The 144179-nt window shown below is 36.7% G+C and overlaps 1 protein-coding gene across 3 annotated transcripts; it reads right to left on the minus strand.

Annotated features, from left to right (window-relative positions):
* Nucleotides 1–2212: 2212 nt before the first annotated feature.
* tafa5a (TAFA chemokine like family member 5a) lies at nt 2213–105400 on the minus strand. Of its 3 annotated transcripts, none has more exons than XR_007827547.1 (5): nt 104667–105400; nt 37644–37793; nt 15633–15760; nt 15218–15330; nt 2213–2665 (listed from the first exon to the last, which is right to left on the minus strand). XR_007827547.1 is itself a non-coding variant. In XM_051107329.1 (4 exons), the coding sequence occupies exons 1-4, from the start codon at nt 104776–104778 to the stop codon at nt 2657–2659; spliced, it is 399 nt and encodes a 132-aa protein (XP_050963286.1). In that variant the 5' UTR covers nt 104779–105400; the 3' UTR covers nt 2213–2656. The 3 variants fall into 3 exon arrangements, 1 of the variants encoding a protein (XP_050963286.1); XR_007827548.1 differs by lacking the exon at nt 104667–105400 and adding an exon at nt 75259–75896; XM_051107329.1 differs by lacking the exon at nt 15218–15330.
* Nucleotides 105401–144179: the final 38779 nt, after the last annotated feature.

Raw genomic sequence — 144179 nt, forward strand, 5'->3', positions numbered from 1 at the left:
GCTGGGACGCCTTTGTTATGTTTACAGACGTAGTGTAATGATGCAGTGACATGCTTGAATTTCCCGCAAATTCCTACCAGTACCACTCAAATTAGAAAACATAATCATAAGCTTACTGTTGTGAATTGGGCTAAAATAAAGAGACAGTTTTGAACATTGGCTGGTTATGCTCAAAAATTGGTTAAAATATTTTTAACCAAAAAAAGTTACGGACTGCAGCTTTAAGTTTTAAACAAGCCAGGACTTGAACTCGGGATGCCAGGAGCACAGTGGCGATATATGTCGGCCCACAAGACTATCGGTGCCGACAAATTGACATTAGTTAAACAAGAATTAACAAGGTGGACTGGCCATCTATTCAGGGTGTCCCCTGCCTGTGGCCTGATATGCTGGGATAGACTCATTTTTTTCTCTCTCTCTCCTTACAAACTAAATACAAAAATCAGCAGCAAAAACAACAGAAATTGTTATTCAAGTATTACCGTGTTAATGAAACATTCAAGGGGGAAATGAATTGCACCTATTATTAATGTTCTTTTTTTGCACACTCTTCCAGCGTTGTTTTAGCAGGGGAATAATACAAAACAATGCGGCAACACGCCCCCCAAAAAATCTGTGCTGAATTCAATTTACATGGCAATTCCTCATTTTGCAGGCCAGTTCTAGGCTGTGAAAAACTACAATAACGTACAATTCTGGGGTGGTACAGAATCACTTCACTGCAATCCAGGCAACTTAAAGTGTGTTCATCAGCGTTTCTTGATACATGCTTGATCATAACACTTTTGTTCATAACCTGATGAACTACTGCTGTCATGATCAATAAAAAAATAACACAGACATTTAATTAAAAAAAAAAAAAAAAAAAGAAAAAGAAAAAGTATAGGGTAATTTAAATTGCGTAATTTATCAGAATTTAGAAGAATGAAATTTATTATTATTATTATTATTATTATTAATTCAGCGCATTTAGCTTTTGGTTAAACTGGATTGCAGGTGCTTAGTGGAAAAGAAAGAAAGAAAGAAAGAAAGAAAGAAAGAAAGAAAGAAAGAAAAAGAAAGAAAGAAAGAAAGAAAGAAAGAAAGAAAGAAAGAAAGAAAGAAAGAAAGAACGAAAGAACGAAAGAAAGAAAGAAAGAGAATAAACCAGGCATCGTTCATTTTAAAAACAGAAAAACAGCCAAAAAACATCAAGATATTACAATTTTGTTTTAGCAACTTATTTTCACTTATTTAATTTATTCTTAAAATATTTCATAATAAAAAAAGTATTTGATGTAAATGAATCTAAGACTTTCTGAACCTGTCTCTGGAGGTGTCAAGACTTGGAGGTGAGCACTGTGCAAACAAACACAAGCACAAAAATCAATCCCAGAAAACCCAAATAGAAGGGGTTTTCTCCAAAACCTTTACAATACAAAAGCTAAACGCAGTTTCTATGACTCTGTGTAATATGTGGAACTGAATGTTCGCTTTTCTGCAATAAATCATTTCTTTTTGTGTTTGTGTTTTGTCCATTTTCTTCCTTCATACCTGTGGTCACGTTTTGGAACATATAAAAGGAAAATTGCTACTTGAGTTTGAACATAAACAGTAAGACAGGCCTGCATTATGGAGCAGAGCATTACCCACATTCTATATCTGTCATTTCCACAATATTATTCATGTTAAATAAGGTTCTCTACAAAGGTACAACATATAAAACTGTTAAATATATAACTTGTAGGCCTCTCAAAATACATATAATGACATATTTCACTCCTGGTAATCAGAAATGACATTTTTTTATGTTCCTTTTTTAATATTTTCTGACGATAAGCAATGGGGCACTCTTCCATTTAACCTTCCATGCTTAATGCAAACCATCCAAAATGTTGCTACTGAAAAATGCTAATTAAATTTGTTGATGTTTTTATGTGTACAGTATCTATATCCTTGTTATCCTTGGAATACAGTGGTTGATTCAGTTCAAGGAAATGCCTGTAAAGTATTAAAGGTTCTCCTCTGATTGTGATAAATGGGAATGGTTGACCCAGTCGTTTTAATATTCCACGTCAGCGTTTCCATTTGTAGACCACTGCTGTATAGCATAGTCTTTCTATATCTATATCTATCTCTCTTTCTACATTTAGGTTTATATATATTTTGTTTTTTCTTTGCCTAAATTCTTCCTTTCAAGTTTGTCCTTCAGTCTGCGTTCATATAATTAATGTTTTTGTTTTGTTTTGTTTTGTTTTGTTTTTTGTCTATTATGTTTCCTCTTTGGTCTGTAAAAAATGAGCGCCAAAAACATATTCCAGCAGAAAGTTGTTTCACAGAGCAGTTAGGTTCACAGTCTCGGATCAGGTCAGAACTGCTGGTAGAGTCCCATAAAACCTGTGTCTGGTTAAGTCTCAGACAGGGTAGGTGCCTCATTGTCCTGTGCTGCGTTCTTAAAGTCCTCAAGGCTCCTACTGTACCACTATCCGTGAGGCGCTTTGTGAACGTACAGTACGTTCTCCGTGGCACAAGGGGGTGCTGCCCATTTACAAAGCTGAGACACAGACAGGTAGGCAGAGGCAGGTGTTAAGCCGATGAGACATAGCAAGTATCTACAGCAGGCGGGCGAAGCTGCAAGAGGCCTCGTCTCGTAGCGCTCCAGGAACCCTTCCCACTGTTAGGACACCTAGATCAAGCAGAAACACACAGGAAATCAAGATCAATGATGCAATTTCAGGGGTGTAGCGATAATGAAAAGTGGATTAACAATGGGTAATGTATATACGTATGTGTATGTATGTATGTATATATGTATGTATGTATGTGTGTATGTATGTATGAGAGCATGAGAGCAATGGCTATCCTACCAGAGGTCTCTGATTGTTTTTAAAATAGTTGATTGATGTACTTTTGGGGAAAAATAATCCATCTTTATGAGTCCATATAATGAAAGTGGATGAAACCCTCAAAATGACGCTTCAAAAAACCATGTAAAATGCACATGTGGAGGTATCACTAGCTGATTTTTCACCGTTCCATTCCGTGACAGTCGGGCTTAGTCAGTAGAGATATGGATTCATTTTCCGCTGTGGGGCTGATAACAGAGCTCTTCAGAATGTAATACAGATGCACCTTGGTAATGCAAAATTTTATAGATGGTATGAGAAGAGTAAAGCCACTGTGTTATGGAGGATGATCAGAAATTTCTGTTTTCAGAACTGTTTTTTTTTTTTTTTTTCCCCACTTCACTCAAATAGCACACTTGGCCAGCTACTGAGAGTCACTGCAAACTGAAGAATTCCAGGCCGAGAACAGTCATTACACATTATATAGACTCACAGAGATATATTTTATAAACATTTTTGTTCCACAGATGAAAGAATGTCATATACATCTGAGATGACAACAGGTGAGTACATGATAAGAGGAATTTAATTTTAATGAGGAGAATATATATATATATATATATATATATATATATATATATATATATATATATATATATATATATATATATATATATATATATATATAGGATGGACCAAGATAGTCTGGAGGTCTGGTCTCTGGTCAATTCTGATCAGATATCAAGTGCCTAACAAAGCAAAACAAACAAACAAACAAAAAATAGAAATAGCCTGGCTGGGAGATCACAAATCCAGCTGGTCCAAAAAAGAGGGAGGTGTACTTTAGACATTTTTTTGCATAATCCATTTGAATGTGTGATACTCAAATTTAGTATGATGTTCAAAGATATTACAATTCTGTTGTAATCGAGCTAATGCTTGAAAACTGTTGCTTTTCTGAGCACCTGCCATGGAAAATGCTCAGTGCCATCTGCTAAATGGTCTATTGCCAGGCCGAAAAAATGCACCAAATGTTGCCAACGTGGGCTGCTGCTTAATTTATAATTATGAACTCTTGACACTTGCATGGGGAGCAAATATTCATGGATTTAGCAGGTGCTGGAAACATTACTAAGTCTAAATACGGAACAACAGTAATAATCAGGATGAGTTTAGATAAGTGTAGATGCTGAAGACAAAAGTCTGTTATTGCTAATATACTGCAGCAATGTTGCTCTCTAGCAAAGTTTTAGCAATTAGATTACATATGAATTACCGCAAAACATTAACAAAGATTATGTGACCAAGTGACCAAGTTTAGAAAGGCTCAAGAGGATTACTAGAGCAGGCCTAATCACTTTCAAGCAAGATTGTGTTTGTCTATACAGTATGCAGTTTATTTTGACTTAGATTTGATTTAGAGGAATGATTTTGTCTTAAATGCATTGTTTCCTCTTTATATGATTGAAATTTTATTTTATTTTATTTTATTGACATACATCAAAGAAAATTCACTGTTTTTATACACCAAAGAAAGAAAAAGAAAACAAAACTTTACTGTCTTAAGATGCTGTTACTAAATTTATGTTAAAGTTTACGTTGTTTACAGGAAACCATGCAAAAAAAAAAAAAAAAAAAAAAAAAAAAAAAAAACCTTCCGGTGACAGTAAACAAAGTATGATAAACTTAGCATCTACTGCGGAGTCCACTTGGGTGAGGCTCTTAGCTGTATGTGGACCTCTTAGCTGAATTGGGACCTTTTATATTATTTCAGAACTTTTATGCCGTTCATGTTTTGGGGAGGTTGAAGTCACAACACACAAAACTGTTGTTATGTAGACAGAAAGTTGAGATGAAAGTGATAAATATTTGCTGAACCCAGCAGTATCTATCTGAAGTAATAATGTTGGTGTAGTGTGAAAGGTTTGAGCATGCTAAACTCCTTCTGGCAGAATATGTAGCTTTGCCCCTTGAGAGAAATTCATGCAGCCGTTCAAAGCTATAACTGGATTTATCTTAATCATGCTTTTCATGTTGCATTTCACAATAAACATCTAGGGAATTTCAGTATCACAGCTCCATATGAAGAAATTAATCTCATAAAATAGCTGAGGGATTGTGCAATACGTAGTAGTAGCTGCATTAATAATTATATATATAACAGACTGGTTCCCTTTTGAGGTGCCATGAAATTGTACATGCCAATTTGTAACTTGCATGTCTCACAGTCTGTTTTCAAATGATGTTGGCTCATGTAACTCTTTTACTTTTACTTTTCTCTTTAAAACTTTTAGCCAGTTTTGCACATAGCAGTAAAAAAAAAGTGACAAGCTCTATTGAACAATAAACATATTATTATTATTATTATTATTATTAATAAAAGCAATAAAAGCTGATATAACTGGATTCCTCAACTATTAACTGGGTTCATTTTGGCTTAATTTGACATAAATATGATTTTATTTATTTATTTATTTATTTTTGTGGTGACAGCAGTAATGAAGGCTCAAAATAAGAGCTACTCTTTTAACAAATTGCTCAGGCTGGTACTTGGAAAAGACTCTTTTGGCAGCTGGAAATAGGAGGTTGGCAAGGCACTGTAACAAAGAAACCTTGTAATGGGTGTCTGGATTGTCTGGGTAAAATAGCCAGCTTGGGCAGTGAGAGATACAGAAGAATAGCACCAGTGCTTTAGAAGAATGGCAGCAAACCATTTAGTTTGACAAACTGTCATTTAACAAAACGCATAAATTCTTTTCAGATTTCTTTTAGTTCTTATAAATACTGCATGGTGTTAAAACATGACCCAATCACAAGTAAATGGTGAAGGTTTCTCTGATTCAAAATGGAAGTTCTTGGTGACCATTGCTGACTTGGCTCCTTTAGACAGGAGCTGGCAGTGGGCGCTAATGGTTTGCAGAGGCTGAGTGCTTGCACGGAGGAGCAGCTGTCGTCTCCATGGTGATGTTGTCCAAGCCCAGGCAAGGATGTGTCTTATGGTGCCACACTGGCGCATTGGGATCAATTACGCAGAGCCCAACACCCACAGCGGCAATGCCTTGGCATGTGTCATCTATGACCTCAACGTGTTTTCGGCACCCTCAGTCTATTCACTTTCTGTTTCATCAGAAGAGTTTGAAAAGGCATACATCTTCACATCAGCGTTGTTGGTTAATGGAAATGTTCCCCTAAAAGAATTAAGTCGTCGAAAAACTTATCTTCTCTGCCATAGCTTTTAAATCAATTGTGCTGCCTATTTTATAAGTTGAACATGAAACACATTAAATGTCATTAGTTGTTGCATGGCCTATATGACAGCATACCAGATTTAAAAGACAAGATTTGACGGTGATTAAATCACAGAATTTCATTTTTGGTTATATTATTCCTTTAACTCTCAGTTAACCAATAAAATCTCACCAATTTCTTGAGGCAGCACTTGAAACCAAGGGACGCCCCTACATTTTCAAAGCCCTGTATACCTGAGGCATCAATGATGAGCAAACGCTTTCTCTGTTTGGATGTGAAAGATTGCTGATTACTGCAATCAGTAGTTCTCTCTCGTCTTGAACTCCACTGCTACTACAGATTCAAGGACCCTTTTCTATGGCTAAATACTACCCAATCAATCTAATAGCTAATAGAATAGTTGATTAAGAGCCCTCTTGTTCTGATGGTATAATCAGAGAATTAAGGAGTAGTGTGGTGTAACCTTACTAAAGAGGAAACATAATGAGCTTAATTAACAGAATCTATAAGACCTTCTGTGTTTTTGAAAATGTTTATGTTGAAAATAAATATAAAATTATTATTAATATTATTATTATTATTATTTATTTTAAAAATACAAAATGTACACCTGACATCGTTGAGACTAGAAATGTGTAGATGTTCGTAGTTGATATTGGAGGATAGATAGATAACCATATCTCTCCGCTGGCGGTACTTTTTACAGCGAGTGTCATGGCGGACGCCCAAATCCAGTAATTTTGTAAATATTACAGTTTTTGTGTCATGGAATGTAGTTTTAAGAGGTTTTCAGGTGAGAATGTACTTGTTTATAGTTCAAATGTGCAGTTTGTTAATAAAGATAACATCTATTTAAAAAATTTGTATCAACGTTTTCGGACATGTGAGCTCCAGACCGTTAGCTGTTCAGTCCTCATGAACCCACCTGAGATCGCCTCACCTCAGCCAGATCATCACACTCACTCATCTCTCTCATAATACTCTACACAATATACAGTGAGCTTTTAATACAGTAATACAATAAGCTTTCAGTAAAGCAACTCAATGTTCCTTCTTTACTAGTTCCAAAGTAACGTTTTGAAATTTGTATCGGAGGCTTGGGCACAGCTGTTTAACTGTCAAACTTAGTTTTGAATTTGTGTTCTGCACAAAAGAGGATTTTTAAAAACCCTCCGTTGTTGTTGTGTATTTATTTGCACACTTGTGCCATCGAACTGTTGTATAAACACAATATCACCCCCGTAGACGTGAGATATGGCTGTATATTGGCACGCTGTGATTGCCGAATCACAGCCGTGCCAATATACAGTTATATCTCATGTCTACGAGTGTGATATTGTGTATCTGTGTGTCTGTGTGTGTATGTATATATATATATATATATATATACACTTTGATTTAAAAAGTGTTTAAATCAGTGACAGCTAACACTCAAATAGTTAGCTGTTGTGATATTTCACATATCTCAGCTCACCTAGAGGGGCACTTTCTTTTTTCTGTAATACTTTTGTTCACTTGTTCCCCTTCTTTGACTCATTTCAGTTGTTCTAACTGTCTGAGATTTCATCAGATAAGGTAAAGTGATTTGGTCGTTCCATCAGTGCCATCTAATGACGTTGAGCTGCCCACTGGAGATGACCGACAATCTACAAGAGACGACTATTGCTTGTTTAATTTGCTGTTGAAAGAGGTGGTCACAATCATATGAATCAATAGAAAAGAATGAGCAAATCACAAACATGATAGCGGTAATGAGTGTTTATTCAAACAGGACGAGCCTACAGGGACTCTTGGGTTGATTAGTGATCATTCTCTTATTGAATAGCAGATACTCATTTTAGCAGGCCTACTGGAAATTTTTTGATTAGTTCTTTTGTCCCTTGACAATGGGTGGTCAATTAAAATGGTCAATCAAAAAAACAAACAAAAAAAAAACAAAAAACACAACTACAATTTGAGCATGTGTACCAGGGCACATCTCCAACATGTTCTGTGGTCTAAACATATCCATCCATTCACATAAAAGCCCACCTTTTTGTTCTGTGTACACTTGCAGATTGCAGTCTTTGGCACTGAGTCACATCTTAATGTATTTTTAGCATTTCATCCCATGAGCACTGTTTTCAAGAGAAGTTAGTATGAAGTTTAACAACAGTTAGTCATTAGAGTATTAGTAGACTGTCTGCTTAATATCTTCTAACACTCTTCTAAACTTTGCAAGTATATGTCAACTTATTCTACTAACCCTAAACCTATCAGTCTGCTCTGCGAGTTAATAGACATGTATTTGCAAATTAATGAGAATTAGCTGACATGTAGTTGCAAAGTCACTTATAGTTAGTAGAATGTCTAAAGTGGACTGCAGTCAGTGAATGAGTGATGCCTTCCCGCACAGCATGGTAGTGATACCCTCACACATGGTACAAGGTCACTTTCAAAAACTAACAGAATGTCTAATATCAACCCAGTATAACTAATACAGCAAATGCATTTAATTTTACAAATCTTTGAAGACATTCAGTATTTCTCAAATTACTTTGATTTATATATGTTCTTTACATATAATGGACCCTTTTCACAAAACTGTGATGACGCATTTTAACGGTCATCATCATCAGAAATCCTTGAATTTTTTTTTCATATTTTGATTTTTAAAAAAATGTTAATAACATTATACTTTGTATTATATCACCTTTTCACCAAGTTACAAAAAACGTCTCAGGTTACGTATGTAACCCTGGTTCCCTGAGGGAACGAGGCGCCGCGTCGAAACGCTTTGGGAACGCCTTCAGCGTGACCGTGCTCTGAATCACATGTATAATCAGTCCAATGAAAGAGCGAGACGTCACAGGCGGGTGACGTCACCAACCAGGAAGCTATAAATACACGTGCGTTGGAAGCCGGCGTTAGCTTCAGAAGAGAAGCAGCGCTCGCAGGGATGCAGGAGAATGGCCTCGAGACGCGGCGTCTTGTTCCCTCAGGGAACCAGGGTTACATACGTAACCTGAGACGTTCCCTTTCAGGAACTCGAGCCGCGTCGAAACGCTTTGGGAACAAGATGCCCACGCTGCCAGAATCCAAGTCCCTGCCTAGAGAGAGCTAGGGTGAAGGACAGAAGAGCCACGAGCGACTCGCAAATCCAGGTCATAAAACCTGACAAAAGTAAGGGGCGTGGACCATCCCGCAGCATTACAGATATCTTGCATGGAAACACCTTCAAGAAAGGCTTTGGAGGCAGAAACACTTCGGGTCGAGTGAGCCTTGACCCCTAAAGGAGGAGGGAGACCAGAGGACTCATATGCACAAGAAATAGCATCCACAATCCAACGACTTAGAGTTTGCTTAGTGGCCGGAAGGCCTCGCCTAGCCGGACCATAGCATACAAAAAGTTGATCCGATTTTCTCCACGTGGCAGCTCTGTGGACATATGTGTCCAGTGCTCGAACTGGACATATACAGTTTAGCTACTGCTGGTCGGGCTCCCGAAAGGGAGGAGGACAGAAGGCCTGCAGTACGACTGGCCGTGGTGCTGAGGAGGGGACTTTAGGAATGTAACCCGGACGAGGGTGCAAAAAGGCTTTTGCTAAGCCTGGCGCGAAGTCCAGGAAAGAAGGGGCCACTGAGAGGGCCTGAAGATCCCCAACTCTCTTTAAAGAAGTAATAGCGATCAAAAGAACCGTTTTAATCGTAAGATGACGATCGGAGATCTCCTCAATAGGCTCGAAGGGAGGCCTACAGAGAGCTTCTAGCACCACCGACAAGTCCCATGAGGGAACACGAGAACGTACAGGAGGCCTCAGCCTCAGCGCACCGCGGAGGAAACGTGTAACCAGAGGGTCTTTCCCCACCAAGAGACCACCGAGAGGGGCGTGGTAGGCCGCAATGGCCGCCACGTAGACCTTCAAGGTGGAGTGGGTTAACCCTGCGAAGAGACACTTCAAGGCGTACAGTTTCCTCGTAGAGGGAGCTCTAGATTGGAGGATGGTCTCAACAACCTCGGTTGAGAGACCGGAAGCTAAGAGGTGTGCCCCCTCAGAGGCCACACCCAAAGTTTCCACAGCTCCGGACGGGGGTGGCAGATGGTGCCCCCCGCCTGTGAGAGGAGATCCCTCCTGACGGGAATCTCCCATGGAGAGCCGTCGAGGACAGAAATCAGGTCTGCGAACCATACTCGGCCCGGCCAGAACGGGGCTACTAGAAGGAGGAACACCCCGTCCCGGCGCACTCTCTCTAGAACTCCCGGGAGCAGAGCGATCGGGGGAAAAGCGTACAGACGAAGCCTCGGCCAAGTCTGTACCATGACATCCAGCCCCAGGGAGGCTGGATGAACTAGAGCAGGGGTGCTCAATCCTGCTCCTGGAGATCTACCTTCCTGCAGAGTTTAGTTCCAACCCTGAGCAAATACACCTGTCTGTAATTATCAAGTGCTCCTTCAGATCCTAATTAGTTGGTTCAGGTGTGTTCGATCAGGGTTGGAGCTGAACTCTCCAGGAAGGTAGATCTCCAGGACCAGGATTGAGCACCCCTGAACTAGAGAGTACCAGAGGGGATATTGCAAGTTCTCCCTCGTGGCGAAGAGATCCACTTGGGCTTGACCAAAAACTCTCCATATCTGCTTCACCACCTCGGGGTGAAGCATCCATTCCCCGGACCTCGGGCCCTGTCTCGACAGGATGTCTGCTCCCACATTGAGATACCCAGGCAGGTACACTGCTCTCAGCGAGAGGAGTTTGCCCTGGGACCACACAAGGATCTGGTGCGCCAGCTTGTACAAGGGGCGCGAACGCAGACCTCCCTGGTGGTTGATATAAGAGACCACCGCTGTGTTGTCGGTGCGGACCAACACATGATGGTCTCTCAAGTCCGGGAGGAAGTGTTTCAGCGCTTGAAACACGGCCATCATCTCCAGGCAATTTATGTGCCACGTGAGTTGGTGACCGCTCCACAGACCGCGGGCGGTGTGGCCACTCATGACCGCACCCCAACCGGTGAGGGAAGCATCTGTCGTTAGCGTTACGCAGCGACAAGGAGCTCCCAGCACTGGGCCCTGAGACAAGAACCAGGGTTTCCTCCACATGACTAAAGCACGTAGGCATCACCGCGTGACTTTGATCATGCGGAGCGGGTTTCCCCTCGGGGAGAACTCCCTGGTCTTTAGCCACCACTGTATGGGTCTCATGTACAGCAGGCCAAAAGGTATGACGTTGGATGCAGCTGCCATCAGACCCAGCAGTCGCTGGAACTGCTTTACAGTGAGTGACCGGCCTTCTTTGACTCTCCTGACTGCAGCAAGGATCGACTCGATCCGAGCGGGAGACAAACGTGCCCGCATTGTGATCAAATCCCACACCACGCCTAGATAAGTGGTCCTTTGTGATGGAGACAGCACACTTTTCTTGGCGTTCAGTCTCAGCCCCAACTCTTTCATGTGAGCGAGCACAACATCGATGCTGAGCCGCTACCTGTTCCGACTGAGCCAGGATCAGCCAGTCGTCGATATAATTTAGTATGCGGATGCCCCGGAACCGCAGCGGAGCCAGAGCTGCATCCACACACTTCGTGAAAGTTCGGGGGGAAGTGCTAGGCCGAACGGAAGAACCCGATATTGGTATGCTTTGCCCCTGAAAGCAAACCTCAGGAACTTCCTGTGTTGAGGAAGGATGGAGACGTGGAAATAAGCGTCTTTTAGATCTATCGTCACAAACCAGTCCTCGGACCTGATCTGTGACACTACTTGCTTGACTGTAAGCATCTTGAATTTCAGCTTCATGACTGAACGATTCAAAACTCGGAGGATGATAAACGGATCGTCGAGCCCGTCCCCCGGGGGGAAGAAACCGCAGTGCGGGCTTCCGAACCCGCGGAACGGGCGGCGGATCTGCTGGGTGAGGCAGGAGATAAGGGGACACCCGTCTCCATACCCTCCAACAGATCCAGCTGCTAACCCCATGAGTGCAGTAACCGCTCCGCCTCGGCGGAAGCGGGACCGGACCCGCGAGGAACGCTGGTGAAGGCTCCCTCCTCGAAGAGAGCCTTCCGGGAGCGGAGCGTGCGCATCGGGAGACGCTCACAGTGCGGGCAGTCGGCCCCCTCAAGAGCCGACGCCGCGTGCTCCGCTCCCAGACAAACCACGCATAGAGCGTGTGTATCCCCGCTCTAAAACATAATTTGTCTAGATGTTTAGATTTCTCCTTTTTCTTTTCTGCACTAGAGGACATTGTACTCAAAATAAAAGTGGTGCAAACTAGCAACCAAAAGAGTACAAACAGACAGAGACACAGAGTGCTGCTGAAAGACAGAAGCTAACGCCGGCTTCCAACGCACGTGTATTTATAGCTTCCTGGTTGGTGACGTCACCCGCCTGTGACGTCTCGCTCTTTCATTGGACTGATTATACATGTGATTCAGAGCGCCTTCACGCTGAAGGCGTTCCCAAAGCGTTTCGACGCGGCTCGAGTTCCTGAAAGGGAACTAGTTCTAATGCCGCCTATGGGAGGGATGGTAAATTTGACATTGTTCTCTTTTTTGACTGCAGATATCAGTCTCTCTCGATTTTTTCCCCTTTGATTGAAAGTTGTGAAAACACTATTGTGTTTCTTTTGTTATTTGAGCAAATGGGAATGAAAAAATACACTCCAATTCACTGCTCTCTGATTTTACCCAACTATGATGACTTCCGCTATGGGAAACCCTTTTTAAACATTACTCTGACAACTTTGTGAGATGCTTTAAAATATTTTTTGCTTGCTAAGAAGAGCTTGATTTAATAATCGATTTAGAAAAACAAACAAACAAAAAAAGTGAATAAATGGAAACTTACAATTTTTTTTATTAATCAGAAAATAGTAATAATAATGGAGCAAAACATTTAATTAAAGATTACAATCATAGGACCAAAAAATACAAATAAGCCTTAACAAATACACACAAATAAAAACTTTAATAGCTGATGACAGCAGACAGGAGCTGAAGTGTTGTGCACCCACCTTTTCATTTCCTCCTATTTCTCCAATGTCTCGTCTACATACCTGCCGTGATCACCCATCTGTTCACATAATTAGCCGTAAGCATGATCTAATTACCATTGATAAACACATCCTCTCATTGAGAGAAGTCAGGTTAGAACTGCTCTGCGTGTCCCATGATAAAGTCTGAAGAGCTCTATAGGGATTTGGCCAAGTGAAGTCCTGCATATATATATATATATATATATATATATAGTGTACAGCATAAATGAGTACGCCACCTCTAAAACTTAACAAATTCAGCAATTACTCTTTGCTTAGTTAGGGTTCTTTGGAGCTATAATGTTCCAGCAAGTCTGCTTGCTTGTGTTGCAAAAATGAGTATACCCTCCTGAAAGTTACTAAATAAAACTAAAAAAATTAAATTTTAGTGTAGGTTTAAGGCAATTTTTGATCAGTAGGCAAGTATACTGAATCAAAACTTTTAAAGACAATCATTTTCTGACAATTTAAAGTGTTATACAGCCTACTGAATCATACTCAGACTCATACTCAGAATGCTGGCAACAATGGAACCACTTGGTAGAGAATTGCCATCTGACTTATTTCTTAGCATAAAAGAGGACAATGGTACAATAGGAATACCAAATTATTGTTTTAAGAGTGAAAATATAGCAGACGTAACACTCAAAAACAATGGACTTGTGACAAAGCTCCTGCACGGTCAGACAAAAAGGTACAGTTCTGTCGCTGGGGCGGTACTCTAAGGTTCAAAGTGAAAAGGTACTAATATGTACTTTTAAGGTACCAGTATGTACCTTTAAGGTACCAATATGCACTTTCAAAGTACTAAAATGTACCTTTAAGGTACTAATATGTACTGTTTAGGGGTAGGTAAGGTACAAAAATTTACCTTTTCACTTTTGTACCTTAGGGTGACCTGAATTACCTGTTGTAGCCAAAGCACAATAAACTCATTCAAACTCTTCCAAGGCATATATTTACAAAATATAGACTTCTGGGAATCCATACTCTGGTCTTAAGAGACCAAGTCAATCATTTTAGATCCAAAAACATCCAAAATGTTCTGGTGTTGCTAGAGGAGGAGTACAGTGAGAAGTGCCTGGTACCCACAGTGACATTCAGTGATATTAAAGCTCTTATATTGGAATGTATGAGTGCTGAAGGTGTGAGGGAGTTGTGTTTAATAAATGCTGTAATGAATTCACACACCACTGTGTGATGTAATACAAAAACTTGAAACTGAAGATGGTACCCTCCCCTCATTCCCTGGATTACTGGGCATTTTTTCAGCATGACAATGAAGATATTAATTCTCCCAAGGTAAAAATCCTTCAGCGGACATGCATTTCACTCAATCTTAATGCTCTTGAGTGGCTATGGGGGATTCTGTAGAGACGAGCTGAGCAACACTCCCCATTAAAGACCAGGGCATTTAAGGAGGTCGTCCTCCAGGAGTTAAAGAGGACAGATGTGAAAATTTGTCATGAACTTGTACACTCAAGAAGGGTCAGAGAAGTATACCTAAAGTTCTGGAGGACATACTAAGTACTAAAATATTATAAATTTGCAGAATTAGATCTAGGGTGTACTCATTGCCATCTTTTCATGAATTATATTAGTGATCATTAAGAAAATACATCTTTTATATTTATTTAGAGGGGTGTACTCATTTATGCTGTGCACTGTATATATTACTGAAATATATGTTTAAAATGAAGTATGTGAGATGAATGATCAAATGATTGGTTAGTCTCAGCCTCAGACGTCACGCCCACGGACCGCTGGCTGAATGTCTGATGCATACGGCACACAAAAGTTGAAACACTTCAGGAGTTTCGAAGTTGTCACCAGATTGGTTAGATTATACTGGATTTCTGGGAGACGTGTGTGTTGCGTTTTTTAACGTTCCGCCTGGAAACAGAAATGCCATGGCGCCAAACCCTCTCACAAAAGAAGAAAGGCATCGTGTTTACAACTATGATGGCGAGAGCTTATTAGGGTCAACTAAACGCTGGATTTAAATTAAATTAAAGTTCGTGGCATATAATCTTTAAAATATTTCCAAGAGTTTTACACACTGGTCTGTTATTGTGGTGACATTTCCATGCCCTTAAACATGACGCAGCACAAACGAAATGTGATTGGTTGCTTTACCTGTCAGTCATATGGCCTCTTGAGTGGGCCTTGGCCATTCAAATCGGCCAAGGTTCCCAGACCTTCTGCCGTCAGTCTGAAGGTCTAGCTATGCGAGACTAATGATCAGTAAACTAAACATGAAAAAAAAAAAAAAACATTTTTAATTTTTTTTTTTTTTAAACCTTTCATCAGAATATAATATGCACTACTCCTGAAGAGACTTGGCTTTTCCGCTGACTTCTACTCTGGAATGAAGAGCTCATTTTTCATAATCTAATCAATTCCCAATGGATAGCATCTAGCCCTTCTCTATTTTTTTTTCTTAATAAATATCCTGTTTCATTCTAGAATGCAGTATGTGACATTAGAGAATTGAAAAGAGCAGTAAACAGAGAGACATTTGACAGTGATTATGTGAAAAAGTAAGTCTCACCGTTGTAGTTTTCACTCTGCCACTGGGCTGTGTACAAGTCCAACCTGATTTATTTACTAACAGGTCACAGCCTTCATCCTCTAGACAGGGCACCATGTCACACCACTGCTTGGTCTTCACGATACGAGCTATGTTAAAGAAAAAAAAAGGTTAAAATGATCAGGCAAGCAGAAACACAGACCAAAAAAAAAACAAAAAAAAAAAACACATTTGTACACTTAAACGTATGAATCCATTTGCATTAGATCAAGTGGAATTTATTTTAAATACAGACAGTACAGACACACTTCTCAATAAAACATATTTCACAAAATAAAGTTTGTCAGGAACAAAATAATCAACGATACTGCGATACTGTTCAAATTTAAGACAGGAAGTACTCTCTGCTTGATAAACAATAGTGGAACATGTCCATTTTTAATGTTATCAACTAGTAAAGTCAAATCAAGGGCTAACTGACGTCATACATCCACTAAAAATCACTGTGAAACCTGCTTGTAATCATACTACACATTCTATAGCACTGTAGCTGAACCTTCTTAGACATAATGCACTACTTTATATTGATACCATTTATAGTAAGTCAGCTACAAGCATGTGTCAGAAGATTTCACTTTTCACCCCATCAGAGCTGTCCCCACCTGTCAAGTATAAAAGAGGTTACTGTAACACACTAAACTAGTGTTGTGTATGACATAACATGATGTCTCCTTTACTCTTTGGATAAAGACATCACCTTATGGAAGCATCTTACATTAACATGAGAGAGGAAATATTGTTTAAATTGAAAAGGATTCAAATTAAATAACTGAAAAAAAAAAAAAAAAAAAAAAAAAAAGAATAAAAGAGATTACAGAAAGGTTTGTCACAGATTTCTCATGCAGATGGATGTTCATTATGGATGATCACTTTTACATAAAAGTAAGTCACTTTAACATACCTGCTTTTGCATTAGTCCCTTGAGAGAGGTTACAGTTACAGTTACAGTTATATATACATATACTAAATGACATTACAACAGCAATTGCTTTAGAAACATATATTTTAAAGTTTACATGCCCATTAAAATGTATGTTATATAAGTGCAACACATTAAAATACATGCAAACAAGTTTACATAACTGTACATAACATAACTGTTACAATGGCCATGTCTCATATTTTAGCTCGCACACAAAAAGCAAAACCTGTCAGTTTACAATTTTAGAAAAATAAATTAATAAATAGTATGCCAACTGAATGCTAACCAGTCAGGTTTCAGGAGTGGCCATTCAGCTGAGACTGCGCTGCTGTTAGTCACTGAAGCCTTGCAGATTGCTTATTGTCCTGGATCTATCTGGCGCTTTTGACACTGTGAATCACCAGATCCTCCTGCCCCCCCTTTCATCTATGGGCATCACAGGGATTCTACTTTGCTGGTTTGAATCCCATCTCACTGGTAGGTCTTTCAGGGTGGCACATCAACTGGTCACTGGGGTTCCTCAGGGATCAGTTCTTGGTCCGCTCCTCTTTTCCATATACACTACAACACTGGGACCCATTATGCAGACACATGGCTTCTCCTACCATTACTATGCTGATGACACACAGCTCTATCTTTCATTTCAACCAGATGATCCAATGGTAGCTGCACGGATCTCAGGATGCTTGGCGGACATCTCGGCATGGATGAAAAAATATCACCAACAACTCAACCTGGTAAAGACTGAGCTCCTTGTCCCTGCCGCTCCAACTCTACAGCATGACTTCACCATCCAGTTAGGTACATCAAGTTTGGTCAAAAATCTTGGTGTAATCTTTGATGATAAGATGACTGTCAAAGACTTTTGCAAAAATTGCTCGATCTTGCAGGTTTGCATTGCACAACATCAGGAAGATCAGTGCCTTCCTAACGGAGCATACAACTTCTTGCCCAGGCCCTTGTCATTTCTAGGCTAAACTGCAGTGCTCTTCTGGCTGGACTTTCATCATGCACAACCAAACCTTTACAAACGATTCAGAATGCAGCGGCATGACTGGGATTCAATGAGTCCAAAAGGGCCAATGTTACATAAATGAGCGACGCCTCATTGTACCATCATGAAGAGGCACCAAATCGCTTTCCAGAACATTTTCATTCACCGTCCCAGGCTGGTGGAATGATCTTTCTACCCCTATCTGGAAAACTGATTCCCTGAGCGACAGCTGAAAACTCATCTCTTTCGTCACTATTTGACTTCATCCTAAAAAAAAAAAAAAAAAAAAAAAAATTCCTTTCCCTGTCTAGCTTGTACTTATTTAATGATGCATGTAACTTGGTATTACAAGCACTTTCTGTGTCTATCTGCTTCTTTAAGATGACTTGCTTGATATATTCCCCAACTGTAAAAAAAAAATGCTATGCAATAACAATATAAATATAATTGGATTTTTACTTCCTAAAATAATGAATAAAAATAATTAACAATATATTAGTTAATATAATAGTATACTAGCAGAAATATTAGTGGAAATCTTGATCTTCTCTCAAAATAGCTTTACTTACATATACTAATTTCTTCCCAAGAATAATACTATATAAGCACGTGTTTCTTTTATTGTTATTATTATTATTATTATTATTATTATTAATTTATTTTTTGGTTTTCTTTCTGCAGTGTCAAAGATAGAAGATAATTCAATCAAGTTGTTGTCCTGTATACCTACTGATCACCAGTATATTGAAACTTACATTATGTATAAACAAAATGTAATTGCCACACAACAGATACTATCATGAGTTATCTTTATACATTACAACACAACATGCCAGCTCTATTTCCTGACAGAAGAAATCGTATCTGTCAAGGAAGTGTAACCAGCTATTTTTCTGCTGTGTTTTACTATGTTTATTCTTATATGGCTCTTGACGTAATGCAACTCTGAGAGCAATATTATGAGGCATGAAGAGATTTAGAGTAATCAGAGCATAGGATAATTACCTGCTGATTTGTATTTATTTGTGAGATGCCACAAGGAGACAAAAGGGGGCGCAATCAGGCCTAATTATAGGTTTAATGGAGGAATTCAATGCATCAGTAATCACGACAGCTGAGTGGCTTCAAGACGTTTGCTTTGGTGTCACTCAAATCTTGCTATGGATAGGAGAATCAATTGTCCTTTTACAAATCTACATTAGCACACACTACATTAACTACTGTAGGAACCACACAATACTAATAATATGTCATTGCCAATACACATAAAATGATTAAAATGCAGCACAATGCAAAATTAAAAATTCTGTTCATCTACTTATCCCTATGTCATTCAAAATCTCATTTTCTTTGTATAAAATTTTATTCTTCAATGAATCACAAAAAAAAAAAAAAACCTTTGAATAATGTACTGGTCGCTCATTTCCATGCAATTTTATTTAACTTTATTTACAGAAAATGGCAACTGGTAACAAAAATGATGCAGTGTTTTCAGACCTCAAATAATGCAAGGAAATTTTCATATTCTTTTTAAAACAACAACTATGGTTAATCTTAGGAAGAGTTCAGAAATCAATATTTGGTGGAATAACCCTGATTTTCACAGCTTTATGCATCTTGGCATGTCCTACACTAGTCTTTCACATTGCTATTGCTGTGCTATTGCTAAAAAGATTCTTTACAATAATTTGAATTCTTCTTAAAGGGGTCATCGGATGCAAAATTCCATTTTAAATGTTGTCTGAACATAAATGTGTGTTGGCAGTGTGTGTACACAACCACCCTATAATGATAATAATAATAATAATAATAATAAATTAAAAAAAAAAAAAAGAATAATAATATTCCCCTTTTCAAATCAGGCCATTCTCTGATTCTTGGTTGTTTGACATCACACAGACCAAGGCTGCTCCCACGAAATGAAACTGTATTAAATACAAAAATACAAAATAAATGTTTTAATCTTTTGAGATGAAAAATGCACATCACTTTTCACATGCAATGTTTAAACATGCAATGTTATCAGTTAATGTGAAAACAAGGTGACATACTATCATTTGAACTGCTTATTGCTGTTTTGTGTTTTGTTTTTTTAATAGCAAGCATATATTATATTAAGTATATATTATGCACTATGCAGTATCTAGTAAGCAGTACAGCAGTTTTCAATTCTGAACAAAATCTCTGTTCTTGGATGTCAGTGCCTTAATTACAACATTAAATGGCCAGGAAACTCATGCAGAATTTATAATGGAGCACATTGTGATCATTTTAATATGGTAATATGCCCTCCAAGGCAGTTTGGTTCGTTGTTAGCACCGATTATTAATACAGTTGAAAATAAAGGTAAGGACACCTCCTAAAACCTACCGAGACTGAACTAAATTTAAGAAACACGGTGCATGTAATCACAGTACCCATAATCTGATGTTATACATCACTGACATGCTAGTCTTGCCAGTTAATTTGAGCTACTGCAACATTTTAATCAATTTCATCCAGGGTCACAACTTCCGCAAGGGGCCGTTTAAACTTCCAGATACTTTCCGCCACTGTGTAGTCACTCTCCAGGTGTGAGTGGAAGGATTCAAGGACAACTCGATGTTATAAAATAAAAACAACCTGGATGTAATCTGCCTTTGGGATGGGGCTAGACGCACAGTTCATCTGGAGGCGATAAGAGAAGGTATAACATCATTACACCCACACTGGGACACTCATCTTGTTGAAATGCTTTATCACACTCACGTCAACAGCTAGGAACCCTGGGTAATAAATCTTGCCTAATGCTGTAGAGAAGCAAGGTCTGGCAGGAGAGAGCAGATATACAAGAGGGCAAGAGCTTAGCCAGATCTGATAGTAGCTATGCATTTTTAAATGTGTGTAATGTAGGCATAGCCATCTGATCTAAGAGTAGTAAAAAATATGTTTCATCTGAAAGTACTGATAATTATTAATTTGATTCATGACATGATGCTTTAACACATATGAAAGAACAATTACATAAGGAATCCCTATAGTTGTGTTGCTCTGACAGCAATGAGAATAAAAGATGTGGTTCTCTTTTGATGTGACTTTCTCCAGAGAGGGTGGGGGCTCAGATCTCACATGAAGTTATGAACAAGCAAAAATAAGTTATGAACAAGCAAAAATCAATAAAATATTTCTGTGGGAACTTACACAGAATATTTAAAAAGAATATTAGAGTCCAGTGACAGAGTGTTCTGTAGACAGTATAGGGCTTTTCAAATGTCATTTGTACTAACTGAAATTACAAAACATATGTGGCGTACTTAAGAATTTTCTTTTAGTAATGGCAATTTTGAGCACTTAATTCACAACCTAATTTCTGGTTGATAAAGTTATTTTTAACACTTTATTTGAGCCTGAATCAGATTTATAGTTTTATTCAAAGACAAAGTGCCTCCATGCTCCAGTGGTCTGGTCCAGTCTCGGGTCCCTCAGTCTTGCTCTGGTGACAGGCATGCGCATGTTCTCCATGTCCCTGGCCGGCTGCCCATCCTCTCTGCTCTCACACATTAAAATTCACAGCAGCACTGCTGCACAGTAATGACAGCTCAAAGACCCTTTTAAGCAAATTTAGTGCGTCTTCATTTTTGCACAGGCATTTCCAACACGGCATGCCATTGTCAGTCCACTCTATCCTCTCCTTGTGGGTCATTGCTTTTTTTTCTCTCTCTTTTTCTCTTAATCTGTTTTACCCTGTCCAAACCATAAGGTTAAGTTTATACTGGTTAGCACAGCATAGTTTGATTGCATGTACAACTTTTGGCTGCAAAGAGCATTTTTCTACACTGACATCATGAGGCTTATTTTGAATGTGTGTCAATGAAAAAAATAAGCTTGGGTGAAAGTATACGTTATCTATTACCAGGGGTAGCTGCATTCTAACGGACCTCCTTGCCACATTCCACCTCTGCAGAGTACATCAATGTCTCTGGTAGGTTTTATAGTTTTATAATATTTAAATCCTAATGGTAATATTTCCCGTGTCACAACCATGATATATCAGCACGATCTTCCAATTTCTGAGAAAATTATTTGAAATGTTTAGATCGTTTATTCTCCTGAAGGTTCTTTTGACATTTAGCATCAGCAGAGAAAATAAAATGGCTACTACATGAACTTGTTTTGTAAAAAAAAAAAAAGCCAAATTTGTCAGCAACATCAGACATCACCACCATGAGGTTTTCTGTCTGACGGTGGTGACGGGCCAATGACGGAGTTGACATTCAGTGTGAAGTCATCATATTTTTGTGGTTTTCAAATCATTTTTATTGCATTAAATATAAAATTGTGTTTAAATTTTCTAATAAGTACTAAATATACAGCATATATTGCTTTTGTGGACTGACAGTCCTCACTTCTAGCAGAGTTAGTATTGATGGAACATAAGATTCGGGGAGTGAGGGAGCACAAAACACTGGATAAAACATATCTATGCATAACAGTTCATTTGTATTCTGATCATATGTGTTCTGATAATTTTTGGATAATCTGTTAAGACTAGGATCATAATGTTTAAATGTGAATATTATGATCCTGGTGAATGTAAATGGATAAAGGTAACAACTAATTGTTTTATTTGTTCTTATAACTCTTTTTAAGTCACCTTGTTACCATAGTAGATGTATACTGTTCTGAGATGAGAGAAAATAGATCATTTGTGTTCCAGTGATATATCAAAAACTTAAATGTGAATCTTTAAAAAGAGCTTTCTAAACAAATATTTGTAGTGTTTTTTTTTTTTAATACAGTAACACAGCAAACACCAGTAAATAAAAGAAGATGAGTAATTTTGTTTTGGATTTGGTCTTAAAATTGGACTGTACAATTTAGGTTGGGTTACAGAGCCTCAGATTCATACCGGATATACTTTAAAGAATGCAAATAATTACTATTTCATCCTTTTTATCCAATGCTAAATAATTTTCTCTATAAAGTAAAAAAAAAAAACAGACCTGAAACCTCAAATGGAGATACAGCATCTGTTGTTTAATCAACCTTTCTATTCATATTCACACTAATTTTTTGTGGGATAAAATGAGTTATTGTTTACAGGCCCTCATTCTGTACGGAGGGGACAGTGTATTTATCCTCACTGCTGTTTGGTAAATGCCAGGCTGAACCCTAATTGGCAGGCGCATTTGGCACAGCGCTATTTGCCGAGACTGTCTGTCTGTTTGGTTGCGCTGTGGGGCCGTACGGACCGGTGCTTGCAGCCCGGCATCTGCAAACCTCACCCTGAGTGATATCATGGACTCACAGATGCATGCTGACATTTCCCCCCCTGCAGCAGGAGTAGCTGCGAGCCAACGGTGGAAATGTCAACCCCTACATGGGCGACGCGGAAAGAAATCATTTAAAAGTATGACAGTATGAAGCAAAATATCTATGAGGAAAGTGACTCCAGACTCCACTGTAAATCCTCACATAAAAAGTTATTTCTTATTCAGTGTCCTTAAAACAAGATATGTTTGTGAGAAAACTGTGTAAATTATAAGTACTTGCTGTTTATATTTTTTTGTATATTTATTTACAATGTTATTTATTGAAGGTTGCAATTTTTTTTTTTGCATTTTGCATTTTGCATCATTTTTTTCTGCAAAAACTCACTACATGCATGTTGTGAAATACATATTTTAAACAAAAGAAAAAAAAATCTAAATAAAATATTTTTAAAAACAAGTGTTCAAATCTCCTACAGTGTTTAATGTCTCTTGTTTAGATTATTATGAAAGCGATTAATAAAGTAGTGATTTTAAATTATATTAAAAGATTTTTTTTTTCTCTCTCTAGTGCAGTCTAATGATTATCTGCCCTAAGATGCTGGCTATTTTACAGCTATATCCTGGATCAATTTACATGTAGTAATTCAATAGCAGCGCTCTGCAGTAATGTTAATGCAGCTATAAGGTCCCTGTTATAGGCTTAGTAGCACTGAAATTGTTTTATTGTTTGTTGTTTGTTATTATTAAAGAATAGTGTGTAATGTGTAATTCATATAAGTGGATAATCTTTGTGTTATTAAAGTCAACAAACAGACACTTTTTTTGAGAAAATAGAGTTTGTAGAATCTTACCTTTGCACACTATATCCATCTATCATAAAGTGTTTTTTACAGAAATTGTAAATGTTTGTCCCATATATAGTATACCAATTAATCTTTACACTAAATCATCAAAATAAATGATATTACTGGAAAATATACAGTATACAATTTCTCAAATAATACAACAAGAAAAAAAACAAACAAAAAAAAAAAAAACAGTTTAATGGAGTAAGAGTCTTTTTTTAGTCTACATTCTAAATCTATCCTATGTCCTCTTTTCTTGTCCCATGGGCAGAGAATTTCTAAATCTACCCCGTGACCCCATGTCCATGCACATTTCACAGCTCAATTCACACATTACTGAGGTGTAAACAGCACACGTTGACACATCTTCTGTATTGCAGAGCACTGCTGGCTTAAATTCTAGCCTAAAGTACACATTTCCTGTGATTTATTACTTCCTGATATATTTGGCATGAAGGCCCTGAGAGATTAGTTGTATGATTTAAAATTACATTTGCACAGATATTTAGATCAGTAATCACATATTATCTCCCTATGTTTATTAACAATTACTCGCACCATAATGTGTTTTAGTAAACTCCCAACTAAATACCAACTGCAAAGTATTCTGAAAGAAATTACCTAAAACTAACCAAACTGTAGTTATCATTAATAAAACGGAGTGCTAAAGAATTTTAAGTGCATGCAGTATTAATATTTATTAGAGAAAAAAAAAATGCAAATCGTATAATACATGAATGAATTACATGCTGAAATGTAATATTCTGGATCTGAATATTCTGCTAACTCAAAATATCAGCAACAAACAACACAAACACATACACACAGGCCTATCTTTAATGAGTGTTTTTCATTATGAATAATGCAAAATTTATAGACTATCTAATTAAACGTATAATTTCTTGCAATAGTTTGTAAGAGTAATCCTTTAGATGTCTTGGAATCTTTCTGGTATAATGCCAATTTAATGTCAATATACTTAAAAGCCTCAATGTGCTGTGGCACACACACAGTCTTCTAAAGGTCTCCATTAGGTGTCATGCTCTGCTTGTGTCCCACCTGCACTTCAAGTTCTGAAGATAGAGAATGGACCGAACTGGTCTCGTAGGCCCCTGTGGTCTTGACCCAGTTAAGATGTTCTGTAACTGATGACCTGGGCTCAGACTCACAGACAGGCTTTATTGAGACAATAAATGAGCGTGGCCTGCGGCTGCAGGGGAAGAGAGAGCATTATTTATGTATTTAGAGTAATGCTTTGCTAAGCCTCTCTGTCGGATCTCGGTTCTCTGATATGCCTGTATTACTGCACCAGGCCACAATCCCTCTACTTGAAAATGTGCTGAGCTTCCAGATCAGAATCTGCCCCTTAACTCTGACCCTATTCCCCTGGCTTCCTTTTATTTCACTGTTGGGTTTTGAGAATGTTTCCCTGCTGAAAAGATCAACCCAAACAGCCTAAGGTTGTTTACTTCTCTTGATTAGCTGGTTTTTCGTTGGTGTACTTGGCCTCCCACAAAAACAAAATAAATTCACTTAGAAGCAAAATTGTATACTTTTTAACATATGCAAACATAGATGCAACTTGTTTTTTTTTTTTTTTTTTTTTTATTTATTTTTTTTGACTACATGCATGATAATGCTAGCTTGCAGCAATCTTAAACACTATAGAACCAGTCGATTAATACATCACTTGACTTGTCAGGATCATAGCCCACAATCAAAAGTTAATCACCATAATTGGATATGCCCCACACACATAATGACATTTCATAATTATCTGTAGTGCCGATGAATCTGGGCACTTAGTGTTAAGCAAGCTATCTAATGTCAAGCGATAATGAAACGGCTGGGAATTTTAACTCAACATTTAAGGGAATCAGTTTGAGTCGTAAAGGTTACTGTAGTTATGCTATAATGTTCTGATAGATAACTGAAAGATAACTGCTTAGTTGTTTCTTTTAAGATTGCTTCTTGCAATACAGATTTAATAAATAACTAAAATAGTAATAATACGGTTATTTAGGCCTGATGTAGCTTGAGTAAGTAGGCAGTTTAAAGACAGATTTAGAGTTTGAACATTATATGACAGATGATGTAGTTTAAAAACTTGAGCAGTTTGAAAAGATTTGGTGTTCCACAGTGGTAAAAACTATCTTAAAATATGCATATGTATCATTGCATAATACAGTTTTTATCGCATGTAATAATAAAAATAAATCAATAAATAAAATGAAAAAAGTGAGCAATATCCAGTGCTGTGCAGGGCAAATAACTGCTGGCATATCATTATTTCTTTCTTTAGGATACAGATTCGCAGAGCAGAGTTCCAAACTTGAACTTTTAAAAAACGGTGTAATGCACAAGAGCTTGCATTTCTTGTCTCCCACATTCGCATGCATATGAATATAAATATATGCATGTGACTGTCCCTCAAGACATGACAGAGAACTTAATTCAGTACTCGCACTCTGTTTTTAAAGCAGCTTTCTGTGCATGTGCTTGGGGTGTGTGTGTACAAAAAGTAGTCTGTTAGGCCAAATTGAGAACTAAATTAAGTTCTCTTTTGCGATTCCTTGCTTTTTATTGTTTAAAATGTCTTGTTCAAATAGGCAAGGCTTGAAAATATATTAAACTTTTGTGTCCTGTGTCATCAGGCAGTCCCTATTGTCCTTTTATATAATATTGCCTGACACAATTATTATTGTGCTATTACTGGGCATGGAAAGATAGTGGTAAACAGAGGAATGTTTGTGTACCAGTTCCTTCACAAAGTTTTTTTTAGTCTAGCCTAGTCTTGTTCTTTGCCTGTCTTACCCGTGTCTTGATTCTAGCCTTGTTACCATGTTTTGTCTATTCTCTGCCTGCCTGTCTTGGCCCTTACGGAAATTAGGACAAATTTATTGATTGATTGATTGATTGATTGACTTAATTGAAAACATTCTCTATTTCTGAAAATATTCTCTGGCACAACTGCTTCTGGCTCTCTAGCACTATCAAAACTTAAGCTTAAACAAGGGAGTGAGTTTGGGCGTGGTTATCTGTTATTGGGAGAACCATCATTAGGTCTGCCATGTACCATCTTGGCAGTGCTCTCTAAATTGTAAACAACTAATCAATAGTTCATTTGTCAATGGAGTCTTAGGGAAAAGTTTTTCAGAGATCTACTTTTTCCAACCAGATGAGGCAATCAATTTGCCTTCCATTGAGACCCCTCTCTGAGAGATGGAAGTTAGATGTGTTTTTCTTTTTCTGTGTCCTTTCTCTCTTGCATTCTTTTGCTCTCTCTCTCTGAGCTTTTGTAATGCTCTCTCCATATGCTAGAGTTATCTCTCTCTCTCTGGAGAGGTCTTCTGAAATACTCAGAGGAGAATGGAAGCATTTTCCAACTCTGTTCCACTCTGATGGCACTTTGTGTTTAAATGGAGAACAGAATGTTCCTGTCAGAGGCCCAACCTTTACTGGGACTGGCAGGTGTATTATACCTCTTGCTACAACGTCCCTGGACAAATTTAAAGGCAACTCAGCCACTTGCACAACGGCAGCTCCCTAGGTCAACTACCTGCATGTTTATCTTTTTGATTTTCTATGTTGTCCATCTCCAACCCCCTCACACATATGCACTAAAGTAAATTCAGTGATTCAGGACTGATGCCGCTTTTCAAATCTCACTAGCTTTCAGTCTGACAAGTCAAGGTCATAGTGCTCTTCTCTGGAAAGACAAACTAAAATAACTGAATGTGCATCTTGCTGACAAATAGTGGGGCAGCCTGGCAAACTACAAGGTACTCATAATTTAAAGTAGTTAGTAATCATCTGCTGCAGCATTCACACGCAAATTTCCCCCTGTGGTATTGTGGATTAAATTTTCAATACAGACAAGCACCAATGGGGGCACCATAATCCACTGAAACACAGCTCTGCACTGCAGTGACACAGCAGTGAAAAAGCACTTTGATACACTAAGTTACAAGGAAGAATATTACAAACATTACTTTTTAAATATTCAACTAATTTCTTAACTTATATCAAATGAAATGATTCATGTAAAAGAAGTGTATATTTGACACTATGCTTATTACAAAAGACAACTTTTCTCTCTTTCTTTCATTTCCCTAGCCTGTTTAACTGAAAGTAGTGATACTACTAATTCAACATTCTCCATAGTATAGCTTTAAGAGCCTGATCTCACATTAATTCGTACATATTTTATGAGGTGGCTAATTCGTACGAATTATATGACCTCACTCGTACGAATTCATACGTTTTTGCCCAATCATACGTATTTTACAAGTTCCCAATTCGTATGAATTCATACGAATGCCCCTCACCTAACCCCGCCCCTAAACCTACCCATCACTGGGGTCGGAAATCGTACAAAATCATACGAGTGAGGTCGTATGAATTTGTATGAATTAGCCACCTCGTAAAATACATACGAATTGCTGTGAGATAGCATTGGCTTTAAAAGTAACAGCTATTTTTCTTTCCCCAATATGTAGTAGTGTAGCTTGACAAACTGTTATTTAATTCTTATTTATCCATTAAGTCTTATTTTCTCATCGTATTATGTTAACAGCTGTACCAAGTGAGTTAAGGCAATAAATAAACATAAGAGAAAATGAATTAAAAACACATTTGTTTTATTTCAGCAAATCAGTTTGCTAAACAAACAAACAAACAGTAGGCTACATGTTTTCATCATTTGAATTCATATCAAAATTGGCACCTTGTGAAATCATTACATTCTCTCATGAGACTCAGTTAAAATGTCTCAGCAATGGTGGGTTGAGTTAGTTATCTTCTAACACTGAAGCTGACACAAATATTGCATTGCATTAGTGTATGCTGCTGTGCACAAATAAGTAGTTTATTCAGTTTATTCCTGACCTTATTATTGTTACTTGAAGTGAAAAGATCATTAGTGTGGAAATCACTAGGAAATGTCTTCACTAAAGCTGCAGTGACAACTGGCTGTGCTCCCTAAAGTCCAATCACCAGACCTAGCTCGGGGTTGCCTCGGCAACAGAACCGCACTTTCTGCAGACCTGACACAAGCTCTTCCACTCAAAGTACTGCAAACCAAACGCGCGCAACAGTCGCTACAATAGTGGAGTTTTGGGCTTCCCATACATTACAAAGGATTAGAAAACAACCTCCAGTGGGCCACATAGACTGTGTCTACTATGTGTCCATGCAGGTGAGATCCTTCAGGTCTTGCTTTTATGCCTATATCAAATTCATGCTGCCAATTGCCTTTTTCATTCAGTGTAATGTTAAACCGTTTTAGGTCTCTCAGCAGGATAGTTTGCAATTTTATTAAGAAGTCAGTTTTATTAAAAAGTTGCTATTGAGTTTATGCATTATCATGGTTAGTTGCATTTTAATACTTGCATTTTGCATTTATTTTCTTAGAACACACCTTTTGATTCATTTTGGGCTTTCAACACACCAGCTGGGGCCACATTTTTGTATATAATAATTGTAATTTTTACATGCAAATTTGTCTTAATTTCAGCATTAAACGGTTTGCAAATTCTTTAACCAGTGTGTACATAATCTTTTTTCCCCATGGTGTATTAAATAGCTAGAGAAAATGACAAGTAAAATGGACCTCCTTAAAAAAAAAAAAGAGTGTTAAAAGTGACTTTCATGGCTGTGACCACAGTGCACATTGTTATTATCCTGCGACCATGAAATCACGCTCATTAATATTAATGATAGTAGTAATTGTTACAGACGACTGGGGATGTACACTGGCTCCTGACAGCTGGAGCTTTCGGCAACACGTCACACCATGGCACTAGGGTTCTTGAACTCTGACTAAGGGACATCTCTGCGTTTATTTTTAGGTGAGAGAATATTTTGGCTGGGTAGAGGCAGAGAGGTATTAAAATAGGGCTAATTACTTGATGTTCGGTCAGTGTGCGGTTTACCGAGCCATGACATTGTGCTGTGACAGTGTGTGAGTCTCAATCACTGAGGCAGAAAAAGCGGTCACTTTCTCAATCACAAAGATTACCTCAGTCAAAAACCTACAAAGCTTTGGCTATAGCCTACATCTATGGTACCTTGTTCTGGAATGATACGCAGTCAAATAAACCTTAGCTATGCCGTGGTTCATTTATTTAGAGAGAAACTTCTTGAGTGGATGTATTCAGGCTAAGTGCTCCATATATGGGTGGACTTTAGAGGTGGATTACAAGGGCGTTCATCGTCTCTTCCTCAGCCCTGTCCTCTTCCTCAAGTTCACCTCGTACCTGACACTGACAGAGCACACTATTAAGTTAGCGCACTAAGCACTGAGTTTGTTATTATAATGGTCCCACTTTCAGCATCTAACTTAATGTAAAAAATGGGAGTCTGCCTTCAATATTAATCCAAACCTGATTTATGCCTCCTGCTTGCAGCGAGAGATGTCATTTGTATTCATTTGTGTCTCCTTTTGGGGCATAGATTTGTTTCTTTTGCTCCTTTCATATGCTTGTCACTTTGTTGTTGGTATTACCGAGCAATGCTCCACGGCAGAACATGCTTTCAAAGAATTGTCAAGTTAATTCAGACAATGTATTTGATTACCATACTTTATGCAAAAATTGTGTATTTCCAGATATTTCTGCCAAACAATATGTATTTAGAAATTCAGAGAAAGTCTGCATTTCCACTACACTCTTAAAAATAAAGGTGCTTCACAATGCCATAAAAGAACCTTTCATCTGTTTCACAAAAAGGTCTTTGTAGCGAAAGAAGGTTCTTCGGATTAAGAAAAAGATAGTTCTTCTATGGTATTGCTGTGAAGAACCTTTTAAATCATCTTTATTTTTAAGAGTGTATGCTTTGACTCCAGTGGTCTAACTATAGCAACTAAACATTTAAAGAAATGCTTAATTTCTGCAACTCTCACGACATAGTGTTATTATGTACTGAAAAACAATTATGATGTTTTAGTCACCACACTTTTCACAGCAAAGAACAATTAGTTATTTATTGATTTGTTTATTATTTTATTATTTAGTAGCAGGCCTCTGCAACTTTTTTCTTATCACATTCAAGCACACTTCTCAGTGCATAATGGTCAGGGCATTACAGTACAGAGCATCTCTGTCCATAACCTTATCATTTTTCCTTTGCATATCCCTGCCAGTTAAGCCTGCCTAGCGCTGGTGACATATGAGATATGAAATGTTTTATACTACCTTGCCAGTGCATTAGAGGGTAGCATTCTCAGGAGCACCGCTACTTCATCCACCACCCATATGGCAAACATCCTGTACCAACTGTCACCAATAAAGCATGACTTTGTAGTTGTTCATATCCGAATAGTCACAACACAACTGCAGACAGCGAACACCTAGCGAGCGCATACTGAATGTCTTGACTGGCAACGTGATTTGGCTTGTGCCCACTCTGCGTCTTTGTTTCTATCAGAGTAATCATTGCAAGTGACTTGAGAATGGAGTGGAAGCGCCCGGGTGGATCACAGAGGAAAAACTGACCTGTTCAGGACTTCAAGTGCAGGTCAGTTTCATCTGTAAACAGGCTGCTAAGAGTTGCTAGCAGTTTAATGCTTAACTAAGTAAACAAACGACAAAACTACAGCAGTTGTACTATAAATGAAACTAAACTAAATTATTATCATCATCACTCAAAATACTGTACTCTATGCTAAAGAACATCATTATTATCTACTGTAAATTTACAGTAGTAATTTAGCAAACGCATGTTATAAAACATTGTTTTGTCCGTTCAGAGGGAGCTAGGTCAGATAACAACACAACCCTTACGAAAATTAAACCAAAATCCATGGTTACTATAGTTAAACCATGGTAACCACAAATGAACCATGGTTTTGCTACACTAACCATAGTCTAACCATGAGATGTGTAGTAAAACTATGGTTGTAGTTAAATTAAAACAGATTGTAATCAATCCGCCAAAAAAAAAAAAAAAAAAAAAAAAAAAAAAAACAGAAAACAAAAGAAAAAAAAAGGTTACTATACTTTTACTGTAATAAACCATGGTTAATTTTGGTAAGAGAAAAAAAATGACTCATGAAAATGCAATAACATGTTTAGTATTAGGATTTTTCTGTAAAGATATTGTTATGATGTAATCATTATTGTACTAATTTTGACATTTAGGCATTAAAAATATAGTTTTATTAAATCTATAGTATTTAAGCCATTTTAAGATAAAACAACAACACCTGGTCACCTAAGGCTTGTTCATGGTTTCAGAATTTGTTGCGGGAGTATGGGATGGCTTAGATGAGTGTGAGATTTCCCGGCCTGTAAGTTTGTCCCAGTCCAGCCCTGTTCTACATGGTCGTTGTTTAGCCTTGATACATTCATTAGCTAACAGCTAATTATAAATGAATTTAATAAATGTGCTTAGGTATTTAAAAAGAGTACACCTTAATTAATTTTCTTAACATAGTGTCACAGTAACAGTTTCACAATTGTAAAGTTAGTATCTGTATACTAATCAGTTTATTTTAACCCCCAATATTATAACGTAGTACCAGCTGACTCTCATGTATATTTTGCAGTATTAGTTGAGAGTTTTTTTTTTCTTTCTCTCTCTCTCTCTTTGAGAAAATTTGCCATGTATTGGAATGGAATGGAATGGAATTGTAAACTTGTTAATAAAAATTGAATTGAATTATGGCATTTGTGCCAATACCCAGCCCTAATTTAAACTATATTACATTTTTAAATATGTATTTTATTGCAGTTTTATTTAACACAATTTAGTGTCAGAAAATATTAAATTTAGTTTGCACAAGTATATATTTTTTTCCGTAACAAGTACTTAAAGTGTACTACAGTATAGAGGACTTTTTTTCACAAAGGATCTTGAGGCATCAAATGGATATGCATTCCCCTATAATGGCAGGTGAAATGCTGAGACGTGAATAGGAATGCATACTTCAGTATATTCTTAAAGACATGATGTAAGAGTTTCTTTTGGCTGAATGCAGTGTGGATGATTGCATCAACTGCAAGTATTACTTTCAATTCCATGCTCAGTAGTAAATAACGCATGAGAAGCTGAAGGTACAGAAAATTGCAGATTACATCAAAGGGAAGTGTGTAAGTAAAGGACAATCAGACACTATCAGCCAGAAGAAAAACACTGTTGCTGCTTTCAGAGCACCAAGTGCACTGAGATGTCCATTTTTGCCATTGCTCCACTGTCTCCCGTTCTCTAGGACCACAGTAGACTGAAAAAAAAAACATGGCTCTTTACTGTAAAGGTCTTCCAGAGACAGGAAATCTCCAGTCCAGAATCTCACTCTTCACATGAGCAAATAGCAACATAGGCACGTCAGCAGGACCATCAGCCAAGTGTTTAGGTGTAGATTGGAGGTAGAACACAGCCCTTTGGGGCCATCATAACTTAAGTACATGTCAGAAAGCAGGAAAGGGCAGTCGAAGTAATGCAGAACTCTATGAGAAGAAGAAGACCTTTGTAAGTCAATACTAAGACAGCAAAAATGTAACAACAGACAGTTTTAAAGCTGTACACTCTAAATGCAAGTCTCTTAAGAACAAAACAGACAGAGGTAATGTTCAAAATTTATAAAGGATTATGAAGAAATAAAATAAAATAAAATGTTTCCTATGTGAAAGAGCAGCTTTGTCTTAACTCCCACTGTGTTACATGGCAGAAAGCAAGTCAGGGGGTTTAAAATTGTGTAGTTTTTTTCAGAAAGTAGCAGAACAAACACCTTCCAACTTTGATACTCTTCTCTTCTATTTTTCTATTAGATTTATGACACATGCTTCCATTTTGAAAACAGTCCATTTTTCAACTTCATCATTCAACAGCCTGTGTCTGACAAACTTAAATATTAATGATGCTTGTTTATATCCAGATGACTTTTCCTCTACTGAAATTTTGGCTTTTACCACGGTTGTGTGTACACGTGTGAGAGGGGATACATGAATATGATATAAATTGTCAAGTCAAGTCATCTTTATTTATATAGTGCTTTATATAATACAAATTGTGTTAGAGCAGCTTTACAGTGTTAAGCAGGAAAATAGTGTCAATAATGTAAACAAAATTCATTTCTGCTGTAGACAATAGTAAAGAGTCAGTTTTTCAGTGAAAGTCTGTTCATGATTGATTTAGTGATGTCACTGACCAGCTCAGTTCAGTTCTCTTCAAATAGTGCCTGTACAATCATATAATGTGCAATACAATTGTATACTAATATATATTACATTAAAAAAAAAAAAAAACTGAAATTATTTGTATCTGTAATCTGTAATTATTTCATATCCATACCAGGTATTCAAAAGAAAAAATATTAAACAAATAAGAATCAAATATTCTATATATTTTCGGTAGATTTTTTCCATGGTCTTTTGGGATCTGTTTTTGCTTCAGTCATCAAAGTACACTTTAAGTCCATGGTGTACAACAAGTGGAAAAACAGCAGTTGATGATTAATTACAAGAAAAAAAAACAAACAGATGAAACGGTACTTAATGGGGCATCAATAACAATTGATGTAATCAACAGCTTGGTACCTTCCGTACACCTGCTAACACTTTATCATGAGAATGGCCTGGTTTGCTATAGCGTAAAGACGAGGGGTTTGGATGTACCTACTGTGGAGGTAATGGCATTTATTAAACAGGATATCTTTTGGACAGTGCTGCCATACATCTGCTCTACCTTCCTTTATTACGCTCATTTGCTAAAATTGCACACAGCCCCATGGCTCCAGCACACTCCGCTAATCTCTTTACAACACAGAGTGGATTTATTTATACAAATCTGCAAAATAGAAAGACAGTTTTAATGTGCTTTTTTGAAATATGCATATATTAAAGTACTAAAATAATAAATAAATAAAAACAGCAATACAATTTTGTTTGAGTTTTTGGAGTCACCTTTTCTTTCTCACACACACACACGTTTGTTTTTGTGAATTGTGGGGACTTTCCATAGTTTTTATACTGACCAAACGATAACGTTTATCCCCTCACCCAACCCTAACCCTAAACCTACCCCTTACAGAAAACCTCTTTGCATTGTTACATTTTCAGATAAACATCATTTACTATTTTTAATAATTTTTTAACATTGTGGGGACCGCAGGCCGGTCCCCACCATGTCAAAAATTTCAGGTTTTACTATCCTTGTGGGGACATTTGGTCCCCACAATGTAGCAAAAACAAGTACAAACAAACACACACACACACACACACACACGTATATACTGTATATGCATACAGGTATTTTTTTGTAACAGCAATCTCAGTATACATTTCTGTTCACCCCCTTTTGTCTGCAGTTTCTGAATAATTCTGTTATTTGCTTTCTTGTTGCATGTAGTACTTTCAGTGTTAATTATGTGCTCGGTCTAGCAAAAGCAACTATATGGAAAGTATAATGTCAAATTACTTCACAAATCAAATTACTTCATTCCTACAAACCACAGTCAACAAGTATTATTGCAGAATCCTCCACAATTTTCTTGTCAGAATTTTATCTATCGATCTACACAAATACCCAACACATATTCAACAGGAGCTCAATGAGAGATGTTTGCTTGGATGATAATTTTTACTGCTCAGTGTGACAATTTTTTTTCCCCCTTTCCTCTCCATATTAATACAGGTCAATATTTCTAGACTGACATATTGTTCCACATGAAGATGAACTAGAAGGCATGAAATTACTGATAACATTGTCTATATTAATGCAACTCAAAAATCAACAATGGTGACAGTGTTCTCTAAGTGGATAACCAATGAGTCGATTGCAAAAGTTTTTTTTTTTTTTTTTTTTTTTTACCTGTGGACTGCTCAGAATGCAGCACAAAACATGGAATTAAGGAAATTTGTAAACAATATGTTCACTTTTTAAAATAGGACAGCAAATAATGAGACAATTGTATATGAGATACTTGTATGATATACGTAATTGTTCCATTGATTTTCATTCTTAGTTCTGCAACATACTGCTCCCTTCAGTATTTCCAAATTATTTTGTTATTCCTTTTTCTGACTAATTGATAGACTAATTGATATTTTAAGATGAAATGTAATATATCAAAACTAGGGATAGAAACAGTTCTAGTTTTGTGATCAACACAAATATTTTTGGAGACTGAATTCACCCTATACAATAGATGTTGCTGTTCTACAGACACAACTTCAACAGAAAATTTGTTGGGATTTCAGTATGTGAATGTTTTCACCCAATGGGAATAGGAATGGGTTTCCTTTGGAAATCCATGCCACTCACATTCTGTATGAATAAACCTTAAGAAATGGTCATCAATTTCCAACCCGGTCTGTGGATTATCCTGTGGGTGGACTGACCTCCACAGACTGAAGGACACAGCATGCCTCATCACATATGACAATTGTGCTGAGACCTTGAGGACTCCAGCCGATTAAACTGATTGAAATTTCATTTGTCTCCTTTCTACCTCTTACTTTTCTCTCTCCTTTCTCATCCCCTCTGGTAGACTGTGTCCTGCTTTTGTGCACTTTTCTGGAACAATATCGAACATGTAAGGGACTATATTCTGTACAAATGTTTCGAAACAATGTGTATTTTGAAAAGCACTATAGAATTAAAACTGACAGGTGGTCTTCTAGGTGGTTACCAACTGGCCCAAATTAACAAAATAAATAAATTAATATTTTTTATTTATTTATTGCTGTTGTTTTATCAAAATACACATTTATTATTATTTCAAAAAGTGGTTGCATGTTGTCTTGGCAAGCCACATGTACAGTATACATATTAGGACATCCTCAGACCTTCAGGCCCCAGGAAAGATGTCAAGTGTCAGGTCTCGTATAATTAGGTGAAACAACCTCAGATATAAAGGCATTGGATGAAGTGGCATTAGATGAAACCTTAGAAATATGGCATTCATATAAAGTTTAATTTAAAAAGGATGCTTTTAAACAGCTTACAAGAAAAAAAAGTTCTTATCCTGGGTTGTGACCCCAATGGAGTCAGTATGTTGTTAGAATGACAAAAAAAAACAAACAAAAAAAACAATTAGGTTGGTGTCTCCGTGGTGTAACAGCACTCATAAAAATGTCAAAATGTCTGAGATAGCCAATCAGGTCAAAGATGGGTTTTACTCGTGAATTCTGACATTATTTCTATTTATATTATTATTTTAAATATTATATCACTACAAAGTGGCATAATACAGTCATACATAGGGACATAGTTTCTAGTCCATTACAGACACACACACACACACACACACACACACACACACACACACACACACACACAAAACACACACACACACACACACACACACGTCTTGTGTCAGTGCAAAACATTTAAAATTTTAACTTAATTATATAAATAATGTATTTAAAAACAACAACAAAAAATATATTTTAGGCACTTCTGTTGATTATAGCAGCATATTGTATTTTGTGCCACCTTTTACTTGTAAACTCTGTATAAGCATAATTAAAAAAAAAAAAACTTCCTTCCTTCCAACCATCCATCCATTTTCCAGCCATTTATCCTATGTAGGTTCACAGAGATTCTGTAGCCTATCCCAACTTATCAGGCTGCAGACAGGAAAGCACTCTGGATGGATGGCCAATGCAGCTCTTTATAAATGACATTTTTCTGAAGTTTTGTCTAGTGCTGTTTCATCCAATTCTTTTATGTCTGAGGGAGTTTTTCCCAATGCTTTTTGCTTTTATGTCTGAGGGAGTTTCATCTGCACTGGGGTGCCTTTTATGCATTGACAAACACTGTCTTTTCCAAGACACTTATTAGAAGCATGTTTTTAACAGATATTCATTTTGCAATCATCTGATCTTATATTGTACATTATGGTAATAAATAGGAGAAAATCTGATAGCAATTATGGCCAACCATTTTCACCAAAAATTGGAGGTATGACAAAATAAAACTGACAGTTTTTGTTGACAGTTTCCTCAAATTTGATCTTACCGTCCACGCAGGCCGGCCTGGCTCTCGTTGTCCCAGCAATCTGTCCTTTCTTACATGCACAGCGGGCCGTCTGTCTTGCAATTGTCCTGCGTGGCTGACTGCTGTCTCTGTCTAGAGTGACAATCTCACAGGTACCTGCTGCCAGTTGACCTGCAGGACCAAAGATGGAAGAAGAGTTCAGAGTGGAACACTGGGAAAAGTGGTCATATCAGTGATTTATATACATACTATATATGAAGATTTCAGATGCAAAAGCCCCTAAATCCATCTGACGTATTTCTTTAAAATTAGCATTTCTTTCTGGCTATTTTGTATAGGTTTCTATGTAAGTACTGGTACTTCTGATTGGGCTGAGACTGGAATTCTGCAAGTTTGAAGTAAACATATTTGATGGATGTATAATATGTGTCAGGAGCATTCACTCAGTATCATTATCTCATTTTTGACCAAGATGGCTTTTAGCTGGTTTTGCATCTGAACTCTTCATATATACTACTATATATATATTATTACTTATTGAGGTTGCTTTTTCATAGATCAGGAGACAGTGGGATTCTTATGTTTTGTTTATGTATCAGCTTGATACATGATTATCTTAAAATTAAATTAAATGAGGCACAATACACATGCAGTAAGAGTAATATAATGTGGGCAGCACATTCATATGACTGACTGAGAAATTGTTGAGATTTATCATGTTTTATTTTATTATATATAATAATCAAATAAAACATGATGATGAGACTTATACAAAGCAATAACTGCTCATTTATATCCTTTTACTAACTGAATAAAGCTTCAGCAATTAATTATATTTAGCTTAGTAAATAAATAAACAAACACACAAACACTGGAAATATATTTTAGTTAAAATTGTCATGATATGAAAAAAACAAACAAAAAACAAAAAACAAACAAAAAAACATCTACAACAGTTTAGCCTCATTACTTTAAACAAACAAACACTGAAAATTTATTTTAGTCAAAGCTGTCATCATATGAAAAAAGAAATCTACAACAGCAGAATTCCACAACATACTGTGACACTTATGATGCAAAATGTTCACCCAACTTTTTTTTTTTTTTTTTTTTTTTAACTTTTAGTTTTGTATATCTTCATTTTAAGAAATCAATATTGTTTCTTAAATCTCAATATTTAATCTTTTAGTCTTTGCTAGGGGACATGCTTTTTTCACTTGGTTTTGTTGTGGCCACAACATATTACTGTAATTTTTGGGAACATTATAGCATATTTTGGCCACAAGATAAAAGTGTCGAGGTAAAGAGATCGGCACAACGTGCCGTCACCTTAAGATCCAATGTAGAGGAAACAACATTTTAATTTTAATGTGTAAACAAACCTGCATGACCATAGCAACCTTAGCAACCGGTTACTTGGTTAACTGGGGAATCTCGGCAGAGAGACCAATCCACTTTGAGTGTAAACTAAACAGCATGCGATATTTGCATCTGACTGCCACGCACTGCTGCGTGGGTATAAATAGGCAGCAGGTGCAATGACCCGGCTGCTTAGCGGTGGTACAGCAATTGTGGTGACAGGACGTGGCATCCCCGTTCCGTCCTTCAGGGAACGAGGATTACACAAGTATCTGAGACGTCCCTTTTCAGTCGGTCACTCTCTATGTCATTGGGAATCCCTACCAAAGCGCCACTGATGCTGCCCCTTCCAGTGCCCTGCATAAGCCCCCTGAACCCCCCTATTAGAAGACAGGACAGGGCTTACACAGAGAAGGCCAATCACTGCTGTTCCTGCACAACCCAATCCACTCGAAAAGGAATGCTGCGGAAGTCACATCCTCCCACAAGAAGATTCTAAGTAGAATTTACACATATGGACTAACCCCATAGGGCCTTACTGTATATAGAACTCTCTGGGGTGGCTCAAACCCAGTTAGGGTGGTTACACCTTTGCAGAGACTCTGTCAAGGGATGACATGGAATTAGAAGCTTTATCATGGAAGACTACACATATGGGATACCCTCAGGGTCACTACATATGGGCACTCAGCCTACCACCGTTTTTTAAGAATACAGTGAATGAAGGCCTGGCGCCAGACACTCTGCCACATTTTCCAGTGGCCAGAAGGATCCAATACTCTGGGTGTAGTGAGCTCACAACTTGAGCAGGCAGGGTATGCCTTGTGCTTAGTAAGCCAAGGCGATGACATACACTATCCAATGGGGCCATCCTCAGCTTAGAGACAGCCTCCCCCTTCTGCTGGCCTCCGTAATGGACAAAGAGGCTTTAGGACTCTGAGGTCCTAAAGCTTTTTGTTTGGTCCATGTACAGTCGCAGAGTGTTGATGGGACAGAGCAAAGTTAAGGATGTGTCTGCCTCCTCCAGGGGCAGCGCTTGCAAGTTCACCATGTGGTCCCTGAAGAGAGTGGTAGTAGTAGTAGTGTAAAAGAGTAAAAGTAGCTCCGAAATGTTTCCACATCAGCTGGACTGCCTGAAGATTGAGTATCCATTCCCCAGAAAGTGCAGCTTGTGACAGCTTGTAGGCTGCACACCCAGGATGTGAATAGCATTAAGCAACCTTGGATGCTTCCGACTCCAGAGGAGGAGATGGCAGGAGAGTTGCGACAAGCGTCATGAGTGTAGGCCATCTTGCCGGTTGATGTACACAACTGTCACAGTATTGTCCATTTGGAGCAATATGTGTTTACCCTGTAGCAGCTTTTTTTCCAGAGCAAGACGTACTGCTAGTAAATCGAGGCAGTTGATGTGCCAATGCAGTTAGGGACCTGTCAAAACCCCTGACACTGCATGGCCATTGTGAAGCCAGTGCTAAAGCAGTCTCATAAGAAGCAAACCTACTGGTGTTGCTGCTGTTGCAGCTGCCATATGTCCCCGGACATATTTCCCAGGACGTAAGTCATTTCAGTGGGACCGCTGCCCTGCCTTGAACAAATTCAAACAGTTCAACAATGACTGAGCATGTTCCTCTGTGAGGCATGCTGTCTGTTCAGTTACTGCAGACCAATCTCAGGGACAGATGCATTAAAAAATACGTTTTTGCATTACCATTTTGAAACCACCAGTGTGGACATCGTTCGACCCAGAGAACGTGCAGTGAAGTCACTGTATACAGTTCTTGTAGAACTGCTGGGTCATGAACACCCTTGTGCAGGTCCTTTGGCCTGATGGATCTGAAGCAACGTCATAGCGTGCAGGGCAGAGGCAGCCTCTACACAGGCTCTGTAAGCACTGACAGATAGACCAGATGAATACTTACCCATTTGGGGAGACATGGTTTAGCCCACCAGGTGGCAGTGGTGCTTGGATACAATTACATTGCAACTGAACGCTCCACTGGGGGATCTCCACATACCCCTTGACTGCCCCACCATTGAGAATAGTGAGGGAGGAGGAGACACTAGGTCTGTTTCTGGCAGTAAAAGGTGACATCTACCTAGTATTCTCCTCATGCATCCAGGAAGAATCCCCAGAGAGAGTGGGCTCGCCCTCTGATTGTGACAGTTGACATGTGGTCATTGGGGGGAGCAGATACACTTAGTTTAGAAGATCCAACACATTCCCCGGGCAACTCCACTGGCTGTGGAGCGCTAGAGGGGGTGAGTGGCCCTGGGTGGTTGGTTCCTTAGAGTGGAAGCCCTCACCGTAACCCTCAGAGCACCCAAGCCACTACCTGTAGTAGCCCTCCCCCAGCGAGGGAACTCCACCCTTTTTGAGGTGTTGGAGTCTCGTTCGCAACTGCGAGATCTTCCCACAGTGTGTACATGACTCATCTACAAACACCACCACAGTAACGACCGCATCCAGAAACACTTGGGTTGAATATCATAATTAGCAAGATTTAATGTCACACCTGTGTAATGCTCTTTTAAGAAAATCACTCTTTTATCAATGCTAATGTGCACAGGGGAAATGGCTACAGTGGCAGAGCCTTGCAACCACAGCTGCAGCGCCGTCACACCAACACGAAAACACAAAATAAGGCTTCTCCCGAAATAAATGTCTCTTCTTAGAAACACTCTTTTTAGAATACTAGATCAATCTTTATAGAGCAGAACAGATAAAAGCCGCTCGACTTTGAAGTGAAAAGCTGCAGGGCCCGGCAGTCAGATGCAAATATTGCATACCAATGTGCACTGGCTTGTTTAGTATACACTCAAAGTAGATTGGTCTTTCTGGGGAGATTAATTTGTCAAGTCGCTGACATGACATTGAAAGTGACCGAATGAAAGGGAACATCTTTTACACATTTGTATCAGGAAAAAAAAAAAAGGAAAATGATGTGCTGATGGGCAAGCAAGATTTCGGTTACGTATGTAACCCTCGTTTCCTGATGGAAGGAACGGAGCAGTCGTGACAACATTAGGGGTGTACTTGGGAGCCCCAATCATCTTTGAGCATCCACTTGTTCAGGTTTTACACTGAGGAGCCAAGAGCATGTCCCAGCATCAGCGATTAGTTTAGGGCTGTGGCATGGGGACATAACATCTCTGTTCCCTCCATCAGAGAACGAGGGTTACATCGTTCTCTATTTGTCAGACACTACGAGTTATGTCGTGGCATCATTAGGAGTCCATGGAAAACGCCACAACCTGAATGCCTGTGTCACCGCAAAAGGGACATGGGTTTTCTAAGATAATGTACAAAAATGGTCACACATTAGTATTTTATTTTACAAGTATTTTAACCTGTTGTTCATTCAGTTTCATAGTTTTGTTTCATAAATGCTTCAGCTTGACCAAAATCATTTTGCAGATGTATTAGGTGCATCTGTCCATCATGATTACACAAAAAGTTATTTTAAAATCTGTTTGATTTTCAAAATTGTATGATGTCCAAAAGACACCATATACCAGAAATTACCCAATTAACGTTCTGTATTATTATGTTACTTGTTTTACTGTTACTTGTATTAAGTATTGTTTTGTAAATAGGCCTACTGTAAATGCCTGACAAACATGCCCATGGAGTTTCACCTGGAATGTCATCATGACAACGCTAGGCAGCAACAACAGCAACAACTTATTCTTGCTGGTAATGCTGCAAAATACATTTCATAATTAAGATTTAAAAAATAGTTTTATTAATATATGTATATGAAAATAACTGCATAGTTCAAAGATTAGTCAATCTCATCAATGCACTTCATCAAATTTGAGTTAGACTGTAAGGTCTTCTTCAAAAATACTGAACTTCGACATTTTATCAGTTGTCAAATTTAACTGATTGCAAACAATTCTGTCATACCTAAACTGAATGTAATGCCAGAATGTAAAATCTGTTATTTGTTGCATTTAAATGCGGTCCGTTTTAATTTGCACTTTACCAGATAAACAAAAAAGTAAACCTATTTTCTAATACAAATGCACCATGCTCATATTTAACCGTGCATTAAATTAAAGATCAAAATTCACATATCAATTTGTGCATTATTGTGATCTCACACTGTAGTATATTTAAGTCCATAAGTTGGAGAGATATGTCCTTAAATGTGATGTATATATAACAAACACATGCATGCATGTGAAATATTGATTTCAATCCCTCTACATTTAATCATGTTGTGTTAACTGCGATCTCTTATATCTACTGTTTGTCATTCACTCTTTATCTACTGAAGCTCCCTCGGCACCTGTACCATTTTCACACTTCACAAAAAATCTAACGGAAGTACATTTTGCTCAAAATAAAATTATCTGCCAGTGGTGGTAAGAAAAATAGTCTTATTTTAAGAGTATTTTACTTACCACACTGGCAGATAATTTACTTGTTTTAAGCAAAATTCACTAAAAAATACAAAGTAAGATAAGTCTTTTTTGTCAGTGAAGCTAAAGTCTAAAGCGGACACCATCTCCTCTGGCCACCCTACAATTTTATATTTAAAAAAATTGCCTCATTTATCTGAGTGTTAATTGTAATATCTAAAATTAAATCACAATTGAATTTAATAGTTTGTGCACTGTTCTTATAACCTTTAATTTTGTCCCCTACTGCCCCAAAAACATACTGAACTGTGACTTCAAAACTGAGGTACATACCAAACTGTCATTACACCCCACTATATATACAGTTTCATGACTAAGCTTACTGCATAATTTAAGCAATTTCAAGCAAACCTGAACACATTAAAAATGTAAACACTGCATCAATCATTTATAAATCAACGACACAACATCACAGTTTAAGTAAAGGCTGTTTGTTATTTTCTGTCTCTCTGTGTGGCCTCAGATTAACCTGTTTATATGTGAAGCTGGTTTACAGGGAATCTGCTTCCTGCTCCAGGCCTGAGGATTCTGACTGGCAGCGAGTCAGAACTGTGATTTAAACTGACCCAGAGTAAGTGTGCGAAGGTAGAACAGGGTTAATTAACTAACACACAGGTCACATTCAGACTAATGGAGAATCTTAAGATACATAGCTGTACTGTGTGTGTATGTGTGTGGGCAAAGGTTAAACAACATCAAGCTTAACAAGTTGTTTGTGTTTTCACAAAATGTATACAACCTTTAGCCTGAAAATTGCAGAATGTGTGAGTTGGATAACTATATGTAAAAATGCATTTGTCAGTGTGTTTGCTATCTAGATGAGACTCTGCGGGTGATGAGAATAACAACTTCTTGATAATTCATAATTTGCTGTTCTGTTCATAAAGCCCCCTTACTGTGGCATAGCTACAAGGGAGAAAAGTTGAAAGTGCATAGGGGCAAGAGGCTGAGAGGGGCCACCACTGAAGATGATTTTGAGGGGGGGTCCCATAGCAGATTCTGTGCAATGGGCCCAGAATCCGTAGTCACTCCACTACCTCTTATATTCTGATATATCACAACTTCTTTAGAAAATAAATAAATAAAATACATTTAAAATATGGGTTTAATTTTTCAGTACAGTAATTAAAATAAATAGAGCCAATTAGAAGTCTGAAATGTGAACTTTGAACAAACATTCAGTGTTATTTATTTATTTCCTCTGTTAATTGCACAACTTCTGTACACAAGTGAGCTGTGTGAAATGCAAATTTGTGGTTGTGTAAGTGTCCTTCCTTCCCTTGTTTTTAATTTCCTTCAAACCATTAAAAAAAAACATGAAACTCTAGAGTAAATTTGACCTATGTTAGAAAGACCACGCAAATGTTCTTCACCTCCTTCTAGATTTCATCAACTTTCTTTTTATTTATATTTCACCCCTCCTCCATGCTTCTGTATGATGTTGGATAATGATATGTCATATGTGCATAGCAGCGGGTAATCCATCTTTCTCTTTAACACTCATTTCTGCAGAGATTGCATTTGTCTGCCAGAACTGAAAATCCCCAACAGGAACTGTAAAAAAACCCTTCCCCTTACATTGCTATAAGCATAGTAAGACACTAAGAGATGAGATGAAGCACTTTGAAATCTCCTTTTTGTCAGCAATTCCTTTATCAGCATTCATGCATGGAATAACATTCTTCTGCTTTTTGTCCCAGTATAAGCTATATTGTGTTATCCTGTGCTGCACTGGTGTTAAAATATTATATTAGAGTAGTATTATAATAAATCTGCTATTCCATGCATCTTTAAAACCTTCAAAATTTCATTGATCTTTTGTGTAAATTGCTTGATGTACTATGAAAACATACTACAGCTTTTACTACCTGCAACCTATTGAAATGTGTTTGCAATGTTTGTTAGACATCCTTTCTTGAGTTATCCTATGCAAGGATCAAGCAAAAACTGTGGAAAGATGCAATTATTAATGTAAGAGAAATTTTAATGGAGCGAATATCAGTTCTCCTTCAGGAACTTGAGCTGCGTCCAAAAACGCTATGGGAATGCCTACAGCGAGACCACGCTCTGAACACATGTGTAATCTGGCCAATCGAAGGGCGAGACGTCTCGGGCGGGTGATGTAAGCGACCAGAAAGCATAAGAGCACGTGTGGCACAGCTGGCATCAGCTTCTGTCTTTCAGCGGAGCGCTCTATGTGTGTCTTGTCACCCTGCTTTTTCGTGCAAGTTTTAGCACAACTTTATATTGAGGGTGATGTCTAGTAAACAAAGCAGCAAGGGCAATAAGAGTGGCGAAAGTGGGTCACGCTACAGGCTGTGTGTTCCTCCCTGCAAACGCTACATCACTAGCAGGGATACACACTGCATGTGCGTGGTCTGCTTGGGAGCAGAGCACGCTGAGTCGCCTCTCGAGGGAGTCGACTGTCCGCATTGCAAGCTTCTCCCTTTGCGGACGCTCCGCTTCCGGAAGGCTCTCTTTGAGGAGGGAGCCTTCACCAGCGTTCCCCAGGGTGCTGGCCCCACTGCCGCCGAGGCAGAGTGGGTGCTGCACTCATGGGATTCGTAACTGGATCTGCTGAAGGGAATGGAGACGGTTGACCCCCTATCTCCTTCCTCACCCGCCAAATCCGCAGTCCGCTCTGCAGCTACTTCCCCCCTTGGAACGGGCTCTTCCCTCCACCTATCATCCTCTGAGGAGGGCGATATGGGAAGCACGGTTGAGGAGCCACTCCCTCAATCGTTGAAGTACGAGGAGCTGCTGGAGGTGGTAACTCGTGCGGTGTCTAAGCTTATTATCTACTGGCCCACCAAAGAAAAGGCTGAACCTCAGAGAAGTAGCTTCTGCGGAGCAAGCTGCCATCTCCACACAGGAGCCTTCCGTTCTTCCCCAACCTCCATTCCGAGATCTCGAGGTCGTGGAGAAGACTGTTTTCAGCCCGCTTGTTCGTCCCCGCCTCAGATTATTACGGCAACGTGGCAGGGCTGGGCGAGCACGGCTATAAGATGATGGCCTGAGTGGAACAGACGTTGGCCAGCTATCTGTCCCCCGGTGTGGAATCGTCTTTGAAGGCTCTGTCCTTACCCTCCAAGCCGCTTCACACAACATCCGCGCTGGTCGGTAGATGGTCCTGACGCCATCTAAGAATGGGCAGTCCCTACCGGAGAAGAGCGGGTTGCACTGCATTACACGGTGTCCGTCTCTCCTCGGTGCCCTCAGGAGGCCAGTCTGTTAACCCTGCCAGGGTTACAGGGCACAGCGGTCTCCGGCAAGCACATATCTCGGGTTCCTCCGCCCGAGGACGTAGCGGAACCGAGATGCTCGTCGCCCCCACGGGGGTTTCTAGAACAGTTAGCTCGGCAGTCCCCTGCCGGTCCGTCACTACAGGGCTCCGAACTAGCAGTTCAGTCAACACCAGAGACCATTCTCGAGCGACTGGTTCCTTTAGTAGACTGTTTGGCAGCATGGAAGCTACTGCCAAACATGTATGCATGGGTCCTGCGTACTGTAGAAACAGGCTACTCTTTTCAGTCACCCTATGACGGGGTCTTTCCCACCCTGGTGGGTCCCGAGCAGGCTCTGGTTATGGAGCAAGAAGTAGAAACCCTTCTGAGGAAGGAGGCCATCGAGATGGTCCCTCCTCAAGACACGGAGTCCGGGTTCTACAGCCGGTACTTCATTGTTCCAAAGAAGGATGGAGGGCTGTGTCCTATTCAAGATCTACGCCGATTCAATCACTCAGTCATAAGGTTGAAGTTCACAACGGTCAAGCCAGTTGTGTCACAAATCAGGTCAGACGACTGGTTTGTGACGATAGATCTAAAAGACGCCTATTTCCACATCTCCATCCTTCCTCAAAACAGAAAGTTCCTGAGGGTTTGCTTTCAGGGGCGAAGCACACCAGTATCGGGTTCTTCCGTTCGGCCTAGCACTCTCACCCTGCAGTTTTACAAAGTGTGTGGATGCAGCTCCGGCACTGCTGCGACTCCAGGGCATCCGCATACTCAACTACATCAACGATTGGTTGATTTTAGCTCAGTCAGAGCACATCACGGCTCAACATCGAGATGTTGTTCTGGCTCACATGAAAGAGCTGGGGTTGAGACTGAACGCCAAGAAGAGTGTGCTGTCTCTAGTACAGAGAACCACTTATTTAGGCATGGTGTGGGATTCAACCACGATGCAGGCACGTCTGTCTCCTGCTCAGATTGAGTCGATCCCCGCCGTAGTTGCGAGAGTGAAAGAGGGCCGGTAACTCACTGCAGTTCCAACAATTGCTGGGTCTGATGGCAGCAGCGTCCAACGTGATACCTTTTGGCCTGATGTACATGTGACCCCTACAGTGGTGGCTCAAAACCAAGGGGTTTTCCCCGAGGGGAGACCCGCTTCGCATGATCAAGGTCACACGGCGGTACCTATGTGCCTTAGATACGTGGAGAAAACCTTGGTTTCTAAGTTAAGGTCCGGTGTTGGGAGCTCCTTGTCACTGCGTCACGCTAGCGACGGATGCGTCCCTCACCGACTGGGGGGGGCGGTCATGAGTGGTAGTCCTGCCCAAGGTCTGTGGAGTGGTCGCCATCTCAGCTGGCACATCAACTGTCTGGAGATGCTGGCCGTATTTCAAGCTTTGAAATACTTTCTCCCAGACCTAAGAGATCGCCACATGTTAGTACACACCGACAACATGGCGGTGGTCTATTACGTCAACCACCAGGGAGGTCTGAGATTGCGCCCCTTGTGCAAGCTGGCGCACCAGATCCTTGTGTGGTCCCAGGACAAACTTCTATCACTGCGAGCAGTACAAGTCCAAGGGCATCTGAATATGGGAGCAGATGTCCTGTCGAGACAGGGGCTGAGGCCCGGGGAATGGATGCTTCACCCCGAGGTGGTGAAGCAGATTTGGAGAGTGTTCGGTCCAGCTCAAGTGAATCTGTTTGCATCGAGGGAGAATGCACAATGTCCCCTTTGGTGCTCTCTGACTCATCCAGCTCCCCTGGGGCTGGATGCCATAGTGCAGACGTTGCCGAGGCTACGTCTGTACGCATTTCCAGAGTTCTGGAGAGAGTGCGCCAGGACGGGGTCAGTCTTCTCTTAGTAGCCCTGTACTGGCCAGGTTGAGTATGGTTTTCGGACCTGATTTCTCTCCTCGACGGCTCTCCGTGGGAGATTCCCATCAGGAGGGATCTCCTCTCACAGGCGGGGGGGCACCATCTTCCACCCCCGCCCGGAGCTGTGGAAGCTGTGGGTGTGGCCCCTGAAGGAGCACAGCTCATAGCTTCTGGTCTCTCAACTGAGGTTGTTGAGACCATCCACCAATCCAGAGCTCCCTCTACGAGGAAACTGTACACCCTGAAGTGGAAGCTTTTCACTTCATGGTGTGGAGACCACCAGCAGGACCCAGTTTACTGCTCAGTTGGTACAGTGCTGGAGTTCCTGCAGGCTCGTTTCTCCACAGGGTTAACCCACTCCACCTTGAAGGTTTACGTGGCCACAATCTCGGCCTACCATGCCCCACTTAATGGCATGTCAGTGGGTAAGAACCCCCTGGTTACATGTTTTCTCCGCAGTGTGCTGAGGCTGAGGCCTCCATTACGACCCTGTGTCCCTATGTGGGACCATGCTGTGGTGCTTGAGGCCCTCTGTAGGCCGTCCTTTGAGCCTATAAAGGAGATTTTGGATCAGTTTCTTACCATCAAGACTGCTTTGCTCTTAGCTCTAACTTCCCTCAAGCTGGTTGGGGAACTTCAGGCCCTTTCGGTGGCCCCTTCGTATTTAGACTTTGCTCCTGGTATGGCCAAAGCATTTCTTTACCCCAGAGCGGGGTATGTTCCCAAGGTCCCTATTGCAACACCACAGACGGTCGTTCTCCAGGCTTTCTGTCCTCCTCCCTTCAGGGAGCCCGACCTGCAGAAGCTTAATTGTATGTGTCCAGTTCGAGTGCTGGAAGCATACGTCCACAGAGCTTCCCTGTGGCGTAAGGCAGACCAGCTACTCGTGTGCTATGGTCCCCCTAAAAGGGGTCTTCCTGCCTCTAAGCAGACCCTCAGCAGGTGGATTGTGGATGCCATCTCTACTGCTTACGAGTCCTCTGATCTCCCCTCGCCTCTGGGGGTCAAGGCTCATTCGAGGTGGCCTCCAAGGCACTGTTGGCAGGTGTCCCCATGCAGGACATCTGTAATGCTGCGGGATGGTCCACGCCCCTCACCTTTTTTAGGTTTTATAACTTAGATGTCCGAGCCAGTCCGGGCTCTTCTGTCCTCCTGCCCTAGCTGTTTCCCTAGGCAGGGATTTGGAAGTCTGGTGGCGTGGGCATCTCGTTCCCATAGTGTTTTCGGATGCAGCTCGAGTTCCTGAAGGGGAACGTCCCAGGTTATGTTAGTAACGCTGGTTCCCCAAGGGAATGAGATGCTGCATCTCAAGCCATACTTCCATGCATCCCTCTGAGCGCTTGCTTCATTCTCCGAAGCTGATGCCGGCTCCGCCGCACATGCCCGTGAGGTCTCGCGCTACGATTGGCCAGGTAACACATGTGTTCAGAGCTTGGTCTCGCTGTAGGCGTTCCCATAGTGTTTTCGGACGCAGCGTCTCGTTCCCTCGGGGAACCAGGGTTACATACATAACCTGGGACGGTTTATAAGGTATCCTTATGTCACTGCAACAGCAAATCACAACCTACATTTACAAATCCAGGAAACTTTTTAGATACTATTATTTCTAAAGACCTAATGACATTATACACAACACACAGAACTAAGTCATAGTGACATATGCACTGGAAGGAGAAATATCAAACAAATTAAGGAAAACTGAGGAGAAGGGTATATGGTTGTGTGTGTATACATACTGTATGTGTGTAATATTAGGGTTAGGGTTCTGTGTGTTCAAGGACTCACAGAAATAAAAGTCAGAGTTTAAGAAAAAAGCGTATACAATACTAGTTTAATATTTTAAAATTCTCTGAAAAAAACAAACAAATTATTTATTTAGTTATTTATTTTCAGAGAAAATTGAAATTTCTTAAACTGTGACTTTTATTTCTGCGTGTCCTAGAACACAGTGGCGGTTAATATTACATGCAGCTAATACGACTATATACACTTCTCCTCAGTTTTCCTTAATTTGTTTGATATTTCTCCATCCAGTGCATGTCACATAACAACCCTGATGTAAATGCATTTTTGCTTTTGTCTTCACAGCAATGCACATACAGTTAAGACAAACAGTTCTGTGTGAATTCTTATATTTTTTTCTTTCCCTGCTAACAACCATCAGCTAAATCTGAAGCCACTTTTTCAAAACACTTCATATAGTCTGCATTATCAACATGAATCTAGGCCAAGCCGGTAATCTCACTTCACCCCCATTATAAAATATGAATATGAACTTTTTACTTTATCAACCTTACTAAAGCAGATTTTATGCAACAAGAATAAAACACAAATGCTAATATTAATTTAATTGTTTAAAATAAACTGTTGTATAAAAGCAACAACATTAACAACATATTAAGTATAATGACTTATATTGTATGTACAGTACTTTGAGAGTTCAAGTAATCCCTCTCTTCTTCCCTCTCGTCTTCAAGTACTCTTCTTTTCCCACCAACCCATCTTCCTTGATCCATATTTCCAAACAAAGCATCTGTTTTTGGAATGATCATTATTTACTAGAAATATTTTGCTAATATTGACTGTATATTTCGCTATAATTACTGTATAAATGCACCAAATTTTAATGTGTTTTTAACAGTTTTAAAAGTGGTGGCATATGAATGACAAGTGGTAACTGAATGCATTTATATATATTCACAGTTAGGGCCACACAGACTTGACAATGTGACTTCAGTTTTGATCAGTGCATGTAAAAGAATAAATAAATAAATACAAAATCTGTAATACATAATTCTATAAATGTGACATTTCTCACATTTCTCTAAACTCCATCTCTTTTCCCAAGCTTATAAGATCGCTTTCACATGCATTAGGGTCATTAAACATATGTTCAACAGCAGCATAAACAGCTCAAGTAAAATTGTAATTGATTTGGTGTTTTTGCAAAGCCTGAATGCTCTTGTAGATTAGTGACGGTACAGGTGTCGGTGTCAATGCATTTACATAGTTCTTTCAGTCTTTGTGATACTGAAACATCTAAAAAGCTTGTGTTAATGGCAGACATGGGCTGAATCTAAGCTATCTATTTATAACTTGAGTGCTTTAGTGTTTAAAAAAGTGAAATACTGAATTGCTGCAAGTCACTTTTGCAGATGCCTCTATAATTGCTCAGATGTTTAGGAAAAAAACACATTATTCATCCATTTACTAGAAAAAGGGAGCAGAGAGAAATGAAAGAAATGCAAGGCTGTGACATTTTAAAATCTCATGGCTGGTAAGCATGTATTTAAAATCTTGCTGGCCAGATCTATGTATGGACAGGGATGGGATGAGCTCACACAAATGTCTGTTTTGCCCACCCAATCAAAACACCTTTTTGCTAAAATGGTTCTATGTGTTAGACTTTAGGGTTCTTTATTTCCACCGTTTTGTTTTTCATATCTGTAACTGTCAAAGTCATCCTATTACTGAATTGCTGGAGATCGACCATCAACTTCTCAATCTGTTAACACACTAACAACATGTAAATGATTTCTTTCTTAAAATGTCTATACATTCCATTAGACTGATTTCACATGTGCTTTGAGATGCAAACACAGTGTTTCAATGCAGCGCTCCAGGCCTATAAGGAAAATCCTAAAGTTTATTAGAGGGGAGTGTCTTGACCAAATACAATCACACCATGTGGAAATGGTAAGTTATTCTGGTTTCTAAATATCCCTCCTTGAATGTAAATCAGTTTGTCTGACGTCAAGTGTCACCTCTTTCCTGACTTCTGGGTCCGCTCTATCAGATGACATGAGAAAACAACAAACGGTACTAATTATATACTCACAATGTGATATAATACTACCAAAAAATTATAATCCTACCCTTTAACTCCATACTGAAATCCCAGATAGCCATACAATTAAAATATAAATATAAATAAATGTATATAAAAATTAGTTTGTTTGGGACAATTAACAAGTCCATAGTGTTGCTAATAATGTTGCTAAAAATATCTGAATAGTGTTGCTTGAGTTCCAACTTCCTCTGTGTTTTAGTGACTGCAATCGTTCTGAAGCTCCATGTGAACTAAAATCAATGTAAAGACACTCAATTAAGCAAGCTGTGATTCCAAATAGCCTTCACAAACTCTACGTGTGACTCTTGGTCTTGTCTTACTTCTAGCTGGCAGGGTAGTTTTAAATGATGCCCTTAACAAGCTTAATCGGGGGTGAACCCCAGCACAGTGTTCCAGCACAGCACATCACCTAATTTCTGCAACATCCGACTGCTGCCAACCTGCTTGCCAGCTTCAGTTTCACTGTTGGGGCTTTTGCTGTAGGAAATGTTGCATCTGCTGCAGAAAGCATACAGTATTTCAATAACAAATGCCACCAAAAATTCTTCGGATTAGTTTCCGTTGAAACTAATCTAATCATATTCCCATAATGAAAATTGCCCTGCCTTTCTCAGAAAATCTGACCCCCCCTTTTTCATGTATTATCATCTGTAATTTTGAATTCATATTAAATTAAATAATATTAATATTATATTATTATTAATATTATATAAATTAATATCATAATTTTCATGCTTTCAAATTGCAAATTATCTACTTTTCCGTATTAATCTCTCTAATCACAAAAATGATCTATGAATGCTTTGTATATTAAATTGAAATCAAATCAGTGATTAAAAACTTGTTTGAATGTGCACATTCATAATCATCATGGAGGAATGCTGATGTAAAATAAATAAATAATAAAATGACATAAACTGGTCAAGTCTTATAAATATTTTTTTAATGGTGATTTTTTGGGTGCCTACATTTAAAGAAAAATCACACAACCCTTCCTAATGTGGAACCTGGTCTCAACCCTCAGAGTCTTTTAGGAGGTTTGTGTGGGATCACAGGGTCTATAATCCGTGAGCAGATTCGGGGTCCATGAGGCCATTCATTGTGCTTCATCAGCATTCAGTGAAGAGGATATTTCGCCTTCAGAGCGTGAATGCCGCCTTGAGATGGTCTGTCTTTAATCTCAGCTGGCGGGGTCTGATGCAGGATAAAGACACCACACATCCTCTCATCCGCTACTTCCTCCAGGTCCTCTCTAGACTTCCCTCTATCTCACTACCTCTCATGATCTTAATGTGACTGGTATGTTCAATTAAGGAGTGTCTGAGAATTTGTGGGGTTTTAGGTGAGAAACATTGTGCTAAAAGACTGTATTGTACATTTGTGAAACCTATCAAAACAAAATACAATGAACAAATCTACAATGGATGTTAAAGTTTTTAGGAGATCAGATTTGTGTCCCCTTAGTGGGCCTGGAATGTGATTTTAACCAAGTGGGAACCACCCGAAGGAATGTGAATTCAATTTCAATCAAGGGTCATAGAAACCACTATAAATCCCTCACCAGTTTGTGTGTTCCCAATTTGTTATATCACATAACTGACACTTAAATCCTAACTTAAAGTCCATTATTGTATTACCCTATGTGACCTTAACCAGATAAGCAGAAGGGGCAGCAATATCTCGAATGCTTTCTCCAACTGTACAAATCTCACCTTGGAATTCTGAATCGGCATGTAGCTCATAAACAGCTTACGGAGTCGAAAGCTCATATGACAGAACATGACAGTAATTAAATAGTTGTTTGTGTCTTACAGTGCAAATTACAATCCAGTACCACCAAGAAAATTAAGAATTAAAGAAAGAATATTTTGCTATTTACACCCAAACTGATAAAAAATAAATAAATAAATAAACATACACACACATATGGGCTACATTTATCTGGCTTATATGGAAGACAGCTCTCAGTACAACAAAAAAAAACAAAAAAAAAAAACAAAAAAAAAAGCTCTGTATTTGGCACAAATGTAACATAGCAACAAACAAACAGATCTAAGAGCAGAGAAATCCTGGAGGAAAATGTGTTGGAATCCACAAGAGCAATGGGACTTGGAAATCAGTTGAATGATGATTTATCTTCAATAGTGACCTGAAATATACCGCAAAACCCTCAATATGGTGGCTTAAAACCAACAAAATACATTTCCTAGAGTAGTCGATTTACAGCCCAGACCTTAATCCAATTGAGCATCTGCAGAATGACTTCAAATGACCATCCACAAATGGTTCCCATCCGACTTGATGCAGCTTAAATGATTTTGCCAGAAAAAAAATGGCCAAAGGTTTCAGATTTACATTAACATTTGTGCATTTGGCAGGGAAAGATACCAACAGATGCTAACAAAGCTGATCCTACCGCACATTAACTTTCCACAAGGGGATACTTATAATTAAAATAATTTAAAATTCAGTACAAAAGGAAATAATTAAATTAGAGTTTTATTTGCTGGAGATCTTCTCCTTTTTGTCCTGAATTATGAATGTTTAAATGTGTCAGAGAGACACAATGCATTTGAATGTTTTTTGTTTGTTTTATAACCAACTGAGAATGAGATCTGAGAATTGTAGTTTAGGAGAATATTTAAAGTGAATCAAAACAGAAATTTTGTTATGTTCCTTAAACTATCATATGATTGCAAAATGTAGGAGATAAGCCATATGGATTACCTTTATTGCACAATTTTTCTCCTTTTGGAAGCTTGACTGTTTCTAGTCACTATATGCTTAAAGTCTTAAAGTATTTTTGTGTTTGTGTTTCATGAAAATAAGTAATAGATTTGGGATGGCATGAGGGTGAGTAAATGATGACAGAATTTTCATTTAGTCTGTGAACTATTATTTTAGTAAAAAGTAAGTTTTCTACTTTACTGACCCCAGTCCCTCTTTGCTATTGTAATCAGTTTCTCAAAGCAGCCCTCATCAACGATGCTGACTGAAATAACAATGAACTGCACACTGAGCTGAAGACACAAGTCATACTGGCTGATTGTTCTTTACCACTTCAGCAATATCTGCAAACTCTTCCCATCTGTGCTGTCCCATTTTTGTTCTCCCCAATCTGCTTATTCAGAGCTCAGGCAAACAAAAATGGCTTTCCAGTTCAAAACAGTGAGAAGGAAGCTATTTTAAAATTCTCTTTCATGGTTTAATTACTATGTGAGCCAGTCACAGAAGGCCTAATTCTCATAGTTCAGCAGCCACTGATTTTGAAATGCAGGAATCTCATAACTGTTTGCACAACTAATGTAGGTTGTTAAAAGGCAACATCAGATGTTGTCATAATTGGAGTTAAACCCTGGCTCTTATAACACTTAAAACATGTTTAGTGTCACCACATCTGTCAATAAAATGCCTGTCAAATTACAGTTTTCGTTTTATTATACATAAACCTCCAAAATCACAAAGCAACAATGAGTGGTAAGGTGAATTAATGTAAATTATACGAATACAATGAGCACAAATCAAATAGCCTTGTATGCATCTCTTCGAAATCAGAGCTTGCCAAGAGTACTATCAACTAAAGCACTGAACCATATATATTTTCTATTATTTTATATGTCTATTTAATGGTTTTAAACCTTAAAATGATACACAAGGGCTGGGTGATAATATTTATCTCAATATGATTTTGGTTTCTCCAATGGCACATTTTGAGTGTCTGTGTCTTTTGTATAAACAATGTGAATAATTACAACAGACTAACATGTCAGCTGTGTGGATGCTGTGCTTAACTAAATGAATCAGCGTCCTGGAAGAACTGTGCACAATTAAATGCTAATAAATACACCATCATTTATTAATAGCAACTATAGTGTGATTTTTATATATTTTAGAGTGACCATACGTACCATTTTTCCCAGACACGTCCTAGCCAGGATTTCTATATTGCCTAAAATATATATTTTTTGGCTTTGTTTTCTTGTTTTAATACTTAAAGTCTGTTATCATAAAGTTTTTAAAACTTTATTTATTTGTTTGTTTGTTTGTTTGTTTGTAAGGAATTTCCATTATGTTAAGTCCACTTAAATTTGTAAAATTTAAGAGAAATTAATCATTTTGTGTTGGGACTACAAGAATCATTTTTGTTGACACAACTACCTGAACAGTGGATGTGTAGTTCCCAGCAGACTTTTCATGGGATCGGATTAAAAGGGAATCATTTGTCAGTGTTTTTGGTGAAAGAAAAGTACATGTTAGAGTTGTTACACATATAATGGTTATTTTGGAGATTTAGAAGAGAACTGAAGATTAAAAAAAAAGAAATTGAGGCTACCACTTAGTAGTAGAGTAGCACTCATGTGCTGGCGGCTTCATTGACTTAACAATTTACTCAATGAGCAATATATGCCTTTCCACACTGAGCACAAAAAAGCGAAACGAATATCGGACACAGTGACGTGCTGGAATAGAACAACAGATTCCTTTGGATGTTTTTACATAGACCGTGAACATTCACGCACTGAAAATGCAAATGTTTTTTTTTTTTTTTCGAACTACTCCGATGAACCTTTAAGTTTCGTAAAGCAAAAACACTGGCCATCCAATAAGATTTGAGCATTACATCATGTGGCCAAAACAGCTGCGGTTGCACAAAAGGATGAAAGTGGTGGTGCTGTTTCGAAAACCAGTGTAAACAAACACAGAAGAAGAGTATTCAGAGAGAGAAGAGAGTAGATGCTGAGCTCTTATTATCATTAGTATCTGAAAACAGATTTATTCTCCCGTTTTTTTTTTCTTTTTTATACAGAATGAATAAGGTGATCTGAAGAGCACCGTCCGTTTTATAACAATGAAGGATGTTTATGACAAATGATAAGTAGTGTAGCATTATTAAACATACAAAGAGTGCATAATTTGTGTTTCTGGTGTAATGTTAAGTATATATATGAGATACATATCTGAGTAAAAATGCATTGTTGGTCGGTGCCACGTAGTGTGCAGGTGTGAATTGTGGACATAACTGTGCTAATGCCCGATTTTTTTTTTTTTTTTTTTTTTTTTGCACATCCCTCATAGTATATGTTATTACTATAAACAAAATAGAATAGAAGAATGCTCATAAACTGCGTGTTCACACAAGACATAACAACATACTGTAAAAGCATGCAGCCAATGAAAAACACAAGCTGTGTGCTACACAGCGCAAGACATAGCATGGATGCACGTAGCCAATAAAAACAAGGACTGCATGCAACACAAGAAGACAAGAAACACCAATAAACACAGACAGAAGAATGTACGGCCCGAGTGAACTCAAGACCGCACCTTCTCACAACAAGACAGAACATGGAGCATGAGTGTCCGAACCCCGACACAAAACCGAAACGCAACAAGACATGAGTGCCGGAATCCGAACACCACGTTCCAACAAGAAACAAGGCACACCGACAACATGAAAACAAGACATGATAGTAGTGCCAGGGCTCTGTTACAAAACCACAAGAAAACTAGACCAAAGTGACAGAACCCTGACACACATTGTGTGTATATTTAGATTAAAACCAATTACATACTTTCGACCCAAATTATGCATGTCATCACATCAAGGAAAACAGTGCTCACCAAGCTAATATATGGGAACTTTAATAACCATGACTGCACAGTGGGTCATGGAGTATACTGTATGACATACCAGAAGTATGCTGCAGCATTTGCGATACTGCTTTAATTGCACTCTGTTTTGTTTTATGTCAATGGTGGAATTTTAGTTTGAACTGCCTGTTCTACAGCATGCTACAAACCCTGGTGAAAAAAACAGCATATGCTGGTAGGTATGTTTTGATGCTGGGATGCTGGTTAGGTAGGTTTTGATGCTGGTTTAAGATGGTCCGTTGCTGGTTTATGCTGGTCCTTGGCTGGTTTATGCTGGTCCTTTGCTGGTTCATGACCAGCAAAAACCAGCAAAGGACCAGCTTAAACCAGCAAAGGACCAGCTTAAACCAGCATCAAAACCTACCTAACCAGCATTCCAGCATCAAAACATACCTACCAGCATATGCTGGTTTTTTCACCAGGGAAGGCAAATGACAAAATCAGTTCTGAACTATGATGAATACCACTGAGTCATCACTGTTCTGCTGAGTAGCTCATTGCATCTTTTAGTTGCCATCCCACTAGCCGAGTTTCCAACTAATTTTCAGTTATACGTTTAATTTACATAGTCTTTCGAAAGTCGATTAATAGGCCTGATTCAACACTGCCTTAAAGGGGTCATATGATATGATTTCAAACACGCCCCCCACGTTTACGTCATGGTGTGGGAAGATTTACATAACACCGGCCAAATGTATACGCAAACAAAGAAGGCATAACTTTTATTCTTGCTGTAGTATTGTTGTAGTCAACATGTTTCCTAAACTGTTTCCTGAACCTGGGAGAGTAGTCTACAATGCCGGCTGTGCACACTATAAAGTGGGGCAATTCCAACTTTGCAAGGGCAGTCAGGTGCTTCTGACCCACAGCCTGTAAGTACGTGTTCATATTTAAAACATTTGCTACTGGCTATTCAAATGCAGGGTTTGAGAAGTAGTGCTTGTAGAGTAGTGCTTGTTTTTCGTTTCTATGATCAGAAATGCAGGCGGTGTGACACAACGCAGCACATAAAAAGACAGTATGAGTCATTAAAATAAGTAATTACGTCCTAAATGGATGCAACAAATGCATAATTTATAATGGGTTTTATTGTTCTTGTCTAGTCGCGCCGGGACATGACATCACAACATGGTAAGGGGCGTAATTTTTCCGTCACATGGTTGAGGTATTCGGCCAATCAAAGCTGGCTAATCAGAAAAGATGAGCTTTGTAAAAATCGATGATGTTTTAGAAAGGCGCGGCAGAGAGGAGCAACAATAATGTACAGTATGTGGAAAATAGTGTGTTTTTTGAACCTCAAACCATGTAAACACATTGCAGCACACCAAATACACAAAATAATGTTCTTTTTAGCAACATCATATGACCCCTTTAATTGAACGATAGTGTAGATAGTCAATAAAGATGTGGTTAGAACTAGTAGATTTCAACAATTCTCAAAATAACTGTAACTGTACTGGCCAGAAAGTTCCCAGCAGAGATGGATCCATTGTTACAAACAACACAAACATGTGAAAATTGTCAGATCAAGCTATCAGATCATAGTATTCATTGAAAATCTTGACAACAATTCAGTGACAACTTCTAAATCCATCAAGACTTAAGCATTGCACAGATCAACTGATGACATTATAAAGTTGTTTAATGGTGAATTTAATCTTTAACTTCAAACAATTATGATAATATGAATTTATAAAACAATAAGAATAAGAATAATAACAAGAAACTCAAAAATTCATTTAACACTGTATGGATGTGTACACCAAATAGAAGCTATTATACATTTGTTAGTTACTTTGGATAAGCATCATCTGCTAAATATATTAATGTAAATGCATACAGCCAGAGTATTAGAAGATAACTCATTCTATAGTGACTACATTCTGGCATATGATGAGTCAGCAGTGGGGTGGAGTCATACAATTTATTCAGCACCATATATCTATATTACTTTGGCATGTGATTGTATTTCATAATTATGGTTATGCGCAGGTTCAGGCAGCCATTTGCTTATGAATATTTAGTCCTTATCATGAATATGCATTGAGTTAGTAAAGTGGCTCTGTTGATGCAGATTTATGGTTGTGCATGGGACATAATTAAAAGGTAGAATACAAGCTGCTAGAACCATGAAAACAAGCTACACATAATGTTCCAGACCTCAGGTGGAGTGTGTTGTTTACTTTGAAACAAGTTCCTCAAAAGCATGCTAGCAAATAATGGATTATAGTGATTAATTATGTTAGTTAATGTATTTATCTCCAAAATGAGTAACTGAACTAGACGTGTAAATTTATATAATGTCCCTTTGAAAGAAAACAGCGACATCTTAACGTGTTCTGAACTACTGCAAATACCGGATATGGTATATGGAGAATTAACATTGTACTAAAAAAATACCACAGTACTATCAAGGTACATGGAAGAAGTAAGTCATCTGGGTACTTGTTTCCAATTGTTTTATGAAAAAAGGAAAGGAAAGGAAAGGAAAGGAAAGGAAAGGAAAGGAAAGGAAAGGAAAGGAAAGGACATGACGTGAGGCCAAGTATGGTGACCCAAATTTTGCTCTGCATTTAACCCATCCAAGTGCACACACATAGCAGTGAACACACACACACAGTGAACACACACCCAGAGCAGTGGGCAGCCATATTGCTATGGCTCCCGGGAAGCAGTTGGGGGTTCGGGGGGTTCGGTGCCTTGCTCAAGGGACTCACCTCAGTCATGGTGTTTATGTAGACATGCTAATATTTTCACATACAAATCTTTTCGCCTAAACGTAACCTAAAAATAGTAACATCTAAAATAAATGGTTTTATTTTTTGTCAAAAAGTCACAAGGCTCATTTTTAAGGGTTAATTTAGGTAGAAATATCTCCTTAAGGTAAAAATTGCAGGTTACCAGTTTTAACAGTGTACTTTAGTAAAGAAATGTACATATACAGTGACTGAACCAATGATATTCTTGTTTAAAAAATATTCTTTCTTTTAAATGTGTATAACTGTGGTAACTGGCAATGTTGTTGCTGGGATACAATTACTGCTACCACGATCGCTAGGAAATGCAATCAAACGTCACTGTTATATATAGCAAATTGCATTTTACGTGCTGTTTGGTTTAATTTGGTATGATACAGATAGATGCAAATTGCAACTGGCAACTTGTCTGACAAAAACGCAATCTATAATGAACCTAATTTACATAGAAAGAAAGTATGTTTGTGTGAAAAGTAAAGTCAATTACTAAATTAAAAATATTAAGATGCAGTGCATATTTTAGCACTGAACATTTCAACACTGTGCCTGTTAAACTGGACTGTGGGTTTTTGCTCAGACAAATTCGACACAGCGGTTTATTGAATTCCCTCCAAGATATTAAACTTTGGTCTGTAACTTGTCTCACACTGTTAGTGCTGCAGACATGATGTGTCAGCTCATACGGCTTGTTGAGGAGAGGTGTGCTTTTACTTGGAGGAGACTTCTGGATGGTTTCTTTTGATTCGGGCCAGCAAAGAACCACTTAACAAACACCCAGAACCCCATAGCATCCACATAGCAATGCACTAAAAAGCACTCAGAGCACCTCAATCCACTGGCAGCCACCCACAGTGACTTCTGCATAGGCAAGTACCATTTACATTTTCTTGAGAAAATCTATAAACAAAATTTGTAAAATAAGCAAAGCATAAAACCTATTTACTGTATCAGGTTTTAAAGCATAATAACCAGGCATTATGATGCAAAGCTCAGTACTCTTGGATGTTATATTCACAGCATGGAACTAAAAGAAGCTCACTTTTATAAGCTGGTCATTATGATAAAATGCCTTTCTCAGCAGTAAACATGCTAAAATAGAAATATAAAAACATAAAATCAATGTTTTTAAGTCTCTCAAGTTCAAAGCACATAGCTTGTGATTTTAATTCAACTTTTTTGTAGTCCAAGGTTAGTCAAGCCTGTCACACTCCCTCAAAAACACACACTGCCTGACATTGTTTTCCTTCAGTCAAGTACAACACTAGCACTTTAACTTTCTCTTCTGCACTTTTGAGCCTTTGTAGAGTTTGACAGCTTGAGAGTCTATCTCCCCTCATCTATTCTCTCACTAAAATGTGGCAAATAGACATTCAAAACCCTGCATCAACCCTTTATCACCTGTTTTCTCCGGTATGTGTGAGCCAAGAGTGACTGAAACTAACATTTAGACACTGATTGTTGTGTACTTGTCTGTGTTGATAGTGCAGGTGAGAAAAGAAGATATAAAAATAGATAGTGTAAATTAGGTTAGCTTTCAAAACTCTTATTAGTCATAGCTGGGTGTTCAACTATGGGCACTTTTAAGCTGGGGACATGGTGAAATGTAGGTTATACTACATCCTTACTATTGAAATGACTTCCACAATTGTGTGTATGCAAAAACACATTGTCATCTATCTATCTATCTATCTATCTATCTATCTATCTATCTATCTATCTATCTATCTATCTATTAAGCATTGTGGTCATTAAATATTTGCTTGGTTATTAACTAAAGCTTGACATTGTTCTAGGTGATCAGACATGATGTTATGGTGCCTTGTAAGTCCTTAGGAGGTACCTGTATGCAAAAACGCTATCACTGACTGACTGGGCACTGATGCAGTAAGGCAGCTGTCTTAGCTTTCAGACTTAGCCTCCAGATCTCCAGAATGCTCTTCCCTGACACTGCTGTATCTTTGGTAAACAAGTAAACAAACTGTTAAAGGAGCACTCCACTTTTTTTGAAAATAGGCTCATTGTCCAACTCCCCTAGAGTGAAACAGTTGAGTTTTACCATTTTTGAATCCATTCAGCCGATCTCCGGGTCTGGGGTAGCACTTTTAGCATAGCTTATCATAGATAATTGAATCTGATTAGACGGATAGTTCCTTTAATGTAGTAACTTTAACTGTAATAAGGTTCAGCTTTCTTTGCAATAATTTGCAATAACATTAGTTAATGCATTAGGTGTCATGAACTAACAATTAATGTTCAGAATGTATTAATCTAAGTTCATGTTAATTTACTTTTCATTGTTAATTTATGTTAGTTCACAATAATTCAATGTTCTTAATATGTAAAAATGTGTGCCAACACTCTGCATATGGTTCAATTAGTTACCATTAGTTAATTATGTATAATAATTACATAATTAACATTAATAAACTATAAATAAAATAAAATAGTAATTTACTACTTATTGATAGTTAAGCAAGGTAGCTCTTAAGTTTAGGTATGGGGTATGGTTAAGGGATCTAAAATACGGTCATGTAGAATAATGCATTAATATGTGCTTTATAAAAATAAACATAATAAACATCTAATGGGCTAGTAATAGGCATGCTAGTTAATAGTGAGAATTGCTCCTTAAAATAAACTATTACCTGAAAATTTACCAATGGGATATAAAAAATTCTATAGTCAAAGAAACATCTACTAACAACAACAACAACAATAATAGTAATAATAATAATAATAATAATAATAAGTAAGGGGATGGGGGGAATTATGGTGAAGCCTTAAACTGAGTAAATGTGCAGGAACACAATAGTGGTAAAAAAATAAAAATAAATAAATAAAATTAAATAAATAATAATACTTTTTCCTTCCCTTTTTGGTCACACTTTATTTTAAGGTCCAGTTATCACTATTAACAAACCATTAACTATGGCTTTTGCCTCAATAAACTCCTAATTTGCTGCTTATTAATAGTTAGTAAGTTGTTAAGTTGAGGTATTGGGTAGGATTAGGGATGTAGAATATTGTCATGCAAAATAAATACTTTATAAGTACTAATACATAGCCAATATGTTGATAATAGGAATGCTAATAAATAACTCGTTAATAGTGAGAATTGTTCCCCATACTAAAGTGTTCCCTATACTATATTTTTTTCTTGTCTTTTCTTTCGTTCTTTTGTTTCCCACATGACAGTACTTTTAAATGACTCAGCTAGCTTAGTATGGTGCCATGTATAATGCAGATGCTATTGTGATTCAAACGGAAACCTGCATCTGTATTTATAAAGTAATCAATGAAGAAGCTCAGTACATCAATCCTTCACATCTATCTCTCTCTTCCTGTCTATATTGTATTTTGAGCATTTTACCACTTTGTCTCCACTGACTCATCACAACAATCCAATCTATTGGCCCTAATATAAGAAATTTGTAAGTCCCGAGAAACAACAAGCTGCAAGTTGCACAGTTCAGTTTGATATATCATTCATGTCAGTAACAGAAGTTACATGCAAAGGTTTAATAAATGGTTATGGGTTTGTTCAAATCACCACACATCTATGACCATTAACCTTAGCAAGCACCACTAATAATTATCAGTCCTTTCTTTTCTCATTATTGTGGCACTTCATTAACCTTTGCTTTATAGGAACATCCCACCAAGGATGTCTTGTCAGGTTTTGCAGTATTCAAATTCACACTGGTCTGCTATACCCAGATCATGTCTGCTTCATAATTAACAGTCTCTCCATTGTGGCGCACTCCCAAAAGCTTGTCTGTTTGACTAGCATTGCAGCTTAGTAAACAGGAAGACAGTTAATTATTTCGAAACTCACATTCACAAATAACTGGCTACTGGTCTCCCGCTGTTAGTAATGACACTGTGCGGTCAGTAATTAAAGACTGTTTTCACATGAAACTACCCACCATTCCCTCTGAGAGCGACGGAGAAACCTGTGAGAAAATCTCACTTTCTCTTTTTCATTTTCCGTTGTCTAGTCTTAAATCGCCCAACACACACTTTCTCTCTCTCTCTCTGTCACTGTATCGCTCTCTCTTTCTGTTGCCCTTTTCACACAGAGCAGAGCACGACCCATGCTCTCCTTCAATTACCTTTTCATGGGTTACTGTCTCCATGGCAACTTCCCAAAAAGAAACAGCAATATCCGCCTTTAAAAAAGCAAAACGGGGAAAAAGCAAAAAAAAAAAAAAAAAAAAATTCAGCAAAAGATTATTTTTTCAGCTGCGGCACTTTTATGTCCCAGGGGTTGATTAAAACTAATCACAAATACAGAAATTAAATATACATTAAACATTGTAATATTTATGTGATTTATATACATATTTACCCAACAATTTTGAAATGCGTAACTTCTGAAAGAAGAATGTTTCTTCTGAAAGCTAAATGTGAAAATATTATTTCACTGTGTTTTTCAGATACATAACATATTAACTATTACATTTGCCTTAGACAAAGACAAAGGCAACCATTTTATTCCATATTTAAAATGTAAATTTCACTACTGTGATTTTCATTACAAAATGATATCAAGCAAGAATAGTAACTATTTTGAGATGTGGTGGAAATAACATTTGATGATTCAGATAAAAAATTGACAGGATTCTTCAATGATGCATGTATATACACTGATGGAAGGAAGTGCACTTTGTACAAGGTGCCACAGTTGAAGAAATATCCAAATCATCTTGTTACTTTGAGGCTAAAATACACAGCATGATTTTTGCCCCAATTTATGCCGATTTACTGTCTGGAGAGGTTGACACTAGCTGTAAGTCAGAGCCAGTCTGCAGATTTGAGTTGAGAAATTTTATAAAACATTGTGTAGTATATGATGATCACTGACTCTGATTTTGTAGCTTCAGACTATGATTGCATCCAGTTGAAGGATATCAAACATGTTTGATATTTTCAGCTGATTTTAGACCACATGTTATTTTCATTTGTCAAGAGGCCAGTGTTTTAAAATCTGTTCAGATTTTACTTTCAACTGTGGCCCGCCCGATGAGAAGCTGGTAATTTTCCAAATGGATGTAATTTATTAAACACTACTAATAATAAAAATCTTCTTTCATTATAACTTTATATATTTAGTTTAATATATATGGTTAATTACAGGCAGTTTCTTGATTTTCTCTCCTTATACGTGCATACGCTTGTCAAAATGAATATTCGTCACTTTCTGTTAGTCCATAATAGTAAACGTAATAGTAGACATAATAGTAAAATGATAAATAGTGCATTTGTGGAGTTGAATTTGATAACAGTGAAAAAAAATATCAATCAGTCAACTCTTTAAGTAGTACATATTGGATATATATGTTAATCTTTTTTTTTGTAGAAGTACTTTTATGTTGTATTTTCTGTTGACATATATGGTTTTCATATGCTACACTTTGCCCACCCTGTTTCATGTAGGCTCCACCTCTTAAATATTTCTGACCTCGCCCCTGTATAGTATTGATGAGCAAGTGAAGTTTCACAGTGTATTCAAACTGTATGTATCCAGTGGTGCCAATTATTTCATTACTGTCTGGACAGCTCTTTAACAGCCGCAGCCTTCGCAGTTTTACACGCTGCAGCACACAGTGATGGGTTTTTGTTTCATCAATTAGTCAACACAATTAATCCACCTAATACAAGCTTGTGGTTTTCCTATCTCAGAAAGGACATGTCTGGGTCAACTTTCACCCCTAAATCAAGACTAAGTCTTATTTAAGATTTTTTGCATGTACATTATTTTGTCCAAAACCAAAACATTGGGCATTAAATATCTTCTGATTGGTCTTCTGAATGAGAAACCTTTGGCGTCAATGCACAGATATAAAGAACATGAGAAATTCATTGGCAAGAAATGTCATTACAGTGTAAGCTGAGGTTTTCAACTTCACTATTTAAACATTTCTTAGCACCAAACACTATCGCTAATGATTTATATATATATACATATATATGTATATATGTATATATATATATATATATATATGCATGTATATATTTTTTTGGGATTAGTCATTAATCATTAGTTCAGAAGAGAGAGATGATTAATAGTAACAGTAATTGTCTTACTCCATCTCTTATATATTATACAGCAAAATACTGTCAGCAAAATAATGCTTTTACTAATGTAATCTTTAATTCTGGGGCCATAAAATATCTCACATTGCTTGACAGACCCCTGTGTTGATAGTATGTACAAATGTACAAATGGTTGAGTGAAACAAATGTGTGTGTCAGCATAGAGCACATGAATTTCTGGAATTTTCCTCTAGGCATCACTGCAGTGTCTATTCATCTATAAAAGATGTGGAAACTAAGCTGATACATAGGAATGCTGAGATACAGTTGTGTGTTTGGTGTGAGTGTGTGTGTGTGGTGTAATGTATGTTTAAATCAAAGTTCTCTGACAGGACCTCCATGTATCTCTCCTCCCCAGCGCCCATTCTGATGTGAACATGAGCCAGCTCTAGCATTTCCTCACATCTCATTGGTTGTGATATTATCCTTGGGTTTATGGAGGCACCAAAGGTATAATGTATTGTCTGTTCAGCAGGCAAATTTTGCAAGCCTGGCAATTTCATTTGCTGAATAAATATCATTATGAAAATTTCCCCTCTTTCTCTTTTTGCCTGTGCTATAACATATTTCTGTGATTCATGTCCCAGTTGTGGTAGTGTGTGAAAAATCATTTAATTATCATTAAAAATCTATGTACTGTGAATAAGTGGACTAGGGGACTGAATAAAATTAAATATAATGTTATTTTAAGAACTTTCTAATGTTACAAAATACAAAAATAAATACAAAATAAATGAACATATATATATATATATATACATATATATATATATATTTGAAACAGCAGGTGGGCCACAGAAATCCAAACATCTGGCTATCTACATTTTTTTTTACCTTGTTCTAAATGTAAATTAAGGAAACCAGTGGCCAGTTTAGGCTATGTTCAGAATCACACATAACCATACTACAATGAAAAAGGAAAACAAGAAGAAAAGAGAAAAAAAGAATCACTTTATTATTATTATTATTATTGTTATTGTTATTGTTTAGTTATTGTTTTCTTCACTAATCAGTATTTAGTTATACTTAATATGGTTCAAAATACATATTGAAATAGACATTAACTTGTTTCATTCAGCTAGCCCTTCTGCATTGTTTGACATCTGTCCTCTGTGTGTGTTTTCAAAAGTGGCGTTTGACCTTTGATAAATATTCTGAGATCTGTAGTAAATTCTAGATTTTTTATATTAAGCATTCATGGATTTGTCCGCCATTGACAGTCATAAGCAGTATTATAAAATTATATGCAACTGATTATAACGGGTGTTATGAAGTGTTCCAATAAATGAAAGTCGTTTGAGAGAAAGATTAATTGGCGTTGTGCCAGTGGAAAGTCTGTCCTCATCTTCCTCCAGATCCAGCAATTCCAGTGAGGACGTAAGCTGCTGTCAAATTACTGAACGCTTGCCAGCGGCAAGCTACTTTTATGGAGGCATCAACCACTTACTTTCTGAATGACATTTAGGTAAGGGATCGTTTTATGTTTATCATCTGTTGATGAGCTTGACATAGATTTTAAGGATGAATTTGCAATAAAAAAAGGCATTTAAATCATGGTATTTTTTTGTGATATCCCATCTGTGACACTGCTATATATATATAAGCTAATAATAATTAGAAATAGTTCTGTAAAATTGTGTGCAGGTAACTAAAGACTCTAGAGAGCATATATGTAACTACTCTCTAGAGTAGAGAGCCTTTTTCTCAGGTGACCAAATTACAAGGAACATGATTATCTCTTGCAGTGAAACACCAGCAGCATCTCATTTGAGTTTGCTTTTATTTATTAGAAGGATACTGATTACAGTCTAATACAAGTGTTTAAATATGCAGTGATAGTTTTACTGTCGTCCTGTCTGACTAACATTTGTAGGACAACAGCATCCAAGACCACCATTACTTGCAATGAAATAAGAGGGTAAATGAAAACATTCTTTAGAGAAAACCTTATTGCTTTTCCTCCTTTTTATTCATGGCTCATAAAAAAGGGGGAGGGGGGGTATTCTGCTGCTTCAAGAGAAAATTGTTAGTTGCATGCAATTTATTCAAGGATGCAAGGCTAAAGGAATGTGACATCCTGCATTATAAGGTATTCATTAAACAGCAATGCCTTTAATTCCATTTTCAATTGAAAATAAGAATACCAATCATGGCGCGATGGAAGACAAAGTGGATGTTGTTTTGTTACAAATCAGGCGATAGTAATCACTCCACGATTGCTTTCGACACAAACTGCCCACAATGACAATGACTAAGACAGTTGAAGTTACAATGAATAATGTCTCTATTATTCTACAGAAGAAAAAAAATCTTCATGGCACTTATATGGCAGATCTTAAGAAAGCACCAAAGGGATAATGTTCATTTAAAGTGCTGTTTGTGAATATAGCACACTTTAGACCAAAATATAGCAAACATCAGTTTTCTTTCCCTTTTATTAAAGCATTAGAGGCAATGCATTTTCTGTAATTCTATAGTGAAAATGACTGGATATGTTATATAAAATGTTATCTACTATAAAATGAACATGCATAAAAATAAGGTATTTTCAGTGTGTGACACTTAATAGAATATCAACATCTGAAATGTGTCCATCCATCAATCAATGAATCAGTGGAAAGTGCCTCATCAGATACTGCTTACACAAACAACTTTATGCGTAACAAATATGTTAACCCAGCAGTTGGGGCATGAACTTATAGATTTTTGATGCTCAAGGGAAGCAATAGCTTCAACAAGCAAACTGGATAATATAACATGTACAAGGAACTGGAGGAACCTCTTTAAGAATGTATCTTGTTAAAAAAGGAACTGGACTGGACCCTATTTTACAAGCAAGAAAAAAGCGGAGAGAGACTTGCCAGAATTTGTATTATCCACATTATTTAAAGTCTTACATTCATCTGTGTATTTGAATGTCTCATTAATGTCTTTAGATTGTAAGGGAAACCCTTACCAACACAGAAACAGCATACAAATGCCACACAGAAAGACCTCATGTAACTTCTAAGTTGTAACCTCTGTAAGTTGTATATGCTGAGCATTTTGGCTGTTTATTAGTACTTATAAAGCACATAATGCCTTATTCTGCATGACCATATTCTAGATTCCTTAACCCTACTCCACACAACATAACTACTACAACAACTCTCGTATTACTCTCAATAAGCAGTAATTAGCAGTTTAAGGAAAACTCTTAATAGTGAATATGTGATCTAAAGTGTTACCCATTTGACTGATAATTAAGATTCAGCCATGAGAAACTGGTCCTGGATGAGTATTTACAGCCTAATTTATCCTAGTGCCACAATCTGAGACAGTAGCAGTAGACTGAGATAATCCCACCACAAATTCTCAGTGAGCGAGGTCATAAATCAAATGTTATCATGCTTGTGTTGGATGCATAAAAGGAGAATACTCATAATTCATGTAAATTAATAGACTGATTTGCAAGATCATGCTCAATTACTAGTGTTGATGAGGGATTTTGTGCGTGTCTGTCGGCTAAGATACAGTCAGAAAAATCTGCTCTGTCAATAAACGCTATTACAGTTTCAACTGAGGGCACTCTTACTTTGTTTGAGGGTGCTTAGCACGCTCAAGCACCCCTATAGAACCAGCCCTGCCGTGAAGGGACTTCAGCAGTCAGTAGGACGAAGCAGGGGTTCTGTTGCCTACCAGTCCTCCTGGGAAACTCCTAATTACATAATTTTGTTCAAGTGACACGTTGATTTCATAATTGTGATTCTGGCACACAACATGATGGGAAATCTAGCTTTGATGCATGCTTATAACCTTATATAATGGCTAAATTAGTAATATTTTTAGGTTTATTTCTTCTTTTTCTTCTTCTTTTTCCAGCAGTTGAGTTAAATGTTTGACCAATATAGTTTTATTTAACTCGACTATTATTTAAAAATTACTATATTCCTTGCTTAAAATGTACCCAAAATAGAAGGGAAATTAACATTTAATAATATGTTTCATAAATGAACATTTATTAATAAGTGTGAGAAATAATAATTAAATTATAAACATGTATTAAATTGCTTATTAATAAATGTTCACCGTTCATTATTACTGATGCCTCTATAATTAAGTGTCTGGTTTTTAAACCTATTTTGAGTTCATTTTAAGCCATATAGTAATTTTTAAACAACAGCTGAGGTAAATAAAACTGAACTGCCTAGGGTACATTTCAATTAATTTTAGCTAGGCATTGGCAATGGAATCAACCGGGTTGCGCCCTTCGTAAATATGTTTAATCTCACTTGCTTGACACGTTTCTATGGCACAACTTCTGAGCTATGTTCTGGCAGTTCTTGAGAAAGAGATCCTGCCTTTCAGCTTATTTGGGGTTTGACAAAAAGGGGGATTTTCATGCCACAATGACGATTGCTCTATTCATAAGTTCTCACGGCAGGGTATTACCACCGTGTTAAGTGCAGAGTAGTATTGAAGTGCCACTTCAGACCGACGTGCCACTCCAGGGCAAAATTGCCAAATCTTTCCACACTATCAGTTTAAGCACCTTCAGAAAAGGCCGCTAGATGAATAAGCCTGCCATCTGCCAGCCAGACAACCGACACTTGCTAATTGCACTACTGTTCACCAGTATGTTCACTACAATTATGTAATCAGTACATCATCACAGCAAACAAACAGCACTGGGGATTTCAGATCACCAAATCCGCCCAAGCGGTTGCTTTTGGAGATCATGCTGCCAGGCTTGGTTTGACAAGTGGAAATGTTATACAGAAATTCAGTTCTGCCTTTTTTATTTATTTATTTTTACCTTTTTATTTACATTTTTGAATTTACAATATACTCTGAATAAATTAAATATCATGAGTGTATTTTAAAAGATGGGGGTCAAAAGAGTTGAAAGCCACTAACTGAAATCTGTACAGTTAAATAAAATGATTGTAGGTCAAAAATCATTTAGCAACACATTTTTATTTTAAGCAATTCACATTTAATAACTTGCAAAAAGAACAGTCATATAGCGCTAAGTGCTGTTTCAAGGGCAATGGTGATTTGGTTCCATAGTTCCTTGTGGAACTTGAATCAGCAACATTCAGATCATCCTGTTGGATTTTACTGGGTGATAATTACTGGCTGACTGTGCATTGTTCTGCTTATTCTGCCAGACTACTTACCAAATACATAAATATATGGACATTAAATATTGATTTAAGTTTAAATTATTTATAATTTTACCTGTATATTATCTTAAATCTTCCACTAAAAACAACAAGGCTAGTCTGTTAAAATGTGCAAAGCAAAAAGCTGAAACCTGCAGCAGTATTACAGTAATATTAATACTTAACTCCTCTGAGTTTATTTTCACTAAAGCTAGACGCAAGAGACCCATGTCTGAAGAGTGATACCAGAGAACTCATATACAATTTTGCAATCATAGGAATTATCAGACTTTTGAATGCTCTGACTGACCAATTAGAAACAACTATTCTAGGTAGCTCTGTAATAATTAAGCAAACACTAACAACTGCACTGAATATCATCACAAAGCTAATTACATTTCTGCTGTTATTTTTTACACCAGTACTTCAGTTATTGTATAAAACACATAATAATTGTCTAAAGAAGCACAGTTGACTAAATGTCTGAGTGTGAGTTACCAAACTGAGAAGAGATTTTACACTTTTAATGTCCATAAGTATCATATTTCATACCAACAATTCTACATGGTATACTAAAATGAATGCTGGTGACTCCACAAATTGAAAAAGAGGACCACTTCAACTTTATTTCAAAGGACTGTACAATAAATGACTTCCTGAGCTTGGCTGCATTATTTCTGTGGTCAGTGGAGTTTATTCAGTGCCTGTATAAATTACTTCACCTCCTAGTCTGAACAACGACCTTGCAGCCAAAGCACCTCTGTGCCTCATTTACTTCAGCAGAGGTTTCAATAAGCACATCTCTTTGAATTTGTTTTTTCTCCCCTGCTCAAAATTAGCACCAGCAATGAATGAATGAGAATGTTCAAATGCAAAATGCTAATCAGACACATTCTGGCATATTGTAGACCCTAAATGAGATAAAGATTTACATGGGTCACGACTTCTATTACAGAGAATATATATATATATATATATACTTATATAGAACTTTTTTTATCTTTTAGTTTTCTGCTGATTGAAAGAAAATGAACCAGGCATCTCAAAACCAGAAGGTCTCAATGCTTGTCTTGAGTGGTAACTTTTGGTAAAGAATATACCTAAATTTAAATCATTATTCACTGAAAATCTTACTCTAAATCAAAGCTCTAATATCTTAAAATCATTCCAGGTTAGATGTAATTTTCACCAAAATGGCATTGGTTCTTGCATGCATCAGTCGGGAATGCGTCAGAACTATTCCTTTGAGAATACTCATGTCCTTTCCCCCCCCCCAATAAATAGCAATTTTTTTTGATCACCAGATATGGAATCAGGAATAAATGTGTGTTGACATTTAAACTAATTATACTCAGTAACCTTACAGTTTGCAAGGTCACACACACACAAAACAAAACAATCATCACATTATCACCCTGATTTCTCTTAGCATATTAATAATTTTACTAGCATTACAGCGGTATCCACATGTCTGTTAATGCGTTGATGTCAAAATCAAAGAAAAATCATTTCAAAAGCTCATGTAAACTTTATAGAATATTTTTCTCATAGTTAACACATTCAGTGTATTTCTTCCTTTATTTGTGAAGCCTTTCTTTCTTTTCTCTCTATTGTTAATACTTCTAACTTACACTTCACCTTGAATGTTTTTTTTCGCTCTTAGACTGATCTTTATATTTACATCAGGAGTACAGGGGCGGGTTGAAAACACGCTCCAATCCCCACAGCTAAGCAGAGAAACCAGCTGACCTTCTGTCTCATCTATAAACAAACCGCTCTTGTCTTCCCTTAAGGCACATGCAGAAGCCAGGATAGATGTCTCTTGAAAAGGACATCCTATATCTACTGTGTCAGTGTGGAAAGGTGAAGCAGCAGTATCTAGCTGACTTGTCTGTGTGGCTCCCATTTCTCACCTTTCAGCATTCATGTTGACACATTACCCCTTCAACTGCATGGTTCGCAAATCAGTACATTACTGCATTTATTTTAAACTGGCCTGATTTGTATCGGTTTATTGACATCAAAAATTACAATAACGCAAGATAAATAAATAAATAAATATCTGACAGACCTAAATTTAAATATATGATAGTAGATTGTTAGAAAAAAATAAAAATAAAATAAAATAAAATAAAAAACTTCAAGTTAACAATTAACTTTAAGCCTGTATATATAAAAATAAAGCATTATGACACTTTCATAATGCCCCATTTGACATTTTAAAGTGAGTAATTATATAATATAATGCATGTATATATTTATGTACACATAATATGTATTTATACATAGTTATGCACTATGAAAAGGGAAATGTTTAGCTGTTACATTACGAATCTCTTTTAGTCTGTCTGAATGTTACAACTTACTTTTGCTGGTGTAACTTTTTAGGTCAATTAAATCACGTTACATAATATTTTGATGTTAACTGAAACATTACCACATGAAGAAAATTTTAGATTCTTTGACAAAACGTTTTTTTTTTTTTTTTTTTTTTTTTTTTTTTTTTTTTTCTCTCACAGTTTTCTTACATTTGAAGTGTATATAATACATTATAACATATATGGTAAACACCACATTTCATGTTTAAATATACTATACTTTTTAGATATGTAATAATGAATATAGACTGCATTATAATGTAACTTTGGTTACAATTACGACGTCATATTACGTATTACGGAATTATGGAATTATGAACACTTTATAATGCACTTTATGTACTAGCTGAAAGTTAAATTTAGATGCATGATCAGATAAACTAATCGGAGACAATAATCACTTTTTGACCTCAGCTTTACCCTTCAGATAGACTGTAGTGCCATCTATTGAAAAAACATAACTATAAATCACTAACTCATAAAACAGCTCCATCTTATGCGATCTGTATCACATTCTACATCTCTTGAAGACGAGTGCATAAATATTCATCAACTAAATAAGAGAAACGACAGTTTTGCTCGAATATCTGGTAAATCTTATTCTGTACGGGTCCAAAACAAAACATAAGAATGTTTTTTTTTTTTTTTTTTTTCTGATTATCATAAATATTTTTTCCTCCAAATCGCATTTTCTATATTAAAGGGAAATATGGTCATGATTGCGCACTGTCAAATAATAATGAAATTGATTAAATACTCCTCCACATCTAATCATAAAGCAAAAGACTAAAGTGTCCCTACAGGTGCGATTTCCGAGTATAGGTACTGTAAATAAAACATGCGGCATATTATTAACACACACATTTACCTTCTCGTAGGAAGCGAGAGTGGATAAGAATGATGAGAAAACAGCAGATCGCCGCTCCCGCTAGAGCCCACGCAACTCTCAGCATCAGCATCCTGACTGCCTTCAGCATCCACACCACATCTCCATTCTATTGCCATACAACAACCAACACCTTTGCTGCGCTTTTCTTTCACAGATTCAGAAGAATGGAATCCGTTCTTTTTCAAGAGGTGTCAACTCAGGAAAACAATATATTTGATATTTTGGAGCTTTCACCGCCCATTGCAAAAATGTAGCAATTTCCAGTTTGTCTGTGGCTGTTGCGTGAATCTAAGTCCAGTGATGTGCGATCATCCTCTCCAACATTTCTGGTGTATGCACTTAGAGAACTGCGCTGGTCGCTAGATCTGTCACTCTCCTCTGTATTTTCGAATGGTCCTTGCTGTGTATCAGAAGAAACAAGTCAGCTTACAAACAGACGTAATTCCCGCATTAATTCGAACGATCATGTAAAAAAGGTCCCAAACACGACGCATGTGGTGTTGTTGAAATGTTGAGTCTGTATCTCCGCCTCCGTCTGTGCAGTTACCGGGGTTGGATTCTTCTCTTAACGAGCGCACTTTCTCTCCGCTCTGACGCATGCATCGCCTCCACTCGCCTGAAGAGACGCGTTTGAGAAGCGCTCGCCGGCGGATGCGTCACAGCGCATGTTCCTTTAGTCTGACGTCAGAGTTTAAGTCTTAAGTTCTTTCACTGTGCCTTTTTGTGTGCTGAACCTTTCAGAAATGTTGTGCACCGCAGGATTTAAAGACAGCATGAAATCGAACTTTAAGTTGCGTGGCTTTAGGGTCATTTGAGTGCATCGGTATGTTAGTGGGTCATTGGGATTGCGCCATTTGTGAGCTGTGACCCCATGACTTGCTGATATATTTAGCAAGATACCTTATTTGATCGCATTATGCACTATTACCATTTTAATACTGTATCATAGTATAACCTAAACATAAATTTGGCTTTGTTTTTTTTGAAATGCAAAGTAGAACTTTCGAGAAAGTATTGTTTTATAGTATTTTTTCCCCATCTGAAAAATTGGCATGTACCCATCAAAATGTACCCATAAAATATTATATTTTAACTACATATGAAGAGTTCAGATGCAAAACCAGCTAAAAGCCATATCGGTCAAAAATGAGATAACGATACTGAGTGAATGCTCCGGACACATAGTTTACGTCCATCAAATACTTTTACTTCAAACTCGCTAAATTCCAGCCTCAGCCCCAGGGGCAGATATAGAAAATAATTTTTAGGGTGGCAAAGGGGTGGCATGGGGTCTATGAGGGGTGGCAACACCAAAGCAAGCCCCCATGCACAGTTTTTGTGGATTTATAGTCCAACATACACAGTTGTGTTCACAAATGTTGCATTACCATTAAGTAATGATCTATACTGTTTAAAACGAAAAATAAATAACATTTCAGTGTCGGTGTAAATTAACATTTAAGATGTTAATGTTGATGATTTAATGTTAATTTTCTGTTATTAACAGAGGTGGGAATGTCTGTAATCATAACACACTATCAACCATATAATCTAGCAACACCCCAGCAACTGCATAGCATGAGCCTAGCAACCACCCAGAATATCCTAGCAACCAACTAGCAACATGTTAGCAAACATCTATTAACATCTAACTGACCAAACTATTTATGTTATGTTACAAGCCAGCATACATTTGTCTTTCAAACGTTTCAATCTAGTTATTGGAGGTATTCTTAAATGCTTACATTAATTTAAATATATATATATATAGTTTCACTCCTGACACAAGACTATATCTCTAGGTAGTCATTTCTCAGTTCTGCAAAAATGCAGTAGGCTACACATAAAAAAATGGTTATAAATAAGATTTGACACTTTTGAAGGTGTACAACATCTGCTACTGTTTACTGTACATATAGAATAGCAAAATGCCCATCATCTAATGTACTGGTACTGTACTATGTAATTATACTGTATTTGTAAGTATAATACCCATGTAAAAGACTCGTTAATTTCTCTCCTCTCTCCGTTGTTGGATGCAGAGATTCTGATTGGTGTGTCATCAGTTTTGCTACTTAATGTTTAACTTACTTATTGTTAAACTTTTTGAGAAATGTGTCTTTGTTTTGAGCACTGATTAATTGGTTTGGGAAGATGAACTAAATGGGTTAAATTTTGTTAACAATCGAGAAAACTGCAATATGACCAGATAACTCTGCTATTAGTTTCTGTGATCGGTATCTTCTTATTGATTTCATGCTATTATTGTTTCGTCGGATCCGGCAAAAAGGCCTATATACATGATGAAAGTGGAGTGAGCGGTCAGAGAATCGGATCACCAAACAATTACGTGATAAATCTCAGACATATCCGGACAGGATTAGATATCTCAGAGGACTTAAGAGAAGTTAGCCAAGAAGCAGTAATTATCTGATTCACGAACAAATGTAAAACAATTCATTAGTGAACTGGGCCACGCTGTGTTTTTAACTCAAAAAGAACCGGTTCATAAGAGTCATTTGTTAATGAAGTCGAATACGCTCGGCGCGCTGCGTGTGCGTGCAACCATCGTGCACGTTTTATTGAAAGACATGTTTTTTGCTATTATTTTCCGGCTGAAAGTAGCACATGAAACACTGCTTACAATTATATTTTATTCTGTGATCATTCTGGGGTGGCAGATGGGGTGGCACAGCTTTTTCTTAGGGTGGCAGTTGCCACCCCGTGCCACCCCGGTAGATCAGCCCCTGCTCAGCCCAGTCAGAAGTACCAGTACTTACATAGAAACCTATACAAAGTAGCCAGAAATAAATGCTAATTTTAAAGAAAAACATCACATGGATTTAGAGACTTTTGCATCTGAACTCTTCATAGTTCCAGTTACTTTTCCCCAACACACACTCAGGTTAGGTGAATTTGAGACTTTAAAACTGCCCATAACTGTGAGTGAAATCTGTGAGTGTATCTGTCTGTTTCTGTTAGCCCTGTTATAGACTGACCACATGTCCATGGTGCTTCCTTGCCTACGGCTCGAGATGCTGGGATAAGCTCCAGCATGCCTGTGACCCTATGTGGTATATGTTATTTTGTAAAAATCCAGTATTAATTCAGTAAAGAAAAGGTGATTAACCCCTTTTTATGTATGAGTATAAACAGAACAAAATATTTACAAGCAAAACGGCCAAGGCCTGTTCTTCTGTAAGAATTGAGTAGAATATTACACATGCAAAAATATTACTTGCCATGTTTCCCAAAACAATCACTGATGTAGCAGGGAGAAAAAAGTTCAGAAATTAACAAGAGTCTTTTGTCCCCCCCTGAAAATGAAGGAACACTTAACATTAATGCATTTTGATTACTGCAGATGCAAAATAAATAAATAAATAGATACATACATAAATAAATAAAATAATAATAAAAAAAGTCTTATAAAATTTTTCTTCATCTCTGCTTGCATTAATTTACGTGACAATATGATAAAACTTTATGTAGGCCTAACAAATTGCAATTGTTTGTTCTTAAGGGGAGACACTGCAGGTGAATAGTTATCACCTTACTTATCCAGTTGATTGATTACATTGATAACTGCAAACAGTTTTCCAAAATGTTAGGTTTAAATATGTAAATGAGGCATTATTTAATGAAATATGTGCAAATTTGCATACATTTCTAGTACAAAAATCTAAATGCTGGATGAAGTCAGTTTCAAAATTCTTGTTTATTTATTTATTTATTTATTTTTGACATTAGAGTCAAAAGTTTTTACAGAGGGAATTTTGGATGTCTCATTTTTGTCACTCCATAATTCAGAAAATATTTAGAACAGACAGAAAACAATATATTTTCACAATTTTGGGAAGCATAAAATGTAATATATGTATATGTATATAATCAAGCAAAATTATATACGAACAAATCCCTTTGTAAAAACCTTCAGAATTTCAGAATGTAGACAAGAATAAAAATGTAAATGGTTTGTGTAAGTGCTACTGAAGTGGAGATTTATAGCTCAGTCTAGGAGGAAAAAATCATTTTGAGAAAACAGCCTTTAAAAATATGTAAAAGTAGTTAAAGTGTTATAAAAGAAACACTTAACAGTGTATGTTGGATTTCCACTAGTCTGAAAAAATAAATAAATAAACACTTTATGAAAAACCAAAAAGAAAAAAAAAAAAAAAAAGCCAGTGTCTCCCCTTAATATTTTCACAAGAAATATGATTTTTTTATTTTTTTCCCCAACTGTAAATCAATAAATCAGCCACTTTGGATCTGTCAGCATGATACAACAAAGCATTTAACTTTAAATAATGAACATCTTGCATACTTACATATCTTGACAAACAGGCATTGCTCAATCACAAAATAACACTGACTATTCCTGTGTACAAAACACAAAACAAACAAACAAACAAACAAACAAAAAACATGCTACTTCTGTTCTCTCTAATATGGTAGGAAGAACTGTAGTGTAAATTAAATGAACTGAAATGTGGATTGTGTATATGAGGATATTTACTGTGATGAGGTGATTGACAGACCGGTTCAGACACATATACATTAGTGTGGTCTATTAAAAACACAATTATGAGGTGGCAGTATATCCAGAAACATGCCTACTCTTCATCACAAAAAAAAAAAAGAGTGCATAGTTTTAGGGCATATTATAATTGGAATGCAGAATATCGTTTTATTATGATCTTAAGGGTTTGATTTGCAGCATTAATGAAAAATCCAGCCAAGGAAATCTGAAATATACAGTGAGAAGGAAGAAAACTTTAGGTTGGTAATGTTGCATTATGGACAATTTTTTTTAAGAAGACTGATGCATCAAAATCGCAATGTTGTCAATGCTGTTGTTTGCACAGCTAATTTAGAGCCAATTATCAGCATTCGCCAGTGTTTACAATGGGGGCGTTCATTTTTAATTTCTCTGCAGTGCCTGTAACACACTCCCATTGTGATCCATCAATCAGCTGGATGGCAATTAAAGCAGAGCTGTCCAGGAGTGACTGCATGAGGCAAGCAGAGCAGGTGCATCACCTTAAGGATGATGATGACATACACATTGCCAATGAACAGTCCTTGGTCGCGTTGCTCAAAGAGCACCTGTCACTTATATTGACACGCTCCTGCTGTTTCAGCACAAGCGTGCCTTTGGGAACTACTTGAGAGTGGTCAAAGGGTCTGAGATGACCACAAAGATGAGAGCTGAATTTAAGTTGTTGTTTATTCACAAAGCCGACACTTTAAAACTCCTTCATTTAGAGTCTGTAAGAATAAACATAATAGTATGTATTAAGCCACTGCATAAATATGTTTGTTGCCTATAGGAGCAACACTGTGGCAGTGGAATTGGATATGGAGTATAGTACTGTTTTTATTTATTTATTTATTCATTCATTCAATATTATTTATAAATGCATACATATTTTATATTTACTTAATATTTAAATACAAATAAGGCAGGAGTCAGTTCTGTTAGGTTGTGCAGCAGTTTTTAGTGCCTAACCTCCTTGAAGCAATTTTATCTGAATTGGCGCAAATTTCTTAATCCATGTTTCATCAAGCACAAGGCCTTCTCAGATGCTGTTTTAGCAGCAAAGGTAGGGTTTAATGGCTTTTGTAATGCTTTTAAAATTAAATGTTCCACAAGGAACATTTTTTTTTTCTTGGTATACACTATCTCACAGCTGTATCAGGTTTGTTTTTTGGCTAATGTTTTACTACACTGTTTTTATTTTGGAGCACCCATTTTTCATTTCACATTTTTAAAATGATCACACCAGCGATGACATAAGAGTGATGCTGAAGTCCTAAAATAGGCTTATGTGATCGGTTAAGCTGAAAAATCATGGAGTCTAGGAGATAATTATCACTCAGTTCTGAGCAACGACAATGGACCAGAACACCCTAACAACTTCAGCACTATTTTTCAACAATAATGTGTGCCTGTGACATACTACAAGGGAAGGTAATCGCTGTGTCTGCCAGCACACCACCAAGACAACAGAATAGTCTATAAAACCTTTCAGTTCCCAAACTAAGCTTGACTATGAAAACGGAAACAGCTCAGGCTTGAATGAAAACAGCTAGCTGCTTTACAAGCTTTTTTTGTGTCTGTTTTCTTATAAGCCAGAAATTCTCCTCTACTAAACATATTCAGTCAAGATATTATGTTATTCTTCCTGCAACACCGCGTTCTGCAGATTTATTCCCACGTTTATACAGCTCAGTTATGTGTTTGCAACTCAGTTTGTAGCTTTTTAATCAGCTTTAAGCTGCACCACTTCTAAAGCGGTTTTCGCTCCATGATAATACAAATGAATCATATAGCTGTTTTTATATAGAAATACACAAAAAGTATATTTCATACATAGACTGCTGTATTTTAAATAATTTTAACTTTAATACAAACTTTAATAACTTGATTTACCACATAACAAAGCTTTAATACCTAAGGACTCAATACTGCACATGCAATTAGCCGTTTCCTAATTAGCAGAAGAAAGGAAAAAGCAACAATGATAAAATGATAAAATAAATATTTTTTTATTAAATTTCACTGAAAATCTTGCAGTCTGCAAAACCGTTTAGCAGGTTAAGAGTCTTGCGAGGCATGTAACTCCCAACAGAACAAACCCCCCAAGTATTTTTACCACACACCTCTCTGGTTGCATCCATCATTTCCATTTCACTGGAGAGACAAAGATCTCACCTGTTCTCATCCCATTTGTCACCAGTTTTTATGCTGTCATACATGAGTGAATCAGTGTTTGTGTTCCACGCTCCTGCACACTGCCTGATGAATATTCATTAGCCTCTTAAATGCTCAGTCTGTCGACAGCTCATTAACTGCTCAAATAACTTCTGTATAAAGACCGAATTGCTTGGCTTAAAAATAGACAAAGACTGACGTTGTTCAATCAGCACTGATGAAAGACAAACTCTTCAAATCTGCATCAAACACAAAGGTGATATACTTTACATCACAGTCCACCATCAGATCAAAGAAAACATATATTCAAGTATCAGAGAAAATATTCTGGAATTATTATTATTATTATTATTTAATAAGAATCATTTATGAAGATCTGGGACAGTGCCATGTTCAGCTTTTGACAATATCATCACTGTCAAAACATTTCTAAATGAAATGTTGAGTCCTTAAAATGAAAAGGAATTCAGTTCTGCTGTAATGTTATAAAGATTGTTTTTTAATGTCTACTTTGATTATTTCAAATTGTTTTGTGCTTTGAGCATACGAAGTTAGTTAAAAAAGGGGCTGTTTATCATTTCTTCTAAATTAGAGAGAAAAGCAAAGCATTAACAAAAAATGACAGAAAGCCACAGTCATCTGAAAAAAAGAAATAAAATATTTTGTGGTGAGAAAACTTTTGAAAACATGTTAACACCATTATAATAGACTAAATAAGAACTAATACATTCAATATAAGCCATAAAGATTAATTAATAATTAATGTCAGAATTAATTATTTATTTAAAAAAAATGCATATCTTAATTGCTGCTCATTTGTACTGTATGTTGTACTATGCTGCACTTTGTATGTGTGTGTGTGTTTTTTTTTTTTTTTTTTTTTTTTTTTTTTTTTTGCATCATTCTTCATCTTTGAAGCTTTTAATTCAAGGCATTGCATAATGTAAGTACAAATACCTAAACTTCCTGCTTCAGACAGAGAAAGTACCTATTTAACTAAAACCAAAGCAACATTCATTGGTAGTGCACTGAGCTCTGTGTGTCTAATTAAAAAAAAAAAAAAAGTCCCAGAATATTTATTGGTTTTGATATTTAACCCATGGTAGATGTATTCAAATTACAATTGATTGCTAATGGCACACCTGTGAATTTGTCATATGTTTACAAATTTTTCATTTCATCGTTTAATTACCCATTAAAAATAGACGTTTTATATACACACACACTAATATAAGAAACACAGAAACACACAGAAATCTAACTAATATATGTGTAATTAATTTTACAAAAATTAGTTCCATTCCTGGTTAAAAAGTGATTATATTTAGTACAACAAGACTTGGAAAGTTCACTGTTTGTATGACCCCACTTTTCTGTGTTCACAACGCTCTATACAATGTGGAATGGAACTATGTGATTTGTCTTGCAAAACTTTTTTTGAAGTCAGACCACATGTTTTCTTTCAGTATGATCATGCATGTAGTGGTTTTGTGGAGTGGAGCTGGAACCGAGTAGTTACAGAATGCTGTGACCATTTTGATAATAAGACTACAATGAGCTATTGACATTTTTTGGCCACTAATGCCACCAAAAAAAAAAAAAAAGGCATAAAGTGTTCACTTTATGGTTTTGAAAACCCATATCAAACAAAATTTTTGCTAAATGTCTTGTGTATAGACTGTGTCTATGTCCCATACACCTTAGGTTGTATTATCATGCATTCAAAGCCCAATCCAGGACTGAAATTCACTGCATGTCAACAACCCTGGACAAAAACACTGAGGCAGGCAAATAAGAGGAAATCCATACTCACGCTATACTGTTAACACTGCACAGAATAAAGGGACAGTGCAATGAGGATGCATTTATTGAGGACAAAGAGCTACAATATCACCATGCAGACTAAATCAGAGTGTCTGAAAGCAGAAAAACAAGAAAATGCATTGATATGCATGATAAGATGCCCTTATCTCCATTACAGATGGTACTTTTGTCTCTGCATGAGTAAAAATATTGTTTACCTCAAGGAAGGCTTTGCATACAGCAACATACAGCAATAGGATAAATATGAGCTCATATGCATCAAAATATGTGTTTAATTAATAGTGTTGTGAGATTAACCCAACGCAGATAATACTAGGAAATAAATTTCTTTCACCTTTCATCAATTCGTCTTTAATGTCGGTTGTTTGACTGGTGTAGGACCTGCCAGTATGTGATTCAGTTCCACCTACAGGGTTTTTTGTTTGTTTGTTTGTTTGTTTAGATGATCATCTAGGCTATAAATGTCTTGTAAATAATCACTCTAGAAGTGCAGAAAGCGATCTCATGTCCATTTCATTTCACACTTGTGAAAGCCTGTCAAATACAATTTGTCGACTGACAGCTGCTATATCATAAATAAATATTTACAATTTATACGTAGCTTGCAAAAAAATAAAAATAAATAAATAATTAATATATATATAAAGACAAACTATGTGCACATTTATCAGTCAACACCATTGCTGAGCATTTTCTCTTTAAAACTGCAGTGTATCAAAGACAGTCTCAAAAATGTGGCCTGTCCATTTTCTACCATCAATATGTAACCAATCATCTTGCTTTTCATTTCATTAGCAAAGCTAAGGATGTTCATTCTAGAAGGTAGCTCTCTCAGATGGCGAATGGATACATAGTTTGTGTAACATTAGCAACACATTATTAGCTGTCTGATAGCGTGGTCAAGCCAAAGACTAATTGATATCAACTACTGTTACGTGTACAACATTGTAGGTAGCAACTTGGATTCTTGAACATTTCTATGTTATGACCTGAAAATATTTTTACCATATTAGATTTAGTACATTTTGTCATTTGCAGCACATAACTAGCTATATATGTATGTCTTTGCATTAATTAACACTATGAATTAGGTTTAGGGAAAGAAATGTGGTTACACTTTATTTTGATAGTCCACTTTAGACATTCTACTAACTATAAGTAACTTTGCAACTACATGTCAACTAATTCTCATTAATTTACAACTACATGTCTACTAACTCTCAGAGCAGACTGTTAGGTTAGGTTTAGGGTTAGTAGAATACTTGACATATACTTGCAAAGTTTAGAAGAGTGTTAAAAGATATTAAGCAGTCTACTAACACTCCAATGACTAGTTGACATGCAGCTGCAAAGTTACTTACTGTTAGTAGAATGTCTAAAGTGGACTATCAAAATAGAGTGTTACCAAAAATGTTGCCATAGGCATGATTTTCCAATGAGCCTGGGTTGAAATTTTATAATGTACACTCTCTTTTCCCAACTTAAAAGGGAAACACTGTAAGCCATTTGTATGTTGATTTCCCTAAACATAAAAAAATGATATATATCGAAAAATGCTGAAAGTTTATGATTGGACAGTATGTTAATAAACGTGAGGATCAAGGCTGGCATTCCAATTTTGTGGAATCTACACAACTTTCAAAGTTCTACAGGCACAGATTCTATATTTTATTCAATTCACCTACGAATGTGTACTAAACTGCATAAAAAAACATCAAGCTACAACAAGACTAAAAAGGTAAAATAAGGTAAAATTGCCCTCAAACAAAATGTAGGTAGGGCGATAATGGAGAAAAAAAAAAAAACAAGAAAGAATGTTGGCTGCTTTATTACAAAGAAGTGCACACCATGTTGTTTATATGCAGTGGATAACATGCTGTTGATTTTGTAATTTCAATATGACATTAGTCAGGCCACAGGCTGTCAGCGACTCCATCCCCTGAGCCGACTGATTGACAGGCACGCTGAATTCATACCCGCATTGCTCAGTTTCAATTACTCAATAAACATGTGGCCCTCAGTTTAAGTTGTCAGGCCCTCGCTGGAGTGCCTCTGATAAGACATCCTCTCACAGACATGAGGCCCTGTGGGCCCCGGTAAACAAAATTCATTCACACACACAAACACATTCCAAGAGGGAATTTTGCATAGGTGGCTCACATCTGAGTCTGTGTGTGGATCCTAATTCACAGACAAGGAAAATAATTAGACTAATCTGCCGTTACTCATGGCCAAAAGAGTCAGGACATTTGTTGTATTTTCTTTGAAGTGTGCAGAAGGCAACATAAAAGATTTTATTTGTGCTTAAGAGAATCTGAAGTATTCCAAGTGCTTCTGGCAAGTAGATTACCATTGGATTTACAAGTCATGTTTACTGTATGTAGCTTACTCATTCAAGAACAGGAAATGGTCCAAAAGGGCCTTATAATTGCAACATTTGATATTTGCTTCTCATTGCCTACAATGTTTTTTTTTTTTTTTCTGCTAATAATTTCTCAGTGTGTCAAGGACATGATGGGTGTTTCTTTTGTCTGGGAAACAGTACACAGTCAAAATGTGTTCTCTTTTTGCAGCTTAACTACACTCTCCTAATACTGTAAAGTGCATTTTATGTCTAGGCAATGGGATGCCAGCATGGCATAAAATAATGATCCCTTTGGCTACATCCTCCCAGGGTGAAAGAGCGGATGAGTCATGAGCTTAGAAAACCCAACTGAGAATCAATTCAGGGCAACATACAAGTTTTCACAGAACCAATTTATGGCAGTTTCCGATAAACTATTAACAGCAGCACATGCACAAATCCACAAATGTTTTTTGTTGTAAGAGCTGTTATTCCTGATACTTATTTTGGAGAAATTCAGGCCTTTATATAACTTTATACGATGTCTAGGCAAACTTTGGGTGGGACTTTGTAACAAACGGCTAGTAACAGTGATACATAACTAACCATGTTTGTAATTTCAAAACACTACAAAGAGTGTTTGGAGATGTATACAATTAATTGTGGCCTATTTAAAAGCATTTAGTTTAACATTATCTTGTTTGCTGGTATTTCCATTTATAAACAGTGTAGAAATGCATTTGACTAATTACTTTTGCAATTTCACAGCTAAATGGCAATTTAAGAGGCAGCTTTTAGGTGCATCATTGAATTGATTGACTATATTTTGTTGATGTGTGACATCTATGCTTCCTTACCGTTGAAAAGCGCAGTGTACCATCTAGTCATTGATAGTTTCGCATTTAAGATGCAAACATGGTAAATACAGCAAATGTTGGATAGTGGTGGCCATTCTAAATCTCTGAATCATTCTAACTAGAACTACATGAGGTCTTTAAAGTCACAGCATTATTAGAGAATAAAGACTGGTTGAGGAGTTTGAAATGGAATCGATGAAAGGTAACTCCTGCAATATCGTTTCTGCAGCAGCATTGGACTGCTAAGTTGATGAAACAGATCAAGAAGCCCTGCGAATGACTTTGATGAAACATCCGTGACAGTTCGAAGGATGGGCTTGAAGGATTTGATAAGTCTTGCCTCTCTCCTCCTGGTTGGACTCAAAAGAGCGTGTAATCAATCATCCCGATCTAATTTTGGAGCCACACATGGGGTTAGCCGAGACCCATCCTTTAAAGAAGGGGACAGAGTTGATGGGACACATCAAGGCTGCGTCCTGGCCAGACAGACCAGATGTGTTTACTCAGCTCTGCCCGCCCCCTTTTCCGGCTGTGATCATGCTGCATGCTGGGAAATCCTGCTTGGGCCATTATCAACACAAGGCCAGGTGCATCCTGGGAGATTCAAGCCAAGCCTTTATCACAGCCAGGGAGGTGGGAACCAAAGCTGGAGGATCAGAGGTGCCCCGGTGAAGGGACCTAGGCAGAGGCATCTGTAGGGACGCTGCAGTCTGCCACATCAAAGGTTTGTGGAGCCAGAGGTACTGGGCTGGAAATATCAAATCTTGTCAAGAGAACTCTAATGGCCCAGGTCCATTCCAGCATGGCTTGTCGTCAGAGCACAGTCATTTGCTGAACATGTAGCATGACTAAAATGATATTGTTCTCAGTGGTAAAAGGTATGCATTAATGCCCTTGCTAGCAGGGGCCTAACATATACTGACAAAACAACACCAGTAAACAAATCAAAGACAAAAACCGGTCCAGTTCAGGGGCCAGTTGCATAAAAGGTTAAGACTAGTCTTAAAAGTAAGTCAGCTATTTTTTTCTTTAAAGCTGGTCATCATTATTTAAATTCAGTTACATAAAAATGTAGATTAGTCTAAGCTGAATCTAAAAAAATAAGACTGATTGCCCTTTGGCTAACCGCTAGTTGGTCAAACTAGTTCTTAAGACACTGTCTTAACATAGAGGCTAAGTTTATGCAACTGGCCCCAGATTTCAGGAAAAGAAGCATTAATGCTATTTTTACTAGTTTAAATGCTGCATATTATTTAAACTTAAAATTATTTGCAATATACATGCAATATTTGTACTGCCTTTAATTTATCCTGATTTAATGTAATGACTTCGATTTGGTTATGTGTGCTTAATAGTGTGGATAATTGTGCTCTGTTCATTAAACACAATACAATTATATAACTTTCATATAAAAAATATATAATAAAATAGTTCAAAATAATATAAATTGTAATTATACATATTATATAATAATACATTCATCTAGTCTTTTGATTTTGATGTGAAATATGAGCTGGAAAATGTTCTTGACAGTTTTTGAGACTTACTCACCTCATATATGTAACAAGCCCAACAAAAGAAAACGCAGAACAGCAACAGTTTCTGGAACAATCAACAGTGTAAAGTGCCACATGAAGTTGGAGTAACTGCAAAAAAAGGACTTTATCGCCTGAAGGATCAAATGTGCACATTCTCTCCTCTGACTCAACCAAACCTGTCTCGTTTTCATCAATATGCAAAGCACACGAGTCTGCTCTCAAGGCAAGCCATAAAATAGAGGCACAAGTGACACCGGCAGAGTAGGAAACCATCTCAGTGGAGACAGAAGTCTGCCGCTGGGTCTGTAAATGAAAGGGAAGATAATAATTGGGCCTTGGCGGCCATTTTCCTTTCTACTGCACTCAGTATTCCAGTCTTTCGACAGCAGGTGATTTCTGTGATGGCAATTATCATGACCGTTTAAGCTACTGAACTAAGCACATTAGACCCGGGCTTGTTTGCTACATTGAAATGCGAACTGTTTGTGGTTGCTGATAAATCATTATGAAGAGATTGAAACGTCGAGGAGTGGATTGCTTGTGATGCCAAAAGGAGCCAGCTACCCAACTGGCACAGCCACTTTCTTAATAGAATCCCTTTGTTAATACCTTTGACTAAAGGTGTCTGCAGTAGAATTAGGCCATGCTGAGCAGTGAATTTTGCGCTGGTTTCTCACACTGTTAAAATTAAAGCAATGGCTATAATCAGTGTCTTGGCTTTAGTGATTCCCTTTTTCACAGGAAGATGGTGCTTAAAATTGAGCGGAAAATGAGCATTTATTATTATCAAAACAAACTAAATATTGGCAAGATAACAAATGAATGCACAGTGGATTATCAAATTACTATTTTTCCTGCTTGTTTTTTTATTATTATTTTATTTATTTATTTATTTATTATTATTATTTTTCCAGCATTTATACTTCCTTCGAACACTTAATAGACACCCCCCCCCCCCCCCCTCCAAAAAAACTATTAAAATTCATAAATTAAATATATTTAATTAAAATATAATGATTATTCATTAGAAAATAGTCTCACATTATGTACAAAAACAAAATAATCATAGCAGTAAAACTGTTATTAATAGATTAACAGATCCTAGACTCTAGACTAAATCTGATTGATACACATGAACTTGCACATCAGTTGAATTATATATTCATGCAACTCCATTCTGCTCCATAATTACATATTTCTAAATAATATGTAGCAATTCTACCCAAAATTAGCCATGTAGCTCTGTCTACCACAATATAAACCGCTTAAATAGACAAGCTTTACCATCTGACACATTTCCACCGCCACATGTATACAGTATTACCATTTTACAACCCAGCCCTGATCTACCATGACCCATTTCTATGAATAATGGCTTTCCAAGCTTTCCCTAACTCTGATATAACACTCCTACCACCCCACCCCCCTATCTTTCATTGGTCTTCCATTGGGCTCACTTATAATGTAGTTGTCTGGGATTGCATACATTTTCTTCAAATTCAAGACTGCTCCCTTTCTGGTGGGAGCCAATAGATGGCCCTGCATTATACATTCTAGAATAAAACTCTGACATATCTACATTAAAAGAAGAATATTAGTTTAAATATAATTCCCATGCTAGCAAAGTGCATTCACACAGCTTGAAGTTTGCAGTCTTTGTTCTGCTTAAATTGGGTTTGAAGCTGCCAGTGAAGATCAGGCAGGCAGGTAATCCCAGAATGCAAATTGCCTGGAAAAGCCTATCTACTGCATCCTTAAATAAATGAATAGAAGTTTTCGAAAGGGTCAGGACTCCCATGCTCCCAAGTTTACTGTGAGTTTAATGCGATTAGAAAAGCATGCAAACTCACCATCTTTTCTTATTTGAGATTACATAAGGAGTAAGGGGGATGGGGGTCTGCAGTCTTTGTATTTGTTCAAACACTGCCAGATTTCTTCTACATGCCAAAGGAGCAGTTTCGTTACATTATTCAGAGGCTGCAAGACTCCACTTTGGCATGCCTCAAAATTTAACTCAATTATGCCAGGCTAAGAGAGAGTGGGACACAATAGACTAGCTGCACTGCGTGTTTCTATGACTGCAGGCTGAAATGAAGTGACTAGCAGAGATACTCACAATATAAATCTACAGGAGATTAAATCTACACAGGCCTTGCCTCTACTGTCAACACAGGCTTAAGTTTACTCAAAAATTAAAAAATAAAAACAAATAATAAAAGGAGGAAAAAATACAATAAGTAGGGGTACAGATGGACAAATGACATTTTTACTTCAGTATCTGAGGCTGTGCCACTCATAACTTTCAGAAATCTTGTGTGATATTGTTAAATCTAAGTAATAATAATAATAATAAGAAGAAGAAGAAGAATAAAGCATTGGCTTCATGTGACTTAATCCAGGGTGAGTGATTTACTTGACTTACTACATTTACTATGCAGTTACAATGCAGAAAAGTGCAGGGTGAATATTTTGCCTGATGTTTTCTTATGTGCTGAGGCAAGAAAGTCAGAAAGTTTTGTAAGAATGAGTAAATGATGACAAAATTTCAATTTGTTGGATGAACAATTTCTTTAGACCTATGAAAATAAACTAGCTTTTTAACTGTCAAGCCACTTACTTTGTTCCATTTTTTTCTTCTTTTTTTTTTTTGTTGAGTAAAATGCAAAGGGTATTTTCCCAAGGTGACGCAATTACAATTCCCATTTGTCCGTTTAGACAGATTGACAGATCTGCAAAACTTAGACTTATACTGACTGAAATATAATTGCCTTGCTTGGCATGTGTGTGAGCAGTAGAGCAGAAAATGGAAGCTAAATTTTGGCCCACCACACCCCCTGTCCTCCACCCCCTTTACAAAACAGAAGGGTATGTAGAACAGGCAAAGTGGAAAAGCTTCCTCTCAGCTCTTTGCTTTTAAAAATAACAGCCATTTTGGTTAAAAGGGCTGAGCAGAGAGCCAGTGATGTATAACCAAGACCTTGCATTTAATTAAGCTGGCCTCTTCCACTTTTCTGCAAGCATGCATAATCATTTCATACACCGTGATATCATCTGCCTAATGCGCTATTTTACCATACAGTTAAACCTGGGCGATAAATCTCGCGCAGCTTTCTTTTAATAGATGCAGGCTGAATAATGTGTGCATTAGATTACCGGCCCAGCGTTGTGTGTGAGAGGAAATGCTTTACAATGATTAGGGCCACCTCTCCCAGCGGAGACCATCTTCATGCCCCCGCTGCGCTCCTGGCCAATTGTTTATTTCATTTCTTCTGCATCAGATAATGCATTCGATGCACAACACACATGAATATCTGCATGTGAAATGCACCAGCACTGCACAAGTAAGGGTTTGCCCTGCCTTCTAGTTTAAGTCTGAATAAGGTTTTTTAATGTTGCATGACACTGCATGACAAATGATATTGTCTTGTAGGTCAAGAGTGGACAACGCTCTTATCTCTGCTTCCTTCAAGCATAGCTGCCCTTTTTTTTTAGCATTTGCACTCCTGCAAAGGGCTTTGTTTGCAAATGTGTGGTAGGCACGCTTCATCTTATTATGGTAATTACAAATGGAAGACCGAAGTCATTCAGTGGCAGTTATTAACCCCTGAAATTCTATTTCACATTTTCTTTCAACACTCGTTATTATTCAAGATACTGCCGACGTGACTTAACATATCACACTGGGCCACGGTCGCAATGCTCCACCATCCTGCTCATAAGATTTCGAGAACAGTGCCGATGGATTTGTTAATTACCACTTTGACATCTGTCTTCTGTGTGGGAAGGATTAGCAAGGAATAACAGCCATATTCTGATCTCCCCATGACTTACAAAGATTATGACAGACGTCTAAACAGCTCCTTTAATATTAATGAACACCAGCTCAAACTGAACAGAGTAGTTGAGGAGTTTATGCTTAAACATGTACATGGACATCAATCAACATCAAGATTTTTTATTTTTATTTTTTAAAACAGTATAGGCCACATACACTTTCACTACATATACACTACACCTGTGGCATCAATGTTATGACACAAGATAATTTACTTACAATAGACCAGTTTCCATTTGTACAGATGTCAAAAGTATAAAATTATATTGTATACAGTTGTGAAAACATGATGCATTAAGAGCTGGGAGGTGTTAACTTTTTGAATTGGATGATTGGGGTAAATGGTACTTATTTAGTCTTCTGGGAAAGTACTTTAAAAGACAGAATTAACTGAAAAATATGATTTTCAAATAAGAAAAATGTACACATCATCCTGTTCAAAAGTTTACACCCCTGACTCTTAATGCATCATGTTGCCTTCTTGAGCATCAGTGAATATGTTCACCTTTTTGTAACAGTTATGTATAAGTCCATCATTTGTCCTCAGTGTTAAAAGATGGATCTCAATACAGTCAGATACAGTTACTGCTGGAAAGTGGTCAAATATGCAGACGATGCTGGAAAACCACAGAATATGCAAGAATGTGCAAGATTTTTTTTTTTTTTTTGAAGAACAGTTGGCAGTTGAACTGCTCAGGATAGTCAAGGGATTCATGAACAACTATCACAGTTATTTTTATGAACTCAGTTATTATTTTAAAAATCTGTTATGTGGAATAGCTTATTCAGGACAGTCCTTGAAAAAAGTCATTTTCATGATCCCTCTAATTTTGTTCATATTATAAACATTTTGTATATTTTAACATCTCAATAAGGGTGATTTAGTCATTCCCAAACAGTGCTACAGTGTTACCTTACTGAACACTGAAACATTCAAAGGCTGAAGAAATGTTAAATAAGCAGTCACATGTAAAGTGTGGCCTCAATTTCTGTGCTTGAGCTCTATGAAATCCAACCAGTGTCTGAGTACTGACATTGACAAATTAAGTAATTAAATTTATGCAATCTTTGTGCACGGTTAGCCTTTGAATGCTGCCAATGAATGCACAAACTCTGGAGCAGGCTAGTTAAGATATTAGATTGCTTCTGAATTGACAAATCATGGTCGCACCATATGCATATTTAAATTAAGATAACAGATGATTTCAGTTTGCACTGGCTGTCAAGCTTTTGGAATCATTTCTATAAAGAAACATATGCTCATTGTTTACAGTGGCAAGAAGATTATTTTCATATAGCACAACCTACCAAAGAATTATAAGAAGAGTGCATGAGATAAATCAATATGAGGTCTTTTAGTGTGGAGTAAATTCAGTTTGTCTTACAGACATGAATAATAGCTCAAATTTTGTGTTGAGAAGAAGTATGTAACTTCTGCAGCTGAACTGATGATTTTCAACTGGTGGATGGATATGAAAACACTGACAATGCTTTTAACAACTATTTGAAGTTTTGGGACTTTTGAAAGATGCAGCACAATAGCAAAGGGGAATCTTGAAACAGAATGGATTAAAGAATGCATTAATTTTCCTGCCAGTGTCATATAACATGTTTTAACAAGATCACAGCTGTTATAATGTAATGACTACCGCAACCCCCAAGTGCCCCTCGTATAATTCACATGCATGGCAGTGATACAATAGAATCTTTTACGCGGCAGTGCTCGGAGGAGGGTGGAAAGAGACAGTCTTAGCCTCGGGAAGCTAGAAATGAGGCTTAACAAAGTCATGTTTCGTGAGCATGAATGTATGCTGGAATTATACAGCTTCAGTTGAACAAATATCTCTGGGGTTCATTTCCACTGTTGCTAGGAGTTGCCAGTCATCGTATAATAGAGAGTCATCCCATATTTAAGAAAACAGAACTGTGTTCTGCTTGACTGTATTTATTTTTACTATTATTATTATTATTTGTGTTGTTGTTGTTGTTGTTGCATATTACCCACTGAGACTGCTATAGTAATAACTGCATTTGAATTAGATTTGTGAAGTGTAAAATATTAAAATTACAAATTAGAATGAAAAGCATGTTATATATTCTCTCTGAAATCTAGACACCGAACATTGGCTATTTTTAAATGGCTACTCTTGACAACAGGATCAAGGAAGATGAAAGCAAGGCAGCAACTATTCAGGCCTGTTTACACCAGGACAGACATTTGCTGCTGAATTTAGCCAAGTACCGCTCTGGAGAGATTACCACACACTAGGCTCACAGAAAAAAAATAAAATAAATAAAATAAATAAATAAATACAAATAAATAAATAAATAAACCTGCAGAGGTAAGCTAAACAGATTTAGACTTTTGGCTTTTGCCACATACAGAGTTTGTGCGGTCCATGGGTGTGATGTCTGAGGCTACATTTAGCATGTCTGTATTTTTTATTTTTTTTGCATTGGTCTGAACAGACAAAACACATGCCAAACATTCATATAAGTCTAAACAGGCCTTTATTCAGTCAGTTTCTTGTGCAATTTGCTGATGTCCATTTTTATCCTGCATTCATCGGTATTTCAAATAAAAACACTAACAAACAAATTGTAGTCTGACCATCTTTAAATATTTATCCACAGTCACAATTCTGTAGTGTCATTTAGTGCAACTGAATATGTGTGTTAGTCAGATGACATTAAAATCCCTTTATTTCTATAAAGCCAAATGCCACTGTGCCAAAAACCCATGCTGCTGCTCTAACAATGAGCTCTTCACATAGCATCAGTATACTCTCTCCCATCTTCATTTTGTCATCAGTGCACTTCCTGCCATGTCTCTGCTCATGGTCTGACTGGGTCTATCTTGTGTCTATGTTGGTGACTGTAGTTTGATTTTGTCTGGCTGATGGCATCCATCACAGTCCAGAGTTCAATGTCTTGCATCAGCATCACACAACTTCCATCACTCTCCTTTTGACGCTGACCATGTGTCTGATCCTTAGTAGATATTGTAGCTCTGTTAAACCCTATGAGTTTTATATGTAGGCAGTATTTTAAGCCTTCATATGCTGTATTTTAGTGTAAAAGATATGCAAAAACTAAATAACCAAATCATGCTGATTTAGAACTTTCCTACACTGTAAAACAAAACAAAAAAAAGATAAAAAAAAATAAATAAATAAAACTTAAACTTAAATAATTTGTTACCCTGCAGACTTAAAAGTTCAGTCAACTCAGATACGTTAAGTCAACTTGAAATGTTAAGTTGTACTACGTGGAAATTTGAGTTGACTAAACAAACAATTTGGTTTGTTAAACTTAAAAGCTGGGCTTGTTACCCAGCTGCCTTAAAATTTTAAGTTGAATGAACTCAAATGTCAAATATCTAAATGTCCAATAATTGCATGTCCTGTTTTTCTGAGTATCATGTTATTAGCTGATAACCATGCTACTGTCAAACTCTGTTGGAAACAACTATAAGTGTCAGGCTCTGTCACATACGCAACCTCAGTCCTCCCGGTCCTCTTCTGAGTCTATACTTCTCTACATCAACTTCCATGATTGGTTATTAGTCTGCTGTGAAGTCTTTGGTGAAAGCTTTGGGAAAAGGGTTCATCAAGGGTGCATGGCAGCTACAGTGGAGGCACTCTTAAGTATGCCACTGAAGCCCAAAATGACAAATTGGACACCTTAGTATCTAGTGGCTCACCAGACCACAAATTCATATCAAGTGTGCCATTTGGGACAGGGTCTTGGTCAAGGCAATTTTACCAACATAAGTTAAAACAGATAAATATTGCCATACTCTCACTGTAGCAAAACTGGTTCAGGAAGACTGTATTACGGTTAGCGAGTTGCAGTTAAAAGAAAGAACAAAATGTTATACAAAAAAATAGTATTAAGTATATTATTCTATTTATAAATTAACAATTACTTTATTATTAAATACTGTAAAAATAGTTTATTGTTAGTTCACCTTATACATTACATCATAAAATAAATAAATAAATAAAAAAGATGGCGAGCAGAGTATGAAATATTGCCATTAATTTAAATAATAGTTTAAGATTGTGTAAAACTACAAACTTTTCATAAAAGCTTTTTTTTTTTTTTTTTTAACAACACTGTTACTTCACAGGTAATTCTTGGATTATTATTGTGAAACACTACATAAAACATAAAACAGTTACAGTTAACCATTAGCAACCACACAATTACTGGTTTTAAATAAAACAACATGCAACATAACATCATTGCTTCTTAGTCTTTCCCTGGACTGAAGCACAGGCTCTACTCTTCAGAACAATGGTACCACACTAAACTCAAAAAACAGAAACTGTTTAAATCCAAAAAGAACATTAAACACAAACTGATCTCTCTTGACCTCAGCATCATCACTTATTACAAACCACTCTGACTTTACTTCTTTCAAACAAAACTTCTTATTGAGAATTAACATGAGGTTTAGATGTTCATGTTAGAATTAAAATAAAGTTTCAAGTCACCGTTGTGGAGATAAGTGTTTGCTTTATTTGGACTCTTGACCCATTGACTTTTTGGACACTAGTTTTTCTCCAACTGCTCTCATCTGGTTATAGTAAAAATGTGTGAGGAAGTTTGTTTAATAGAAGTTGTTTGTTGATGATAAATGAGTTGTCTTGAGTGAGTATATTGCTTAGATGCATCAGCTTCACATCAAGTGTTTATGCAGAAATCATTTGTGCTGGACTGTGTAAACTCAGACATCAAAAACCTGTGTATGAACCTCAACAATGGTTTCAAAATATGATCACAAAACAAGCTACTAAAAAAACTTTTGTCACAAAAAAAAGCTTTGTTCGTTGTCACCATGTTTGAGATTCATGTGCTAATTCTTGATTTTTGTGTGACTCAAAAAGACAGAACTTTTTTTTTCCACAAATATCTGACTGACGTAACATCATACGACTGCTGTAGGCATGCAAAACTACACTCCTGATGAGATCAGTGAATCAAACCATTATATGATGACTGAATCATCATCAAAAAATAACCAAATTTACTATATCAGATATTTCCTTGCAATTTTTACTATAACAAATGTGCTTTTGAAACAATTACAGCAGCTATAGAGCAAGACTGACGTTATAAACATCAAGGGTCAAGAGACAATTAAAGCAAATGCTTATCTCCACAATAATGACTTCAAACTTTATTACTTTCAATAAAATATCAACATCTAAACATCAGTTAATTCTTAATAAGAAGTTTTGTTTGAAATAAAGTCAAAATGGAATGTAATGAGTGAAGATCTTGAGATCTAGAGAGATCTGTTAGTGTTTAATGTTCTGTTGCCGTCAGTCATGTGGCATTTTATTTATTTATTTTTTACAGTGAAGGTATTTTTATTTAATAATTTAAGAAATACCTGTAGATTATCAGCATTGTCAGATTATTGTGTACGCTTATATTGTATTAATGTTACTAAAATTGGTTTAATAAGCAGGGAAAAAGTCAGTCAGTCAGGCATTTTTTTTAAAAAAAATGCTGTAGGTGAAGCTGGATCACAAATGATTTGCGTGAACATAGAGCATTTATGTAGATCCGGAGGTGCATTCCCTTCACAAACAAATGTAATCCACTGCATCTTCAGCGGCTAAGATGTCGGGAGTAAAAAAGACGACCACTATGTTCATTATTAAATCCAGCAACACCTCATTCGCTCAGTCACAGATATTCTTGTCTAATTTACATCCCTGCTCCGGCATCGAAACAATGGAGGCCGGACTGTTACAGCTGATCTGAGGGAAGATGCTCATGTCAATCAACTATCGTGGGAGCGGCCTCTGTCGGTATGACGCCACACCAACAGGCAACTGAGAATGGCTCGATTTGAAAAAGGGGATATTATTTTTACAGATTAATTAAAAACCACTGCATAGATTTTATCATTATAGGGTAGATTTGTACATACACTGCCAACACACATTAATGTTCAAACAACATTTAAAAGTGAAGTTTGTATCCGATGACCCCTTTAAATATATATGCATAGCTTGTGTATGTGTATGTGTGTGTGTACATAAAGAAACGGTGTTCCAAGTCTTTGAAATACTAAAGCAGACATAGTGGCAGGCTTACTTGAGTCAGTGCCTGCTAGATGGACTGTTGAACAGATGCAGTTGGTTCTTAGTCAGTATACTGTACATCAGGCTGATGTTTGTTGTGATATAGGGTTTTAAAAAAAGTAACAGAGTAACAAACCCTGTTACTCTGATGAAGATGGACTTCGAATGTGTAATCATGTTGTTTTGTAGTATGTAAACAGATGTTGCTAATTAGTAATCGCTAAATATATCAAGTAATGATCAATGAACACAATTCTCCACTGAGACATGCTGCACATTAATGACAGTGTGGAAATCCATGCACAACTGCTGCTTGCAAGCAACTTTAGGAATTTAGAATTTTATTAAGAAAATTAAGAGGTTAATATTTATTCTATCTATCTACTATGCAAACACTACACAAATTTACTTGATAACCAGATACTAAATTAGTACTATTAAATGTTAGTGTCTTTTATTATTGTATAGTATTATTATTATAATGCACAATCCCTCTACCAAGCAATCTGTCATTGACATAAATGTAGGTTGTTTATAATTGCCAATAATGCAGTACAACAACAATACAGAATTGTCACAAGTGAGATTACAAGTGTCTGTTATTAGGCATAAATGCAACATTATTGCCATCTGTCATTCTTGTTATATGTCCCAGTGTTGTTAAGTGTGTGTGTTTGCATCTTATTTTCAACGATTTTCTTTTACTGAATGTCAGAAATGTCGAAATACTACTGTTGCTTTGATGTTACTACATCCCATTCATATACTGTAGCATTCTGTGATCCATCAAGCCAGGAAAGCTTTTGAATCATGTTTCTAAGATGTCTTGTCAGGCTCAACTATGCATCACAGTCTGGCAGCCTGTTAAGGTTTTGGCAAAAGATGCATTTGCATGATTGAATGCAGTTGACTTCCACACAATTACCTCTTCCCTAACATGCATTTGTCGAGCAACCCACTCTTTTCTTAAGACAAGTACCTATATGACTTAAAGATAAATGCACCAGATTTTTATAACATTTGTTTTTTGTCTCCAATGTGGTCTACAGTGTTTTCTGACTACATTAGGAAGGCTTTTTTTTTTTTGTTTTCAACAAATGGTTAGTGTTATCCGGATGACGTTTGCCTCAGGACATCAAACTAAATGGTATACAAGCTGTTTTATTTCACATGTAAAACTCTGAATTGTGTGACTTTGATACTTTCTAGCAATAAACCATTATAAAATAAATTGATTTAAATAATAACAATAAACTTTGCAAACTGTCAGAATTTGGAAGTTGCATGTTTAGCCAAAGTTTTAATCATTATTATTTCCAAAAATCATGTGGTAGGGCTTGTGATACTAAAAAACTTCAGTTAATAATTAACAATATTTTTACATTAAATTATGACAAAATTATAACACTGTATGATTGTATTTTTTGGATATGTTAAAAAGGTCAATAGGTTCCCTCTACAGCTTTTAAAAAGTAATGGGACACCAGAGTGTACCCTATTTGTGGAAAGTTCAATTAGCGTAACATGTTATTCCCATGTCAGTTTTATCCATCTGTTCCAGTCTTACTGTCTTACTTTTTATCTTTCATCCACTTCCCAACAGTGTTTCCACCCCAGACACTTCCTGTCACAGCCCGTGAGCGACCACGCATTGATAGACCCCTCCAGGAATTCAAAACGCCAGGGTGGCATTTTCTTTCAAGCAATTGGTTTCCTCAATAATAAAGAAGTGGAGTCATTTTAACAGCCCGCTGCAAGTATGTTAGTAGTCTTCCTTGTCTTTCTACGCCCCTCAAGCAGTGTGTGTGTGTGTGTGTGTGTGTGTTTGAGGTTACAACTGATCATTAAAATTCACACCCTCATCGTTACATCAACCAAGAATGAAGCCAGATTGTTAGCAGCGTGCACGTCCCCTTAAATGAAGAAGACCCTTGTGTGAAATGTCAAAAGTGATGTTTTATGCATGCTACTGTGCCTATTAAAACTAATACCAAATTTAAATTAATTTATGGTGTAACATGCAGATTTAAACAGCAATTAGTGATCAAATTTATGAGAGCCTAGAGGAGATGTCAGGCAATCGGGTTCACATTAATAAACTCTATGCATGTCTGTCTATCTATCTATCTATCTATCTATCTATCTATCTATCCTTATCAACAGGCCAGTTGTTAGGTGAACCAGATGCTAATCTACTCTTTTGCTAACACATAGGCTCAATTTACCAGCACATCTGTTTTTTCCACAAAACATTTTCTGAAGAAAACATGGCCTTCTGTAACTTTTAAGATAATTACAACCTTAATTACATTTGCAGAGAATGTAGCGTTGAGTACAATGAATTGGAAGTGAACACTGACCATAAAACATTCTCTATTATTCAGTCAAATTAGCAGACTGGAACTAACTGTTGTATATTGTCCTACACAGTACATGTAAAAACAAATCCATTCATTTCATGAATGATAGAAACCATATTCCTTAGTATGATACAGCTCTGGCAATGTTTAGCAAAATTTTAAAGTTTCACTATGTGTTACACACATTTTAACTTTGCAAAGATATTTTTTTCCCTGCACAAAAGTGACGACTACGGACAAAAAACCTTGTAAGTCCTTGGAGCTGATAAAATATTCATCCATAAAGATGCCTTCGTTTCTGTAAGAGTTTCATGATGTGCTTGCTAGGCCAGACAGAAAACTTGACAAGTTCCACAAGCCCACGTCTTTACCCTTTGATGCGGACAGTGGTTAAATTGCTCGTGCAGTGGAAAGGGCCTTCGGGTAGCTTTAAAATAGCCAAGGATATTATAATGACTCAATGCTTATTGCACCATATAATACACCATTTGCTCCCCCCCCCCACTTTTTTTTCTTCGTTTGCTTTACAACTAAAACCTCCTGCAGTATCTAAGATCTAATGGGAGTCTTTAATTACCAAAAATGACTTCTGTTTATGCCTTTAAATGGTTTTGATACCATTGACTGAGAGTGTGTATGCATGTGTGTATTTGCGAATGTTTGAGCAATGTGTCAGACTACATGAGCTGTTTTCATGGGGGATGTGTGAATGTGCTGTGGTGCATTGTGGGATGTTTTCAGTGGGCGGGGCTATGGCAATGCGGGTCGGGCCTGTAGCAGGTATGATTCATCAGGGCACATAATTGACCCTGTGGGAGGTGTGATGGAGGAGGAGACCATGGTGCGCTCATCTCTTTTTTTTTCCTGCTCTTCTTTTCCTTTTTTGTTTTCTGTTTCCCTGTTTTAGCTCACTTTCTATTAGTATTTCTTCTTATTTATTTTTGACTCTTTTTATTTGTTCACAGGAACACAGCCAGTAAATATTAGCACACACACTCATAGACACAAAGCACCATATGCTTTGATGGTTAGGCTGTCTGAGCATTTGCAAAAATATAAAATACACTACATCTTACCAACATAATTATCATCTAATTATCATCATAATTATCAGTATATGAAAATATACTGGATGTCATCAAAGTACATATAATATATAAAATATACTAATATCATATAGTTATATAAATAAAAAAGGTGAAAAATATATAGTTTTATAGTTATTTATCTAAGTAAGAAATACTGCATCAATTACTATATTACTAATTATATATATATATATATATATATATATATATATACACATTTTTTTTTTTTTTTTTTTGCAGAAAATTAATTATGCTTACCCACACAAAACTCACTGCCATGATGTTAGCATGTTCTGGGTATTTTTAAGTGTGTTACTATGTGGTTGCTAGAGTGTTCTGGGTAGTTTCTATGGTTCTGCAAGGTGGGTGCTGATTACACCAGGTCAAAAGTCTGGGTCGCAATGATATTATCGCTCAGGTCCCCACTTCAGTGTAACTCTTTGAGATTTTTCTCACATTATTATATTTTCTCACAGGTATCATTTACTAAGTGAACATTATAAGTTTCTAAAATTGTATTCTGGCTGCTTAGAAGAGTAATGGCACACCTCTCATTAACAACTCACAGCAGTATGTACTATTCTTCTCCTTAGTACAAATGGTATGGCAAAAAAATAAAATAATAATACTTGGTTAAACTCTGTGTGAGCAATTAAGCAATATTAGTATGTGATAGTGATATTTGCATTAGCAAGTTATATTGATAAATAATACATTTTATGTTAATTAACATTTAATACTTGTAAATCTATATGAAATAAGTAAGTCTTCTAAAATATTGCCATTATTCTGTGCTTCTACACCAACTGGAACACAAGTTTGAACTATGCATCTGTGGCTCTAACAAAGAACAAACGTATGTCGAGTAGCATCCAGAGGAGGGAGCCAGCGGACAGAACAAAGCCCTCCCCATATCATTCATTAAACAGTCATTACAAACAATCTTTCTCATCATATCATGTTGCTCAATATTAATTTCCACAGCTCTAGTACAGCATGAATACCATTCTGCTATCTCTAACCTCAGCTAACCATATATTTCCACTCTCTGTTGCTCTCCGAAACAAACAAAATCTCCTGTACAAGGATGACATTTGTAGCGGATACTTTGACGATATTTTGCTCTGAGATGCTAATATAAAGAGGCAGCGACTGCATGAATCACTAGTGGGAATGCAGACCTAATTTCGGTTGTGTTTGTGCATTCATCACACAAGGCTCGCTATAAATAAACAAATCAACCATCACAACTTGGTTTGTGTCCCTGCGTTTATGTTTTCAATCTCCTCTGCGAGTAATACCAGCTCTAGCTGTGAGGTGCCAGTCTGGGGTCTTGACAGCAACTCAGACATAGATGTCGTGCGGTGGGCAGCCCATCTAGATGAAGATTAATATCACAGACAACAAGCAGGTCGGGGCAGAGCCGCAGAAGCTGATTTGCTCAGATAGACACAGAGAAACAGACACCCAAATAAAAAAAGAATAGACTGCTAACCACAACAAACACCTAGAACATTGACTGTATAGCCAAGCAGAGAATAAATCATGCCATCACAGTAGAACAACTGAGTGAATGCATCTGAATACATTTATGCACATATTTACATTCATATTAACTCAAATGAGAACTGCAGATACAGCGGCACAGGTTAAACATTCTTTCAGATGTACTGCCACCCAGCCAGGCCTGGGATAGAAAAACAATGCTACAATTCAGACGAGGGATTCAGATATGTGAGTGTCTACTTGTGCGTTTAATTTTCACCTGTATGTGTGCATGTCTTCTACTGCACTCATGTGGACTTCTACCAAATTATTGACTACAGAAAAAAAGAGAGTCAGAGTTTTATTCAGACAGCAAAACGGCTATCAGTCACCTTATTGGCTAAAGTAATGAATCACCTGAGCTTTCAATGGGCTCAGAATATGTTTTTATAGATGTACCAAAGTGGTTTCTGATTACATATTTCTTAATACTAATGTCAAAATTCTTTGGATACATCCTATTTTGCAACTAGGTGTAGTAGTAAAGTGGTCTAAAAAAAAAGGCCTTTTCTTATGAATATATTATAAGACAATATAAAGTCTGTTAAATTTTATAAAACAGTTATAAGATTATAATTTTTTGTTATAGATTATATATAAGATTGTAATAGAGCAGTGTATACACAACTTTCCTTGCCCTTGTGTTTCAGGTTAAAATGTATGTATACATGGGAGGCTTCAAGATATCTATGGTGTGTTAATGAGAGGGGTTGTGTGAGTTTGCCTTTGCATGTCTCTGTGTTTGAATAATGCATTTATAACTGCCTGTGCATTATTTTATTATTTATATATATATATATATATATATATATATATATATATATATAATTTATTTATTTGATCTTTAAAAGGATTTGATCTTTTTTTATTCATTTTAGTGGAGTCTGTTAAGGAAAACTGTACCATCCTAAAATAAGATCCAGCAAATATATTTCTGGATCAAAAATACACGTCCCCTGCCCTTGAGTAGCAATTTAAAGATATACGTATATATGGTCATGTCTAGGACATGCTTTGATAATTCCGTTTCCATGAGCTCATCTCTCCTGGAGGATCCATATTTTTGTTTGTATGTGTGAGTGACACGACAGACACTATACATTATCCTTAAAGTCACATCAATGAAGTGCTACACATCTTTACACACGTAGAAGACGCATCGCACACACCGCAAACTCACCGCAGTACACGATCAGAAGCGCCGTCAACAGCAGCACAGCCCAGAAAGTTGTCGACATCCTCGGCCAGTTAATCGCATCCTTGCGCTTAATCGATCTGACCGCCGGAGCCATGGAAACGCGTGTCGTGAAATCGGGGATAAATTCAGCGTTACAAACCCTCCCGTCCTCTGAGGAAACGTCTCTCTCCACGAGTGATTCTTAAAAAAGACATTTTGAAAATGGACTGCTCATTTCCAAAGCCCCTCAGTAGTCTTTAAGTCCAGTAAATCGAAAATAAAGTCTGTAGTTGACGCGTGATCGATTCAGTGTTCGGTATCCTGGGAAACGGGTAATCCAAAAACAGGCGCGTGAATTCAGATTTTGTCATAAATATTAAACTGCCGACTGCACAGTTTCAGCCAAGTCAAACCTCCGTATAGAGAAACGAAAATATACTCGGTAAAGATTCAATTATTTATGTCGCAACGCCGTGAGAGCTAGCTTAAGAACTGCTCAGTTGCACACTGTGAGGACGTGTTTGATTTCGCTCAGACTTCCAGAGAAAAGATCCCATCGCAAAGCGTCTGGATTTGGCAAATATTCGCTAAGAGGGGATCGAAGTCCCGATCAAGAGACGATGAGGAACATAAAGAGCTGTGAGCAGATGAAATGGAAAGATCTAGAGAGCTCTGAAGCTGCGCAGACCAGTACATGAACTGAAACTTCGTGCCGCCTCAACTTTTACTTACACTGCATGAGAGCGACGACGCGAAAAAAAAACAAAAAAAAAACAAACAATCTCCCGTTATAATTAAGGAACCTGTTAGATCTTGCAATGCAGACATCTTCCTTGATTACAACTGGAACGTTCTCCTTTTGACGCCTCAAGCTGGAGAGCAGACGTGTTGACGGTGTTTTTAATTTGGCATACAGATGACCACTACATTTTTTCTATCTTTCATTTTATCCATCAGTCTCGTATCCTTCAATTATTCGTGACGTGTGGTTAACAGGTTGTGTGTGTGTGTGTGTGTGTGTGTGTGTGTGTGTGTGTTTAAATAAAAGTACAAAAAAAAAAAAAAAAAAATAAAAAAAAAGTGTGAAGAAACAGAGCAGACAGCTTTGAGGAACTTTTCAGCACCAGATGACCTGGACAGCTCCCATCCACACTACTGTCCTTAGAAAGTGGCCATATCAAGAATCTTTTTCTTGCTCCGCTATATGTATATGCGCTATATATGCTATAAGAGCAATGTCTACTTGATCTGACACATAAAACTAGTTGGAATTGATATAACACCAGTTAAATAAATAAATAAACAAATTAATTAATGAATTATCTATTTATCATATTCCATATCAGGTTGATTGACCAGTCTATCAAATGCTTTAACTGAGAGTACCAAACAAACAAACAAAAAAGTGTTTACTCACATTTGGAGTGAAAGCAAATTTGACAGTATTTTAAATTACATAGATAGATAGATAGATAGATAGATAGATGGCCTAAAAGTGATAACCCACTTTTTTTTTTACATTAAACACACATTTATACTTTACTTATCCCACTCACTCACTGTCTTAAAATAGGATATGATGGTGCTTCATTAATTCTTAGTAAAAAACTGAAAAACATTGGTGCCAAACTAATTAAAATATTCAACAGGTGTCAGGTAAGACAAATATATTCTTAATATGGCCAGTTTCTAATGAGTGTAGAAATACAATAGCGGGAGTTGTTCATGTTGCGTGGTGCTGAAACCTCTATTATTCTGCATACATTATTCTACACACTCTACAACTTGCATATGTTGGGAAAGCCTGTCCGTTTCCTTTTTTTTTTTTTTTGAGTTCCTCTCTCTCTGTTCTTATTGGTGCAGTTATTTAATTACAAACTTTAGATTTAAAAAGTTTGGAAATAAGTTGTCCAGAATTACTAATTTTACACACACAACACTGGGGTCTCTGGGACCCTATATGACTTGCAGTCAATATCAACCGAATTTGAGGGTTACATTATTTTATTTATTTATTTATTGCCTAAGAGATGTACTGCGTAATAATAATTTCTTAGTGGAGACATGAACCACATTTAGAAATGCCACATGACTTTGCAGATGCTTTGGGGTGTTTCACCCTTCCCCTGTCTCTTCAAAGTGTGAGTTTCCATTCTACTATGTCCCTTTTAGTCTGCACTGCTCTGTCTCTCTGTGGTTGTGCAGTGCACTACTTAGCAGGAACGCCTCTTTATGTAGTCGCTTGTGATCGACTGAGCATTGACCTTTCACATCACTCTTCTTTTGATCTTTCCGCACTCTACTTCCCCTGTATCAGAATTGAGATTTGTCTTTGAACTCCAGCATGGAGTCTTTCCTTCTATCCCTTTTCTCTTTTATTTACTGTAATTTTCCAAATCACAAAACCATACTGTTAGCAAAGCTGAGACTGCTGTAAGATCTTTTGGAGAGCTTATTGCCAGTGTGCAATTAAAGTTACAAAGTCCAAATAATCTTCATGTTATTTCCAAACCTGTATTATAAAACTGATAGTTCTGGTCCTTGATTCTGATTGGCTGAGCCATGTTCAAAGCTGTAGTAATTTACAGACATACACCTTTGCTTACGTTTGTGTGTTTCTCGGCAACTACAACTGTTTCTGAAGAACTACATTGTTTAGTGGAAGAATAATGATTTTATTAATATCATTACACTTAATTTGCTCTGTTTTATACAAAGTGCCTAACAAAGCCCCTTAGCTGTTATAAATTCACTGTAAACCACAGCTTCTTGGGGCTTATTGCTTTATAGTATTATTTGTTACCTGGAATATAAACAGAGATGTTTAGAAGAATTTTCACATTGCCATTTTTTTATAAAAAGCAAGAAAGTATTGTGACACCCAAATGATAAGAGAAGTAAAGCAGTAGAACAGAGAGAGCTATTTTTAATTGCATGAAAATATATGTTATATTTATATTTCATTCAACAGATGCATTGTTTACCACATCTCCATCATTAGTATCCATAACATGACTATAGCCTGATTAGAATGCATGCTGAACTCGGTACAAACTCTTAGTAAATGTCACTTCTTTAACACTTTAGATGATAACAATTACCAATTTGATACCCCACAATACTCACAACATGTTCACATTTAAATTGTGTGCATTACAAACTTGTCAAAAGTGAAATACTTGTGTTTAAGGACACAGAACTCGGAGTGGACCTGTGGAACTGCTGTTTTTGTTTTTTTTGTTTGTTTTTGTTTTTTTTAGTTTGGTTTTTGCACTCCGAAGAAGGAGGAATTTCAAAACTGTCAGTTGAGTTCACTTCTGAATGCAAGAAAACATTGGTGTAAAATAAGTTTGACTGACTCTTTTTTTTTTATGTCAAAATAAAAATCCATACATACATGCAAACATGCATAAATGTTAGTAACATTCCACCTCTAACAGTACACTGAAAAAAAAGAAAAAGAAAAAAGGGGGGGGACTAAAATGGTTACATCTAAATTAACATTTTAGTCAAATGTATTTTAATATTGCTAAATACTTTATACTAACAAAATTAACTGTTATTGATCAAATTGGGTAGAAACAGCTCTTTAAAATAATGATTGCAGATTACCATCTTTTACAGTGTCTTTATTCTTAATTTATCTTTTTATGTTCTAATGAAAATAAAATAAAATAATATATATTTTTTTCTTGTTTCCTGTTTCACTTACAAATAAATTGGTTGCAAACTTTAACAGGGCTCTAAAGAGATATATATTGATCATTGCTTTATTGATATAATCCCTCTATGTAGTCCTAACCCAACTGTTTTGGCCTCAGAGAATGACCACTAATTACTCAAGTCATGTCAGCTCCAAGAGTAATCTACAGTCAATTCGATTTTTTTTCTCATTCACAGAATAAGACAATATCCAGAGACTGGCCTTTTCTTTACATTTTTTGATAGTGTTGGCATGTGTTGCCATAGTGTGAGCTGTGGAAATATAGGACCTCTGCCTGTGGTATGAAATAGCATTGTTATTTCCAAATCTAACAGAAGCGCATTATCAACATGAGAGCATGATCACTGAGAATTGGGCTAAAATGATTCTTGATGACCTAAGATAAATAGGCTGGTGGTGTGCTGTCTTGCAATGTAACAAACATGATTTAGGGTACGTAGTTCATAGCACATTAGCTCCTCTTTAGTTGTTGAAATGCCAGGCTAAAAAGAGTGGGAAATACATATCTCTAAATAATACTACAATTGAAACGTTCTTACACTGGACTAACAAGCAAGTTGGACTACTGATCATTATTTTTGTGGATTCACTATTATACTATAACATCCATTTATTACTGAATCTTGCCTGCAGCCTTTACATGACTCGGAAATGCAATGATTATTGACTTGTTTACTTGGGTGGAATTCACACAGTAATTTCAGCAACAGCTCTATTCTGAAAGCCTAAATTATTGCTAGAAACATCCTGCCAAAAGCAAAACAAAATGAGATTTGGTAACCAGTGAGGGTTTGGATGTTGCAAGCAAGCCAATATGTGCAAACGTGCAACCAAGCATCACTTTCTGATACAAGTCAAAAATCAACATAATTTTGTCTCGTAGTGTGTTTCATTTCACAAGCTGCTAGGTATACATGCGTGCAAAAGTCTTTAGTGTCATTTGTTTCAGATGTTTGCATTGATTTTACTGCAACCAGTAAATGAACAGGCTTCTTTGACATCTTGACAGAAATCATTTCTACGAACACTATTGTTAATATCACATTATTCACTCCACATGAAAAGAGGATTATTATCGCATAATGAAGTCTGTGTCAACAATGACGTGACGGAGTGGCTTCCCTCGCAAGAATGTTTTTCTTTTGGAATTAAGAAGAAAAAAACTTTTAATGGGATCCAGACAATAACAATTATCTGCAGGCAAATTCGCTTTCTTCTGAATATGGTCCCATTAATTGCATTTACGTACTTTCAAATGAAGTATGTCGAATGCTTTTAGTCAACGATTCCCAAACCAATTTGCATGGTAATGAATATATTTCATTGGGATCTGAAATGGTCCCTGGATGTGTTTCTGCTCTGGCTAGCAAATTACGAGCAGGACGTTCATGGGTTTGCAGTGATTACAACCTCCTTCATATATAAGTGGATATGTGCGTGTAAAACGTTAATTGTATTGCCCTACAAGTATAACACCAGAGCTTCAAGAGCTCTAACAAACCAGCCTGATCTAACTGTCTACATGGGTATCTGTATGTAACACTTGTAATACTGAACAAAAAAAGTACAGTACATATTTGGATAGATAATGAAATATAGAAAGGGTTTATTGACATCTGTAGTAATCTAAGAAAAAAAAAAATCTACCATTTATTATATTATAAATATAGAAAATATTTGGAAAGCCACACATGTAGCATGTAGCTTTCATTATCCAATGGAACAAGATTTTGAACAACCAGAGCTGGCCTCCTGGCCAAACTGAGCAAGTGGAGAATGGTATTGGTTGGACTGGTGACTAAGAAGCTGATGGTCAGTCTAGCTGAGCTTCTTGATCATCATCTGACCAGGACTACGTTTCTCAAAAACATCGTAAGTTGATCGTAGAGACCATTGGTGTCAATGGGTCTAGGATCTACTTATGATGCTTTTAGGAAATGCAGCCCAGGTCTCTCTGGAACAAGAGATTTTAATATCTCAATGAGACTGGCTAGTTAAAATGAAATAATAAATGGAAAAGGGGGAAACTTACAGAAGGACAAACATCACAGCAACACTCCACCGATCTGAGTTAGGGTTAGGCTCACTGGAAATATGTGCCTCTATATACATTTCTGCAACACCGTAATTACGTACCTTACTTCATGTTTAGTGGCAGTTTCAAAGTAAAATGTCCAGAGTGGCGCTAAAACCCACGTTCAATAAAGCTGTATATGTGACGACAACATTCAGAAGTATCAATTCTTCAAATCGTTTAGGATGTTAAAATAGTTTTGAAGCCATAATATAATAGTTTATATATATATATATATATATATATATATATATATATATATTAAAATAATTGTGAAATTAGGCTTTATTATTCAAAGCTCTGTGTGTCAGTAACATTTTGTGTGAAAAGTAATAAAGGTTTTCAGAGTTTTACTGCCTCTAGTGTTAATTTCAGCTGGAAACTGCAGTGATTCGTAGATAAAGGTATGTTTTTTTGTTGTTATTGTTGTTTTGTTTTTGTTTTTTTTTTTTGTTTTTTTGTTTTGTTTTGATTTGTTTTCCAGTATTGCAGAAATGTATATAGAGGCACGTATTTCCAATGAGCTTATGTTGCATGTGGGCTTCATGATGGTGTGGCCAGACTTAATTGTCTCCTCAGTGAAGACACATGAAAACCCACTTGGAATATGCAAAAAAACAAACAAACCAAAAAAAAAACCTAAAGAACTCTCAGACTGTGAGAAACAAGTTTTTCTGGTCTAATGAACCTCATTTTCAAGCATCTTGTCTGGAGGAAAGTAGGCACTGCACAGTACCATCCCAAAAGTAAAGTGTGGTGGTGCCCAGCTTACACAACCTGATTTTACCAAGTACGACATATTCCTGGATCAACATCTTTGTTGACCCTGGAACAACATTGTGATTACTCATGGGTAAGGTTAGGTTTAGGTGTATAGGGATGTGGTCAAGATTAAATTTTTGGATTAAAATGTTGTTCCAGGGTCAACAAAATATGCTGACCCAGGAATACATCTAACTCAGCAAAATCAGGATGTGTGTAGCAGCCTCATGCTATAGGGGTGGTATTCAGAGCCAAAACTTTTAAAGACAAGTAATATCCTGACAGTTAAAAGTGTTTTATAGCCTACTGAATCATACTCAGACTTAATGTTGGCAACAATAAAACCACACAGAACTGCCAGGTGACTTATTTCTTAGCATAAAAGAGGACAATGGGACAAGAGGAATACCAAATTATTGTTTTAAGTGTGAAAATATAGCAGAAGTAGCACCGACATTCAAAAACAATGCACTTGTGACAAGGCTCCTGAAATAATCAGGTCTTCACTTTAAGTTGTCATTTAGTGATGAAAATCCTTCAGTGGACATGTATTTCACTCAGTCTTAACGCTCTTGAGTGGCTGTGGGGGATTCTGTAGAGACGAGCTGAGCAAAACTCCCTATTAAAGACCAGGACATTTAAGGAAGTCATCCTCCAGGAGTTAAACAGGACAGATGTGAAAATTTGTCATGAACTTGTACACTCAGTGCCAAGAAGGGTCAGAGCAGTGAACTTGGAGTTATGGAGGACATATTAAGTACTAGAATATTATACATTTGCTGAATTAAATCTAGGGTTTACTCATTTCTGCAATCCTTTATTCAAACAAAATTGGCTAATTTACTTATTTTACAGAAAATATTGGCATATTATTTTGTTGTTTTATTAAGTATATGTTTAATACATTTCAATTTTGCCATCTTCCCATGAATTATATTAGAAATCATTAAGAAACTACATCTTTTATATTTATTCAAAGGGGGTGTATTCATTTATGCTGTGCACTGTAACTGCCAAATGCAGATGCAATTTAACATAAGGCAGCAATATAACAAAGCATGCTAAATAAATAAATACATAAATTCAATTCTCCTGCATTCATCGTAAGAAGTACATTTATTTACAATTATTTGCATTTTAGATGCAGTCAGTGAGACAGTATTGTATGTTTTAGTGTCTAGGGAAACATGTAAATAGTAAAGTACTGAATACTGTACATACGTAACATTTGAATATTCATGAACTAATGTTAAAAGAACAGATGAATTTCACCATAATCCACCTTTATTCAACATCATTCAAAAACAGTCTAGCATACTATGTCATGCTATATGTGTAGTCTTTTAAGTATGATTGTTTTTGATTCTTCACTTCCAGGTTGCTTCAGCAGTTCCTGCTTTTGTGGACCCCTCAAAGATATTGATTCTATTGACTACCACACACCACCACTGCTGAGTTGATGTTGTTTTTCATTCAGAGGTGGCAGAATAGAATGTGATACATTACTTTAGTCGGCTGTCACCTTCTGTTCAGAAATTAGCTGGTCAGAGAGGCTAGGTCCAGTTCCTGGACTGCCACAAAAGTCCAATGTCATGACTCCTGCCTGAGACCCCAGTCCATCAAAGCGGAAATCTTCCAGATGACCTCAATTTCACCAGTGATCTATGACTATGAAGTGGTTGTCTGATGACAGCGGGGGGAAAGGACTTTCTCTCAACTGTTATTAGAATGTTCAGGGTCTCTTCTTGAATTGATTGTGGGAAACTGGGAAGCTGGTGCAAAGCACGAAAATATCATTGCAAACCTTGGGTCTCTTTTTTTTTTTTCCTGTGACACTTTCAGACATGGTGAGCGATTTGTCGAAGCCATTTTTAGTACAACTTTTAGTAAAGCACAGACTTTTTAAAATTTCTACAAATGTTCAGGTTAAATACACATTAAGTTTCTGTGTCATGTGGTTTATTTTTAATTCAAATTAGAATAATAATAATAAAAAATACAGTAGTAAGTAAACTTAGAACAGAAGTCTGGGGGCAAGACATTGCACCAGAAGAAGAAGGAAAAAAAAAAGGGATAAAATACACATTAGCCATGTTTAGATGCACCCACATAATCTGTGTAATTAAAAAAATGTTATACATTATTATATTTTAAAAGTACATAGTTATATTTACATCTACTTGTAACTATATCATTACTTTATACACAAGACTAATGTGATAATATTTGATTATGTCATTCAGTTATTCATGTTATTCAGTCTGTCATTAACCTCTCTTTACTGACTTGCATTACTCTAAACATATTTTTTGTTTGTTTTCAAAAAAATGAGGTGCAAGGCAAAATTCACACAGATGCTGCCAGTACAGCATAAAAAAATAATTCACCCAAAAATTATTATTCTGTCATAATTTACACACCCTCATGAATTATTCAATTCGTAAATCAGTATTATTCAGTTCCAAACCCATATAACTGTATTGCTTCTGTGGAACACAAAAGGAGAATTTCTGACAGAGAATTAATGACAAAACAAGCAACACATTATGTAAAATAAGTCCATAATTAATTAGCTTCAAGTTTTATGAAGCCATTGTATGTATAGGCAAATTGAGACACTTCTTGTGATTGAGATGACTGACCAAAAAAAAAAATAAAAAGAAAAAAAAAAGGCCCAATTATTCTGAATTTATCATGACTTTTGTTTTCTTGTTTCTGACCTTTGTTTAGGCCTGAGGTATTTCCAAAATTGTGTACTGTCTGTGTTGGTACTACATTTGAATGTTAACTAACTTTACGACCATTAAGAAGTATGTTTTATATACTATAAATATGGGAAATATGACATACTTCAACATACTTCATAATTCGGACAAACTACATCTGCCTACGACCTACCAGTGTCATTCACTGCCATGCACAAATGTCATGGGGTAGTAAAGTGTCCAGTGACTGTGCATTTCAGAATCCTGGTGGAAGTAGTAGGTCAGGTACTTTTCACCTACTTTTTAAATACTATGAATTCGGACATAGGGGACTATGTTAGGCAGAAACTAACGCAGGGTTAATTGTAACACATGTGGTTTAAATATTTCGACACATGCTAGCATAACCAACGCACAGATGGGGAAAGTTGTAACACTGCATTACAGTGTCCCCCGCTATATTAAACTATGCTATTCTATGAAATTAGAGATGTAATTTATTTTTATGGATTTTAATGAGAAACTACAGGAAACAGGTGAATAATGACTGACAATCGATGTTTAGTTTTCAGAAATTATTATTTCAAGAAATGTAAAGCATTTGGGCTGGTCTTGTGTTCTATGAGAGCTGCGTGTGAAGGAAGGGGTGTTTTTTCTGAATGTGCTTCTTCATTTGCGCACATTGTTTTGAACTATACTGTATAGCTGTGTTTTATGATCAGGGCCATCCTAAGCATGGTTGCGATGTGTTCATTGTCAACTCCAAAATTAGATATTTTTTAATTCTTAAAAAACACCATTATTTTATTTGAAAAAGTTAAAGATTTTATTTTATTGACAAAATATTTTTGTCTGTCTTGCATATTTTTTCATTAGATCAGATACCATTTTAAGCTGTCATATGGTCATATTACAACGTGCCCCTCACGTGTTACAATGTACCCCACCTACGGGACATGTTGTCACATACCTTCCTTTCTTTTGAGGTAAATGACGAAAAACGTAAAAGCTACATATTTATACTAGACAAGTGTGAAATTAATGTGGATAAAAAAATTATACTTTGAACCCCAAGTGGATTTACCCAAACTGAGAGTGGTGTGCCCCACGCTCCCCTACTACTTTTTTTCATACTGTTTTTCACATACTCTATAGTAGGGAAGCATTTGATTTCAGATGCAGTCCTGGTTTTCTTAGTTACTGTAGTCACTTGTTTGTTTGTTGATTAGTCAAATCAAATCAAATCACCTTTATTTATATACCGCCTTTAACAATACCGAATTGTGACAAGGTGGCTGTACAGTATTAAATAGGAAATAGTACATCAACAAATCAAAGGGCAACAGTAAACACTCAATTTTCAGGTAAAGGTAGTTAATCAAATACAACAAAATAAAATACAATATTACAAAATAAAATACAATATTAGTCCCACCTATGCTGTGTTTTCTCCCTTATTTAGCCAATGCACTTATGTTTTCCTGGTTTGCTTTTTTCCTGATGGTGTTTTCTGTATTCCTGAGCTGCAGAGTGTTTTGTTTTCTTTGAATAACAACAGAGATCCTTACACTTACTCTCCTTGCATGAACCTATCTGTTACAGAATTATTATAAGGCTTTTAGTGGAAATTTAAGTATTATTCACTGAAAACCCTTTCCCAAAACTCTGAAATGTACTACAAAATTTGTGTTGAATAGAAAAATACTATGCCATTGATCTAACTTCACATCATATTTAAATTAAAAGCTACATCATAGGGGAATTGTAGTCTGTTCAAAGATATACACTTCAAAAGACTCACTAGTGTATGAATAATATGTACTACTTTTGGAATGTATGAACTTGACTTCTCTATTCAGCAGAAGAAGAAAAAAATCAATAACATATGATCACGGTAGAATTTGTTTTAGTTAAAGCTATTTTAGGCATTTCAGGTTATGCCTCTTTGCTTTCCTAAAATGTGACTAAATAAAAAATGGTTATGACCCTTTTAATTCTCTGCAATAATGTGGCTTTACAATGCTCAAAATGCATTAATAGAATTTACAAAGTGTCAATTTGCCTGTGATAAACTATGGAAGATCCAAGAAAAAATCTATTAAGTTGCATGTAATGGGCTTAGAAATGCTCAGAGGCTCTCATTAATTTACAAATGCTTTTACATGCTACTTAAACAGCAATGATTTTGGGAAACTTGCCATAGAGATTAAGTACTACTTACATCTGACTAATGTTCTACTTGCTTCAGGAAAGCCGATCCTGATCAGTTTCGGTCAGCTCTGAATGTTCCAGTCAGTTTATGGAATTCACACAAAACAGACTGACTCATTTTTCATGTCAAATGAGATATTAGCAATAACGGAATGAAAAAAAAAAGAAATGAACAGTGATATAAAACATTTAATTTCACAGGCTTTTTTTCTTTTTAAAGATTCTATACAGTTTGATACAAAATCATTACAACCTTTGCCTTTTACTGTTTTAACTTTTTTTTTTTCTTTGCTGCTATCCAAAATGTTTCTGGCTCTACACTGCCCTGCCTGTTAGTGATCCAGCCATTGAAGCTTGTACAGTCTTGTCAGCACTACAAAGTAAAATCTATCATTCCCGTGCAACTCCAGAACTCTTCTTCACTTGCTATTTCTTCTTGCTTTCTATCTCATCCCTCACTAACACCTTCCCTGCCTCTCCCTTCCATCACTGTCAATCAGAGAGAGACTGGAGTGTGCAGCTGTTCTAACACCCACAGAAAGAAAGACAGACAGACGGACATTTATTCTGGACAGGATGTTATACTCTGTCCCAGAGTGCAGTTGGGAAATATTTGTCAGCTATAAACACTACAAAAGTGCAAGAGCAAAATTGACCATCATTACATTAAGTTGTTTTCTTCAAAATTCATAGCTCTTCAATAAATCAAGGATTATTTATGACAACAAAATAACACATTTGCTGGAACTTAAGTATGTTTTTTTCCCCTCTCTCCATATTGATTTGCTTGACAGGTAAGGACATTCTGTCCTTTATGCTCAGCAGTTTTGAGCATGATTAAGTGTTCATTACATCTTACCCCCCTGCTGACTTAATTAATTAATCCCTGAAATAAATTCATTCGAACTATGTTTTATGTACACATAATATGTTAATCTAACAACTCAAATATTGGCATATGAGGAACTTTTTAGAACAAAGCCCAGTTGGTTTGATTGTGAGTTTTGGAACAGATTTAAATGTTCAACTTTTTGGATTTTTATCAATAATTAGTTCCTAAAGAAAGCTTCCTAAAGAAAACTTTAGTATCGTTAACTAAGGTAGGCATCACTATTACTATTGCTTATACTTAGGGTTAGTTCTGAATAAAACTGCATAGCAAAACACTTTCCCCTGGCAATTAACCATAGCCCTCCAGCTTTGTGGTGGCAGGTTTTACACAGTCAAGCACCACTAAAGATCTTGTTTACTTAAATAAAGTTGCAGTATTTATTTTGGTCTCTGTCTGCGTTTATTCAGAAGGGAATTTGTCAACATGAACTGTAGTCATTAAAGCAAAGGAGAACAAGGCAATGGGCCAGAAATGGTGTTTCTTTGTTCAGAAAAACAGGTCAACATGTTTAGAGGTTCTGGCAGAGATGATGTGAGCCTGTCCCACCACAGACTCTCAGTGGGTCTCCGGAGTGATTTCAGGCATTCAAGGCTTTCCTCTGTCTCTTCAGAGCATTTTTAGCTGCCAATCAGGTGCTCAATCTGCGTCTGTGCCACATCAAGTCAGGAGAGTAGGTAGAAGTACCACAGCCAAGCACCCGTCAATGACATCTGCGAAAGACATCTGCTCCCATCCGCTAAAGGCCTGCTAATCCCACCATTTATTTGTATGCCATCTAGCATGTGATATCCCTGATGGTGGGGAAGAATAAGGGGAAAAAGACAGAAGGAAAGAGATTGAAAGGTCGGTCATCAGGAATATTGAGAAAGGAATTTGTTAATTACTTCCAAGTCTGTAGCTCAATGCATAGCCAGTCTTTTGACTTTTGGCATAAAGTCTGGTATACATTTTAGATTATCCTGCCACAAACTGCCCAATCAGAAAGTGACAATCTGACATACATGTAAAGCCAAAAACCACAGTTTGTTGTGTGCACATTGCAAAACACATTCCAATTCCATTTCTGAAAGAAATGAGGAAGAATTAAAACATTATGCATTTCCAACAATAATACTACTTCAGATACACTACTGGTCAAAATTAAATAATTGTTTTGTTTGTTTGTCTGTTTGTTTGTTGATTGAAACAGGTCTCAGTAATATTGTGGAAAAAAAAATAGTTACATATATATTTTAAATGCAATTTATCCCTGTAATGCAAAGCCGTTATTCCAGTCTTCAGTGTCACATGATCCTTCAGAAAATAGGCTGATTTGGTGCTCAAGAAACATTTCTTATTATTATCAGTGTTGAAAACGCTTTTTTTTTTTTGATCCCTAAAGAATTTGATTTTTTTTTTTTCAAGGACACACTGAACTGATCAAATGTGACCGTAAAGACATTTGTAATGTTACCATGTTTTTTGACCTTTCTATTCATCAAAGAATCCTAAAAAGTATGTTTCTACATAAATATTAAGTAGCAAAAGCTGTTTTAACATTGATAATATTAGGAACAATTATTAATAGTTGATCACCCATAATTGATAAAAACTGAGAACCTTTTTTTTTTTTTTTCTGAAGGATGACGTAACACTGAACACTGTGGTAATATCTGCTGAGAATTCAGATTAGCCCTCACATGAATAGATTACATTTTAAAATATAACTAAAATATAAATATGTTATTTTAAATGATAATAATACTACACAATATTACTGTGACTTCTTTTAAAAAACATTTAAAAAAATCTGGTAACACTTTATGTGAAGCCTTTATATATAATGCATAAAAGTAGTTTGAATGCATTAATTACATGAAATGCACATTTTAATGTATTGTATGTTCTCATGATGAATTGTAACCACAGTTATAACACATTATAATACTTACCTATTTATAAATTTAGTAAAACATTACCAAAAATCTTCTATACTTCCAAAATGATTCAATATTTTTTACTTAGTATATCTGTATAGTTAACATCTAAAATGTTTTGAATGGCTTGTCATGTAACATAGTGGTTTTTGTTCAGTGCAGACAGACAACTTGCTTGTCACTGAACACTATTTGCAATCTGGTTAGTACACAATGTTATGAGGTTCCATTTTAGGGAGCTGCCTTAGAAGGCAGCTGCCCATGCGGGCAGTAGACAGCTCACTAGGTTTTGGAACAGAGCTATGATGGCCTGTCTCTCTCTCTCTCTCTGCTTTAAGGAACGGTACGCCATGCCTGGTGACTGTGTTTGATGGATGGGGCCATTATTGTCCTCTCTGCAGTGAGCTGTAATACCACATCTTAAGTGCATGGTCCGCCTGGATGTCTCTATCTCGCTGTGAATGCGTGCATCTGTATACATACAAGCAAAATGGCAGTTACATGATTCTGATCTCTCTTTAGACCATCATATTATACCACAATGATTTAAGAGGTTAGAGGAAGGTCAGACATATATAGACTTGATCTCTTTTGACAAATGCACACTTCTGTAAATCCCAAGAAATGCTGCCAAGAACCTACAAGCTATCTATATCCATAATGTTTTCCTCTTTATGCAGTTGCCCACAAGGTCTCTATGGCTTTGTATTCTTCTGGCCAAATGTAGCATTTAATGGTGCAGGGACAAGGGCATCTGGGATATTTATGTATTTGTTATTTCATGCATTCATTTGGAGGCAATCATGTCCCAAAAATGTATTCTATTTCTCTACTACCTCAAGTGTGCAGCCTTGCTTTAGCAAGCTGAAGGTCAAGGGTTTGAATCACACATCATACTGATAAAATGTATACTTTAAATGCATTGTAAATTCTTGTAGCGCTTTTCAAGCAAATACATGTAAATATAATAACTACACAATCATTACACATTTACACAAAAAGGGGAAAAGTATGGAAAAAAGTATACTTTTCAAAAAAAGCATGACTAAGCAGAAACCTTTAAAATTTAACACTAGTCTATGTAAAATGCTCAGCTACTCGAGAAAATGCTCAAGAAGCTTCCTTGTACTAAAAAAAAGTCCTGAAACAGCTTCGTTCTCTCCTTGTTGAGTGGTTGGCGAGGTGAGAGAAAGAAAGAAAATAGAAAGCATAGTTGGAAGCGTGTGATTGCGTTCTGCCTAATAAATGAAATTAGAGTAACTTTAATAAACGAGGATGAGGCAATAAGGAAACCCGCTGAGAAATTAGCCTTTCATCTCGTGAACAGAATGAAGATCCTTGGCTGAGCGTAGCCCACAGCCACAATTTAACTGGAGAAATGGCTGGAAATTCAGTATGACTGTAAAGTGCCTCGATCTGAAAATGTGAAGCTGCTCCTCTTTTAGGCTTCTCATACAACTGCACCGTGTCAGATATGATTCTACACAATATCCTTCTTACACACACAGCTTACACAGCGTTAATAGAGCTCTAGTTTAGCCTGACAGTCTGAGCTTTATGTAATGTAAGTCACTGTGATATTCCCCAGAAGAGTGTTAAATCCCAGACACATTCATTATGTCTAATAGTGTCTAAGTTAGCAATCTGCTTGGTGTTTCAAACATCTGCATCCCACCAATGGCATCAATAAACGATTAAGTCTAAAATTCTACACTACCCTTAAAGTGGCTATGCTAGTAGCCAAGTAACCATGCCTACTCGCACTTTTATCTTTTGACTACCATGAGGGACAGACTTTGAAGCTTATTCTAAATAAATTAATTAATTAAAAGAACAAGTTCAATTGTACAGCTTGCAGCTTCTCAGTCGATTTCTATTTCATGAGAAGACAACTATTTTATGAGTTGGCGATTTTGTGTGGAAGCTGTGTGCACTAAAAAAAACAAAAAAAAAAAAAAACAGGAAGGTCCACCCTGAATCTCACCCTTGTGCACAAAGACAAGTTTACTTCCAGAACAAAAATGTACAGATAATTTACTCACCCCCTTGTCATCCAAGATGTTCATGTCTTTCTTTCTTCAGTCGTAAAGAAATTATGTTTTTTGAGGAAAACATTTCAGGAATGTTCTCCATATGGTGGACTTCAATGGTGCCCATGAGTTTGAACGTCCAAAATGCAGTTTAAATGCAGCTTCAAAAAGCTCCAAACAATCCTAGCCAAGGAAGAAGGGTCTGGAAAACAATCTGTTTTCTGAAAAAGAAAATTTACAATTTAAATACTTTTTAACCTCAAATGCTCGTCTTGTCTAGTTCTGCATTGTGTATGTGTAGTCTGTGCATCATCGGGTCAAGACAGTTAGGGTATGTCAAAAAACTTCAATCTCATTTTCTCCCTCAACTTCAAAATTGTCCTACACCTGTTTTACATTTTGTAAAGGGCATTTGACCTTCTTTGGATGTTCACTTTGTAAACACTGTGTTTGTACTTCTGCAGCGATGTAGGACGATTTTGAAGTTGAGGGAGGAAATGAGATGGGAGTTTTTCGACATACCCTAACTGTCATAAACAGGAATACACATAGTTCAGTAGAGCCAGACCAAGACAAGCGTTTGCGGTTAAAAAGTATACATGGTAGTAAATTGTAATTTTTTTTTTTGGAAAATAACCGATCATTTTGCTAGATAAGACCCTTCTTCCATGGCTGGGATCATTTACAGCCTTTTGAAGCTGCATTTAAACTGCATTTTGGAAGTTCAAACTCGGGGGCACCATAGAAGTCCATTATATAGAGGGAATGCTGAAATGTTTTCCTAAAATAAAAAAAATAAATAAATAAAAAAAATGCAATATTGCATACAATAACATTACAATAATGTTACCACATGCAATAATGTGTGCATTTTATTTTATTTTATTTTATTTTTTAATTTCAAATAGAAAACTAAATTCTGAATGTTTTTTTTTTTTCCAGGTAACCTAAAAATGTGCTTTATGTTGTGTCATCAAGACAAAAATGTTATTTATTCAAATCAACCAGAAAAAAAATATAAAACTGATCAAAAAGTTACACCAACAAAGGTAACTAAAAACAGATCCCTGAGACAGCTGCAGGTATCAGCTGTAGTGTGTAGTTTGTCAAGTTCAGTAATGTTAGCTTCCAGCATTGCTGCATTTCCTGTTTTGTTTTATTTTGTGTTTAATTAACTTGGTCTCATATTTAACTAGCTTTATCTACATCTATATATCAGTCAGTCTATCAAGCGTATGGAACCACCCCACAACTCCACCAGGTGTACGGACCATCTGACAAATGCTTTACTGCACAAGCTTTTATTCTTCAGACTCTAGCAGTGGGAGAGATGATGCTGACATCTCACCAGGGATGCAGTGCTCCTATGAGACTTCCTGTCTTTAGAAGACCCACTTCTTTCGGCTCACTGACACGTTGTCAAGCATTTGATACTCTGAATAGCATTTATTTCTTGATGCATTCAGTGTTCTTAGCCTGTCTGTCGACATAGCTAACTATAGCTAACTAAGTGATCAGGAATATCAATGTCCAGGTAATGTGTTTGGCCATAACATTGTTGACATTCATACAACATGACATATTAAACTGCATAAATGTTCTCATAAAATCATCTCTATTTCATATACAATTTCCAATTCTTGTTAAAAAAAAAAAAAAAAAAAAAAAAAAAGAAGAACGAGTACATGTTAAACTAATAAACACTGCTGCAACTTACATTTCAATAAGTTATCTCAGAAGCCCACCTCATTACAGTTGCACTAATTATACTAATTAATTAATTAATTAATTAATCAATTAATCAATTAATTAACAGATTAATTACAACACATGGACACATATGTTTTATTATTTTTTTTTATTTTATTATTTTATATTTTCTATATTTTATTTTTATTTAGGTTTTTTTTTTTTTTTTTTTCATATATTTGGGTGAAAATATCTTAAATGTTTTCTTTTAGACACATCCGTTGTTTCACTGTTTTGATTTGCTGATGCCTTGATACAGTCTTCACCCAAGACGACAGTATTTAGATCATTCATTTTAACAAACGAAAGCCAAAAATGCAGTACACACACACCGTCACAGGCGAGAGGACGTGAATTCGTATCCCTGTGGATTCCTATCGCAATTGGTTTACAGCATTGGTTCCGGCCCACTGCTGTCTGTATCCATTAAGATAATAAAATGCCCTGCAGTGAGCGCTTGGGGAGGAGGTGAACTGTCAAGATAGGGTAAGGCCATAATATGTTTGCAATATTTGCACAACTGGAGCTGGAATACACTGAATGTGTGGCAAGAAGAAGAGAGAAATTGACTGTACTATATTCAATTATTCTTTGGCTGGTGCTTTCTCCGCAAATGCCTGGTGAGGCATTCATGCACACACTGCCTCAACGGGAGAGAACTGGTAGTAGTTAGGTCACCAGATGGCACACATTTAGTTCCAGACCAAACAGACCAATTTTTAAGAATCTAAGTGATATTTGAATTTTTGGCTGAGAGAGAGAGAAAAAAAGGTCAGATTAATAGAAAAAGACCCATGTTGTTACCTCAGAGAATAATTCCGAGAGAGACAATTAAGTGATGGCAGACAGCTAAATTATCTAAAATGAACGCACACCCATCATGCCATTTTTCCTCATGACAGATTTCAATGGTCTGGTGTCAATTATTGCATTTATACCACAGCTGAAAATAACTTTCAATCACACCTGTCAATGACAGGGGAATTAAAGACAATTACCTGCAATTAAATTATAAGATTACTCAACAATTTAAGGGTGTTTCTTCATTTCTTTAAATGGGGTACTTTTAGCACAGTTTACCAAAATAACAGCTACATACGAAAATTACACAATTTGAAACAATATTTTCCTTGATGTCACAACTGAAGGACAGTTGAATTGATGTAAATCATTTTCCTATTTTCACATGTTTCCTAGCAAAGCATTTAATGGGAACATTTTTACTGACATAAAAGATTTAGAACACTCTGGACAGTCATGTCACATATTTCAATCAATCAATCAATCAATCTGACCTAAATTCATTACACAACTCATTCTCTTAACATTCTCTAACTGTAAGCACAATAGGATATATGTCGACCTGACCAAACCTGGAAAACAGGTCTCATCACTTCCGCTTGTCGGAGAATGTGTTAATAGTCGTATTCAATAATGGTGATATCTATCGACTTTTAAGGTACTAAGTTAAACTAGCTAGCTGTTTTTATTTTTGACGTTTTTCGATTTTATATCTAAATGTTAGTGAAAAGAAAAAAAAATAAACTTCCATGGTTATAGAATTGGTTATGATCATCTTTGGTATTTTCTTTGAAGGCATCTTGTGTATTAAAAAAAACAAACAAACAAACAAAAAAAAAAACAGCTTCACAATTAATGATGCATATACAAAACATGTGAACCGGAAGTGACGAGACCTGTTTAACAGAATCGGGGGGAAGCCTGTTGCGCATAACCCGTATTGTTATTTGTTTTTGTCTAAATTAATTTTGAATGCTATTGTGTATAACAGGGGGCTATTTATATAAAGATGCATACAGAACAGTTTGTAAAAGGAGAAGTTGACTTCCAGAACAAAAAAATGACAGATAATGTACTCACCCCCTTGTCATCCAAGATGCTCATGTCTTTTTTTCTTCAGTCGATAAGAAGTTATATTTCTTAAGGAAAACATTTTAGGAATGTTCTCCATATACTGGACTTCAATGGTGCCCCAAAGTTTGAACTTCCAAAATGCAAGCTTCAAATGGCTCTAAACGATTCCAGGCGAGGAAGAAGGGTCTTATCTAGCGAAACAATCTGTGATTTTTGAAACAAATTGACAATTTATATACTTTTTAACCTCAAATACTCCTCTTGATGCACATGTGTAGTCTGTAAGATTCAGGTCAATACAGTTAGGGTATGTCGAAAAACTCCTGTCTTGTTTTCTCCTTCAATGTCAAAATCATCCTACATTGCTGTTTTACCTTTTTTTTGTAAAGCGCGTTTGATCTTAATTGCATGTTCACTTTGTAAACACTGGGTCTGTACTTCTGCAGCGATGTAGGATGATTTTGAAGTTCGGGAAGAAAACAAGAAGGGAGTTTTTCAGCATACCCTAACTGTATTGACCGTATTGAACCAGACAAAAAAAACAGACTTCACGCAGACTTAGACAAGACGAATCTTTGAGGTTAAAAAGTATAGAAATTGTTCATTTGTTTTTGAAAAATGACCAATCATTTTGCTAGATAAGACCCTTCTTCCTCGGGCTAGGATCTTAGAGCCATTTGGGAGTTCAGAGCTATTTGAAGCTGCATTTAAACTGCATTTTAGAAGTTCAAACTTGGCGGCACCATTGAGCATTATATGGAGATAATTCCTGATTTTTTTTTCCCTTAAGAAACATAATTTCTTATTGACTGAAGAAAGAAAGATATGAACATCTTGGATGACAAAGGGGTAAATAAATTATCTGTAATTTTTTGTTCTGGATGTAAACTTCTCCTTTAACTGGAAAAAATCGATACACAGAACAATGACTATGTACATTTATATGTATACACAGTACATTTACAGATATTTCAGAATAAACTCATCAGTTTTGATCTTCATACCATTTCTCATTTCTTAAGCTATGTCATTCTCATTTGTACAGAATCATTTACTTATTTGAAGCTTTGTAAAAATTCTGAAAAGTTACAATGTGATACTTTACTGTATTTCAGTTGATAGCCTTGCAGTTACAGGAAATTAATCAGTGTCAACCATTCTGGAGCACAAATTCAGCAACGCCATGATATAAGGTAGGGTGACATGACAGTGTATACATATGGTGCTTGGGAAAATGTGCAATATGTTTTGCTGTTTGCAAAGCTGTCAGTGGACATGATTGTTGTACATTATTTACCTGTCAGAAGGTCAAAGAAACATGGAGTAATGAATATATAATTCAGAATGTGACAATATTGTGTTTCAGTAAACTGTAGAAAAGGAAGAACTTAATATTAAAGAATATTGTTAAACTCTCCTTTAAGATGTGTCTTGTTTACAGTTGCCATGATTGATGTGCCATCACAGATATGAATATATTGTCTATTTTATGGCTTTAAATTCCAAATCAAATCAAAATTTCATTGTTTCTAGTATTTTTTTTATAAAGCTTTTTAACAATGATGCCAGACCATCAGTAAATTGTTTAATCCTATCTTTTAGATTGTGTCAATTAATTAAAAAAAAAAATAAAAAAAAATCAGGCATTATTAGCACATGGTTAATTAATATATACAGACAATAATTGTCAAATTGTATCATAATATGTTCCTTTATGGTACAATTATTTTTAAACATTTTCGATAAACCACCCTCTCCTACTGTGGTATAAAAGGGATTACAGAGTTAAATTCTACTTTTCTCAGACACAGAGAAAATACACACATACATATCTGTTCACATTCATACAGCAAGCATTAGTTTCGTTCTTTGCAGAATTAAGTCATCATTGTGTATAATGAACTGTTCCCAGCGCTCAAGGTAAGCTGATTATACTGGTTTTACTCACCTTGTGTCAGTTATCCCTCTACGACGATAGAGCGAAACAGGCATACACTAAGGAATAGATCCAATTACAACCCATGCTGAAAGTCCTGCCTCTGCAGGTGGAGTAGAAAGGCCACAGGAAGACTCCGGAATGCACACCAACAGGCTTGCGAGGTCAGGGGGCTGCAAGAGTCAAAGGCAAGTCTGAAACGGTGCTTCTTTAGAGGATGAAAAGAGTCACAGTGGCTGGCTGTACATTTTTAATCTTGTTAGCACCTGTATGAAATGACCTTTATTGTGACAGATGCTTTTAAGCTCAAGTCTTTTTGTGCTTTTCACTGTGCTAAGAGCAGAGCGACTTAAAAAGATCCAGGGCACAAGGTGCGGATGCTAAATTTAACATCCAAAGATTGTTTCTCCTTCAAGGTGGAGAGATTTTGACAGATGAACTGTGATTCTTCTTCTTCTTCTGTTTAATATGGGTGATTTATTTAAGTTTTTTCAACAATACGCAACTAACACAATGCTTATAAAAGGATATGCTTTAAAAAGGGTAGTTTTGACTAAACAAAATGTTTGACTAAATAAAAAGAAAGAGCTGCTCCACTGCCTTTTAACTCTGTAGGCAGCATCATAACTTCATGCTGATTTGGAACGCATAGCTAGAAACTCATATCTCATAACTCTCATATGAAGCACGTAGAAAACTTGGCTTTACGATTGATTTCAAAACAGATGACATTCAGACGAACATTGTAATAAAACCACATGCGATAATATCTCAATTGTTTTACCAAGACATCAATGCGCTGTGGGCTGTATTTATTTGGAGACTGTTCCTGAAATCTTCATTTTTTTCCCCCAGAGGTCTTTGCAGATATCCCACCTCCCACACTAAAGTCAGAGATATCAGTCTGTCCTCAAACATTGCTCAAAAAGAGAAGAAAAAGGAAAAAACCCTACATGTGATTTGAACAGTGAACCTTAGATATATTAGAACACAAAATATGTTTACTTGCACAGTAATAATCAAGCAACAGCATGGTTTTGCAAAGTTGAGGTAGAGTTTTCATCTCTGGATATACGTGACACAGTGCTCCCATGCTAAGCCTGTAAACCTGTATTGTATTTGTTATTTATCTATTCCTTTATTTTCATTTTGTTTATTTGATAACTAGATTCTGTATGTGTTTAATTTCTATATTATTGAAGTCTACCAGGGCTGGGATGGGTTTGGGGTGGGTTTTACGTTTGTATATTTGCTATTTGTTTTGTATTCTTGTATATCTTTGAAAAGAAAACTCAAACATGCAAACATGCTGGACGAAGCTGAGTTTCAGTCACATTACACTGACCAGACTATTTATCCAAAACTACTTATACTGCAGGCAAACATTTTATCATGCACTCCATGTTAAAGAAACCCATGATCCTAGCATTGTTAGTGCCATCCTCTACAGTTTAAGCTACAGAGCACACTTTACATCAGACATGATCTAGGCTTGTTTTTAAAGTGCATTCAGCACACTTACTGATAGACGAAGCCTCAGATACCACGTTTGACAAGTTACACCTACCTATATTAACTTTACCTGATGCCTAGTTACCACAGTGGTGCTACTGTTCACACACAAACTCCCAAGTGTGCTGTAGAGAGTTCGTTTTAGTAGGATCTCGGGGGAATTCTTGGCCACTTCCCCGAACACTGATGTATCTCTAGAGCGAAGATATACTATATCACATCGGACTTGTATTGGATTTGTGACTGCTTGCAAATGTACTTTCTCACAGTAGATTAAACACTGAACATTAATAATGAGAGCTCATATGAAATGGCCAATAACATGTAGCACTTCTCTGACAGTTTATAGAACTTAGACATTTTGTTTTGAGTCGATGTTACTTGTATCATCACAGATAAACATGAAAGTGTTGAATTGAAGATGTCTAAGACTGTTAATAGTACTGTAGAAGACTGCATTGTTCCTTGGCCAACACATCAAAATAAAGGATTTGTTGAACATATATAGTTTCCAAAAAAATGTATTCTCTGAACATTTGAAAGAAGTCATTTTTTCTCTCTTTATCATGTTTTTTTTTTTTTTTTTTTTTTTTTTCTTTTTCCCTACCACTTTTAATACCCTTTGTGATGGTAACACCACAAATATTTTGCAAGCAGTCATTGACATGTTAGTCTTTTATGTTATAACTATAAGACTTTTTTATGGTTGAGATGCTTTGGTCTGATTTAAATGAATGTGAACTCTTTAAAGTTTTGCTTGAATTGTTTCGACTGAACAATATTATATTTCTATTAGTTGAATTCTGACAAATTCCTTATGAACTCTGAAATTCATCGCTTTTTTATGAGAAGTGCCATGGAGCCTGATGTTCATTGCCCTACACTATTGACAACATTCATGAGACAAAAACACACATGTAAACCCTTAAAACATCAGACTGACCTCAAAACTTGGTAGGCCTACATGAAACAACAATCATCTAAATGGATTTCTCAACAAAAGTTATAGATGAGTTTGTTCATCTAGTCCTGTCATTCACAATAGTATACAATATAAACAATGTCTTACCTCCACCACCCAACCGAAAAGCAAATGTGAGATAAAAATGCAATTTCCTGAATCAACCATGCCATTTTAGATTTTTTTATTATTTTTTATTTTATTGAGTGTCTTTATTCATGGACAGAAACAGACAATTCAACTGTTTTCCATACAACAGCAGTTCATGGACCACATCTATCAAAGACATACATATGGAGCTGGTTATGTGAAAGTTGTTGGTGTTTTACTGCCACTAGTGTTCATTTCTTCTGGAAACTGTAGTGCATTTTTTGTACAGTGCAGTTATGTTTTTTTTTTCCTCCAATGTGCCTGTTGTTACCTTTATCACTTGTGAAGAGACGTCATAAGTCGATTTCATGGTAGAATTTAATGACTGATCAACTACATTTTTTTCTCAATAGCAAATTTTAAACTTCGGTTCACCCATGTAATTTAACAGATATATGCTGCTAAATTACAGTTGTATACTGTAGATGACAAAACCCACTTTGCTGTTAATTTCAAAAACAGTAGCACACTGTATTTTTACTAGGGGTGCAACGGTTCAACTTACCCACGGTTCGGTTTGTATCACGGTTTTAGAGTCACGGTTTCGGTACAGTTCGGTATGTGCTATGTTTATGGGAAAAAAAAAAGTAAAGAAATAAGAATAATCTAACTACAAGCAACAGCACAAATAATAATAGAGTAAAGCTACAAATAAAATAAACTGATTTTTCATTTTTTTTAAGTTTAACATTAGTTTTTAGGTATAGAAACTGAATAAAATGATCAAATGTAAAAAAGGATTGCATATTTTACAGTATAAATTGAAGCTTAATCTTTATTAAAGTTACAAAAGCTATTCAGTCAAGAGCAGTGAGTGATTTCCTTGTTGTTGCCGTTTAGTAATTATTAAGAAATTGCTGTCAATTTAAGAGAATGCACTGATCCAGTGCACTGATACTTAACGTTTAGCCAGCTATGTCTGCTAGGATACTTGCCAAGATGGAAATTTTGACAAATATTTGTGTGAATTTGTCCATTCAAACACAATAAAAGAGCTTAGTATGTGCGCGTGTTCTGAGGCACGAATTTGCGCGCTTCCAATGAGCGCACACACAGATCTCCTCACTTCTCACTGCGCAAAAGTTTGCTTCTTATGGCTCTTATATGTTGAAACTGGCAAAGCTTAAATGAGTTTAGTTGAAATCAAGATAGCAATGTGTGCTGTTCAGGTCTCACCTACACACGAGCACTATCAGCACCGGCGAGATGACGGAATAAATGACTGCTCATATTCCAGCATACGGCACTCGCATTGAACAAGAATGGTTTGTCCACGTTTTTTTATTTAATCGCTGTTGTTGTAATGTATTGGTAAGCCAGAATGCGCATCCATCAACAGAAACACACATTAGCCGAACCCTGTTTGTTTTACGTGTTGTTATATAAAACATATTACTGATGCGTTGTCAGAATAAAGTTGAACCGCAGTCCTGGTGCGCACCGAACCGTGGGAGGAGAACGGGGCGGTTTGGGTTTTTACCGAGAACCGTTGCACCCCTAATTTTTACAGTAAGATGCTGGCAACCACAGCTGCCAGTAGATTACCGTTTTTTTACAGGGAAATTTTTTACAGTGAATATCTAAAATGCATCTAAACCTCTAAAACCACTAAACAGTCCAGCTTAAGCCTAGCCACGATGGGAAATCAGTTAAATACCATGGGCTGGTTTCAGCTCATTTATTCAGTAGGAAAAAAGTGCTCAACAGAGATCTTACACTCAAGAAACTCACTTATTAAACCGCAGGTAGCATCTTTGAACAGAAGAGCTTATTGTGTTGGTTCGAGAGTATTCTTTAATTGCTTAGTTTTTCTGTTTCTCTTCTTTTTATTTTCAACATGAAAACTGTGTGTACGTGTGTCATTATCTTTGTTCATGGTTATTTTGGCTGGCGTGATATTTTTCCCTCTCCCATCAGCCCTTCCACACATAATTAAAAGCCAGAAGCGTCTTCATTTCCTGTGCCATCAACAGCCTCTAACCAGTAGCTCTACAGTCAGCAGAAAGCCTCTGTGTGTGCACAGATGAAAACACAGATGACCATCTAAAGCTATTTGTCATGAACTCTCACAAGATGACAATACTGTTACTGACCAGGTTTTTCAGTATTTCTAATATTGCAGAAATGCATTAACAATGACATATTTTGTATATGGACTTAATCTATGATTAAAAAATAGTTGATCTTAAATTAAAGTCTAATTTATAATGTCATAATTAATGTGTTTTCATTGTTGCATCGTTGCAGCACTGATGCCTCATGATAGCTGATGCTTTCAGTCACAACAAATACATACTAATTAAATACTAATTAAATACTATTTAAAAAGTACACATTTTTTGAATGTAAAATATACAAGATGTATATTGAAAATATAAATCTAAAATGTAATATATATATATATATATATATATATGTGTGTGTGTGTGTGTGTGTGTGTGTGTGTGTGATGTATATATATATATATATATAAAAATGAGGATTTAATTAATTTAATGTAGTAGCTCTATTGTAACAGCTATGAAGCAAAAACATACTACTCAGCACATTTCTCGACTTCTCTTTCATACTCTTTCATTCCTCACTCCCCCTGCCAATCCAGTGCTGTTTCACTGAACGCATAGCAAGAGAAAGATAAAGACTATTCCCTTTTGTCCAATGTCACACTATCCTCCCCAGCTAATATAAAAAAAAATGCTTGCATTTTTTTGTTGCATAGCAATATTATTTTAATTCAGAGACTATGAAAATATGTCACTTATGGAAAGATGCCACTTAATGAATAATTTACTTCATAACTTTTAGATGAAAATGTGTCTTTTATTACATCCATAGTAACTGTTTAATGAGAAGACACTTAAGATACTGTACAACAAACTGTTGTATTGTGAAAATAGTGTATATATTCCACTGGTTTATGCTTTACAAGTGCCCAGCTGCTTTGTTTTACCAGAATAAATGATCTTTAAATCACTGTGACAAGTTCTTTAAAAGTCCACACTAGAATGTAGCTTGGGCAGCCACAAGAGTTTGTGGACCTCAGGATGTGAATACAAGTAAAAAAAAAAACATAGATGTAAAGAAAAAAGTGATAGATAGAAGAAAGGTGACATTTTTTTCTCTATTAAACCCTGACAAAGGTAATGCAAAGACTGCAAATCTGAAGAAACAATAGAACAGTCTTGCCTTTATTTAATCAGAGGCTGTGAGACAATGAAGAGCATTGATTCAAGCTGAGCATGCTGGTATTAGAGAGTGTTTGTTTTTTGGGTGTGTATGATTGATGATTGCACTTTACAGGAGATGTTGATTAATAGGCTGATTAGAATAGACTGATGCCAAAAGCTCCTCTCCGAGGGTAATGAATCTTGTGTTGAGCTTCTCAAAAATAGTTTGCTCTCTGATAAACACTTACTGCTGCTGTGTATTCTCATCTGCATGCTCAGTCTCTAGATTGATAACCAATATTAAGTGCATTAGGAAAAAAAAAAAAAAAAAGTATGTGGTTTTGGTATGTGGATTTTTCTGTCAAGGTAGAAGGGTTTGGCTGCTTAGTGTTGACCAGTTAGCCCTTTGCTGGTACAGCCAATTTGAATCCATTCAAATAAAATCATGCATTCTAAAAAAAACAAAAAACAAAAACAAAAAAAAAAAACAACAACATTTTTTGGCTTTTGATTCTACTTTATAACTGATGACCTTTGAGCCTTACACACTATAGAAGTCTCTGACTATGCATTTGTCAGTATTGTGGGTGTGAAGGAACCAGGGTTGGTTTGAAATCGATTAAAATGCAGCAAAAATTATATTTCAAAGCATAACTAGATTAGCATATCTGAATTTCTCATTGATCACTAGATGCCTATTTTCTTGTTTAGCAGCAAAACTTTATTATTTTCCCTTTTTTTTTATTATTTTTTTCTCTCTCTCTCTCTCTCTCTCTCTCTCTCTCTCTCTCTCTCTCTGTCTCTCTTTAAGTTTAGCTGAAAAAACTCAACTTTTGATCAATTGACAGAACATAACTTTTAACTTTTGCCAACTGTCTCTATTGTTTCGCAGTGTACTTTCCCAGATTTGCAGTTAACTCTTTGCAGAGTTAGACACCTTGAAAGTTTAATGGCATTTATAAGCATATTCATTTAAATTAAATAATGGTCTGTTAATCATTAGGTAATGTTAAATAAGTTTATTAGTAAACATTAACAAGCATATGATCTCAAATGTTTAGCTACTCAGTTAAAACAGTGAAAGGTTTTTAATTCAACATTCTATATATATGTAATTAGACAGTGACATATTTTTGTTGTACATGAGAAACTTGTCACAATGGCTTTTGTATCTCTAAGAGTCAGAAGTTTTGGAAATTGTTTTATAAGTGGTTTTCTTTTTGAGAAGAGGTATTACTTCTAAGTGATCAGACTTTGGATGCATAGACTTGTACTTGTAGCAAATTACCTCAAATGGAAATGTATCTAAATAATTATAATCAATTATGAATAACTATTTCAGTTGATACCAGAAGTGACTGTAAGCAGAATTTGTATTATAGTCAACTAATCTGTTTGTTCAGTCAACATTCAGGGTCATTTTATATTTACTCTAAGAAATTTTAATTTCATTACCAAAGAAAACTGTGCTGGCCGTGAAGGAGGGCAATTAGCTCCTGAGCAAAGCACTAAAGCTGCTGAATAATACTAAATAGACCTAAGCACGCCATGATAGGCTTCGTATTCCTATCCGCCTTATTTTTAAACACGGCAGTAAGTAAACAAATCAGTGTGTCCATAATCAAGGTAATACATTAAAATAATATGGAAAGACACAGCAATACACAGCAGTATTAAGCAGCAAAACGAGCTAGACCCATAAAATTAACCTGCCACCTGCCAGAACTAGTGCTACACTTAATAATCGAAACTCATGTAATTGTATATGAACTACTCTAAACCTAAACACAACAGCATCTACATAAGGCAAAGTCACAAAACTAAAATATTTATTCATTTATTGAAAGAGATTAAATGTAAATGCAGTGCCGTGTTTTGCTACATCGCTGCAGTAAAACCACACTGGGGCATATCAAGGTAAGCATCAAGCTTGTAATAAAAGTAGATTTTTTTCAGAAGTCGTAGATTAATATTTTCTGTCACTAAAGATTCTGCTCCATCATGACCATGGCACATTTTTCACCCAAAATCAACTAAATGGCTTTGGAAGAGTGTCAACTTGAATTTTACAATTCAGCTTATAAATTTTACACAACATGAGGTTGAGTAAAAAATGACAGAATGTATTTATTTATTTATTTTTGGCAAAGTATTCCTTTAATATGCAGAACCATTAGTGACCCTTGTTTGAAGTGTATATTTTTCTCTAAAAATTATGGCAATCTTTTCTGCATTTAAATTGGAAAAGTATAATGTGACAGAATTGCAGCACATTTTAAGTGTTGAATTCTTTAGATAATATAGTGCTGTTCTGCTTTTTTTGGTTTATGGAGAACAACTTTCCATTCATTACAACTATACAATTATCATCCATTCAGCAATTGTGTAAAGGGCTCTTGGAAAATAATAATGAAGAAGCGCTGGTATTATGTATCTTTGCACTTCAGTCAGCTCATATGCTTTGAAAGTGAATTTCACAGTGGCTGAGTAACACAAAATCACATGAATTAGAAAATCACTACAGCAAATGCATCTTATGACCATTTTACCCAGTTTCTGACAAGCCAACTTGAAAGCAGTCAAAGAAGGAGGAATATGGCACTGTCATACAATCATTCTTCTTTTACCACTTTGTCTTTAAACTCTATTTTTATTCTGTTCTTGCTTCATATCTCATTAGTATTCATTTCTGTTGGTTTAATGCTGACAAAGTATCAATGTGTGCATCTTCTATAATGTAAAATACAAAGCCTTTTACGCATGTACAGCTTTATAGATGTATGAATTTTACAAACTGTCTTTCCCTTTTCGAAAGACTAGTCCAAACTGGAACCTTTGCATTCCAGGTAAGTTCAGTACTCATGTTTATTTAGTAAATGATGTAGATAATTACAAATGTATTTTACCGAACATTTTCATAACTTACTTACTATTTTCTAGCAATTTAATGCATAGATTTTTTTTCTATAAATAAATAAATAATAAGTAACAAACAAGCCATTTCAATGTATAGTGAATAATGTTACATTGATGACATCTAACATTTATTAATATATATTTGCAGTATGGTAGAAATGACATTGTTAACCAAAAACTTTTATAAACTTTTATTTTCAATTATAAAATTGAAAACTCAATTGAAAATTCACTGAAAATACACTGACAATTGATAGTAAACAAATTAGTGAGAATGTGAAAAGTGAAAGGTTAAATTAGTTCATTTTCTAAAGTCCACAGAGCCAAAAGTGCCTATACTTGAAAAAAACACCTACCTACGAATACTAATGAGATCACGCTGGCTCTTGAAATGTGTGGGCTCATTTGCAGTTGGGTCACTTTCAGAGACTGGTGTTAGGTCATAAAAGTAGCTTTCTTCAGAAACTTCAGCACATTTACAAGCATTTTTTTTATATTAGCTGGGGAGGATAGTGTGACATTGGACAAAAGGGAATAGTCTTCATCTTTCTCTCGCTATGCGTTCAGTGAAACAGCGCTGGATTGGCAGGGGGAGTGAGAAATGAAAGAGTATGAAAGAGAAGTCGAGAACGAGCTGTCTCCCTTAACACGCCGTTGCTGCTGTGAGGATCAGAGGAGACAGAGTGACACTGGAATGAATCCGGCACAGACGGGACGATTCCCTGCAGTCTTGTCAACAGCAGGATTAGACCCTTACTCCACCTGCCATTTCATGAAGCTTCTGAGGGAAAAAGAGGTAAACGAGTGAGGGATGCCTTTCGAGATTTGTCTGATTCCAAATAGAGCCCTTGACGTAACTGTGGTCCTGTGTAGGGACCACACACAGTCTCACCATGTCATCAGTAATTGGCTGTCATCCACCTTCTTTCCGATGGCCCAATTGCTCCATCCTTTTTTGCCTCGACTGTACATGTTTTTGTCTTCTTTTTTCTGTTCTGTTTTATTTGTTCCTTTTTCACGTTATATCGGAGTAGAAAGAACACTCCTTTCACATGGTTTGAGTAGAATTTATCTGGATGAGCTATTTGGTGTCAACTTTCATGTGAAAATCAAACCCACTTGCAACTTGAAAGACGAGGTGAGGGCATGATAGACCGGAGCATCCAGCAAAAATTGCAGAGGGAATATGAAGACTTTTTTTTTATTCTTATATCTATTGTCTCTTTCTCCTTCTTTCTATAATGAATGGAAAACTCTGCCAACTGCACAGATCTCTGTGGCTAAAAACATTTTTCTGCAATGCTGTCAAGCAGAGCTGGATCCAACAAAGCACAACTGTCATAAATTTTTACGTAGATGTGGGCAATTTCAATATCCTTGCATAATGTGTCTAGTTGTTGTAATACAGACTCAAAACCAAGAGAGTATGGAGTAATGTTTGGGGGGCGGGGGGATGGGGGTTGGGGGGGAGTGCAAAAACTAGATTTGAGTGCTATGTTGGAGTGGATTTGTAGTAAATAACATTTTTAAAGAATATAGCTCACCCCAAAAAATGAAAATGCATTATTTACTAATTATTTGTGATTCCAAATCTGTACACTGTTATTGTTTTCACTGATCACTAAAGTATTTTTTAAGTATCTTCAGCCTGTAGTGACACTGACAGACCAATCGATCTGTTCAGTCTCCACAAAGAATTAAAGGAACCTTTAATGTCGTCTATATGATACATACTGTATATTATATACCAAGTCCTTTGAGGCTATACAACAATGGTCAAGTACTGTATTCACTGGAGCTTCATGAACATTTCTGTCAAAAAAGAAAATCAGGTTGACATAAAAAACAGACATTAGCTTGGTGTTAAGCTCCAACATTGAACAGATGTAAATTTTGAATGAAAATGAAAATCATGTTGACGTCAGCACCCAGCGCTGGCTTGAAATAAACCTTCAACTTCAGGGATATGTTGCATTTTGGTTGGAAATGAAAACCGAGTTGACGTCAAAACTCAACTTTGGCTTGACCTTAACCTCCAACATCAGACAGAGGTTACATTTTAGTTTAAAATGAAAAAAATGAATTGAATTTTGACCTTGAATTTTGGTTGGAACTAGATTTGTCAGAACTTAACATTCAAACTGAACTGTATGAATGTATGTATTTATTTATTTATTTATTTATGTATTTATTTATTTATTTATAAAGAGGTGGATTTACAATATATTCTAGAGAGAATACATAAAAAACTATGAAAAAATCACAACATTTAAAACTGTCTGAAAGTCAGGCTCCTCTTTTGGAACCATCTGATAGGTTGTCACATTCCTGTCTTGTCTGTCCTGTGTTTTGGTGTAGGACTTTTAATGTTGAAGTATTTTACTTTTTGCCCTGTGTTATCTTCCTGTGTTTGACTTTTGTTCCTTCTATCCCCTTACTTGTTAGCTCCCGTGGTTACCCTTGTTTGTTTCCAAAGTTACTTATTGGTTCCTTCCCCTTGTTATCTCATTGTCCTCTGTGTATATATAGCCCGTTTCCCTTGTTCTTTTGTCAGTTGCTAGATGTTACAATAAGCAAAGCAGACACTAAAACAAAAATCTGGATGGAAATTATGGAAAATGACAGAGAAGTTGGGATGGAGTGGAGAAAGGGAGACTGGGGGAGAAAGGGAGTAGGAAAAGTATCTCTTCTATATAGGTATAGCTGTCTCTGTCCAGATCCAGTCCACACTCCAGTACAGTAGGTGGCAGTAATGCACCATTGAAGTTGGATGCCAACCGCCATTAAACATCAAAGAATACGTTGTTAGATGTTGTAACGGTTGCTCACTTCCCGTGTTTGAGTCCCTTGTTTGGTCCATGTGGATTACTTGTTTGCTTCTGAACTTTTATTAAACTCCTGAGCGTAGATCTTCGTCTCCGCCTGTTTTCTCTTACTCCAGCAACGTTACAGAACAACTGACCAAACCGTTGATCTACCAGGAGGTTGTTGCAACCATGTGCCTGTTCTCTGATCTATTTATAAAAATGAGTGACCCATAGAAGTCTATGTGGAGGAGTTTGTGACTTACTGCCATCTTGCCCCACTGGATGATATAATGTTAATGGAATGCTTTTGGAGTGGACTGAATGAGAGCATTGGCCGACTGATGCAAGGGGGTGAGTCCAGGTGGACCCTGGCACAGTATATAGATATTGCCCTGCAGCCATGTGGATTCCCTGTAACTGTGGGGGAGGTAGAGGAGGATCATGTTGAAACCCCAAGATGGCCACCAGCTCAAAGTCTCTTTCCAACATGGCTGCCAACCAAGCACCACTTCATAAGATGGCCGCCACACCAGAGCCTCCAGCCGTTATAGATGTTAAACCACAGTCTTCAGCCATCATGGATGCCACTCCAGTGTTCCTGAGCATCATGAATGTTGCATTTGAGGACACCAAGGTATTCCAAAGGTGGCTGAGGCTGCTTTCCAGTGTGGCGGACCCACCAATGGACCCACCCGCAGTCAGAGCAGCGGGCATTCCAAGGACCTCAGCACTGGTCGTCACAAAGACTGTTCTTCTGTCTTCAATATTCCCTGTAAAATGGTGGTTGCCATTTTGTGTGTTTGGGCCACACACTGATTGAACACTCCTCCAGAGCCTGCTCCAGTCCTCAAATTCACTCCAGAGCCTGCGTGAATCCGATCCAGAGTTCACTCCAGGCCACGAGTTCTCTCCAGCTCCTCATCGCCCACTCCAGCTTTTGAGATGGTGGCTTCTGTTGCAGAACCTCCCGAGGTGGTGGCATCTGCTCTAGCTCCTCTAATGGCAGTGGTGCTTACTTCCGAACTTTCTGTATGTCCTGCAAAGACTACAGAGCGCTTGAACAACCCATGAACTCTTTGTCTGTCGTGTTACAGTCAAGGAGACCATCTGTGAAATCTCTGACTGTCCCGTCACGGCTAACTCTCCGCCTGTCCTGTTTACGGTCAAGGAGGCCGTCTGTGAACTTTCTGCCTGCCTTGTTATGGCCGTAGAGACTGTTGTTAACCTCCCTGTGCTCTCTGTTCCAATTCTGCCTGATCTGCCCTGGTTGTCTTCAGCTCAGCCTGCTCCACCCTTGTGCTCTTCAGCTCCGCCCTAGTGGTCTTATATATATATATGTGTGTGTGTGTGTGTGTGTGACCCTGGACCACAAAATCAGTCATAAGGGTCCATTTTTCCAAATTTTCAGAAAAAAAGAGATTTATACATCATATGTAAGCTGAATAAATAAGCTTTTCATTGATGTATGGTTTGCTATGATAGAACAATATTTGGCCGAGATACAACTATTTGAAAATCTGGAATCTGACGGTGCAAAGAAATCTAAATATTGAGAAAATCACCTTTAAATTTATCCAAATTAAATTCTTAACATTGCATATTACTAATCTAAAATGAAGTTTTGATATATTTACAATAGGAATTTTACAAAATATCTTAATGGAAGATGATCTTTATTTAATATCCTAATGATTTTTGGCATAAAACAAAAATCAATAATTGTGACCCATACAATGTATTTTTGGCTATTGCTACAAATATACCCCAGCGACTTAAGACTGGTTTTGTGGTCCAGGGTCATATATATATATATATATATATATATATATATATATATATATATCCCTATTTGTTTTCCCTTGTTCCTTTGTCAGTTGTTAGAATGGTTGCTCACTGCTCATGTTTGAGTTCCTTGTTTGCTCAGTGTTGGATTACTTGTTTCTGAACTTTTATTAAACTTCTGCGCTTAGATCTTCGTCTCTATCTGTCTTCTCTTACGCTAGCAATATTACACACTTTTACATTTCAAAAATAAAGCCTTATTGATGTATTTTATACTGTATGAAAATCTTGAGGTGTGTGTATAAATCAAATTAGTTACATGATGTGGTGATTACTCAAATTAACCACCAACCACATTCAGCAATATTTGCTTGGAAAAGCCTCAGGATAAAAAATTCAGTCAATAATATTAAAATATTGTGACACTTGAGCAAAGCATGAATAAAAATCTCAAATGGGAGAATTAGGAAATTTGTTATTTACTGCTTACTTACTTTTTTTCTGTTTTTCTTTCAGTTTTTTGGTCAAAATGTATTTTTATTATATGCTAAATACTTTTTTTTCTCCCAAATGGGATTCTTTTTTTCCCTCCTAGAATATTAGTTATTGTGCTATTTCTCTCCTCCCCCGCCCCCATTCACATTTCCAGCAAATTTTCATATATAATTCATATTGCATTGTGAAGTTGGCTCTAGTGCTCTAACCCCAGCTTTCTTTCCACAGGGGCTCACATTTGATGTCACAGTGGCATACGGCTCTGATCAAACTAGTTAGAAAACATCTGCACACTCTCACCCATAAGGCACAACATACTAATTGCAATTGCAGGCCGTATGTTCATTTTCCTAATACCACTAATCAATAGTTGTTTTTCTTAAAGCAGCAGATGTTGCTGGTAATCTTTAAGCTGTTCTGTTTGGGTTGATGCAATGACTGTAATATCACAAGAAACTTTGGGGGAAAAAATGTTTTCCATTTGCACTCCAGCTCTTGGGATTTTGCTGAGTTTTTTCCCCTGTGTGCTAAAAAACTAAATAAATATTAACACAGAAATGTGGCTATGCAATAAATAAATACAATACAATACAAGAATGATCATGACAAAGCTAATTCATCAAATGATGATTATAACAAGGCATTTATCCAGATTTGCGGTGTATTTAGTCACACTTTCTGCTTTTTAGAGACTATTCATTCATAGTCAACTAGATATGAAAACCACATAGACTGCTTGTGTAATGCTGCCAGTAAGCAGCATTTTTTCCTTTTCTTTTTTTTTTTTTTTTGGTGATTTTTTGTGATGAGTATTTACTAGTTGATGAAAGGTGATAATTGCACATAAAAAATAAAAATTATAATTTTACGTTAACAAACTTAAAACAATACATTAATCAGGCAGTATGTACTGGGTAATTGATTTGTAAATATCTTTTGTTCTCTGTAACTGTAGAGACTGTAATATCACACTATACAGTGAGAAGGTGGAATAAATTACATAAACAGTTGAGTGTGTGCCTGTAAATTCTGTAAATGTCCATTCTCAAGCTGTTGTTAAATTTCTGTATGTGTTATTCTGACAACAGCAACAGAAGTCCAGCAGATACGTCAAGTCAAACTGGGGAAGCCCACAACTCAGATGAGAGATTCTTGATGTGGTGCCACTTATCACTGGGGTTTTGCAAGACCGCTGACTGCATCATGACACACAGCCTGATCCAATACTTTCAGGGTTTGTCATTTCAATTGCCTTTCTCTGATAACAGCATCCATGCGTGGGCATCTCTCCCAAGCTCTCAGTGTATGCCATTAATGCTTGAGATGTGTCATACCTGTGTGTTCAAGAAATATTGTTGGTTCAGTACATCATAAGCTCCACTGACAGCAAACATTTTGACAGCAATCTTGTTTACATGAATACACAATACTTACAATAGCACAAGAGTACAGCATAAACATTAAAAAAACATGACTATTACAGAGTATAGAAGGATTCCTCCAATATGACCCTGGGGGCTTCTGTCCTGCAGAGTTTAGCTCCAACAATAATCAAAAACACAGAGCAAGCTAATCAAGGTCTTCAGAGTTTCTAGAAAATTACGTGATTTTGATCAGGGTTTCCGCTAAACTCTAGCAGTGGCCCCCCAGGGCTGTATTTGAGGAACCGTTGTGTATACATGTAGTCATAACATTAAATTAAACTTAATTGTCAAGTGTCCTGCATTCCTGTGTTTTCTTAGGATACTTATGTTGAAGTTTTCAAAGCTAATATTTTGTTTCAGTGTTTCTATATCCTCATATTTGCTGTGATTCTTCCAGTGTTTACATCTAGTCTTTTTTATTATACAGTGCAGTATAGGATCCTTGTTGGTTATTGCCCTTGCTAGTTTGAGAGGCTGCTACATGTGTGTTTCCCCATTGGATTGTGTATATCTTCTTGGATTACCTTCTTGTTTAATTTCCCCATCACTGCCAAATGGCAACTATATAAACAATCAAGCCGTATGTCATTTTATGTCTCTGCTGTACAGTATGCATGTGGATAAAGCTAGATACATTTATAGAAGTTGGAGCTATGCTGTGATATGGAAATCTGTAAGGTTTGAAAGGAAGGAATTCTGTATGGTTTTGTTCAATTTATAACAATTTGATTTAGTGACAAGCCTAATTACTATTTGGTGATGTGTATTACTGCCATGGTTAAGTGAAGCATAAACAGTGGGGTCTAAGATTTTAGTTATTTTGCAGATAATAAGTGGAAAGTTAATTGAAAGTCATGTCATCATAATACAATTGATAGCAGTTGTCAAGTGCATTTCTTCAAATGAATGTTGCATTCAATTCTGTTGTGTTTCTAACAAAGAAACTGTAAGAGTATGTTTATATAGCTAATCCTGCCAATGAGAGTCTTACAAGTAAATTCCTCCCACTCTGGCAAGCCATCAGCCTGTTTGCCAACATGTGCTGATCGCTTTCCCCTCTTATATTGATTTTCGACAGCTTAGCTGATCCAAGAAAGGAATCTCCTGATCTCTTTTGCATGCTTTTGTTGCAGTGCTTTTAACTATGGCTGCTATGCCATTTGATTTCTGTTGCCCTAACACCCACATTCTAGAAAAAACTTCATGGTATATATGTATGGTATATTTGGCTGCTAGTAAAACTGTCATTCCTTCAAGATAAAAGGTTTGTAACTCATAACATGTATTTGGTATCTGACAAAAATAAATGTCTCTTTAGGTTTCCACTATACTGTAAAAAAAAACATACAATTTGTTGAGTCAACTTCAAATAATTTGTTACCATGCAGTCTTAGAAAGTTGTCAACTCAAGTAAGTTTAGTCAACTTGAAATGTTAAGTCATACTAAATGAAAACTTATATTATAAATATTTGAGTTGACTAAACAAACAATTTGGTTTGTTAAAACTTAAAAGCTGGGCTTGTTACCCAGCTGCCTTAAAATTTTAAGTTGAATGGACTAGCTAAAGTGTCACTTAGTCCAACTTAAAATGACTGAACTTTTTTGAGTTGACTGAACTTAAAATTTTAAGGCAGCCGGGTAACAAATTATTTGAAGTTGACACAACAAATTGTTTTTTTACAGTGTAGACGAACATTAACACATCATTGTACTCCACTCTCCAAACTAGAATTTTATTGATCAGAAGTTATTTTGACATACATATGACATACATTAAGAATATAGATTTGGATAGCACAGATCAGATAGTTTTGTCCATGTTGAGATTTTTTTCATTGCAATATCCTTCTGAGCACAGTTTGGGACCCATTCAAAGCAAACCATTTACCTCATTAGCCTGTCTGAATAATGAATATAAATGATGAATAATAGATAATTTTTCACTTGTGGGGCCACCACAGTGGCATTAAGCTCTTACTACTAGAGGGTGTACAGTCAGCGAATCAGATTAAAGCTTGTCAGATCAAGAAAGTGTCGTTTTGTGGTTTACCGTGTATGTATCACAAGGTCAGCAGATGGACAGTAGGCTGACTGAATCTGAGACTACAGCACAGTAACATAAAAATGTATGTTAATGTACAACGGGACCAAGCATTCACTTTTTCTGATAGTGACCCCGTAGCCTCGGACAGCTCGGAGCTTTCATCAGTAGTTCAAACATGCTCATCTTCCTTTCACAGATCAAAACCGGCAGGACCAGTCCCATCGGATCAGTGTCACACCTGTGTGCCTCTCTCTCTCTCCATCTGCTCCGGCAAGGCCAGCCGCTGTCAGAAGGGACGATCTGTTGGCCCTATTCCTCGCCTCCCATTCCCCCTCACCCTGTCACATCCTGTTTCCCTCACGGTTGATCAAAAGAACCCCAAC

This window comes from Labeo rohita, chromosome 4, assembly GCF_022985175.1.
Source record: "Labeo rohita strain BAU-BD-2019 chromosome 4, IGBB_LRoh.1.0, whole genome shotgun sequence".
Classification (NCBI taxonomy): domain Eukaryota; kingdom Metazoa; phylum Chordata; class Actinopteri; order Cypriniformes; family Cyprinidae; genus Labeo; species Labeo rohita.

Bases quoted from the DNA above. Each gene is read 5' to 3' on its own strand.
- tafa5a (XM_051107329.1), bottom strand. From the start codon at position 104,778: ATGGCTCCGGCGGTCAGATCGATTAAGCGCAAGGATGCGATTAACTGG. The intron at 37,794-104,666 runs GTGAGTTTGCGG...TTGGTCCTGCAG, and splicing joins GCTTCTGATCGTGTACTGCG to GTCAACTGGCAGCAGGTACC. The intron at 15,761-37,643 runs GTAAGATCAAAT...TCTTTAACATAG, and splicing joins CAGGCCGGCCTGCGTGGACG to CTCGTATCGTGAAGACCAAG.